This window comes from Meriones unguiculatus, chromosome 6 (genome assembly GCF_030254825.1).
Source record: "Meriones unguiculatus strain TT.TT164.6M chromosome 6, Bangor_MerUng_6.1, whole genome shotgun sequence".
Classification (NCBI taxonomy): Eukaryota; Metazoa; Chordata; class Mammalia; order Rodentia; family Muridae; genus Meriones; species Meriones unguiculatus.
Window position 1 is genome coordinate 40,901,068 of NC_083354.1, and position 141,413 is coordinate 41,042,480.

At 48.4% G+C, this 141,413-nt stretch overlaps 6 protein-coding genes and 2 pseudogenes across 7 annotated transcripts; 5 read left to right on the forward strand and 3 right to left on the reverse strand.

The window, feature by feature from the left end:
- The first annotated feature begins 2,915 nt into the window (after positions 1-2,915).
- On the forward strand, positions 2,916-10,899 carry Ccrl2 (C-C motif chemokine receptor like 2). The gene is made up of 2 exons (XM_021654660.2): positions 2,916-3,447; positions 3,700-10,899. Exon 2 carries the CDS (start codon positions 3,711-3,713, stop codon positions 4,779-4,781), a length of 1,071 nt encoding a protein of 356 aa, XP_021510335.1. The 5' UTR covers positions 2,916-3,447; positions 3,700-3,710; the 3' UTR covers positions 4,782-10,899.
- Positions 10,900-16,136: 5,237 nt separating this feature from the next.
- On the reverse strand, positions 16,137-37,077 carry Ltf (lactotransferrin). Its single transcript, XM_021654676.2, has 17 exons — positions 37,017-37,077; positions 34,849-35,006; positions 33,324-33,432; positions 32,883-33,065; positions 32,381-32,528; positions 31,922-31,977; positions 30,050-30,228; positions 29,449-29,623; positions 28,493-28,647; positions 27,280-27,370; positions 26,237-26,284; positions 25,167-25,322; positions 24,072-24,213; positions 22,310-22,377; positions 19,347-19,531; positions 17,760-17,949; positions 16,137-16,311 (listed from the first exon to the last, which is right to left on the reverse strand). The coding sequence occupies exons 1-17, from the start codon at positions 37,057-37,059 to the stop codon at positions 16,277-16,279; spliced, it is 2,121 nt and encodes a 706-aa protein (XP_021510351.2). The 5' UTR covers positions 37,060-37,077; the 3' UTR covers positions 16,137-16,276.
- Positions 34,138-34,645, forward strand: LOC110559310 (mitochondrial import receptor subunit TOM6 homolog; annotated as a pseudogene).
- Positions 37,078-43,710: 6,633 nt separating the features above from the next.
- Positions 43,711-45,123, reverse strand: LOC110559301 (protein SET-like; annotated as a pseudogene).
- Positions 45,124-65,736: 20,613 nt separating this feature from the next.
- Positions 65,737-70,584, forward strand: Rtp3 (receptor transporter protein 3). 2 transcript variants are annotated; one of them, XM_060385181.1, is made up of 3 exons: positions 65,737-66,035; positions 66,535-66,761; positions 68,639-70,584. In XM_060385181.1, exons 2-3 carry the CDS (start codon positions 66,607-66,609, stop codon positions 70,086-70,088), a joined length of 1,605 nt encoding a protein of 534 aa, XP_060241164.1. In that variant the 5' UTR covers positions 65,737-66,035; positions 66,535-66,606; the 3' UTR covers positions 70,089-70,584. The 2 variants fall into 2 exon arrangements, with proteins under 2 accessions (XP_060241164.1, XP_021510333.2); XM_021654658.2 differs by lacking the exon at positions 65,737-66,035 and having other exon boundaries at positions 66,642-66,778.
- Positions 70,585-71,836: 1,252 nt separating this feature from the next.
- On the reverse strand, positions 71,837-99,213 carry Lrrc2 (leucine rich repeat containing 2). The gene is made up of 9 exons (XM_060385183.1): positions 99,064-99,213; positions 96,337-96,483; positions 93,381-93,582; positions 90,344-90,500; positions 86,349-86,485; positions 80,848-80,993; positions 77,096-77,251; positions 75,673-75,803; positions 71,837-73,898 (listed from the first exon to the last, which is right to left on the reverse strand). The coding sequence occupies exons 2-9, from the start codon at positions 96,459-96,461 to the stop codon at positions 73,849-73,851; spliced, it is 1,104 nt and encodes a 367-aa protein (XP_060241166.1). The 5' UTR covers positions 96,462-96,483; positions 99,064-99,213; the 3' UTR covers positions 71,837-73,848.
- A 5,944-nt stretch (positions 99,214-105,157) lies between these two features.
- Cripto (cripto, EGF-CFC family member) lies at positions 105,158-110,671 on the forward strand. The gene is made up of 6 exons (XM_021647923.2): positions 105,158-105,239; positions 106,572-106,624; positions 107,571-107,705; positions 108,114-108,228; positions 108,315-108,424; positions 109,917-110,671. The coding sequence occupies exons 1-6, from the start codon at positions 105,184-105,186 to the stop codon at positions 110,030-110,032; spliced, it is 585 nt and encodes a 194-aa protein (XP_021503598.2). The 5' UTR covers positions 105,158-105,183; the 3' UTR covers positions 110,033-110,671.
- A 25,340-nt stretch (positions 110,672-136,011) lies between these two features.
- On the forward strand, positions 136,012-137,153 carry Fam240a (family with sequence similarity 240 member A). The gene is made up of 2 exons (XM_021647922.2): positions 136,012-136,160; positions 137,063-137,153. Exons 1-2 carry the CDS (start codon positions 136,018-136,020, stop codon positions 137,151-137,153), a joined length of 234 nt encoding a protein of 77 aa, XP_021503597.1. The 5' UTR covers positions 136,012-136,017.
- Positions 137,154-141,413: the final 4,260 nt, after the last annotated feature.

Below are 141,413 nucleotides of genomic sequence, written 5' to 3' on the forward strand. Positions count from 1 at the left end.
TTATCTCCTGCCTCTAGAACAGGGCTGGGCTCATGCTAGGCACCATAGAAATATTTGTTGAATGAATGTGTGATCTACACGTAGGGGAGGCTACACATGATAGCGTCTAAGACTGAACGCAGGGCTGAGTTACAGTGACTAGGAGGAACTCGGACCTTCAAGGCTGTGAGCCTCATGCCAAAGCTGGAGAAGGTGCTTCGGTTTCACAAGGATGGACGCTGTGGTTTCAGTAAAGGCCACCTCAAGACTCGTGCGCAGAAAGGTTTAGTCTCCAGTCTCAGCACTTTGAGAGTTGTCAGGACCTTTAGAAGGTAGAACTAACAGAGGAAGTGGAGTGACCATGTGCTTGAGGGGAATGCCCCAACCCTTTCCTCTCTCTCTTCACTTCCAAGGTAACGCTAGCTGAAGAGCTTTCTCTGCCCTGGGCGCACACAGTGTGATGGGCTGAGTGACTATGGACCAAAACTTCTGAAAGCCAAACTAAGCTCGTCTTCCTTTTCAAAGTTCACTTCCTCGAATATTGTGTCTCCGCGATGGAGAGCTGATAAGACAATGCCCCTGTGCTTTCAGACCACAAAGCTTTCCTCGGACCTCTGGGTCAGAGGTGTACTTTCTTCTTTCCCACAGCCTTAAAGAAAACAAGCACACAAAGGACAAATGCTGTCGAGGATGTGAGGAAAGGGGAACCTTACATTCCTGGTGGGAGTGTGCGCTGGGATAGATAGCCTCAGTGGAAGTCAGTGCGACAACCGGGAATGCAGCTCGGGGACACACCACTTGACCCCACAAGCCTGCGGTTCCAGGCTCAGTCCCCAGGAGTGGAAAAAAAAAAGTGCATCAAAGTGGAAGTTCCTCAAATGCAAACAACAACAAAACTAAAAATGAAACTGCCATGGAGGCCTGCTGACCCGCTCTGGGGTAGACGCTCAAGTGACTCTATGTCATCAGCCCCAGAGACACTCTCAGCCATGAAGGAAAATGAAAATGATGACATTTTCAGGAAAATAAAACTGAAAGTCATGATGTAAAGTGAAATAAGACAAGCTCAGAGAGACCCATATTGCATGTTTTCTCTTGTTTGTGGCAGGTAGACCTAAAAGTGTGTGTGTGTGTTTGTGTGTGTTTATGTGTCTGTCTATGTGCATGTGTGTGCGCACATGTATGTATGTGCATGTGTGTGTGTGTGTGCATGTGTGTGCACAGGCATGTGTATGTGTGCATGTGGGGGGGAGGTGAGAAGAGAGCATGATGAGACTGGAAAGGAGGCCATGAGTGGGGAGGAAGAGCTTTCGGGCAAAGAATGAGAGCAACAAAGGGCGATGGAATACATGCGGCATGAAAGCAGACGGAGAAACAGTTTGGGGAAATAGGCGGAGCGGCGGGGCTGGGGACCAGTAAGAACAAAGAGCGGTCACATGTGTGTATGACTATGTCACACATCCGTGTATGAAAAAAATCAGGCCCGTGTGTGGACAGGCAGAATGCTGGGAATCAAACCAAAATAAAACCGTGCTGACAGTGAAGGCCACACTGGGGGAGAAGTTGGAGCGAGCCTGAATTTACAGACCAGTCCTTTTCCCAGAACTGTGTGGCACAGCCTATAAAGCAAACAGGGTGCCCGCTCTCTCCCCCACACCCCCCCATCTAATGAGCAGCGTGTGTCTCTGTGACTCCGGGACTGACCTATGAGCCACTTAGCCTACTCACTCACAGGCCAGGTGTCATCGTGTGGCTCCGGGACATCTTGCTGCCTGAGGCAGAGATCTCGGGAGGGTGCAGCTCTCACAACCCTCCACTGTAGCCACGTCCGAGGGTAGACAGACAGAGCATCCCAGGGCCTGGCGATTCCCACTCATTCACAGATGCTCCCCACCTGGAGGGAGGCAAGGCCTTGTTGGGAAGCTCTTCCATTCTGGGTTCTCACCACACCAACCTCGCTGTGGAGACGTTTGGAGCTTAACGCTCAGGTGTGTTTGTCTGGGCTCTTTTCTTTCTATGTTTTCTTACTAGTCTCCTCATTACCTGTTTCTGTGGTTTTTTTTGTTTGTTTGTTTGTTTGTTTTTGTTTTTTGGGTTTTTTTTATAGGCACTTTTTTTTTGAATCACGTGCATCAGGCCCATTGCTGGTAGTGCAAAGGATGTGTCTAAATCAGAGACATCAACTGGTCCTCAGATTAGGTCAGTCATGGCTGCACAGAGCCGGTGGCCTGTGGGCAGTCCACTCATATTTTTCCCCCAGTTCTTTAAAGTCCTTCTTTTAGATGCCCCTCTTCAAACTGCCCCCTCCCCACCACTCCAAGGCCAGGCAACTGTGGATTTCCTTTCTTCATCCCCATCCTTCACGCTACCCTTTTCACTTCCTCAGGGTATCTCCCACCTGGTCCCCTCCCACACGCCCTCACGCAGGATTTTCCCCTGGGGCTTTCCCTGAGCAGGGTCAGCTCTGCCAAGGGTCCCAACCCTGAAAGCTTCCTTCCAGCTGCTTGCAACACTCTCTGCTTTCCTAAGCAGGAACGTCCACATCAGCCTTACATTTAGCAACGCTCCCTTTCGGCCCGCTCTGTCCCCAAACTCCTTCCTTCCTGATAGCACTCAGGCTTCCATGCTTCCCAAATTAACTCACAGCACTTTACCCCAATCAGGAAAGTGCTTCTCAAAGCTGGAAGTTAAAAGAAGAAAAAAGAAAAGGAAAGGAAAAGCCACCCACACCATTCACTGTTTTCTCCCTGCAGGCCACCTAGTCCTTGTGCTACTTCAGGAGAGTAGCTTTTCGCCACAGCCGGTGACACGGCTCTTAAAGGGTCAGGGCGGTCAGTCTGGACCCTGGTGAGCACGAACAGTTTTCGTGCTCCGGGAAATCTGTTATCTGCTGACAGAACTTATGTCGGAAGCCAGGGGGAGGGGGGCGGTTCCCCTCAGCCTCTGACATCACACACTTATTATCACTGGGAGCAGGCGTGACTTAGTGTCTTTATCCGAGGCAGCCCGGAGGGAGGTCCAGCTGGCTAAGAGGTACCGAGAAAGCCAACATGGGACGCTGGGAGAGGGAGGGACGGAAGCGCCGCTGCTCATTTTCTCGCAGGCTGACAGAGGCGCCTGAGAAGGACTTGGGGAACTCGAGTCCAGCTGGCCCGTGAGCGCTGTGCCTGGCAGGGGCACGGAGCCTCCTCGGAGGGGTAAACAGCGCTGTCTGCAGCTCCTCGGGGTCAAGAAGGAAGAGCTGTTTCCCTGACCCCGACGTTCCCACAGCCCCCGGGACGGTGGAGCATGGGGCTGCAGCCTTCCCCACCCTTGGGAACTCGGTGGAGTGGTTAAGTTCTCTTTATCTCGCCAGTGTGCCTGCCCGCTCGGCCAGCGCAGTTTCACTTTTGCAAACATCTGTTTATATCCCTTGAGAGAAAAATATCGAGCAGCTGCCCCCAAGGACGCTGTTTCAAGGTGAGCAAGGTAAGGAAACTTTTTTTTTAAAGTTATCTGGGAAGTAGGTTAAGCCCGCTCTGGTTGTTTTTAACGCTTTGTTTTCTTAAACCCTTATCTCCCACTTCAACCAAAAGAATTTACTGCGGACCCGTAAGAATCCATGCCTCCCTCGTGCTGGGCAGCGGGCCGGGTGGAGAGAGCCGTGGGGGCGTGGGGGCGTCTCTACCCGGAGCCTTTGCTGTAGGATGGGGGGAAATGTAACTTGTGGTTTCCCCGCAGGGCGGTGGGAGATGGATAATTACACAGCGGCCCCGGACGATGAGTACGACGTCCTCATCCAGGGCGACCTGGACAGCGGGAAGGTGGACGGAGCCGTGGCCCCGGAGCTCCTCTCGGCCCGGCAGGTGCTGCAGTTCTGCTGCGCCGTGTTCGCCGTGGGCGTCCTGGACAACGCTTTGGCCGTGTACGCCCTGGTGAGGTTCAAGGGACTCAAGCAAGTGGGCGATGTCTGCTTCCTAAGCCTGGCGGTATCGAACCTGTGTTTCCTGCTTCCCCTGCCCTTCTGGGCCCACGCTGCCGCGCGCGGGGAGAGCCCCGGCCACGCGACGTGTAAAGTTCTCGTCGGACTCCACTCCGCAGGCCTGTACAGCCAGGCGCTTCTCAACACCCTTCTCCTCGTGCAAGGGTACCTGGTGTTTTCCCAGGGGAGCTGGGCGTCCACCCTCACCACACTGCCCTGTGCCGTTGTCGCAAGCGTCCTGGCCTGGGTGGCGGCCGCTGCGCTCTCTCTGCCTGAAGCTGTGTTTTATGAGCCTCAGATGGAAAGACAGAAACACACGTGCGCCTTCGGCAAACCTCACTTCTTGCCGGTGGAAGAGCCGTTCTGGAAGCACGCTCTGGCTTTAAAGACGAACGTTCTGGCGCTGGTTCTTCCTCTGCTGGTTTTGATATTCTGCTGCGCGCAAATGAGGAAAGCTCAGAGCTTCAGGGAGCGGTGGCACGATCTCCGCAAGCCTGCTTTTGTCCTAACGGGCGTGTTCCTTTTGATGTGGGCACCTTACAGCACTGTGCTCTTCCTGTCTGCTTTCCAGGAACACTTGTCCCTGCGGGGGGAGAAGAGCAGCTACCACCTGGCTGCAAGCATCCAGGTCACACAGCTCATCGCCACCACCCACTGCTGCGTCAACCCTCTCCTCTGGTTGCTTCTTGACCAGACCTTTACTAGATATCTCCGCGGCCTGTTCCCACGGTGCAGCAATGTCCCGTTTCAAAGCGGCGGGGACCCTCAAGCGGAGCCAAGCCAAGGTCACGACAGTCCCATTGAGCTGTACAGTAGTGTCCATCAAAGGCAGGATGCGTAAACATTAGTCCTTGTCTCTTCGCCTTGTTTTATGTAATTTTTGTTTGTTTGTATAAAAATGGAACGTGGGAAGAAAGGGGGCTGGTTAATGGATTTTCACTACTAAGCACTGGATTTGGCTACAGCGCAGAACCAAGCTACTTATACCAGTGAACTCCACCTCTCCTCCATAGTGCTTGTCCGAGGTGTGGGTGTGGCTGGTGTGTGTCCCATATCTCTGAGAAAGAAACTGTAGCTCAGTAATTTGTTCAGAGGTACACAGCTCTACGTGTAGGACAGAGATCCCTTGCCTTGGGGCCTGGGAGTTATTCTAAGTGTGCCAACCTTTCAATGATTGACAGCCAGGAGTGGCAGCATGTGTCTATTAATGCCAGCACTCTAGGGTGGACTAAGGCAGGAGGAATCCCACAAATGCAAAGGTAGCCTGGGCAACATAGCAAGACCTCCCCCAACTTCAACTTTTTTGTTCAACCAATTACGTGCAATGGATATGCCCCTTTAAAGCCCACTTTGAGGGCTGGGACTGTAGTTCAGTTGGTGGAATGTCAGCCCTGCAGCCCTGGCTTTGACCTGCATCGTGGAGTACACCTAGTATGATCATGGGTTTTTGCTTTGGTTTTTGGCTTTGGTTTTTTGAGACAGGGTTTCTTTGTATAGCCCTAGCTGACCTGGAGCTCTCTTTATTGTCCAGCCTAGCCTTGAACTGAGATAGGTGCCTGTCTCTGCCTCCCAAGTGCTAGGATTAAAGGTGGCTAATTTCAGCTAAACTCAAGAGGTGGATGCTGAAAGATCAGAAGTTTAAGGTCATCCTTGGCTACGTAGTGAGTTCAAGGAAACATTATGTTCAAAGCAAACATTGGCATGGAAACACTTTTCTCAAGCACCTTCTCCTGCAGCTCATGAGAAGAACTGGCTGCATGGAGGCTGTGGGACCCACTAGGCTCTCTCAACTGCTCGCTGTACCCAAGCTTCCCTGATAATTTCGGCCCATGAGGGCTCCAGGTTTCAGAGTTAGTTGTCTCTACCTATGTCATGAAGGCTGTGGTGTTTCAGGAAATTTAACAAGAGTAGATGTAAAAGTATGTTTAGAAATGCTGGGTTAGATGAACACTGTGACCTTTGAAATGTAACACATACCTCAGGCCTCATTAGCCTGTGACTACAAATCATTCCCCACTTCCTTCTGAAGGTGAGTTCCACAGTGCTGGCTCCTCCCACCTGCCAGCCAGCAGGAGGCCAGCAGTTGCCCAGGGTTACCCGTCTGGGGTCTCGGGGTGGCCCCTCTTCCTGCCTCTGGTGTCCCGCAGTCCATTTGGGCCGAGGGCCTTGTGGCCACACATCTCACAGGGCTATGATCAGGCTACAGGCCTCAGAGTAAGTTAGGGACAAGCAGGGACAGGCAAGGAGTATAACCAGAGCTCCCACCCAGGAATCCTTCCCAGGACAAAGGATTCTCCTGTCGGTCATCATCATAACAGAAGGAAGGGGGGGCGGCCTAGTGAGTGAAGGCACTTGCTGTGTGAGCCTGGTGACCTGAGTTCAAGCTCTGGAACCCCCCTAAAGGTGGGAGGAGAGATCTAACTCTGAAAAGTTGTCCTGAGACTTCCACATGAGCCTTTCTGAACATGTGTGCTCGCATGCGCGCGTGCACACACTCACATGAACCACACCCCGAAAAGGAATTTTAAAAAGAAAAAAAAATATGTATACGGTGGTATTTTTAACATCTCTAAGTAACTAAAATTGGAATTCTTGTACAGTGCTGGTGGGAATATAAAATGACACAACCAGTTTGGGAGAGGTTGGAAGTTTGTCTAAAAGCTAAATATGGAGTTACCAGTCACTCCACTTCTAGATGCTTACCCAAGAAAAACGAAAACGAAAACGAAAACGAAAACGTGCCTGTACACACGCTTGAACACGGACCTTCGTGAAAGCTGTATTCATACAGCCGCAAGCTGCCTTCAGGCCACCTGTGCCTCAACAGGCGGACAGAGAAACAGTTGCAGACTACAGAATCCCACAGTCCTCAGAGGTGGAGCAAACGGTGACTCCTGCTCAGTTCGTTATAATTTCCAATGTGTTAATTCTTATTTTTTTATTTAGATATAACTTTAGAAAACGCAGACTCACCCTCAGTGGCTGAAGTGGCTGTTGAGGATGCTTACACAGGAGGAGTATGGGATACATTACAAAAGGCTCACTAAGGGTCTGGTGAATATGCTTGCTATCTGGGCGGTGGTGCTGTTTTCACTGTGACCTGTCGTGCAGCCACTGTTTTCCAATATGGCTGATTTTAAAAGCTTCTGAGGCACACCAGGGTGTTACTTCAGGCTGTCTTGGGGCATAGCCTAGGGTCCTCTGCTGCCCAGGCTTCCATCACATGCCCAGAGTTTCCAGGCAGCACAAGGGATGACTGCACCCTTTCACCCTTACCCATGACTAGGGAGGAGAACGGGGTGGCTTCTCTCTCAGCTGCAAGAGAGAAGAGAGACTCAGGCAGAAAGCATCCCGTAGTTATGCAAAGAGGTTTGGGAAGTTCAAGAATATAATCTCCTCACAGATTTAAGGAAGCAGGTCTAGGCTCTCCAGCCACTTCTATGTTAAACAGAAGTCTAGGAGGGAGTAGCTTCCTTCTCTGACACTCACTGATAGGGATGAACTTAAAGAATGGCCTTGTCAGCATTTCCAGGATGAAAATTCAGAAAGTGGAAAGATCCAGAAACTCTAATGGGAGCTGTAAGTAAGTGGAAACTCTAATGGGAGCTGTAGGTAAGACAGGTGCTGAGAATCCAAAGTGGATGTGGTATACTCAAAAATGGGAATCCAGCAGGGCCTTTCTTCTGTGTTAGAACAAGTGGACTGTCTCCTAAAAAGAAAAAAAAAATTGTGGACAGTGAGATGGCTCAGGGGATAAAGCTGGTTACCATCAAGCCTGTTGACCCATGTTGGGTCCCTGGGACCCACAGGGTAGATGGAGAGAGCAAACTCCTACAAGCTGTCCTCTGACCACTATATGTGTGCTTTGGCGTGTGTGTGTGCGCGCGCACGCGCACACACACACACACACACACACACAAATAAGCATGTAATACAATTTTAAAATAACACTAGCTTTTCTATTTTTCCACAAATACTGTAATAAAAAACTAACAAACAGTAAAAAGCCAACAGAAAATGGCTAGTGTAGTAAAAACAAAACAAAACAACAACAACAACAAAAAAAAACCGATAGTGCTTCTGGTTTGCTTGCAAGCCATTTGCCTGTGGAAGAAATTGCTGGTTGGCTCTATCTGTGAGGAAGGCTCATCACTGTAGAGTATTGCAGGAGGCGTGGGTGAGGGCCTGGGCCAGCCTTCAGTCTTACCATGGCAGCCTTACAGAAACAGAGCACTGAATCCAGCCTTCCAGCTCTCCAGACCACACTGCCTAGGGAAGGGACTGCACATTCCCAGGAAAGGGTGTAGCCATCCCGGCAGGAATGAAGACATGTGTGCCTCTCTCCCTTTGGATATCAAACTATTGAAACAATGGAGGGAATTGGACTTTCCCTGGGAGTCTCATGATAGAGAAGGGGAAGCTGGATGTTGTCTTCTGGGAAGAGATTTCACATGGTTCTGACCACTTGTTAGACCACCTTGGAGGAGAGACTGGACTGGAGACAATGATATGAGGGACCACACCTTGACCAGGACTGCTTGCCCTCTATTTAAACCTGAGTCGTATGTCAGGACCCCAAATATAGACTTGGGTGGAGGTCTGTTACTTGGGTGTTACCAGATTTATTAGGGTCAGAGCCTGAGACCTGACAAACCAGGCTTGGTCATCTGTCCTCAAGAAGTCAACTAAACAAGCAAGTAATGGTAAAAAGCAGGAGGGAGAGAGGGAGAGAGAAAGAGAGAGAGATGTTTGATGTGGCCACATTGGGAAGAACAAAGAGACCCAGTGTCCTCCTTTGTCTCTGTGGTTTGAGTATAACTCAAAAGCATGTAGCATGTAGCAGGGCCGTCTGGGCTAGGATGCGGTTCTGCTCATCACCATGCCCTGGCTCCTCTGCTGCAAGCCTGAATGCGGCTTGGTAAGGAGTTCTCAGGACCCTCCTGAAGCTAACAATTCCAGGTAACACAGACACCTGCGAAGAGCGTACGGAGACCCCAGAGCCCTCTCTGAAACGGCGCTATGAGACAGCCTGTGAATTTTTCCAGCAGAGTGGCACTGTTCCTGCCGTGTGTGGGGTGAGGTAGGGAAGCACGGGGAATATTAGTAACCCAGGACTCCCCCTGGTTTGGGTTATACATGCCTACTTTCTAATAACACTCTTGGCTTCTTTACCTGAACATGCTTTGCAAGCACGCCTCTCTCGGAACAATGCATCTGACAACCTCAGCCCCACCTTCAACAGGATGCCCTTGCACCCCTCTCAAAACAATAGGATATGTTTATTTTCTCTGTCAAACTCTGACAGTGTCTATTCAAAAGGATTCCTAATGCATCCTAGTTAAGGGTCAGTTTCATCAAGCATGAACTGGTTTTTGAGCACATGTGCACTAAGGCAAAACTGTGTCCTCAAATGAACTTTTTTTTTCTTTTTTAAAAAATTTATATTTTTTTTTATTTATTACATTTGATTTACTTGTATCCCCCTCCCTCGTCCCTTCTGAATCCTACCCTTCCTCCCTCTTTTCCTCCTATGCCCCTCCCCCAGTCCACTGATAGGGGAGGTCCTCCTCCCCTTCCATCTGACCCTAGCTTATCAGGTCTCATCAGGACTGTCTTCATTATCTTCCTCTGTGGCCTGGTAAGGCTGCCCCCCCCCTTGAGGGGGGTGTCAAAGAGCCAGCGACTGAGTTCATGTCAGAGACAGCCCCTGTTCCCATTTCTAGGGAACCTACTTGGATACTGAGCTGCCGTGGGCTACATCTGTGCAGGGGTTCTAGGTTATCTCCATGCATGGTCCTTGGTTGGAGTATCAGTATCAGAAAAGACCCCTTTGCCCAGATTTTTGGTTCTGTTGCTCTCCTTGTGGAGCTCCTGTCCCTTCCAGGTCTTTCTATCTACCCCTTCTTTCATGAGATTCCCTGCACTCTGCCCAAAGTTTGGCTATGAGTCTCAGCATCTGCTTTGATACCCGGCTGGGTAGAGTCTTTCAGAGACCCTCTGTGGTAGGCTCCTGTCCTGTTCCCTGTTTTCTCCCTCCTCTGATGTCCATCCTGTTTGCCTTTCTGAGTGAGGAAGTAGAAAAGATCATCCTAAGTGAGGTATCCCAGAAGCACAAAGACACACACAGTATATATCCACTTATAAATGGATATTAGACATATAAGATAGGATAAACATACTAAAATCTGTACACCTAAAGAAGCTAAGCAAGAAGGAGGACCCTGGGTAAGATGCTCAATCCTCACTTAAATGAACTTTTAAGGAGAATCCCCTATGTTATCTTTGCTTTTCTGTGGCTGTGATAAAACATCCTGACCAAAAGCAAGTCCGGGATGAAAGGGTTTACTTGGCTTATGGGTGACAGTCTATCATGAAGGGAGGTTGGGGCAGGAATCTGGAACTGAATGGGGAGCAGTGCTTGCTGTTCCCTGCTTGCTCGGGTACCTTGCTTGCACTGCCCTGGCTCAGCTGCCCAGGAATGGTATGGTCCACAGTGGCTGGACCCTCCCTACCAATCAGCAATCAAGAACATGACCCACAGACATGCTTGCGGGCCAATCTGATGGATACAGTTCCTCAACTGAGATTGCCTTTTCCTGAGAACGTCTAGATTTGTGTGAGATTGGCAAACACTAACCAGCACACTCGATTTGTCATCTTGTGCCTGTGCATGATTAGGCTTGCACACGATAAAAGTCAGATACATTTTGGAAAGAGACACACACACACAAAAAAAAAAATATGACTTATAGCTCTATCAGCCAAAACAGAGAGCCACACTCAGTATGCCAAATTCCTCACCAAATTCTTCCTTCTCCTTCTCTTGCAGCCAGTAACAGGAAGTCCCCACAATAACTGGGGCCCTTGAGTGTCTTCACTCATGTGGCCTGTTGCTCCTGGCAAGTGTGTTCTGGTCTCTTCTATTGTTTTGCTTTAAATAAAGTTTCCTTGGGACTGTTGCAAGTTTGTGTAAATTGTTATTTCAGTTCTTCGGTTAAGAGGCCAAAAACCTGGAGACACTTGACCCCTCCCCACACTGTGGGGCAGCAGGGCGTTCATAGGACCAGCTCTTCCTGTGCAGCCCACCGCCCTGCCAACAGCGGTTCAGATGAGCTTAAAGATTCATCTGTTGGGGGTTCTTTCCGTCTAAGGAAGATGTGAAAGGCATGACTTTCTCACACAAGGTCTGTTTCACAACAGAGGAGATGACTGCCGGGCCATTTTTGGCTTTCTTCAGTCAGTTCTATGAACCGGAAGTGAGAGACGGGTGAGGAAGGGTGGGTTGGGACAGGCTGGACCTGTGCTGGGTTCTTCAGCTCAGTGTGTCCGAGGACACTGAGTGTGTTCTCACGCTAGGCGGGACTCTGCCTTGTCTTCCTTTCTCCCTGTCCCCTGGTCCGTACAGGGTGGAGAGACATGGTAACTGGACAGCTGGATATCTTCCAATGTTAGCAGGCCACCAGGAAACAACGCCCTCCCTCAACAAAGAGGAAATGGAAGCTAAGGGACTTTTTTAGTTCTTTGCTTGTTTGGTTGTCTTATTGCTGTGCAGATTACTTGAGTAAGCTCTTAAAAATTCAACATTTAAGACAAGGGGCCTGAAGTAGAATCAGAGACCAAGAAAACGCTGTGTTGTTTTGGGTTTCTGAAGGGAAAGATCTGGCATATGTGTTCTGACTGGGGGTCATTCTTCCACCAACGGAGACAGGGGACAAGGGACCTTCCCAGGATCTGCCCAGAGCCTTGGGAAACGTCACCAGTAAAGGCAGGACTTGGGTTCATCGCACCATGATGCCATTCTGGAAAAGCCTTGAGGCCCTGTCCCGGGTAGAAACAGAAAATGATACAACACATAGGCTGCATTGAATCCAAAGCTCACAGTTTTTCCTGGGGACACAGGTGTGAGGAAATGACAACAGGACACTGAGCAGGACCCAGTCTTCACGGTTAGAGTGACTGGATTTAGAAACATGATGTAGACACACTTCTGGGCTTGTCTGTGTGGGGATTTCCAGGAGGGTCTCACTGAAGACCCACTGTGACTGTGGGCAGCACCATCCCCTGGGCTGGGTCTCTGGCTGAGTAAAAAGAAGGCAGCTGAGCACCATCATTCCCCCCTCTCTCTCCCGACTGTGAGCACAATGTGACCATCCACCTCACACTCCTGCCCCAGGCCCTCCTCAGTGTGATAACTTGTATCCTCACGATGACTGAAAATGGATCGTTTCGCCTCAAGCGCATGTTGTCAGGTATTTTGTCACAGTGACTAGAAAAGTAACAGAAACACACACTCAGCTGAGTGTGGGGATGGAAGATGCAGGAAGCTTGAGTCTGTGGGACTGGCACCGTGTAGGAGATCTAGATTTCCCACGTCTGTCTGTCTGAAATCGTTCCCTAGAGGTGTTATATAGGGATTTTTCTCTCCCAAGGCCATGAGAAGCACAGAACCTTAGCAGATGGACATTTCTCTCATCCACATTGAGGTCCACAAGAGAATGGGTTTCCTCTTCTTTTTTCCTGTCTATCCCTGCCTTAGCCAAGGGTCCCTACATCTTCTAATATTTGGGTATCATTCTTTCTTAAAAAGCCAAGCAAGACATCTGCAGAATGCCTAGGACCTCTCTTAGGAGGACCCTGCTGTCCCCTGACAATCATCTCCACCACCTCCCTACTTTCCCCTCAGCTACCCCTCATTTGGAGTCCCTGGCCTCTCTTCACATGCTTTCCCCCCCAGGCAGACAATTTTCCTGGATCGCTGTTACCAAAGGAAAGGACAGGAAAGTCAACGAACGGTGGGCATTCTTACATCCTGGGTACCACTGCTAAGGCTCCACAGCCTAGCCAGTATTATTAAAAGGCAGCGGTGGCACACACGTTCAATCACAGCACCTGGGAGGCAGAAGCAGGCAGATCTCTGAGTTTGAGGCCAGCCTGTTCTACATAGAGAGTTCCAGAGCTGCCAGGGCTACACAGAAACCCTATTTGGAAGTCGAAAACAAACTAAACCAACCAAACAAACAACACAGGACTTCATAGCCATCATGCAGGAATGGCCCTCACAACTGCACTCCTTGAGGAGCTGTCCTAGTGCCCAGCCAAGCACACCCCTTCTGATTCCACACCTCTTTCCACTCGGTCAGCTATTAGTTCCCCCATCATCTGGCCAAGGGAGTCAGCTCTGTGTGGCTCTGAGCTCTCACCCTTACTTTTCTCAAGTCATGTGGCCTCTCAAGACGTTTCCCTGGCTGACACGGGTTCTGACGTATTCCCTGGCTCCACCAGATCATTCAGACACGGCTTCTGGCGTTCACCCCGCCCCTTCTGTTGAAAAATTTTTAAGAATCTATTTCAGGGTGTGGCCCTGGGAAGCCAGCAGCCATATCACTTTCAGCATAAGGAGCAGGGTGGTGCCCAGGCTCACAGCGGAGGCTGGCGGCTTGCGAATGTGCCCCTGATACAGACGACTGCTGAGGTCTGGGGTGTTGAATCCTCCTGGAGCTGGACTTACATGTAGCTGCGGTTGTCCAACACGAGTACTGAGCCGTCACTCAGCTCAGCTACTAGTGGATGGGAGAGATGGCTTAGTGGTTAAGAACACTTGTGGCTCTTACAGAGGACCTGGGCTCAAGTGGCAGGATCCACGTGTAACTCCATTGCCAGGGGATCTGACACTGTCTTCTGGCCTCCAAGGACATCCGGCATGCACTTGGTGCACAGACATAAATGCATGGAAAACATTTATACAGTTTATACATTTACAAAATTTTAAAAATGATTTAACATATTTAATTTTTTCTTTATGTGTATGTGTGTGTCTGTCAGTGGGCATGTGTGTAGGTGCCTGTGGAAGCCAGAAGGTGTCAGATCCACTAGAACTAAAGTTACAGGTGCTGGGAGCCGAACTTGGGTCCCCTGGAAGAACAGAAGACACTTTTAACAGCTGAGCCATCTCTCAAGCCCCTTGGTTACTTTTCCTGTTGCTACCACCAAATGCCCGAAAAACAAACAAACAAACAAACAAAACAAAACTTTGGGGAAGAAGGGCTTATTCTGGCTTAGACCTTGAATCATGGAGGAGTAGAAATGGTGCAGGCTGCTCCGTGGTAGCAGCCATGAGTGGCCAGGACTCTACCTCAATACTAGGAAGGCCAGAAAGCAGGAAACAAACAGGATATAGGGCTGGGCTATGTGGGACCAGGCTATAAAGCCCCAGCAACCCACTTCCTCCTTCCTCCAGCAAGGTTGCTCTTCTGAAACTCGACAACCTTCCAAAAGATTGCCGTGGCTGGGGAACCATGCGTTTAGATACATGAACCTATGGGAGACACAACAGGGCAGAGAAGAGCCTTGAAACTGAAATAACCAGACGTTCTGCTTCTCCTCCAGAAATAAAGTGTCCTGCTGGACTATTTCATTAACATTAAATAACGGGGATCAAATAGAAACTTTAAGAGTTATTGTCTGAAACTTTAAAAGTTATTTTCTATTTCGTCCTGGGTTCAGACCAGGGGGACAAATGGCAGAACCACCACTGACCCCTGGTCGGACGCAGAAGCAAAGAGGGAGGCAGCCTTGGTTGGTTAGCCCTAGGGGTAGTTGGCTCCCAGAGCACAGCTTCTCGGGAGAAGATGACGCTGCATTTCATTTCAAACAGGGAAAGGGATTTTGCTGATGTGTCTTTTGTTGTTGTTTAGTTTTTCAAGACAGGTTATCACTGCGTAGTTCTGGCCATTTTAGAATTCTCTATGTAGACCAGGCTGGCCTCAAACTCACAGAGAGCCACCTGCCTCTGCCTACCGAGTGCTGGGATTAAAGGCATGCGGCACAACACCCAGTTCACTGATGGGTCTTTAGTTTCACTTTCTGATTCATTCAAGAAGGATCTTGTCGTTTAATTGTTATGTTTTGCACCTGCACGCATTAAACTCCACCATCAAATGTTTCTCATTGCATAGACTTTTCAGGCTAGTGAAGAAGGACAATATACCTGGCCTTAATTCCACATATCAAATGAAAAAGGAATGAGTTTTGGTCCCAGGATTATTGGCCCTTTTCTGAAAATTCCAGATCTGCAGGCAGCAACAAACTGCCCTTTTTTTTTTTTTTTTTTTTTTTTTTTTTTTTTTTTTTTGGTTAGCAATGGTGAACAGCAGTTAAATGCATGAGGGAGTAGAATTCAAGATCATTGTCTTTGCTTTGAAGAGCTCATTGGAGTAAGTGGGTAGAGGAAGTGGTGATTAGGTGGCTGGGAAGGTAGCTCAGTCAGCAGAGCCTTGCAAGCATGAGGGCCTGAGTTTGGTCTCCAGAACCGACACTGTAATAGCCAGGCATGCCTAGTTCTTTTGTCAGCTTGACACAAGCGAAGGTCATTTAGGAAGAGGGAAGCTTAACTGAGGAAAATGCATGTATAACTATAAGAATGCATGTAGACAAGTCTGTGGGGCATTGTTTTCTTGATTAATGATTGATGTGGGAGGCCCCAGCCCACTGTGGGCAGTGCCATGCTGTGCAGGTAATCCTGGGTGTTATAAGAAAACAAGCTGAGCCGGGTGGTGATGGCACACACCCTTTATCCCAAGCATTTGAAAAGCAGGAGTTCGAGGCCAGCCTGTTCTATAGGACAGCCAGGGCTACAAGAAAGAAAGAAAGAAAGAAAGAAAGAGAGAGAGAGAGAGAGAGAGAGAGAGAGAGAGAGAGAGAGAGAGAGAGAAAGAAAGAAAAAGAAAGAAAAAGAAAAGGGAGGGAGGTTGGTCATGGCATTTATCACTGCAATAGAAAGCAAGTTAGGGTGCTGCACTCTTTCAAAAGAAAAGGTGGGCGGTGCCTGAGCAGTGATATTCAAGATTGTCCTCTGGCTTTCACATGCGTGTACACGCACATGCACGAGATTGGCTGGCGAAGAACACACAGTCATATGCAAACATTTGCTGAAGTGTACGTGTACGCACATAGCACACGTGATCTGGGACACACATACATACTGTGATCTCTGTGTGAATAAACCAGATCCCCTTGGGGAAAAAATAGTCACTTGGCTCGTCCCCAGATTCCAGATCAACAGGCACCATGCCCAGAACTTCAGGACAAAAGAAGGGTTGAACTTGGAAAACTCCAAAGGCAAGTCCAAGTGTGTAGGCATTTGGTCAGACACACGATTTCACTGTGAAATTCGAGGCACAATGAACGACACATGATATGACAAGAAAGCCAACACTGTGTCTCATTTTATTTCTACCTAAAGTGACAGCAGGGAGTTATAAGCACAGCCAGGCCCCAGGACCCCATGGACCCTGGATAAGGCTTCGTGGGAAGGCTCCACAGTTTTGCTGGGTGTTTTCACTGAGTAAGGAAAATGCAGGCTTCTAGGAGTGCTGTGGGATGAAGAAAGCAGGGCATTCAGAAGCAGACTTTTTTTTTTTTTTTTCCCAAATCTATATCAAGGAGATCTCAAAAACCATTTCCTAGCCCTCGTCCCACCATTGTGAGCCAGGGCTTGCCTCATCCGTCCTCTTCTGGCAACTGTGGCCTCCTGGGAACACAGGACATCCCCTGCCCTGACCTGAGGGGCACTTGACTCCACTCTAAGTGAATTAGTTCACGCCACTCAAGTTCACAAGGCACTGGTCCCCTGGCTCCTGAACCGCCCATGATGAAGGCTGATCTCTGTGCTTAATCTGCAAACACTGGCTGAGCTCCTGACTGTGAGTGGCTGTGCCGTGAGCTGCGGACAGCGTGGGCAGACAGCTGTCCTCTGTACCGCTGCTATCTGTCCACCCAGTGCGGACCACACCTGCAACACCTCAGCCTGAGAAGCCCGCTCAATAAGGAATATGTCTCCTCACTTGGGGTATCAGCATGGGGCGCCTGATAATCCTCCTTTTTTGCAGGATGGGGTATCCCAGGCTCGCTAAAACCCCAACCTCTGTTGCCCGGAACCAGCAGAACCCACAAACTGTGGTCATCAAAAATGTTTCTAGGCATGACCAAATGTCTCCTTTGGGGACAACATCAGCCTAAGTTGATTCTGGGTCTGCTCCTGCTCCTGGACCTGACAGCATCTGCCAGGCCTCTGCCTCTGAGTGGGGACCAGATGTACGGGCTGAAGAGGCCACTGTGCACTGTGAGCCAATGCATGCTGGAGCTTGAGGATCGCTTTGAAAATTTCAGCAATCTCTGTGTAGGTGTGTGTTTGTGTGTATGCCTACATATGCACACACACACATGTATAATACATATTTGAACATTTTTTTTTGAGACGGGGTTTCGTGTACCTCAGGCTTTGATCTCCATTGGTAGCCACGGATGACTTTGACAACCTCTACCTCTCAAGTACAGGTGTGCATCACTACACCCAGTGGTGCCAGAGGCTGAACCCAGGGCTTTGTGCATTTGAGGCAAATACAAATGCACTCTGACTCACTGAGAGATGTCTCCAGCCACTCTTCTAAACAGCTGTCAAGAATTAAATTATTATCAGTACATTTCCTACATCTGAATTTATTTTGTCACGTGTGCGAGTGCTTTGCCTGCATGCATGTCTGACCACTGCATGCATGCCTGGTGCCCACAGAGGCCAGCAGAGGGTGTCGGATTCCCTGGAACTGGTACTACAGATTGTTGGGAGCCGCCTCATGGGCAGGGGTTTGGAACCGAACCTGTGGCGTCTGGAAGGGCAGTCAGTCTCTCACCCCCTATGCCATCTCTTTGGCTCGACATTTTAAGGTTTTGAGGAGGTTGCATGTCTGTGTGCACCTTGGCTCCCAAACCTTGACTTTCTCCCATGTTGGTTCCTGGGTAAGTATATTCAGACCCTACTCACGGGAGCTGGAACACTGCTTCAGATGCTCGATGGCCGTGACGTATTTCTGTCCCAGATACTTTTCAGATGTTGTCTTGTCGTGCAGCTTGCTCAGACACTCAGTGTTATCATTGAACAGCAGGTTTTTGGTGTTAGAATGAAACAGGCAAAACTCCGATGGACACTTCGATCCATATCTTCCAAACAGAATCTACATCAAAAGAGCCAACAGTCTGTGAGTGGTCACAGGAGGAGGGATGGGAAAGGCAAAGGTTCTTCCATTTTGGGTAAGTAGAATTGCAGAAAAGCAGCAGCTGCTTTTCCTGCCTGGGCTGACTCCTGTCTGGGCTCCTGGTAGCTCGCCCACTCCAGCCAGGGCCCAGGGGCTCTGATCTTGCCTCCCACATCTTTCCTCCTACTGAACCTGTTATCAACTCCTGTAGAACTTCTTGCTGGTGATAAGAGGTCAGGTGAAGATTTTGGAGGTCCTCCCATGAAAGCTGATCATCTAGAACATTCCCAGCTGTCCAGAGGGGCAATTTGAGTCAGAAGCCTCCCGTGTTTCTATGAACTGGCCCACTGCAGGACATGCAGTCTCTCTCAGCTGCAGCCCATTCTCTGAACCCTCAAAAGTATACCCAGGGCCATCATGTTGTGACAGGAAAATAGACTAGAACAGGGAACCCCAGAACACAGGCAGCCTTAAATTCATGGATGTGAGGGTCTCTACAAACACCAAGGCCGACAGAGTGTCAATCCACATGAGAGGAGAAGGGAGTTCTCTTCAACACGACTCAGGGGCCAGTGTTGGGACAAACTTCAAAATATCTGACACTGAGTAGTTTATTTTAGGCATATTTAAGCACAGCACAATTTGGGGGAGAAAGTTTCCTGATGATGATGAACTCAGCCCCGTATGTGCTACAAAGCCTAAGGCAGGCTTACATCAAAACTCTTGTAAGTTGCAAGCGGTGTCTTCCATGAAGACAGGACCTGTAGGTTAAATGAACAAGCAGGCTCCTGATATGAAAAATGAAGCTCTTGATAAGGGCCTCAAGGAGGGTAGCGCTAGAGATTGACGGAGACAAACGGGAGAGTCTGGAAACCAGAATGGCCTGGCTGTACAGACAGCACAGAAGACCCCAGGCTGTAAACCATGTCGGTTTCCAGTCTCCTTGCTGGAAAACAGGCTGTACATCTCTTCCTTGAAAAGACAGCACTGCATGTTTAATATTCCTGATCTCCCTAGTGCTAATCTGTGAGCCTGAGAACCTCGTGTCTCTGTCATATGGAACTCACTCTGTGTTTGCTGCTTTGCAGCCTTTGTCCTGAGCACTGAGTGAGCATTTGCCCTCTGTCTGATATGGGTCATGGGAGGAAGCAGCAGGAGGGGAAGGTCAGAACTGTCTCTGGGCCATACACAAGTTCAAATCCAGGAGCAGAGAGTCCAGGCAGAAGTCTAGATGGCTCCCTAGAAAGACTCAGAGCATGACGCAAATGACATCCCCAGCGATTAAGCAGAGGGGCTGGAAAGAGAGGCTTGAACACATGAACCACCTCCCGACAGGAGTCCATGCAGTGAGGAATGTGGGCTGCTGGTGTCCATACCTGTTGGTCAAGCATCACCCGCTGAAGGTACTGCACCTTGTCCGTCCGAGACACCACAGCGTGGTTGGGGGCTATGGCCAGGTGACAGTTCTTTGCCTCAGTCACAGGCTTCCGGGTGTCATCAAGGCACAGCAGCTCAAACTCCTCCTGCTTCAAGTCCTTGGCCCACTCTTCAGTGTTCTTTCCTGGTGAGAGACAGGTATCACTAGCCATGGCTGGTCTGCTCGGCCAGGGCATCTTTGCATGGGCATGAGATATTCTGGAAAACCCACATGGGCTATGCTGATACGCAGGAGGCAAAAATGAAGCTTTACCCTGCACAGGCTAGTCGGGCTACAGCTGTGTAGTATTTGTGGTGCTTCGCCATATAGGAGAATCCTATGCAATAACAAAGGGGTGATGCTCATCCACATGGTACCAAGGCTGGTGCTCAAAATCACGATGCTACGATGAAAGAAGCCAGCTACAGAAGGCCACAAATGACTGCATTTATGAGGGCAGGCAAAGCCATGGAAACAGGAAGTAGAGCTTGAAGAGTCAAAGATGGTGGGCTGCCAACAGATGCAAGGGGTTCTTCCTGTTGTTCAAATGACTGTTCTTTTACGTGTGTGTGTGTGTGTGTATTTGTGTGTGTAGCGTGTAGTATGCGTGTTGTATGTGTGTGTGCACATAAGTACAAGTGTGCTTGTCTGTGCAGGTATGTGTGGAGGTCAGAGGTTGACACCTGGTATCAAGATACCTGGGGTATCTTCCCCAGTCACTTCTTCGCTCATTTTTTGAGACACAGTCTTCCACTGAACTCAGAGCTTATTGGCTCAACTGGAAGGCTAGAAGGCTCAGGATCCATCTCCACCCCTACCATCTCCAGAGCTGGTACATGACACCTCACTTGCCTTCTTACAGGGGTGCTAGGGATCAGAATCGGTTCCCAATGTTTGCATAACATGCTCTTTACCCACTGATGTATCTTCCCAGCCCCCTCCTTTTACAAAAGGACTCCATCTATGCCACAGTTTCCCGTCAGTCCCAAAAAGAGGACACAGGCTGACTAGCCTTTGTTCAGATGTCTGGGACTAGAAATGCTCTTGCTTTAGAATTTGTTCAAACTTTAGAACATTTGCACATGTGTATATAAAGAAGTATTGTGAAGGTGGCAATGCAACAATATCCCGGTGTGTGTCCGTCCTGTGCGCAGTACAGGCGCCATCTGGAGGGGACACTGCACGGTGTTCCCAGAGTGACTGCAGTCTGGCTGGGACTCGTCAGATGAGCTCAAGGGCAGGGTTTCCCACTCGTTGCATAACATGTAGTGTTGAAAAGTTTCCAATTATAAAGCATTTCCAAGCTCAGACTTTCAAATACAGACAACTTTTTCCCTCTCATTTCAGTGCAATATGGGAAAAAATGGGGAATTCCATGGGTTTATCAAATATGTCTAGTCAATTCAAACAAACATAGGAACTTAAATAAACATAATAAACTCAAATAAACATAATAAACTTAATAAAATATTAAGTACCTGAGAACCTTAAAATTAAATCTGGCATCAATCTGATCCCTGAGTATCACCCAGGCTGCCATAAATTTCAGGTTTAGGAGGAGGCAAAGCCTGGGTGTGCAAACACGGGTTTGTCGTCCAAGCTTGCGCTTGACTCTCCTTCCTTGGGAAACCCTCACCTTCCTCCTGGGTCCCTCTCCTTAATACTGAGTGTTTCAGACCCAGGGGTCTCCTAACACATGCACGACCATCCAGAGACAACAGGCAGGCAGAAGGAAAGGGGAGAAGGGGCTGAACTGACAGTTTACTGAACAAAAGAGCAAGTCGCCTTCAGAGGCAGAGCTGAGGAGGCGAAGGAGAGACGTGCAACTGGGAGAGTAGTAAACGGATGGCAGGAGCTGAATGCCTAGTTTTGTTTTCCCGATATAGAGACCAGAAGAGGGCATCTAGAGACCAGAAGAGGGCATCTAGAGACCAGAAGAGGGGATCCAGAGACCAGGAGAGGGGATCCAGAGACCAGGAGAGGGGATCCAGAGACCAGGAGAGGGGATCCAGAGACCAGAAGAGGGGATCTAGAGACCAGAAGAGGGGATCCAGAGACCAGGAGAGGGCATCTAGAGACCAGGAGAGGGCATCTAGAGACCAGGAGAGGGCATCTAGAGACCAGGAGAGGGGTTCTTGTTCAAATGTTGGCTGGCACATTTTCTTCATAACATTCATGCTCCTGTGGATCTTTACTCACTGACTCTCAAGGCTTCACATGGAGCTGAAGGGAAACTTCTATTTCCCTTTTTGATAAAAGATATTTACTTACCTGCATTCAGTTATCATTACTGTCTGTATTTGTTTCATCTGGAACAGAGAGACATCGAGTTTCCCCACAGATGCACCTGCTACCAATTATGGCGGCTGCTGCTGGTGGTGGTGGTGGTTTGTGTAGATTCGTATGTGTGTATATGTGTGTGTATGTCTGCGTATGCCTGTGCGAATGTGTGTGTGTGTATGAATGCGTGTATGCATACAAATGTATGTTTATGTGTATGTCTGTGTGAGTGTCTCTATGTGTGTAAATCTGTATGTGTGTATATATATGTGTGTGAATTGCTTCAAAATCACTGTAACACCACAGATGTCCCCATGCTGCCTACTTTCAGTAGAGACTTTATAATTCCCCAGTTGGAGTGGTTCATGCCTATAACTTCCAGAACTCGGTTTACCAAGACAGGAAGACTTCCATGAGTTCAAGACTCATGTGAGGTGCATGATAAGTCCCAAGTTGAGTTATAAAATTAAAGCCTGTCTTTAAAAAAAAAATAAAAATAAAACCAAATTCAAAAAAATTTGGAATTCTTCTAGTCAAGAGTCTGAAGTAGTTCTACTATCTTTTCAAATACAAACCCAGAGGAGAGGGCATGCGACGGTGCCAGGGATTGCTCTGAAGGAGGAAGCGAATGTCTTTACCTACCATCGGTGTTCTGCAAGACAGTGGAGTCCTTCAAAAATGCAACGTTTCCTGAGTTCTCAGCCAGACACCTAAAACAGTTTCCCAAATAACACACCACAAGGGAGAAAACATTAGACTTTTCATAAATATTTGTGACATGCATTCCAAAAACTAAAACATGGAAGCAAACAGGCAAAAAGTTGAAAATATTTCCAGGAACTCATTACTTAACATGTCAGCCTACACGCATCTGTCTGTCTTTTCTCCTTCTGAAACCCCAATGAAATGACACCAATGCGATTTCTATTTTTTTTAGCCCATAAACTTAGGAAAGAGCAAGAGAAGGTAATGATGACACCCTTCAGAATCTGGAAAGACAGTGGCCAAGCTGTACCAGCCTATACAAAGGCAATATAAGGGAGAGATTTTTTTTTCTTTTTTTTTACAAACTACATTTAATACCATTAAAGGTATGAAAGAAATGAAGCATTCATGAAGCAAGTAAAGGAAGCTCAAAAAATGAGTAACTGTGATAGAGAGAGGTTAGGAAGTAAAGGGGGTTGAGGCGAGAGAGGTGGCTCAGGAGTTCAGACAACTGGCTGCTCTTCCAGAAGAGCCAGGTTCGATTCCTAGCAGCCACACGAAGGCTCAAAGCAACCTGTAAGCCCAGGATTCCCTCTTCTTGATTCTGAGGGCACCAGGCATGTAGGCAGTATGTAGATACACATGCAGGCAAAACAGATGTAAAATGAATAAATACATTTTAAACAGAAACTAAAAATAATCCTCAACATAAAACGCTTTAAAGTGATACAGGATTGAAAGATTCAGCCAAGAAAACATGGCAGAAACTGGAAGTGAATCAACGGCTAATGAGTTCTAGGAAATCACATAGTGAGCCACAGGAGAGTCTGCAGTTTAAAGAATGAGGCTGGGGGAGAACTTAGGGAGGAGAGGATAGAAACTGCCAATAAAATAAGTCCCTCCAAACTGAATAATCTGATGGAATGCCCACCAACTGCCCAATCTAACAAAGTAGAAAGGGTTCACATAGAGAAATGAAGTTTCAGAACACCAGAGATTAAGCACATGGGCTGAGGAGATGGCCTAGAATATAAAAGCTCTTGCTGCAAAGCTTGATGATGTGAGTTCAACTCTAGGCACCTCCATGCCTGGCTAGGGACACACACTCTTGTGCCATGTACTTAATATGGGAACGATGCTGGAGTAGCTATGGCACTGTCTTATCACATCGATAAGACAAATCCAGTGTTAAAACAGGGGAAATTTGTGGTTTAGGTAGTGGAAGAGCAGGAGCCAGTGTTGAGAGGGAGAGGGAGAGGGAGAGGGAGAGGGAGAGGAGGATGGGGAGGGGAGGGGGAGGAGGAGGGGGAGGGGAGAGGGAGGGGGAGAGGGAGAGGGAGAGGGAGGGGAGAGGGAGGGGGAGAGGGAGAGGGAGAGGAGAGAAGAGAAGAAAAGAAAAGAAAAAAAAGAGTGGTGACTGAGTGAGGGGAAGAGGGCGGTGCTTACTAGAATTCTCCCCACAAAACACTGAAAACACTCTCTACCCGTTGACTTTGAGGGTCTATGTGGATTGCTGGCTGGACAGTAAAGCTGAGCTCTGCAGGCCTGCCGACCAGTGTCCACTCTCTGGGGTGTCGGTGAAATAGGAGGCTCTTGCTCCTGCTGCCCATCTGATTCCTGACTCTGGATGACAACCCCCCATCCAGAACCACAGTGTCACAGCTGAGGCCCCATGCTGGTGGCGCTGCCGCGGGTTCACCTGAAAGCCCCGGTGTAGCCAGAGTATCTCTCTTTGCTGTTGGGAGCACATTTATTCTTGCCGTTCTTGTCACCAATACACAGGGCACAGAGGCTGGATTTGGGGTCAGCCCCAGGGGCGCAGCTTTGCGTAAAGAATTCATCTGAAAGGAGGGATGAAGGTGAGTTGGTGCTTCCAGCCAGGATCAACACAAGGCCTTTACTCAGCAGCAGATGACATAGCTTGGTCTCAGCTCAGCGTGTAGACCGCACAGATAGGACACACATCATCAGGGACTGACATCCCACCACCAACCAAAGACCCCCTGGAAATCAGAAAAGCCTCAGGCTGAAGGCATGGACAGGTGTCTGTCCAGCTGCTGCTCGGAGGAATCACGCCTGCGTGGAGGGCCCTCTCATCACAGCCTTGTGTAGCAGGAGCTCTGCTGAAGACTATGGTGGTTCTCTGCCACAGAGCCTGCTGGCCTCCTGGTCCACAATCTGACTTCTTATTTTTAAATCAGAAACAGAACCCCCCTGTCTTCTCCCTGGGCACCCAGCTTCTCAATAAAAATAAGGTGCCCAATGGCTGGTACGCCCCATGGTACTAGGTAGATACAATCACATATGTTCGGGAGTGCTGGGTGCCGACTCCCTGGAAATATTCTTAAAAGGCATAGGTTTTTAAATATACACTAAAACGTTTGAAAATGCCGTTTTAAATTGCATTCTTGCCTACATCAGAAAACTCAAGCTATCTTACCAGACTTAGGATTACAAAAAGACACATGCAATTGTTAGCAGTTCAGCTGGCTGCTAATTCGCAAGGTTGGGCATATATTAGTTTTTTAATTAAATGATGTTGAGCTCTGGCTCTCCATGAGCGGGGGTGGGGAGTTGGGGAAGCTTTAGGAGGTGTTCTGTAGGGAAAAAAATCCTAGGTACCCATGGCTCCATGAGGTGAGCACAAGGAGAACCTAGTTATTCTAAAACAGACCCTACAGCTACAGCCAGTCAGCAAACCTCCTGCCCTCCCCCTTCCCTAAGGTTTCGCAGCCTCAGGCACTCACTGCCCCACCCAGGATGGTCCTCCCATGGGACGCTCCCACACGCTTACCAAACTTGCAGGATTTGGTCTGGTTGACAAGCAGGCCCATGGGGATGTTCCAGCCTGCGGTCCTGTCCACGCTGGTGTGGCAGGACTTCTCGCCTCTCACGGTGCTCCAGGTGAAGCCATCGTCTTCTGCTCTAACTGCTGCCACGGCAAAGTACCCTTGCACAACAGATGACAGAGAGGCAATCTTAGCCGCCAGGGTGCACGTGGGTTCTAGTACAGTGTCTCCAACCCAGGCCAAAAATACAACAGATTGGCCATTGTTAGGAGGACGAAAGAAAGAGGAAAAGGGAGAGAGGGAGGGAGGGAGGGAGGGAGAGAGAGAAGGAGGGAAGGAGAACCAAAAATGTTCTGTGTCAAACGGAAACTGATCTGAGTTATGAATAAAATAGTATGAAAACTGACCCTTTAGGGGATAACAATGGGCTGCCTCAACCAGCCACACAGCGTTGCTGAGTTACAAACCTTTTCCTTGGGTGACAGACCCTGGGTAATGAGAGTGGCCTCAGCAACGCACAAGCTACTGCCTGCAGTTGTGTCAGGCGACAGCGGTGATGACCGCTGGATCAGTGCTGGGGGCATGCACCCAGGACCCCCCAGAGCTGAGGTCAACCAGCCCAGCACGGGGAGGGAGCTTATGTGATTGCCATCCTCCTCCTGCAGGTATCTGACACCCCCACTGCAGGCAAGCACCAAGGCTTCCAAAGCCTAGCAAGCTCCGACTCCCGAGGGCAGCCGGGGCTAGCGCACAGAGCCTCGAGCTTGATGAGGCTAGAAGTCCTGGTTCAAAGCTGGGATGAGCACCAGCATCGTATACTGCTGTGAGACCTGGGAAACTCTCTGGGCCACTGTTTCCTTAGATATAACGGAGGAGCAACATTTCCCTTTGCATACAACCCTGGACCACATGAAAGTTCTTCACCAAGTGTGAAGGTCCACACAGAGATTAATTATAATTATTCCTCCGTGTATTTGCATCTGTACATAACGGTTTCTGGGGTGAGCCTCTGTGTGCTTAGGTGAGGTTTCTCTGCCTCTTCCTGAGCATTGGCTTGCTTTTGGCCGTGACTTACCTTCCACTGGTCTTTCCACACAATCAGAACTGTTGCTTTTGGAGGATTCTGAAGGGACAAAGGCAAGCGAAACATTATTGACTACTCAAGATTTACTAAAAGGTCACAAACTTTTAAATCCCCCTACAATACGAAATCAAACTCAAAGAGAAGGCCTTGGTATTTCAGTTCAGCAGAGATAAATACACGTTCTCATCATAGACAAGGGCATGGATAACCACAGCGGGGTGTTATTCATGATAACTGCCAGATGGAACTTGCCCAGATGCCCATCCACAGGGACAATGGTGAAGAGCCACACAACAGATTACACAACTGTGAGACTGACTAGTCAACAGCCACAGCTCGTGTAGCTGAATAGCACAAAAACAATGCCTTGCAAGACACGTCAAACATTAAACACACGTTTCTTTTTCTACTGATTTAAAAGAGAGGCGTGGTGATCTGTGTCTCTGGAAATCAGGACAGCCACAGCTATTAGGGAGTATGATGACAGCTGGGCACAAGGTGACCCCTCATCTGGGTGTCAGTACAAGGTGACTCCCCCTTTCTGGGCGTCAGTACATGAGTGCTATTTGTGAAATGACACTGGCTTGTTTACTTGTATACTTTTTTGAGCCGTTTTTATGAAAAGAGTGTAAATTGTATCGTGTGTGTGTGTGTGTTTGTGTGTGTGCAGGTGCATACAGCATATGCGTGCATGTGTGGAGATCAGAACAGTCTGGGGGAGTCAGTTACTTCCACCATGTGGGTCCTAGGCATCAAACTTAGGTCATCAGGCTTGGCAGCAACTACCTTTATCAGCTGGGTCATCTCAGCATCCCCAAAATGCTGTTGTTTCTGTTTTAATCAAGAAGTAAACCACCTGTGATTTGTCAGTTTGGGGGGTGGGGTGGTGAGGTGGGTAGCAAGGCCCCTTTTGTTTATTCTTTCTTCTGCTTCTCCCGCCATCTTCCTCGGGATCTAGCGAGTGTGGCCACACCTCCCAACTCTCACGTCAGCCTCAAATGGAATAACCCGGAAAGGACACCCACTCCACTTACTCTGGTTCTCCGCCAGGACGGGGACCAAACCACACTTGCCCGCAATGTAGATGTACCCTCCATCCAAGCTCATGGCGTCAGCGTCCCCCTTCTGCAGAGACAGAGGCAGTCACCCACGCTGCAGAAACCTGTCTTCTCTCCTGCTGTCCTCACAGCTCTTGGGGATGGCCTCAAGCAGCACGGTGCTTGAACTGAACACCCCAGGGGCATACCACCAGACTCTCAGTCCTCCGCCACGTCTTTGTGCTGTCTCCCACACACGGGAGACACCAACTCTCTGAGAACAGGACCCAGAGCATTTCTGTGGCTCTTTTCGAACCAGCCTCATGCGTGGAAGACATGACAGGAACAGCCACTCTCGGCTAACTTCTGCTTTTTAACGCAACACTCGGAGCGGCAGCCACAAGTGTGTATAGAATAGACTCAGGGTTAGAATGAACAAGCCACAAACCCAATACAGAGATGTGGATTTATCAAGACTGCAATGTTCCTTTGCCCAGTCTTTTTTTTTTTTTAATACATTAAACCTAATCAGAGAGGAGTAGAGATTTGGCTCAGCACGTAAGGGGTCCCATTGCTCCCCTAGAGAACTGAGTTCAGTTCCAGTACCAGCATGGCAGCTTACGATTGTCTCTAGCTCTAGTTCCAGGGGCTCAGACATCCTCTCTGGTCTCCCAGGGCCCTGCCTTCCTGTGGTTCCCTTACATTTATTCAGGCACTCACACATATATATAAACTAAACTAAATATTTTTAAAATGCTTCCCAAGGTTGAGTATAGATATGGGGAAATATTCATGATATACTGCTTAAGAAGGGGTCAGAAGTATGTAACCCATACAAACCAGAGGTGCTCTAGGCTGCATGTACAGAGGAAGCTGGGAATCCCAAAACTCTCATTGTAAATACCTCTGTATGCAGCCACATACAGGTGTGTGTAAGAGAGAGATACAAAACAATTCTGTATTTTCCAAATTAACCTGATAACCCTAAATTGTTCTTTTAATGAAAAAGGTGGAAATGCCACAACTAATTGTTTCTCAGACGTAGAAGGGTGCTCCTTCATAGAACGCATGAATGGTCCTGATCCCACCCTCTTTGAGTGTGCCTTCTTCATAGTGGCCTCCTGGGTGACCGAGCTCACAGTAAGCAGAGGACCAGGGCCTATGCCTCTAAGAAGCCCACTGCCCACACCATGGGCCACTGGCTCCTTACCATGATCGAGATGATGCAGTCTTCTGTGGAGGGGAATGAGGCACAGGTGATCCTGCCGCCGCTGGCTCGGCTCCACTGGTCACACTTGTGCTTCTCCTCACTGCCCACTGCACACCACGTGACCCGATTACGTGTGGCTATCACATCCTCTGGCTCTGTGAAGGAGGACAATGGTGAGCAACGCTTAGATGCTGCCTCATCCCCACCTCTGTCTTCCTTGAGGACCATGCTCCTGCCCAGATCTGCTGAGACAGAAGAAGCTGAAAGTAATGCGTTCTTCCCTTGTCCACATCCCAGCTCTCCATCTACTTCAGGCCTTGATGAAGGTTTTCTGTGGCTCATTGATGTTCTTTTGGAGGGCTTCCCTCCATCATCCATCCATCCATCAGTCCCTAGTGGAACCATGTGCCTAATGTTCCATCATCCCTCAGAATAAAAGCTCCATGACAAGCAAAACTAGTGTATACCCCAACAGCTGGCTCAGAGGAGCTTGACTCAGCTCTGACCACCAACGAGATGCACAGCCACCAGCGAGTACCATAGTATAACCTCCTGTTTCACCCAGACTCCCTAAGGCCCCAACAGCAGGATAAACACAGCCATGTTCATTCACCCCACTGTAGTCTCTCCAGCCAAGTCTGAATCCCAGCACAGAAGGGGTGTTCTACCTAGCCTCTGGAACAATCCCTCCAGAGCCTGGCTTTCTTGGCTCATGTCTCTATTTCTCACTTAATAAGAGGCCTTGGGATCCTGACATACACAGAGGAATATGAAAACACCAATCCGGGGCCTGGGACATTTTTTTGGAGACACTTCTCACAATGACTTGATTGACAGAAGACGCATGCCTGCACGTCAGTCCCACCCGTGGTTGAGAGACCATCCCAGAGCAGAGCCCACCCACAGTTTCCTGCCTGCCCCAGGCACCCTTGGGTTCCTGCCTGGGGATCACTTACTTTTCCTCAAGTTCAGGATGGACGTGATATAGTTGAAGGTCAGGTAGAGTCCAACGTCTACATACGGGGGAACCCGCTCAAATCCAATGGCAGAGTCCTTGAACAGCAGATCCCTCTGTCCCTCGGAGGAGACAAAGAGCTGGAACTCCGATGCTTTGTCTTTTCCATAAGTTTCCTGTTTAAGGGAAAATAACATTATGGCCACCCGCAGTAGGCAGAAAGGAACCAACACCCAATGTGCAAGTGGCTACCGGGGGCTTGGGGATAATTCAAATGGAGCAGGCGCCTCAGTTGATATCCTTGCTCATGGGGACCACCCCCATTGCAGAGACACAGGCTCAACTACAGCTTACTCCCCAGAAAATGGTTTTGTCCCAAGGTCCTTGGGGTCCTAAGACTATCATCTTGTCCCCACTCCTGCTCTGCTGGAGCCCAGGAGAGCCTGCCGGGAGCTGATGCTGGAGAAGGGTCCAGTGATTCTGCTGTCCAGAGGAGAGTCAGAGTCCTTAAGCTAGCAAACTCTCTCTGCTACAGAAATTAGGGAAGAAGAGATCCTCGTCCCCACACTGAAGCAGGGAAGGGGGACGGCGTGTGGGTGCACCTGCGACTGGCTGAGGAGTTCCCAGATGGCATCTTCCTTGCCGTTCATACTTCGGGCCACTACAGTGTGTGAAGGCACTTGGGCCAGGTGGCAGTCCTTGTACTCCGTCACCGGCTTCCAGGTGTTGTCCGGGCAGAGCAGCTTGTACTGGTGCCAGTCAGCCCTGTTCGGTAGCTCCTCTGGGGGGAAGGGAGAGGTGAAAGGATGAGCTGACGCTTGGCCGTGGCCACGCGCTGTGGCTCCCCTTCTCCCCAACAGAATCCTGACCACAGAGTTGACAAAACTGAATAAAAAACACAGAACTGCTCCCTGAGCACTCCGAGAGGTAAAGAGACGTCGCCAGAAGGTCCCTGGGGCGTGCTAAGACCAGAGCCTCCGGCTCGCTGTGTTGTACTGGGAGCCGTGAATGCTGAAGCAGCTGCTTCCCGTGATTCAGGGAGGCAGAACAAGCTCCATCAAGGTCTCCACAGCCTCTGACAGAAAGGTCCTTGCAATCAGATGGGTCCAAGATGTCACTGTCATGCTATACACACATACACACACACACACACACACACACACACACACACTGCCAGTACAGTACTTGAGAGATAGATCAGGAGTTCAAGGACAGCCTTATCTACATAACAAGTTTGAGGCCAGCCTGAACTACATGAGAACCTGTCCCAAAAAGCAGAAAGAGGAAGAAAATGGGAGAGGGGAAGCTACCTCACCCATATCTCCAGGAAGAGTAGAAGTGACAAAAATTTGGGCCTGAGGAGATGGCTCAGCTGCTGGAGTGCTTGCTGCAAGTGTGGCAACCTGAGCCCAATCCCTCAGAACTGATTTTTTTTTAAGGGTTGTGGTGGGAGGGCTGGTGGGGCACATTTATAATCCAGGTGCTGCGGAGGCAGAGGCAAAGGGGTCCTCGGAGCTTGCTGGCCACCCGGTCTAGTCAAAAAGGCAAGCTTAAGGTCCAGTGAGTGAACCTGTCTCAAAACTAAAACATACATAGCATGCAATAGAGGAAGACTCGCAAAGTCCTCCTTTGGTTTCTGCCTGCACATGCATGTGCGTGTACACTGCACACACACACACACACACACACACACACACAGAATAAATGAATAAAATGAGAGGGGCTGGGGATACAGCCCAGTGAGAGGGTGGGAAAGAAGGAGAGGTGGGATAGAAATGTTAACTATGGAAGATGTGTTCCACATACCTTCTCTCTCCTGTCAGAACCACTGAGTTCCCCATATATTACAACTACAGGTCAATCTCTGACCCTCAATGTTGACTAGAAAACAGAATCTCTTCTAGTGCTCAGTCAAACGTGTGTGAACTTAGAGTCCAGAGACACAAGCCAGAGAAGCTCATTTTGCAAAGCCATGTACCTCTTGAAGAACACATGGCAAGCTCTTTGGTGAGAGTTTCCACAAGGTGAAAGAGAATGAAGAAAGTGTGGGAGATTTCAAGAGCGTGAAGTTGGAGGTGGAGAGATGGTTCAGAGGTTAAGAGCGCTGGCTGCTCTTCCAGGGGACCTGAGTTCTATTCCCAGCAACCAGACAGTGGCTCACAACCACCTGTTATCTCCAGCTCCAAGGCATCTGACACCCTCTTCTGGCCTTCTTGGGCAACAGGCATTCATGTGGTACACGGACATCCATACAGGCAAACACCAATGCACAGAAAATAAAAATTAGTTTTAAAGTGTTTTGTTTTGTTTTGTTTTGTTTTGTTTTGTTTTTTTCAAACCTAAAACAGGAGGTGGACCCAGTAGGCAATCTGATATAGAGTGTCTGGTAACTGAGGATCTGGTGACCTGCAACCAGGATTATGATGAAAGGACACAGGAGGCAGCTGTGCCCACAGTTTCTCCCTTGCCCTTACCAAATATCGTGCTTGCTCTGGTAAAAGCCACATCTCCAGCGTTGTCTCTCAGACACCTGCAAAATGAGAAGAAAGCAGCTAAAGACCTGGGGTCCTTGACCACATGGCTCTCTCTCTCCAGACAAAATGGCCACAGCGTCTGCCCCGCCCACATGGGAGGGGAAAGGAATCGAGCAGGACAACCCAAGATGGTAGGAGAGCAAAGTCAGATTTGATGTAACCGGAAAGGGCCATAGCCAGGTTGCCTTCCATCAACGTGGTATAGTTTGGGGCCTTGTTGGGCCTCTAGGGGCTGGAGAAGACCATGAAGTCGAGAGATCAGCCCCTTCCTGGGCCTTGGGTTCTCCGTCTGCACAGAAGGGAAAGCCTATCTGCACCCCTCAGCAGGTAGTGCACTAATGGCACCCTGGCCTGAGGCTGGCGGCCATGGGCCACCGGGGAGAAGAGAGTATCACTCACCTGAAGGCACCTGCATAGCCGGAGTATGGCTCCTCCGAGGAGGAGGCACATTTGTTCTCTCCACTCCCTGCACACAAGCTGCACAGGTTGGGAAAGCTGTCCTTGTTGACACCAGGAACACAGCTCTTTGAGAAGAACCTGGACACCGCTGTCAAACACAGAAGCAGAGCACAGAGTGGAAGCCAGTCCCAACCACTGAGGCCCTGTCTCCCAGCAGACTGGAAGGGGCCTCCCACAGACGGAAGGCCCCTTCCTCCACCCTGCAGGCCAGGCAGGCACTGATGTGGGCTTGGGAACTCAGGCACACCTCCTTGCCCACAGAACAGCTACTGGTGTCTCCCGTAGCTGATGGTGTGATAGCTCCTTCATCTAGTCGGCCAGCTGCCCTCTGCCCAGCCTCAGACTCATCCCCCATAGGGACACCCACCCAAAGCTGCCTGTGTCTACAGTGAAAATAGAAACTCCCACCTGAAACCACCAAGGATCCCCCAAGCCATTTTACCTTCCTCGATGGGTACAGGTGGCCCTTCCCAATTCAGGTATGGGCGAAGTGTCCCTATCGGAATGTTCCACCCAGCACTCCTGCCAAAGCCAGTGTGGCAGGACTTCCGGCTCCGTAGTTGGTTCAGATGAAAGGTACTGCTGTTCTTCACGACGGCTACCGCATAATAGTGAGTCCGGGGCTCTGCACACGAGCAGAGGGAATAGACAGGGCTTAGCCTGGACAAGAGGGAGAGGGACAAGCCACTCTACCCAGGCCCCTGTAGGAAGGGGACCCACACATCAGGAGGATCTGTCTTCACCCAGAGCCCAATGACTCAGTACCCCAGTGTGTGATGCTAACTAGGTCCGCCTGTTTGTGTTCACCCGTTCCCACTCCACAGAGCCCGACCCACAGCCGCAACACGGACATGAGGTCTCGGGGTCCCCGGGGAGGACTCACGTATTTTGGTTCCATAGACCTCGGCTGCTACAGGCCGCAATTTGTAGGGAGGTGGTCCTGCATCGAACAGTGATCCGCCATCGAGAGCCATAGCATCAGCTTTGTTTGACTAAAAGAAGATGGGCCAGACATGCTTCAGGAGGAAGGATTTGGGGGCTTTAGCCTGAGTTCGTCTTACTCATGTCCATATAGGAAGATGATGGCACAGGTCAAAGGTCATTTGCTGTGAGCAGTAGGCACCACCAGGGCTTTAATCCTGAAGTTGTGTGTGGCCCCTAGAGATGTCTGTTTACTTTGGTCACACTGTTTGTTCTACATACTTTATCCCTTGTTCTTGGTTTCATATGTATTTTCAGTCTTGGGATGTGTGCCGTGTGTGTGCTCTCACAGAGAGGACATGTGTGCTCTCACAGAGAGGACATGAACAAGCGCAGGCCAGAGCTTGACTTCCAGTGTCTTCCTCCACCTCTCTCCACCTTATGTTTTGAGACAGAAATCTTTTCCAAACCTGGAGCTCACCAGTTTGTTTAGGCCCCAGAGGCCCTCCTGTCTCTACTTCCTGGACCCTGGGATCATGTGTGAAAGCTACTGCATCCAGCTTTTGCATAGGTGCTGGAGGGCGAATAAGCATCTTTTCAATGTCTAGAGTCCTGGCCATCCCTGCCCAACAGTGGGGATATGGCACCTATGGCTGTGTCAGGCTTATTTCTCAAGGGTTTAGAGACATTACACAGTCATCAAATTGGCTGCTTAGACATTTTTAAAAAAAATAGTTCTATGAACAATGTGAAATAAGACTCTCATTACGGCTCGGTGCTGTTATGGCTGCCAGCGGGTTGACGGCGAGCGCCGCCGGCTCGGCCAGCGAGGCCCCCGAGGTTCCGGACAACGTGGGCAACTGGCTGCGCGGCGTCTACCGCTTCGCCACCGACCGGAATGACTTCCGGAGGAATTTGATCCTCAATTTGGGACTCTGCTGTGGGAGTGTGGCTGGCCCGGAGCTTGAGTGACATTGATTTGATGGCACCTCAGCCAGGGGTGTAGCCAGATAATGGAACTCCTGTGTACTCATACTTTTCAAAGACAGCCCTCTGTCTATGACCACAAGATCCAGTCCAGGGTGGCACCGAAGCTGAGCCCCTCTTCTTGCCTGAACTTCGACCCCTGGCCAAGCTCCCAGCCTCAGCTCAAGTGTTGCCTCTGCACAGTTCTGTGTGCAGTTCCCAACTTCCTACAGAGGGCAGTCTTTGCCCTTGTCCTGAAGAGTAGGAATGATTCTTGAAAAATATTACAAATAAAGCCTGCACTCAAAAAAAAAAAAAAAAAAAAAAAAAAAAGACTCTCATTACTCCATAGAACTCCTCTCAACATCAGTTTCTTTCTTTCAATAGCAAGAGACACCAGTTCCTGTGGTGAGGACCGCTCCCAACCAACAGATGCCCAGAAAGTAAAGCAGAGGGAGCAGAGATGGGACTTTCCAGTTGGACCCTTGCTTTCCTTCATTCAGGCTGGGGTATTAGCTTACCATGATGTCACGGATGCAATGTCTCGTGGAAGATCTCTTGACACAACTGAGTGGTTGGCCACCCATTTTCTTTATCGCCTTCTGCCACCGGGAACATTTTTGTGCCTCAGGTTTGGACACAGCACACCATCGAACAGTTGTCTTAGCCAGACAGAGTCCTGGGGGGAAGAGAGAAAGGAGCTAGGAATCTGGCAAGGTCGTGGGGTTCTAGAGACTGCCTTTGGCCTATGCCCTCCTTTTTTCCACGTTACATGGTCATGTTCAGTTGCTCTGCTCTAGATGCTAACCTTCTGGGCCACAGGAGGCCCTGGGCCACAGGAGGCCCGGCCAGAGGCCTGAGATTCGGCAAGTTAGAGGTGACGGTGCCCCTAGGTTATCTTACGTTTTATGACTGTTGTGTTTCCTACCCCTTAAAAGAGGATCCACTGCAAAGATGGTTTATTGACTTCCACCTGTCTTGTCCTAGATGACCCTGGCAGGGTATCAGGGGAGGGATGTGGCTCGTGTTTTGCTTTTATGCAAACTGGATCTTAATGCTGCAAACACGGGAAACTCCACGCATTGATGGAGTGATGAGACTGTGAAATGATGTAGCCACTTTGGGAAACAGGTTGGCAATTGCACATAGAAATAAAAACAGATTTACAGAAATATTTAGCATTAATATTCATAGCAGCATTATTTTCAACAGCAAATAAATAAATAAATAAATAAATAATAAAGACAAAGCAACAAAAATATGTAACTACCTAAATATGTAACTAGCAAATGGCTGAACAAGATCTGTACATCCTTTCAATGGAATATTATTCAGCTATAGAAAGAAAAGGAGTGCATGCATGCTATAAAACGAAGAAGCCTCGTTTATTCTAGGTGAGGGCAGCCAAGTACAAGACGAAATGTTGGGTGACTCCACTAATGTGAAAGGCCATAGAGGGCTCTTTTTTTGTTGTTTGTTTGCTTGCTTTTTGAGACAAGGTCTCTCCTTATGTAGCCTTGGCTGTCCTGGAACTCATTGTGGAGACTAGTGTGGCTTCCTCTGCCTCTGCCTCCCAAGTGCTGGAATCAAGGGTGTTTACCACAACACTTGACCAGAAAAGATGGAGTAATGGATGGAAAGTCAACTGGTGGCTCCATGGTGTGTGTTCTGGGAATAGAATGCAGGTCTTCAGTCTTGGTGGCAAGCACCTTTACCCACGGAGTCACCGCGTCCACCCTTCGGTGTGATTTCTGTCAGCACCCCCACGCTTCCAGGCACTGTGTAGCCTTATCAAGTTATATGACTTTCCAGCTCAGTAGTGTCTGGGGCACCAGCGCCACTGACCACTGGGCTAGCCTGCCTGTATGAGATACCTGAGTTAGATATGGGCGCAGCTGCAGGAGGACTAAGAGAGGGTGTAGGGTCAGACCATGGAGGGTCCCCCATGCTGCTACAAAGAAGCCTTCGTAGGGGACAGTGAAGCTGGGACTCACAAGAGAGGGTGGATGGAGATGGAAATGCTGCCTAGGGAAGGGGCAGAGTGGAATGACAGAAGATGTGGCCAGGGAATCAATGAGGAAAGGCTGGTCTGTATGTGATGAGGGGACAGCATGGGAACAGAGAGGGGCAGGAATAGGGAGTAGGGGTAGCTGGGTAATGGGTGAGCTCTGGAGGGAAAGGGAGACCACGAAGAGGGGAACCGTGTCTCAAGCCAAGAAATGCACACGCAAGGCAAGAAGCCAAATGGGGGAGCTCTTTCCTGCTCCTGGGGGGCACAGCCAAGGTGACTAAAAGACCAGGGCTTTGCCAAGCTCCCTAGTTTCCCACCCTGTAAATACCAGTGCTCAGTACAGAGCACACTCCCTCCCCAGCCCCCTGTGAGCCCCGTGCTGGAAAGGAGCGTGCTCACAGCAGCCTGTCCCTGAAGGAGGCAGGCATTGTTTCCTGATGGGACTGGGGACCGCTGCAGCAGACAAGCACCCTGAAGACTCAGTCCTCTGAGTCTGTCCTCTCGCACCATGTCATTTTTCACAATGAAGAAATCAAGGGTCAGAAGAGCGATGCGCAGTCTCACAGTCCTTGCAGAAGCTAGAGTCTAAACTCGGGTGCCCTGTGTGCCTTACATTCCTTCCCAAAGAATGGGACAGCACATCCCCAGCAGGTGACACCCCCAGGCACCTGCACTCACCAAGGGCCTCAAGAAACAGCAACGCAGGGATGAGCAGCTTCATGTCTGTGGTCTTGGAGGACCTAGAGGGTAAGCCTGGCCTCTGCACCCTCCCTGGGGCCCTTTATCCATGCTGGGTGACCTCACAAGACCAGCCCCGCCCTGTTGCCCAATAGGCCTGCCTTCAATCCCCATCCCCTCAGCCAGGTGTGTTAGTTCTTAGAGGCCAGGCTCCTGGAGCCAGGAAGGAGGAAACAGGGACTCCAGTCCCTCCTGCGGGTGCTGCTGGTACAGGAAACCTGGTAATTTCCTTAATCCCCACCCAGTTTCTCTGGGATCATTGTCACAGAGTTATGGTCCCCAACTCTTACCCTTCCTCTGTCTCCAGTGCCTTCTGGAGGTGGGACGTGGGGCAGGGGTCTTTATGTGTGGATTGCCTTGACCTGCGACACTGAAGCCACACAGGTCAGGCAAATGCTCTCTCTCCGTGGCTGGACAAGGAGTGGGGGCTTCTGAAGAAGAGCCAGCTCCTCATTCTGGCCACAGCAGCAGCCTGGAGACAGCTGCGGGGACGGTGGCGTCAGCCTAGACTTGCACACAGGCTTCCCGTGGGGTTCATGCTGCCTTGAGACCCATGATTCAATCCCCGGAAACAGCCTAGGACCTCAGGAAGGAATGCCACCCCGTGCTGGCCTATGTCCCCTCGTTTGCTAATGAGGAAGGGGCCCTGGCACTTGACTTCTTTCCTTTTCTTCCTCCTTCCCTCCCTTCCTTCCTTTTCTCTCTTTCTCTCTCTGTATGAATGTGTGTCTGTTCCTGTATCTCTCTGTGTGTGAGTGTGTGTGTGTGTGTGTGTGTGGCTCTGTATCTGTGTGTGAGTGTGTGTGTTTGAGTGTGTGTGTCTCTGTGTGTGTGGGGGGTATGTTATGTTATGGTGTGGGGCGTATGAAGCTGAGAATTTCAACTTCATTTTAATGACTATCTTAAGTGTGATATTAAAGGCAAGCCATGTTAAGATATATTTTGAGTTCTGTGTGTGTGTGTGTGTGTGTGTGTGTGTGTGTGTGTGTGTGTGTGTAGGGGTGGTGGGGGGGTATATGCACATGAATGCAGGTACTCATGGCGGCCAGAGGTTCAGAGACTGGTTCCTGGAGCTGGAGTTAGAATAGGCAGTTGGGAGCCTCGCCACAGAGTGCTGGGAACTGAAGTCTCGCCCTCCGCAAGAGCAGCGTGCACCCTGAGCCGCTCAACCATTTCTTCAGCCCGCATGAAGACGCCACTTTTAAATTCAAAAGCTACAATAGTGTTTCTGAGGGCACAGCTTGTAAATATGGTCCCATGGTGTACAAGGGCTCAGGACCTAGGGTCTTCAGGCACAGCTGCCTGTCATACACTCACTAGAAGCAATAAATGTGTCATCTGGGGGACATCACCTCAAGCATACATATAGAGGGGCAGTCGGGGCCTTCAGAGCAAACACGGTAAACTTATCTGCACAGGTGTGAACTTAGCTCAGGAGTTCACTTATGAAGAGGTGAGGTGTTAGCCTGAGGGGAGCCCGGGTCACTGGAACCCTCTCCTGCGACTGCAATGCGCTTTTTCTTCAGAGGCAGGCATGGACAATGCACTGGTGGCAAGAAGCATTTTTCTGGAGCGGAAGGTACCTCAGTGAGCCAGCACTGCCAAGGGTTAGCCTGCAGAGACACTCAGCCACAAGGAGCAGGCCCAGCATGAGCCTGCTGAGCCTCCCGTGCCTGGGTGTGAGTCTTGACACACAAACATGAGGTCAGATCGGGGTTCCTGCTTGCCTGGCTCAAAAGTGAGTCTGGGTTTGGTGCTAGCATCCCACCTGGGGTTTGGGGTGAAAGATCCAGGGTCTCTCGTTTGGAAACAATATAATGCAACATGGAAAGTTGCTTTCATCAATAATTGCAATGAGCCATTTCAAAAATGGTGAAGAAACACCAGTTGACTAACTCAGGAGCAATGAAGCATCTTCGTACCTAGGTTGGCCTTGCCTTTTCGTGATTATAAAAGAATTAAGAAATATTACAGCCTACATCTCTGAGAGCCTATTAGAAAAGGGCAGGCTGGGGGTTGCACTGGCTGCTTTTGTCATCTTGACACAAACCTCGACACATCAGGCAACGGAGAATCTTAATTGAGAAAGTGCCTCGCCAAGACTGGCCTGCAGGCATGACTTGGTGCACTGGGGAGGCTTGATATGGGGAGGAGGGAGCCCCTTATGGGGGGGAAGGGAGAAGGGAAAGGAGACAAGGGGGGAAAGGCAAGGGGAGAGGAGGGAGGGCGTACCCTTGGGATGTAAAGTAAACTGGAAAAAAAAAAGATTGGCCTGCAGGCAAGTCTGTGTGGGGCATTGCCTTGGTTGATGACTAATGTGGATTGTATTTAACACAACGCTTCTTAGGAGACATCACTCAGTTGGTGTAAGTATTGGTCCTTTGACATTTGATCTCTTCTCTATTTTATGTGTCCGGTACATTAAGCACATTTCTATCAAACTTCTGTTCCTCACACATGAAGGTTTCAGTTTGGGGCTAGTCAATGTGTAAGCGCAATATTAACCTGGGGGATAAACAGGAACCTAAGCCTGTGATCCCAGCACTCCAGGAGGCGGAGGCAGGTGGAGCTCTGTGAGTTCAAGGCCAGCCTGGTCTACAAAGGGAGTCCAGGACAGCGAAGGCTACACAGAGAAACCCTGTCTCGAAAAAAAAAAACACAACCAAACAAACGAACAGAAACCTAAGAAAAATATGGGGAAGACCCGTCCAGGATTCCTGCAGCGTCGACCTGAGGATCTTCGAGGTATGAGCACTTCTTTCTACCTGTTTGAACTCCAATGGTGTGAAATGTTACTTATGCAAAATAGGCCATCCTAACGTATCTCTTTTCCTTAAGCAGCAAACACACATTATAGACTGCGTTTTTGATGCTCTTGATCGTGGTAGAGAAAACATTTGTTCTCTCAGTTAGTAACTGTCTCTTCCCACATTATGAGACATGACGAGGAATTCAAACCCTACCTGTCTGCCGTGGAGCCCAGGCCTCCATGTAGCCTCGACAGGACAGGGGTTGTCAGTGTGTCTGGATCAGGTCCGATTCAGAAGGGCCCTCCGAGGTCACGTCTGTCCACTTTATGCGTACACACGCAAGTGTGCCCGAATACCTGTGAAGCTGAGAAACACGCCAAGTGAGGATGGTTGCACCTCTCACTTCTACAACCAAAAACAGTGAAGTGAGGACTAAGCTTGAGCCGACACTGAAGTCATGATGTTGGGATGTATTTTTTAATATATTTATCTTTATTTTACGTATCTGAGTGTTTTGTCCACCATGCGCATGCAGTGCCCACAGAGGCCAGAGAGGGTGTCAGACCCCCTGGAATTGGAGTCACAGATGGTTGTGAGCCACCATGTCGGTGCTGGGACTCGAACCTAAGTATTCAGGAAAAGCAGTCAGTGACCGCTGAGCCGTCTCTCCAGCCCCTAATGCTGGGATCTTGAGTGCTGAACTCTCTTGAACATATTAAAGCCTTTGTGATTTGCAGTCTTTCCTTCTGGGGCTGCAGAGGCTGAGGCGAGGCAGTTACGCGTGGGACGCTGCCTGCTGAAAATCGGCTGCTACAGGAAGTGGAATTGTTCTTCCTCCTCCTCCCTGCCACCTTCCCTCAGCCCCTTCAGCCCCTTGTCAGTCCCTTTCCTCCTCCAAATAGTTCCTCTTCTGCCTTCCTGACATGAGTCGGTCTCCCTTTTGCTCTCCCTTAAATGCTTTTTCTCCCTCTCATGGTTCCCTTTCTAGTTTCACCACACACACATACATACACACATACACATATACACACACACGAACACACACATACCACACATACAGAGACATACACAGCATACACATACACACAGACACATACATACAGAGACACATATACAGACACAACACATACACAAAGACACACACACGCCAGGGACATACACACTACACACACACCACACACAAACACACAAACATACACTCACACCACACACACACACATACACCAGAGACATACACACCACACACACACACATACACAAACACACAAACATACATATCACACTCACACACCAGAGACATACACACTACACACACACACACACACACACTAGAGACATCCATTCCATACACACACACAGACACATACCCACAACACATACACACACACATACACACACGTATATAAATTTAAACTTAGATTCTGCACCAGAGAGCATACAGTTTTTGTCTTTCTGAGGCTGATTTACTTTGCTTAACATAATGGTCCCTGGTTCCATCCTCTTTTCCTGCAAATATACCATGATTTCATTCTTCCTTACAGCTGAATAAAATTCCATTGTGTTTATACACTGCATTTTCTTTTTTCTATTTGTCTGTTGATGGAATCTGGACCAAATTCATTTCCTGGTTGTTATGAATGGTGAACCTATAACATGAGTGTGTGGGAGTCTCTGTGAGTTGACTTAGAGTCCTGTTATGGCTTCGTCATGCAGCTCATATTTCTTACCACTTCCCAGTAGGCTCGCCCAACAAAACCCATGAACATGTTTCCAGGTTCTCTGGCCAGCTGGCTTGGTGGATGCCATAGGCTTCAGCCGAAGGAATGAATGAGTGAGGAGAGTAGCTTAGCGGCTCCTGGTTACAACCTGAAGTTTCTGGAGCTCTGGAGAAAAAGCCTGGCTAACCCTGGTCGCCCCTTGTCTGTGTACAAGGATTCGTTTACTCCCTGATCCAGCCCTGACCTGTGGGGCCTCTTCAGTGTGCTGGGAGCTGGCCAGAAACAAAGACCCTGCAGGGAAGGACAGTGCAGGTTCCCAGTTGCCGAGGCAGTGGGGGAGCCCATGAGGAGGCCACCACACAACAGCAAGGGCAGGTGTTCACGTTTTTGTTGCTTGCTTTGTTTGAGGTTTTTTTTGTTTTTGTTTTTCCTTGGCTGTTCTGGACTTGCTTTGTAGACCAGGCTGGCCTCAAACTCACAGAGCTCCACTTACCTCTGCCTCCAAGTGCTGGGATCAAAGATGTGCACCACCATGCTCAGCTCTTTTTTTTTTTTTTTTTTTTTTTAAAAAAAAAAAATCTTTACGTTCCTTTATTGGAGCAAGATTCCTGACGTATACAGTGACGTATTCACTAAACAGAGTCCTGTGCAGAAATTACACACTAACCGTCTAGACAGATTTTGGTTACACTTTGCCTATCGATGGAGTAGCTCCATTTACAAAGTTTCATACATCAAAATGCTTTGGATTTGACCAGGCTGTCCGTTAATCAGCTCTGAAAAAAATGGCGTTTGATTTTAGCTTTATTTTACAGCATCAAAAAGCTTATACGTCAGGTAGCTAGAGCTCTTCATCCCCCCAGACTCAGGGTCACACCTGAGAGCTTCCGCTGCATACCTGGGACGGAGTACTCCCGACCTCCTCCTGGACTGCTTACTCTGACAGGCCACCTTCCCGGCCAGTTCACACTGCCAGTGAAGACCCGCCAGCAGCTGTCGTCCGTACAGATGGCATTAGAGCGACAGGGGCAGTGACACAGTGGGCGCAAGCGCTGTCCCAATGTCCAGGCAACTGAAGGCCCATTTTAAAAAAGGCCAAATCGAGATAAAAATGAAGGGTACAAGTCCGCGGCAGCAACTGTACCCTCATCACTCAGGCACGGAGACACTGAGACGTGATTCAGATCCCTGTAACTCGGTCTGCATGGCCCTGAGGTCGTCCGGCAAAGTGCGTACCAAAAATACCAAGTTAGGAAGACAAAGTTTGACACGAGGTCGTTATGCAGGTCAAACTCGGAAGGTCATATTGAGCACCTGCTCTCACAGAAAAGCATCAGGTCCTCTGTGTACACACCGGTTTTTCTGTAACAAAGCAACTTGTACACACTGACATTTGAGATGAGCATCTTTTCCTTCCAGGGAAAACAAAAAATATTAAAAATAAGGTTGCAACAGACAACGTCAAATCCAAATAAAACCCTACAGATTCTGCTGATTCTTCCATTGAGTGGCAGGGCTCAAGTCATCGTTAGGAGAGACTTTTATTTTAAAAGTGTCACCTTAAACTGCAAGGATGTCCGTTAAACATCACAATTAAACATGCCAAACCCCCAGACACCTCAAACCCACCCTTTGCTGACCTTCTATAACCCCCTTTTTCCTTTTTTTTTTTTTTCCTTTTTATGAAACAAGAGAAAGTAGACAGATACATGTTGGTAAATGCTAACTGTCTGTATTCACATAGAGACACAGTGTACTCTCTGAGCCCAATATACAGAGAAAGGAAAAAAGCTAGAATTCTATGCACTACTACCCAGGGGCCTAGCATTCTCCAGCCTCAGCAGAGCCAAGGGAACAAGAGGGCTTCTCCCCCACCCCCACCCCAGAGAGCAGTGTTGGTATTGAAGCCACAGTTTTTGAGACAAGAAAGGATAAAAATAAATTTAGAACAGAGAAGTGGACATTCTTTTCCTGTTGTGTTTTGCTCAAGGTTATCCCCCCCCCCCCCCCCCCGTAAATAAGCTGAAAACCACAGTGTTAAGAGAGACCTCAAAACAGGGCGACTGAGCACAAAGCCTAGGGGGAGGAAAATGACTGCAACTTGCTCCCAGGGACTGGAGAAAATATAAAAAAGAAAAGAAAAAAGAAAGTTGGAACCCATCAGTGCTAGTCATCCTTACCTTCATCCTCCTCTCCTTCCACCCCTTCATCTTCATCTTCTTCAGCTTCATCCTCATCCCCCTTCATCATCATCATCTTCCACCTCTCCTTCGTCACCATCCGTATCAGGAAACAAACAGTACTGCAAGGGATTTGGCCAAATATCACCGTCTTTGATGCCCTCTCCTGACTCATCTGCAGCCACATCGGGATTCGGAATGGTCAGTGGGGAGGTGAAGAAGCTCTTTGGCTCTCCGTGCTGCCACTTCCCACTGGCCTTATTCTGCGTTTGACTTGAGCGCTTTGTCAAATCCTTTCCAGATTTCCACTTGATTTTGGTGGACTTTGGAGATGGGTCACCACTCTCATTCAGATGAAATTCTTTGGAGAGAACTTTATTTTCAAAGCAAGGATTTTCATCAAAATAAAACTCTGTTCTGTAACCTGACTTAATGTCTTCAAGTTCTGTCACTTTAACTCTGGTCAAATAATGCAGAGCCTCCTTGTCCTCCTCCCCCAGCGGTGCGGACACTTGTGGGTGGTTGACAAATGTTGTTACCCAAAAATTGGGGATTTTGGCCATCAAGTCTGACCTCTCTGGAAAAAAAAAAAAACAAAAAACGGTTAGCAGAGTTTGTTATATTTTTGTTCTACTTTCAAAATTTCCTCACCAGCTTGTTCATTAAGTCTCTCTATTTCATCTTGTACTTCATCAGTATGTTCAATTGCTTCTTGCTGTTCTTTTTTCCCCCTTTGGCAGGCCAAGAGAGACCTCCAGCTTCGGGGCAGCAGCCAATCTGGATTTCTTGGACTGAGGCAGGATTGCCGTTTTGGGACCATGGCATGAGGGAGGTGGCCTGAAGCCAGAGGGTACAGGCCCGATATTCACAGCAGGAAGAAATTCGCAGGAACTCTCATTTTTTTTCTTATTTTGTTTTGGTTTGGTTTTGATTTCTGAGATAGGGTCTGGAACTTGCTATGTAGAGCAAGGCTGGCCTTGAACTCACAGAGGTCTCCCTGCCTCTGCCTCCTAAGAGCTGGGATTAAAGGAATGTGCCACCGTGGCCTGCTACAAACTGGTGTTTAAGAGGCAGATATGGGAAAATGTGACATTTGGGCAGAACCAGCTCCAGATGGGAGGGGAGGAGATGAAAGGTCATCATCCCATGGTGTCCATTCAGAATAGCCATACATCCTCTTAGCTGACAGGAAATGCCAGCTTTGTTTTAAGTCCCTGCCATTGCTCATTTTGGTAGGGGGTCCGTTTTTAAGTATGCACAGACACTGTGATGAGTTAACCAGCCGTAGCTGGAGATCAGACCCAGTGGATCGACAGACACTCTGGGCACCCAAAGGCCACATTCAGGTGTTTGCTTCTCACATGTCCGTGGCCAGCTCACCATCGCCTGTGTTCACCATGTCTGGGTGGTAAATAGTGCCTATACTAGTGTGGGTGAGTTTGCCTGTACCTGGCTATGCCACCTCCATCAGAGAAATAATATTCTCCTATTGCATTTGGGGTGCTTTTAGCCCCACGTGACTCTAACAACAGCTGCATGTCCGGACAGTCACTGTTCCCATTCAGGATAATTACCCCTGGTCACACAGTGAGTGAGAGACACAGTTGACAGCCCCCAGGACCTCATCAGAACCACAGCTGCACTTTTGCCTTTCCACGGGCACATTATCCCAGATGCAGAGCCAGGGCCCCGGGGAATCCCAGCCTTTCTGCAGACCAGGCCCTGTTCAGACCCTCCCCCAGACCGGCAGTTGCTCTTGATCTTATGGAAGCACCATGAGAAGCCTTACTAGCTCAGCTCTCCAGATGTTGGCTCAGGCCACGCAGTTCATGGGTCTCATGGCCAGCGCACGGCAGATCTTGACAGCACTGCTCCTAAGGCACCTGGTGCCTTGATATTGATGGAGCCTTTGCTGGTGCCCTGAAGAGAAAGGTCCGGGATGGACAAGGAGGAGAGAGAGATGGATAGACAGCTTCATTCTCTGCCACCCCCACGGCCTCCTGAGACCCCATCACAGAGAGAACCCCTTAGCTTTTGACCCATGCTGACCCCCTGGAGTGAAGCCAACAGTCTGGGGAGCCTAGACATGGCTATGGGTGGACAAAGCGCCACCATTATCAGCAGGAAACTTAGCTGGCTGAAGAGCACAGGCAGGAAAACCCAGACTCCATTAACCAACATGTCTTGTTGCCAAATATTGCCCAATTCGCACAGGACCCACAAAGACAAAGAACTTCTGTCTGCTTGGCATCGAATTTTTCTTCTTCTTCCTCCTTGTTCGCTACACCTCAGAGTCAGTACCCTCTGACCTCACAGGGACCAACCTGCCTGGGACTGTTCCAAAGACCCACTGTCTGCAATCCAAGGGGCGGCAGGAAGGTCTCAGGCTCCCCGTGCCACTCCCACCCCCTTTCTGAGTCCTCAGCTCGCCCTTCCAGGGAGCACCCCATGTCTCTGAAGACACCTGAACCATGGGAGCACAATCACCACATCTATTCAAATGAAGACTGTGCAGTGGACCTGGCCCAGAGGAGAGTCTTCTAGGAAGGAAGGCGCCAACCAAGTGTAGCCTGGAGGGTGGCCACCGCTGGCCCAGGGTAATAAGGAGTCTGGAGCAGGGAAAACCCCAGGCAGGAAGCACCAGACCCAAGACTCTGCTTCTTCCTATTCCTTGGGATTGCCTGTGGCCAGGAGCGGAGTTGAGACTTCGTGTTTAGAGACTAGGTGTCTCTGGGCCTCTTTCTGCACCCTGTGAGGACCAGGTTAGGTGGGTTCAAGGTTTTCCACCATGTGAAAGAGCAGCCAGCCAAGGTCCTCCTCCCAGTTTCTCTGGGCTACAGATGGCTGGCTATCCCCTCACCAGTCTCTAGGCTGCTGCTCCTTCAAACGTTCTCATCCCTCCATTTACCTCTTCATCAAAGAGGAAGGCAGGAAGGCTTGGGGGGTGAGAATGACTGAAAAATCAGAGGTGAAGTTAGTAGTACCTAGATCAGTTGGCCCGTGGACAGGTCTATTATAGGTTTTACTTGGTATGGTAAATCCCAGCTCCTCAGTGCCATACACTGAGAGTATGAAAATGGAACGAGCAAGGATCCACGTGTTTATGCTCTCGCCTCTTGACCATGAATGTGATACTTTAAGTTCCTGCTTTGATTTTCCTGAGATGGTGGACTATAGCCCAGGGTTGTAAGCCAGGTAAATCCTTTCTCCCCTGCGTTGTTGTCAGGATATTTTATCACAAGAATGAAACTAGGAAAGTACCCAAATGTCAAGATTTAACACCAGTGGTACCCATGCCACGAAGTAAGTGGAGCTAAAACCGGATGCTGACATGTTTGCATGGTACCATAGCTGGCCCGGCACCTCCTCTCAACTGTCTTACCAGGTCTTGCCTCCATCCCTTCTCTCTTCTTTCTCTCCCTCTCCTCAGCTTCTCTCTCTAGCTCTAGTTCTCTGTCCTTCCAGCAACCTCATAAATCTGCAAGTGTGGTCACTCTATTTGTAACTGCCAGCCCGTGTTCCCTAACTCCTAGTGCCAAGAGGGAAAGTCTGTGTCTGACCCATCTTTGTATCCCAGGACCTCACCATGGGTTTGGTGACCTGACAAGATTAGAGATCTGCGAAGCTGAGAAGCCTCCAAAATCCTTTGGTTATAACCCTCATTCATGGAAAGAGATGCCTAGGGAGCACATTGGTTCTCTTCCAACCTCAGCATCTCATTAGATCCCGCCATGGGACAGCCTCCAGGAACTCTCACATCTTCATGGAGTTGGACAGGAGTTGACCTGTGGAGGAGGCTGAAGCACAGACAGACTTCCTTCCAATCTTCACCTAAACCTTGAGATCTCACCCACTGACACAAAAGACACTTTTCTTTCCTCTTTTTTTTTTTCTTTTTTTTTAAATTAGACAGTGTCTTCTATAGGCCAGGCTAGCCTCAAACCCACTACATAGATAAAGATGACCTTAAAATTCTAATCTTTGTCTGCCGAAGACTAACTTCCAAACAATCTTCTAAAACACTCAAAGATTAGCCACCTGGATGGCCCTTTTCAAAGAGAGCTGACTTCTCCAGCACTGTATGCTGTAACCTGTGTTGGAGAGGCTGAAGGTGTTGGGGATGGGAGAGACCATGAAAGCAATGGCTCTGACCCAACAATACTGTTGCCAAACATTTTCCTATTTGCAAAGAAAACTCAGCAATCAAAGGGCTCTCTACTTGTCCATCTTCCTTCTCCCTCTCTCTAGCCCCTTTGTCTCCCTGGGGGCTCTTCTTCACTCTCCTTAGGCAGGGCTGGTCCTAGGACCTCAGACTTCAGGCAAAGCCTGTGTTTCACTAACCCCTTATCTCTGCCTATCATGTGTGTACATTGGGTTCAAGAGCACCCCATTCTTCCTGTTTGTTCCTTTCTACTCTGTGAGACAGCCAGAGTGCCTGCCTCGGCTTCTGAGTATTCCCCCTAACCCTTGTCTCCTCCAGTGCAGCCCATCCCAGAAGACACAGAACCTCCCTTACTCTCTCCTGGTATGTCCTTGAGGAACAGCCTCCTGTCTTCTTTAGACCAGTAGCCCTCTCCGTGCTGGAAATGACTGTGCCCACTGGACCCAGCAGAAGCATGCTCCACAGTCAATGGACGGTATTGGCCTCTCGATTCTGAACTCCGCCCTGTAAAGGCGTGCTCAGCAAGGAGGTATTGGGGGCTTTTCTTGTGGCTCTGACAAAGCGCCTGACTAAAACAGCTGATGGAGTGATTTACTGTGGCTCAGTCCATCGTGGCAAGAAAGGCACATTGGCAGGGTCATGAGGCAACTGGTCAGAGAGAGATGAACACTGATTCTCAGCTCACATTCTAGTTCTGGGTCTTTTGTTTTTTAAATTAAAACAATATTTAAATATATAAATTATATTCTTTCTTCTTTCCCTTCTTCAGGCCTTCCCATATACCTCCCTAGCTCTCTCTCTCTCTCAAATTCATGACCTCTACTTTCTTAATTGTATATATATATATATCACATTCATAATATATATTATATATTCCTAAATATATAAATACAGTGGCAGAGTGACAGAAGTAGTTAAAACTCAAAATATCTCTACTTCTTAACCATTTCCTAGGTCTAGGCAAGTCATTCTGCATCTTTAGTTTTAGCTTTCTTGCATGAAAATGGGAACATTAGGGCCTGGAGAGATGGCTCCGAGGTTAAGAGCACTGATTGCTCTTCCAGATGTCCTGAGTTCAATTCTCAGCAACCACACGGTGGCTCACAACCATCTATAGTGAGATCTGGCGCCCTCTTCTGGCCTGTAGGTGTACGTGCAGGCAGAATGCTGTATACATAATAAATGAATAAATCTTTAAAAAAATGAGAACATTAAAGTGTTTTCCTAATGAAATTGTTAGAATTTAATGAAGCAAAAGTGACTGTGCCAGAACAGCACTCAAGACTATGCAGCTGCTTGATGGATGTTTTGCTGCTGAAACTAGACTATAAAGCTTCATTGGGGTGAATGTTATTAAGCTGCTGTTTACAAAACTTTCTTAAACTACTTATTTGGGGTTTTTGTTTTATGTTTAGTAGCAAGAAGCATAATAGATTCACAAGAACTTTTAAAGTTTTCTTCCGTGCTGTAGTCCACATCTTCAGTGGCTTCATTTTGCGCTTCTGTTTGATTTCCTTCATTCCCTCACTATTTTACGAAAGCTTGGCAATTTGTAAGTAAGGTCACCTTATGTTTGCACTCCCCTTTTTAAGCCACCGGAGTACCAATGCATTTCGCTCTGCTGTCTCTGAGGCCAGTAAAGTTTTAGGAAGCACGTACTGAGTAGCTGTGTAATAATCCTATCTGAGCAGGGCATGGCCTTGTGGCCTTTAATCCCAGCACTCAGGAGGGAGGAGGTCTCTGTGAGTTCAAGGCCAGCCTGGTCTACAAAGAGCGTCCTAGGACAGCCAGAGGTACACAGGAAAAACCCGTCTTTAAAATAAAAGAAATCATAGCTGAGAGAACATCTGCATTCCAGCTTTCATTAAACTCTTTGGGTGCCTGATGTCTCCATTTAGGCCTTGTTCTGGTGATCGCGTTGTAGGCAGAGGGCTTTCACAGCGCAATACACACTTCCTGGACTGTTCTTGCCGGGGGCTGAAGTTCCATCCCCAGAGTCCACATCCCTCAGCTTGTAATGTCATGTAAATGCTGCTCCAGGAAGTTCAAAATCCACAGTCCTCTCTGCTGTCCTCCGTAGGAACCTCTGCAGGTCCAAGAACAGACACTCAGGCTGCTAGGAACATCCAATCATATGATTCTCAGCTTTCCTCCTCCTCAAGGCCTTGACACCTTCAACGTGACTTCCCAGACCACTAGTCAATGGTGTGTTATCTAAGAGCTACAAGAAGGGAAACTCCCAAGTACCCCAAAAGAACAGGCCCACTGGCTATGTCCAAGATGACAGCCTGGACTCTCATGAATAGTTTTTAATGAGTGGCTAATGAGGGACTCTGGGTGTTCAGCATAAGGTCAAACAGTATTGTGAAACCTCAGCAAATACTCATTACCATTATAATTGTTTCCAGATGTTTTTTCGAGCTTCTGTAAATCAGATCATGTCAAGGCCCAAGGATCTCCAAAAGGTCCCCTTCCCACAGGCTCCAGATGGGTTACCATCCTGAGAGCAGTTGCTATGAAAATGCCAGGCCTGCTTGATTCATCACGGAAGGTGCCCCTTGCTGAAGCCACGTGGAAGCCAGAGGGAAGGAGGCGACCTGCAGAATGAGGAACTAAAGAGCCAAGTCTGGTGGCTTAGTAGGTGAAGCAGAACCTAGTGTCTATTTGGACACAAGAGGAAAGAGCCAGAAAACAGCAATTTCCAGGATATTTGGAAATACACTTGTCTTGAGGTTATTCCTATGAAATAATTTAACCTATAAAAATCCAGGACCCCCTAGAGAAGAATATTTCCTTTGATCCATTTTGCAAATGGTGTCTCTAAAACCAGAAGAGGCAATCTATCCTGTGCTGCTTTCTTTGGGCTTCCTGACCTGCACCGAGGGCAGGGATATTCTTCAATTAAAAACAACTTAGTCAGATGAGATGGCTCAGTCGGCAGGTGTGGAGACCTGAGTTCAATCTCCAGATCCGTACGGGAAGAAGAGAAAAGCCTGGGCATGGTAGCGTGTTTGTGCTCGCAGCACTGGGGAGATGGGGACAGGTGGGCTCCCTGGCTGGCCAGCCTAGCCCACGTGGCGAGCTCCAGACCGGCGAAAGATAAAAAACTGTCTCCAAAAAAAAAAAAAAAAAAAGTGGACAGTGCCTCGGAGACAACACCTCGGGCTGACCTCCAGCCTCCACATGCTACATAAGTGCACCTGCGCACACATGAACACACAGTACTCTGGATGAAGAGGGTGAGGCAAGTCAGTCACCACCGTGAGTACGACTCAGTCTCTGCCTTTAAGGGCAACAGACAAGAAGTTGTGCACTTTCCACCTTAGGTGATGAGGAGGACATTCTTTCACCACAGCAGCAGAAGAGGCATGAGGGGTGACGCCTGTATGCAGAGCAAGGAGGGGTGTCTGCCTCCTGCCTGCAGCAGTCTGCCCCGCACCAGGGAGACCTCCTACATTGCCCCAACAGGCGCCTTCCAGCAGCTTCACGATGGAGAGCTGGCTGGATCTGAGGGTAGGTACCCGGACCCACTGGACCTCGTGTGCAGGTGGAGTAACGCTGGCTTTTACTCTGAGGAAGATGAGAACTGTTGCAGGACAGAGGGGTCGACTGAGGGGTAGAGGCAAAAGGGAATGGGGAGGCAACTGCGGAAACTTAGGTGACAATCCAGGAAAAGGATGAGGGGTTTCAAACTACATGACAGTGGAGAGAGGTGGTGGGAAAGGCCCGATGCCAGATGTATTTTTTAAGTGGAGACTAAGCTTTGCTGACATCAGAAGGGAGTGGGGGGTATGAACGAGAGGGTCAAGGACGGCACCTGGGGTTTGGCTGAGAAGCTGAGAGGATGGTGTGGCACTGCCTGACATGAAGGCAACCAGCTATGTTTCGGCAGACTGGAGAAGAGCTCTACCAGAAGCTCTGCTCCAGGCACAGGCCAGCAGACCTGGACACCTCAGAAATCCATGAGGAAAGGGGCTGGGCGGAGCGCTCCTGCAGTGAACTGCCTCCTGGGTGGGCATTAGGACCCTAGTTTGACCCAGTGCCAGACATGGTGGCACAGCCCAGGGGAGGCAGAGACAAGAGGACCCTTGGAGCTCACCGGAGGACTGAATTGACCATAGGTATGGTGAGAGACTGTGCCTCAGGGAACAAGGTGGCAGCACCTCAGGAGTGACCCTTGAGCTTGACCTTTGGCCTCTACATGTACCCGACATACACACAGAAAGAAGCCAAAGGGAGAAATCTGGAACTTTGGTTGAATTCTTTCCACTTTCTCCATAGAACAATGCAGATGCCTATTTATATAGGATGGGTGGTCACCGGCGATCTGAATCATGTTGGTGGATGGTTCTCAGATCAACTCTGGCCTTTCTGACAACACCCACCATGCCTGTGGGAATGGCACGTGCGGGGACTTCCCACTTAAGCCTGAAGCTCCACCTATCTGTGGCTCACCTCCTCTTCTGCGCACAGTCCCTTTCCTGCGTGTGGACTCCAGGCCAGGCTCAGGCTTTTCTCTTTGTGGGCCACCTCTGGTCATGGGCTTGCCGCTGGGATTTCACAACTGAAGCTTGTGAGTGATTGCTTCTGTGAGAGAACACAGGGGAACCTGGTGTCCGGGCTGCAAGGACAAGGGACGCATTCAGAAACCTTGGAGGGAGTTGTGTACAGTGTTTAGAAAGCTTTTAATCACTGCTCTACGGGTCACTCTGCACTGTCTACATGTGTCAGTGAACAGAAGAATAGGCGTATTTGTCCCTGGCCAGAAATCAGGAGAGACTTGAAGTCTGTCCCTGCCTTGCCTACGGCAGTGTTACAGTTTATAGAAAAGGTGTAACAGAAGCCAGAATGTTAGCATCCTGGAAAGAATAAGGATATTTTAAAGTGAGACTTGTACTCCCTGCTTTGGCTGTCTGACCACTGGAACAATGAACTCCCAGAATGTAGAATCTCCCCCAGGATCCCATCCTGGAAGAAGACGGGCTGAAACCCGGTGCCATCCAGAGACAGACTTGCCTCTCAGCAAGAGACTGCATGGAATTCTGACAGCTTTTCAGAGCATCTTGCGTGAGAGATTGGAACTGAGACAATGATGGTGGGCAAAACCACGCCTCAGCCAGGACTGCTTAGCAACACATGTCTCTCGCCTGCTATTAGAGCCTGAGCTTCATATCAGGACCCTGAAGATGGATTTGAAGGGTGATATTTTAGCTTTCACTGTCAACTTGACACAACCTAGAATCACCTATGATGAGTCTTGAGGGGAGACTGTCTACAATCCCCACACTGCATTGGCTTGTGGCACAAAGATAACTTGTGTAAGGATACCCAGCCCACCGTGGGTGACATCATTCCCTAGGTAGGGAGTCCCAAACAGTATAAGGTACATAAGTTGAGCTGGGCATAAGCAAGCCAATGACCATGAATGTTTCCATTTCTTTCTACTTTTGACCATGGACTAGCTAGCTTAACTTCCCCACAACAATGAACTATGACCTGGAAGAGTAAGCTGAGACAAACCCTTAAACAGCTTTTCACTTGGAGTACTTTATCACAAGAACAAAAATGAAAGAACAACAGGGAGTCACTGGGCCTCCTTGCTCCTTGTTCTGCTTCTCACTATTACCTGTCAGTTTCACTGGCCTGTTGAGTGACAGAGACTCCAGCCTTAGGGCTGCCAGGGCCCAGGCTCTGGCACTGACACCTCTAGTGAAAAGGGTGTACCGTGAATAGATTGATCTGTGAACCCACACTATCAGGACTGGGAAATAAGTCTTCCGGCACATGGCCCAAGGCTCTTGAGGCCAGCCATTCTCAGTCTCGCCCTGCTTACTAATTCTTAGGATCCTGTAACAGGCCAGGGTGCTACGCTGATGCCCTGAGCGATGGAACTCATTTGCCAGTGGCAGTGCCCATCTTTTCTTGATGGGCTTCACTGTCCTGTCCCGTCCTGTCCTGACAATGCTCACAGCTGTCCCTGCATCTGATGCCCCTTTCCCCACACACACATACCAGTCTTCAGGGCCACTAGTTCAGCCCCCTCCTAGAGATGGGTAGGGGCACTTTATGACCGCTTTCTCCCCACACACACATACCAATCTTCAGGGCCATCCTAGTTCAGCCCCCTCCTGGAGATGGGGAAGGGCCCTTTATGACCACTTTCTCTTCCTGCAATCTTCTAACCTGCCAAGGTTACACCGCTGCAAGGAGTGTGCTTATGGAATGTTTTGCTGATAACTGTCACTCTATTTCCCAACTGCTGATCGTGAGACAAGATGCAAGGTACAGATGAAGTGTTTTAAAACTTCACCAATGGCAACCGGGGTAGATAACACAGTTGGTTTGATAAGAAGCTGAGTTTGATAAAATAAAAAAGTAAAATTGCTGAGCATGTGGACCATGTCTGTACTCCCAGCTCTAAGGAGACGGGGACAGACAGATTCCTAGGGCTTGATGGCCAGCCAGCCTGATAAAGTTAAGTCGTAGGTCCCGGTGAGAGATCTGTCTCAAAAACCAAGCCAGACAGCCCAAGGGCACACCATCCCAGTTTGACTTCTGGTCTTCACACACACAAGGCACATACAGTCACATACAGCAGAAATAAGATAAAACTCACCATTGGGGCTAACAGTACTGTTTTTGCCTAGCATGCACAAAGCCCTGGGTTTGATCCCAGGTACTACATAAACTGGGTGTGTGCACACGCCTCAAATCTCAAGAGGCAGAGGCAGGAAGATCCTAAGTTCAAGCTTATCCTTGGCTACATGGTGAATTTGAGACCACCCCAAGCTACATGAAGCCCTGTCTCAGAAACAAACAACAGCAATAAAACAGACGGCCTCTACTACGATGGAGCAGCTGAGAGTGGCCATTGTCACGGTAAATTCTACCAGAGTGGACGCAGGACTAGCCACAGGACTGTCATCATGGATTGCTGCAGCCATGAATCATCTGAAGGAATGGGTGGGCATGGGAGCATTAGCAGGCCTTCTGGTGTTGGTCTCCTTGGTTTGCCTGTGGTGTATATGCAAGATTAGAGTCTCACAACAGCGTAATGCAGCCATGACCATTCAGGCCTTTACAGCCATTGAAGCAGGACAGTCTCCCCAAGCATGGTTGGCTACCATAAAAAGCTAAAATGTTACGCTCAGGATGCGAGGCTAAGCACTGCACTTAGGGTCAGCCGCTTTCGACCCAGAGAAGAGCATGTCTGATTGCATGCGGGTTGATGCCCCAGGTCCCGCCTCTGAGAAAAAGGTATCGGACGGGTCTGATGCTCTTTGGGTGGATGACACCTAAATGAACATCAGTACAAAGTCCCAATTTATTTCTAATATCAGAGATCAGACCTCTACTCTTGCCTGATGTGTCTAAAACAAAAAGGGGGAACTGCAGAGAGCTGCGTAATGCCGTGCCTTAAAGATGGAGCTGGTTTCTGCCTTCCACCTTCCCGATGGTGAGTGCTCTCTGTCACGAACAACTCCACATTTGGCTAAGGCCAAGGATCTGGCTTGCTTCCATGTATGTGGACCTATCTGCATTGCCCACATGGCACGCTGGGGTTGGCTACCCAGAGGCTATTTAAGCTGTGGGCTGGCTTTCCCCAGGGTCAGATGATTGTTCAAGGTTCCTGAATAAACTGCATTGAAAAAAAAAAACAGACGGCCTCGGTGCCATCAGGGATCTAGCAGGTTATCTGACCAGTGCTGTCCTGAGGTGCTGGCAGAGCTGTGGCTCCAATCCCCAAAGTCTGAGGGTTGGGACCCACTATTCTGGCCAGGGTGCTCTTAGAAATACATGTATGGGAGGCTGCATGTTTTTGCTAAGCAAAACCTGCAGTCCTTGACACCACAGAGGGATCATAAGCCTCAAGTGGTATGCCTCGGACTCTGCCGTGGCTGTCTCTGCCCCCACCAGCTTTGCTCGTGTCTAAAGGTCATCACACTGAGGAGCTTCTGAATGGCCTTTGGTGGTTGACGGTGAAGGTCACAGGAAGACCAAAGGGGTTGTGCTGCTGCTTAAGATGACAGCAAGAAGGGCTCTGCCTCTCATTGCATGACAGCTGACAAGGGCAAAATGAGAAACCGCCACCACATCCAGCCCAGGGGCCCTGCACCATCTGTAAAAATGGCAGCGGTACCAAGGCCTTCTGAAACATCCTGGTAACTCTCTGCTTTAGGTAAGCAAGCTGAGCACTTGAAGCTTGCTCCTGCAGCCCATGCCCCACGGCTAGTTTCCTCAAGACTAACTATCACTCCCAAAGGCACAAGATGAGAATGAGGCCTTAGCAGAACCTGGCAAGTCCCAGAGATGCAAAGAGGCCTCCAAGCACCTCTCCTCATTAGAGTCCAGAATGAGAATCTGCTGAGCTGCCTGGGAATCCTGTTGAAGCTCCATCCGAAAGCAAAGACTACGCGTAGGGCAGCAGGCTACGCCAGGCTGGAAACCAAATCAGATGAGGGGGCTGCACACCAGGGAGCTACTGGCAAGAAGCCTGTGGAGGGTCAAGAGAAGAAGCCCTTAAAGCCCTGAAAGGAAAAGGCTGCAGGTACCAAGAAACCTGAAGCAGAAAAGAGAGCTACTGCAGCAGAGAGGCCACCTGCTGCGTGAAGTATTGAAACCTATTCCAATCCCTAAATGAACCAGAGAATTCCCATTGGCGTGAAAACCTCACGGAAGATGCAGTGAGAGGGAAATGGGTGGATACGCTGTGATCAGGGATGGAGTGGACTGGTAGGTTCTTTTTGTTTTTATTTGTTTGTTTTTCAAAATAGGGTTTCTCTGTGTAGCCCTGGCTGTCCTGGAACTCACTCTGTAGACCAGGCTGGCCTCAAACCTAGAGAGCCTCCTGCCTCTGCCTCCCCAGGGCTGGGATTAAAGGTGTGCGCTCCCACTGCCCTGCTGACTGGTAGGCTCTTGATAAGCCACTTGTAATTTAGTTTGGATATGACTAGTTTTACTAGTATTGCTTTTGCTTTTTGAAATCTAACACTAGACACCCAATGGGGGGGGGAACCAACCAATTTATAGCATTTGTTAATTCCTGTGGTGTGAAAGCTCCCCACCTTGGCTGATTGCTCGTTATCAACACAGGTGGTCACCGAACTAGCAACAGATAACAATTGCATACTATTATTTTCCCACCACACAGATACAATAGACCTGGGCACCCTCAGGAGCCACAGGAATGCAAGTAAGGGAAGGTCAAAGGGGCTCAGGTTTGCAGATTCCAGCTCATTTAACACCACCTCCCTTGGAAGGAGGAGCAGGAAACTTGTTGACGAGGGTGGGGTGGGGGGGTGAGCAGAAGTCACTGAGCCGGTAATGACGTTTTGTTTCTTTCGGGTCTGTTTTTCCTGGCTTGGGGTATTATTGTTCATTTTGCGGTAATTCATCTACCTACAGGAATATTAATGTGGTTTTAGATGTGCATTACATAAGGAGATAAAAATTTGCTTGAAAAGGCCACCAGAGGGGAGACTTTGGCCTTATAAACAGCCCTCTCCTTGCCCTCTGGAACCCATAAAGCTTTCCCTGATATGGCAGCTTCGACCTCCAACGCCAAGATTGCCGATGGCTGGAGAGGAAAAGGATGACAGCTGAAGGGGTGGTGGGAGGGTTAGTCAATGTTTGTGGCCAGCCAAGTCACCACGGAATAGGACTCTGAAGCAGAGTTGAAAAGAGAGAGGAAGCAAAGAAGGAACAAGGATGTTTGGGGGAGCGCTCTCTGAGCCTTGCCTCTGACGAGTGCCATCCCAAACAGTCAGTGGGTAAGACACATTCTCTCTCAGCCTCCCCAAGAAGGAAGTCCTGTGACCATCCCCCAAATTTCACAAATCGTGAGATCGAGGCTGGAAGCAGGGTAAGAAGCCACCCGAGCTTGACTGTGCTCTCCGCTCTCCACACCCGACCTTGAACACCTGCATGTCTCTCCTAGGGAGGCTCTACCAGGAAGAAGCCAGAAAGCGCCACCCTCCTCCCAACACAGAACTCAGCCCAGGCATAGTGCCAGTGCAGTCAATGGTCAAAATTAGCTGCGCTTGATGAAACAGGGACATCAAAGCCCCCCAGGGGAGGAATACGGAAATAAAGAAAAATATGTCAGACATTCTTGGCGCCTGCTGAAAGCTGAGGCCACCCAGTCATTCTCTCACACATCCTCCCCACCATTACCCTGGGCACAGAGATCCACTTTCCCAGCACCCTCAGGGGCTGCCGAAGGGTCACGGGATTCACAAGCCTGGCCCCCAAATGATGTCCCCTGCCTGGCAATATTCTCTCTCAAGTCTCTGGAGCTCAGTGGCCTAGCCAGTCCCTACATGTTGACAGAGGTGAGTCTCCCTTCTTCCCGGAAGGAAGGCTGGTTGGAGTCTTGGAACAGTCAGGGCACAGTCCAGAGCCCAGGCTGGCGTTGTGGGAATCAGGACGGTAGTCAGGAGCTCAGGGGATAGTCTGACCAGAAGGCTCTGAGCTTGAGACCAGCAATAAGATCTGCCAGTTAGGGGCTGGTGAGTGGTCTCAGTCAGTAAAGCGCATGCCATGAAAGCGTGAGGACCCATGGTGAGGTTCTGAAGGCAGAACCCGTGTTGAAAAGCCAAACGTGTAGCACGCAAAAACCGAGGTGGGTGGCTCCTGAGGAGTGACACACTCATACACATACTCACAGGCACACACACACTCACACACCACACCATATACACATCACACACACACACACACCACACACAACCTGCTGGCTGGTCCCCAAACCTTGTCCTTCTCAAGCCCACTGTGCTTGTGGCTCACAGCTGTGAGCTGTGCAGCGCTGTTTAAGGAGTGCCCAGTAGTCACCGGAAGCTGCTGGGATGGATCAGGGCCTGCGCTGTGGCTCACTGTGTGAGGATCTTCCTTGGCCTGCAGGAACTCACTTCTCCCAGAAAGAGCACCGCGGTCACAGGATGAAGTGCAACTAGGACGACTTCAGGAAGTCACCTAACCATTGTGCGCTTCCTTTGGAAAGAACATAGGAGGGGCCATGAGAGCCAACATGCCTCAGACTCTTCTAAGGCCTGTGGTCATCCTGAGAAAGGTGAGATGAGGAATTTTGAACCATTTTGAACGGAAGGAAAGGAGTGTCGTGCTGGGGTTTGGCTTCTCAGGGTGAGCTCACCATGCCCCAGACCTAGCAGCAGGAGCTGAAAAGCCCTGGAAGAACTCGGTGACATGGGTAACTTCAAGTCGGGCAAAGTCCTCCAGCGAACAAGGGAGTCCAGCTCCACCCCAGAGGCAGAACCAGGGCGCCCTCTAGAGGTGCGAGCTTGTAACCTCCGTGCTCCTTTCACTGTCAAAACCAGGTGTGGATGGGTCTGTATCTGTTGACCTCATTGGGACCTGGTCAGACCCTGCAGAGACTAGTTCTCCCAACCATGTAGCCCTGGCTGCCCTCAAACTCAACGAGATCTGCCCTCCCCTGGCTCCTGAGGACTGGAATTCAAGGTGTGCGTCACGATGCCCAGCCGCAAACGCTCATGTTTAAAACAAGCATTTTGTTCCGGTTTTTACAGAAACATTGCAAAGTTAGTTTGGAGGTCCCCCATTCACCCCCTCATCCGGGACCTCATGGGGCCCCCACACCATCCTGTTACCAAGGTCCACTGGTGAAAAACTTAACAAGCTGCAGGCTGGAGAGGTGGCTCGGTGGCTGAGAGCACTTGTTCCTGAATCCCTGGAGGCTCCAGACAGGCAGGACACAGACACACACACATGCAGGTAAAACAATCACGTGCATAAGGTAAAAATAAATCTTAACAAAAAAAAATCCAGCAGGCTGACATGGGTACATAACTACTAACTGAACCCCAGGCTTTGGATTTTTGTCTGGTTTTCCCACTAAAATCCCCTTTCTGTTCTAGGAGGGCACCCAGCAAGCTGCACTGCATGCCCAGGTGTCCTCGTGTCCTTCGTTGTTCATTACGGTTCATGGACCTCAACCATCCCTGGGAATTCTCTTCTGACCCGTGCTGGATGTGTCTTCTGTTTATCTGCTCACAGGCTTGGGGAGAGACCACCGTGGAGGTGAAGCCCCTCCCACTTCCCCGTCCTATCAGAGGGCACGAGCCTCCCACGTGGGAGGTGCAATCTCCTCACTGGGGTCTTTTCACTATGAAGTTACTGCTTCCCCTTTCTCTATTTGTTTGTTTGTTTGTTTGTTTTGAGACAGGGTCTCACTACAAAGCCCTGGCCGTCTTGAAACTCACTATGAAGTGAGTCTAGCCCACAGAGAAAGAGGAAAGAGGTAGGGGCTGGACCAGGCCTCACTTCCTAGATGAGGTCACACTGTTTGAAAAGGCTGTTTACTTCTTTGTTCAGTGTGTGTGCTGCATACACTTGTTAATGCGTGTGTGCGGGTGCATGAGCACATACAGAAGTTCACAGGAGTGTGGAGGCCAGAAGTTGACTTCCACTGTCATCCTTCATCTTTCCCCATTTTTTTTTTTTAAATAGGGTCATGTTTTGAACCTGGAGCTCACCCATTTGATTAAACCGACTGGTCAGTCAGCTTCAGGGAACTGCCCGTGTGGATTTCCCCAGCCCTGTGGTTACAGGTGGGGCCTGCTGCACTTGGGTTTTGTTTTTAACCTTTCTGCATGTATGTCTGTGAACCACACATGTGCCTAGGGAAGCCAGAACGAGGGTGTCAGATGCCCTGGGACTGGAGCCACAGTCAGCTGTGAGCTGCCACATGGGTGCTGGGTATTGAACCCAGGTCCCTCTGGAAGAGCAGTCTCTTAGCTTCCGAGTCATCACTCCATCCCCGATTTTACGTGAATTCTGGGAGCTGAACCCAAGCCTTTCTGTCTGAGCAGCCACCTCCCTGCTCCACTCCTCCATCCATTTATCCATTCTTTTGTATCTTTATGGTTAGATGATTATTAGATTTTAATCTAATACTAACTTGGTCAGGGGTTCTAATTGCTCCAGTGACACACCATGACCAAAAAACAAGTTGGGGAGGAAAAGGTTTTTTTGGGCTTGCGGTTACACATCACTGTTTATGTTGAAGGAAGTCAGGACAGGAACTCAAACAGGACGGGAACCTAAGGCCAGGAGCTGAGAGGCAGAGAACACGGAGGCTTACTCACCATGACCGGCTCAGCCTGCTGGCCCAGGGGAGCCACACCTGCAAGGGTCTGGGCCCTTCCCCATATAGTTTGGCTAAACTAGGAAGAGAAAAACTCCTAGCTTCCCTCCACCTCTCCTAAGCCAGTGTTAAAGTCCACAGAAAGGATGAGACAAAAGCTAAGAACCTTGAGTGTGTTAATCCGGCTGCCCAGGAGCCACGAGAGAAACCAACCTTCCTCTGGGCGGGTCGGCGGGTGCCCGGCCTTTGTAATCTTCCTGGCTGGCTCCCCAAGGAGTTCTGTTCTGTGGAGTCTATTTGAGTGTTCCTATTTCAGTGGCCTGAGGAGGGAGGCAGACACACATCTGTTCAGAACATCTCCTTTCCCGACATGCTCTTCAGGGGTGCAGCCATTGGTGAGGTGCACTTGCTCCAAGCTTCCACCCACGCTGCTGTAAACAACATTAACATCATCAGGACACACACACACACACGCACACACACGGGGGGGGCGTTACACACACGCGCACACGCACACACGGGGGGGTGGGCGTAGGGGATGGGACCACCTCTGTCCACCTTCCTTCCTCCCCACAATTCTCTCTCCCGTGTTCATGTCTACTTATTTGGTTTTGTTTTGTGACTCACCAGCACTACCCAGGACCACCTGTGTGACTGTGGGTTTGGAGTTATTTGTCGGAACCTGGTGGGCTCAGCAGAGCGTACACAACTAAGGAAGGTGAAACTGTGACCCCCCCCTCCCTCCTATGTATGAAAATATAATGAAATACATTATTACGTATAATTAACATATGCTAATAAAGCATTTTTTAAGTTTTTAAAAAGTTTACGTGTGTGAGTGTTCGCTTCGATGTCTGTCTGTGCACCACATACATTCCTGGAGTCCTGTGGAGGTCGGAAGTCCTGGAACTGAAGTTACTGCTGGTGGTTGAGGCTACACGGAACAGCTTTCTCGGTAGAGAGCGCTAAAGACATACTGCAAGAAGAGCAGGCTGCAGGATAAAGGGGTGAAGAAAATCCACCAATCCCTGGACAGGAAAACCCTCCAATCACCAGGGAGCTTCAAAATCAGGCGATATAATCCCTCCAATCCCAGGCCACCCTGGAAAGCCTCCCTGCCCCAAAATTCCTATACAAGCCCTGCCTTCTGCTGCGCTTTCTGCTGCTTTTCTCCCTAGCGAAACCTGCTAAGGTTCTTAATACAGTTCATGTTGTGGGTGACCCCCACCCATAAAATGTTTTCTGTTGCTACTTCACAACTATGATTTTGCTAGTCACGAATCGTAACGTAAATATCCGAGTTTTCCAATGGCCTTAGGCGACCCACAAGTTGAGAACCGCTTCTGTGTAGACGGTGGACCCCGTTTTCTGCTGCCCTTTCAACATGGACTCAGAGACCCGGGCAGTTGGGCACTCCATCCTTTTTCACAGCTTCTGGTTAGGTCCGCCCCTCAGCCTCTGCCTGGCGGGCGGTCCAAAGATGAGATACTGAGCTGTCATATCTACTACATGCTTCTACATGGCTCGGGCTCCTCTACTTCTCAGCTAGTGCTTGCTCAGCAACTCCAGGCCCCACCAGAACGTGCAAACCAGTCAGGCCATCTACTCGCTGGTGGGCTGAACTCTTTCCAGGTTTGCCCACCCTTGGGACTGTCAGCTTCACAGGCAAGCTCAGGCACACCCAACATGAGAAAGAAGGCTTGATGACAGTCAGAAATTGCCGTGATACTGGATAGCTCTATAAACCGGAAGTCAGTGCTTTTTCAAGCGGCATCTAAGGGCCTTGGGTTTTTATAGATTTAAAACAAAAATAGGGCCAGGAGATAGCTCAGTCAGAAAAAGGTGTTTGCCTTGAAGATAGATAGATAGATAGATAGATAGATAGATAGATAGATAGATAGATAGATAGATAGATAGAGTAGATAAATGAGTAGATAAATAAGTAAATAAATAAATAATAAACCAGGCATGGCGATGCACTTACATCCCAGCATCGGAGAGGAAGAAACCTGGATTTCTGGGGCTTCTCTTCCTGCCCCTCCCAACGCACGCACACCTACCGCATTTCCGTTCTTCCCGTTACACTTCCGGCAGGCCACTTCCCACGTGCTCATGGGATTTGCATTTCTGCCCACCTTCTAGCCTCTTGGCTGTGGAGGGGCAAAGACTGAATTAGTTAAATTCTCATTTCAGATAAGCAACGTTTAGTATTTGCTACTAACTTTGAATCAAAATAAAATAAAACCCCATGCAGAACCACGCAATTGACCCTTTGACCCATTGCCCTTTAGAGGCATCCCTTTGTGAGCCCGAGTTCCCAACATTCATTTCAAGATAGGCGATTTTTGTGGCCCAGGGTTAGAAAGGATTCTATGAGACCAAGAATTTTTAAAATGTTTTTAATTATTTGTTTTCACACATTTTTGAAACCTTTACAACAGTATTCCAATCTTCCAGTCTGCAAACAGTGGGCTTCTGAGGAGGTTGAATTGGGAACAAGCAGGCCTTGTTGCTCTTGTCTTGTTGACTTACCCAGAGCACAGAACCCCTGGGAAGGGGCAGGAGGATTTCTGCAGTGTTTTCCTAGGGCTGCCATACAAATAGAAGTCGAATATTGAGTCCATGCCGCCAGTCAGCACAGAGAGCAGAGGCAAACGTTGGAATCTTTAAGTCGGCCTCATTCAGAGAGCCGGCAGTCTCAAAGAAGCAGCATCCTGGGAATCTGCCATCCCTGCATCTCCAGCTAACAGACTTAGCAGAGAATGGCAGCAAAACCAGTTCTACAGTGCAGTCTTTATCCTCTGGTTGGGGTCAATGGGCTCTGACCCCTGAGGCTCTGGCCTCCTTACCTCCTTATGGTCCCCACACGTCTCCCTCATTACCATCTCTCTGTGCAGCTGGGTTCACACACTCCCAGGGCTGCTGAACTGTGCTGAGTCAAAGGTTAACTTAGAACAAACAAATCTTTGGCAGCTGTCCATGCCGAGCCCTCTGGGATGTGTATGGGCACATTTCTTCCCAACATGAAGTACAAACGTGCCCTTATAAAATAGAACATGAGTCCCATCCATTGTTCCTGTTGTCACAGCTAGACCACAAACCAGATGACCTAAGACAATAAAAATTTATTCTCACAGTTCTGCAAGCCAGGGGCCCAAAGTCTAGCTGTCTGCAATCCTTCCATCCATTCAGAGGTGCTAAAGAGAAACTTCTCCTGCCTCCTCAGGTTCCAAGCATTTCTTTGCTTGTGACAGTCTAACTCTAATCTCCAATGGCCTTCCTTCTATGCTCCTGTGACACACCTCCCTCTGCCCTCCATTGTAAAGATGCCTGCTGTTGGACTTTGACCCATGTAAGCCAAGAATCATCTTATAATACAATTTTTCTTAATGTGTCTCAACCCAGCTTTGAGTTCCTAGCCAAGGGCCTGGTCAGTTTTTCTTCTTCAACACCCTGCCATGTCTATACTCTAACCATTCCTTGTCCACCACACTGTGGACCACTGGATATCTGTTCCTAACAGCCTCGAGCCCCAATACGAGACAATTAAGGGCAAATAAAGTACAGCCCCGATGCTCAGGAGGCCTCAAAATTATTCAAATGAGCCTGTTCCTGGGAAGCTGGAAAGCCTCGTGCTGTAGCAACTCCAGTTTCCCAGAGTAACATCCACTGACGTTAACCGGAGCAACTGTGACTGATGCTCCCTCACACTAGGAAAGGGTCCTTAGCCCTTGGAGTGAGATTCCAGCCACTGCGTTCTATGTTCCCTCCTGGGTGTACATAATTCTGCCCCAACCACACCCGATCTCAGGGGGTGCCACAGTACATAGGAGACGGACAGTTAGCCAAGGAAGGGGGTGTCATCCATACAGCTACGGAGAAGCTGTCACCCCTGCCGGGGTCAGACTTTTCAGTGACTTAGCCATGATGGAGTTGCTCAGGCCCCTGTCGGCAATCCTTCAGCCATGTTTCTGTAAGTAATGCCAGTAAACTCATGCTAGGCTTGGGGAAAAGGGTCACTTTTGTCTGTGGTTGTTGACCTACCTGGGGTTGACTAGACAGCAACTCATTTTCCCAGGAGAGGCTAATGCAAGCCTGGCTTTGAACCTCATCGAGACAGGGTTTCTCTGTGTAGCCTTTGCTTTCCTGAAACTCACTCTGTAGACCATGCTGGTCTTGAACTCACAGAGATCTGCCTGCCTCTGCCTCCCGAGTGCTGGGGTTAAAGGCGTGCATCGCCACCACCAGGCTTTAAACCTTTGTATTCAGTTGTTGACCTGTTCATATTGAGTCCACAGCCAACACTGTAATTGGGACATGAACAAAGCTCCCCTAACACATGTATTTTCTATATTAGAAACACAGCGGCCTTCTTTCTCTTGGGAACACATCAGCATCAGCTCCAGGGGTTACACAATGAGATGAGGCCCCAAAATGTGAAGAATATGGCACCACTGAGCACAAATAGAGCATCTGTTTATTAAAGGCTGGTTTGGGCGAGCAGGCAGGTGGAAAGAGAAGCCGAACCACCTCCCAAATGTAGTTAATTTGTAACTGAGCAGATACATTTGAGAAACGAAACAAGGACAGGAAGAAAAGAGTACACCGAGGTTGTTGTGACTTGGCCCAGATGCCATGCAGAGAAATCTCAGTTTCCAAACGTCAGGCTCTCTTTCCAAATGTCACAGGAAGCCCCTCCCCTTGTTTCCTTTCTTTCTTCCAGGCTGAGGAGCTTTCAGCTTGGGAAATAGCCCGCCAGGGTGATAGGTCAATGGCCAGCTGGGTGATAGGAAGACCCACCCTGTCTGTGGATAGGGTCTTGGGGGGTAGACACTCAGAATCTTATCTGCCTTCCCTAGAGTGCTGCCTGCTCCAACTCTGGCCCTGCTCTACCTAGCTCTCCTTTGGTTTGGGGTGATGGTGAAGCTTCTTGTGGTAGAAGGCAATGGGACCCTGTTGGTCTTAGGCCAGCAGCCTCCCACCCACGTGGGAGGTGGGACACATCACCTAATCCCCAACTTTGATTCTGGTAAGTGGGGAATTTGGGCCTGAGACCTCTCTGCTCAGGTTCTGGTTGGTAGGCAGGGGAACAGCTAGATGTTTTCAGATAGCCATCCTCCTGAGAAACTAGGTGAGAAAGAGGACTTCAAAGTTCGGGAATCCCAGGGAGGTCCCTTCTGCCCCCAGCAGGAGCTCAGCAGCCCAGTCGATGCAGATTTTCAAATGTTAGAAAGGGAAAAGGCAAGTGCGGCTTCCGCCATCCAGGATTCTGTGCCAGCGCGAGCTCATTCCTGATTTGAACGCCAATGCCCTCTTCCTCACTAGTATACTGAGACATAAAAACCGAAGCTCCAAGTTTTGTCATTTTTTTGTGGTTGTCCACTGCTGTCCTCTGAACTTGGGAACAGACTCAACTGACCTTTGTCCCTGGGGCAAAAAGATCTGAACTACAGTCCCAATTCAAGTCTTCAAAGGGATCGCCAGCCTGAGACCCCACTGTCGTCTGAAGTGGATAACTCTTGATACAGGTCTGTCCAGGCCCACAAGACACTGCCCGGGCAAACGGAACCCTGCCCCAGCTTAGGCACAGTACTGCAACCATGATGGAAGACATAGAACTATGGCAACAAGTGTTCCAGGAGCTGATTCAAGAGGTGAAACCGTGGCACAAATGGACCCTCACACTAGACAAGGACCTTCTCCCTGACGTTCTGAAGCCAGGGTGGACGCAATACCAGCAAAAGACCTTCGCCAGGTGAGGGAAGCATGATGGTATGTATGCCGGAAGGTCCGTGCTTGTCTCTTGTCTTACTTGTCTCTCTACTGTCTGTCCCGGCTTGCACATTGAGAACACGGGAGGGAACTCCAGCCTCATGAGAGACTGGGGTTTCCCACCTGTTACTATGACCTTAGAACAGGGGCATGCCTAGATACTAAGGATTTGGCTGGGGAATGAGACAGTAAGGAAGGGGGAGGGGAGGGGTGGAAGCCTCATTTACTCAAGGTGCCCTGCATTTGTTCCCAGCCTTGAAAGAGTCCCTCTTCCTGGAAGAGACAGATTTACACTGAGGAGATGGGCCAGAGGGGGGTGGCCCAAAGCAGCTCACAGCACTCCTGTCCCTCTCTCTACTATGAGCCATTAGCCTCGCTCTTAAATAGGACTTTCAGAGGCCACCCCACATTTCACCTTCTCTTTTCCAGGCAAGGAAGTGGGTGCCCCAAGGCTTAGGGGTGGAGGTAGGAGGGCACAGAGGGTGGAGTCCTGGGATCTGTCATGCCTGCTGCCATCTGTGAGGAGACTGGACCTTTCCCAGCCAAGAGATGTTTTGGAAAGCTCGAGAACAAAGCCGTAGTCTGTTTATCTGAGAACCTGGGACTCTGGCCTGTCACACGGTGGGGCTAGAGTGCTGAGGCCAGGTGCTGTCTGCAGGTGGCAGCTCAGAACAGCTGCTCAGGACAGCTGCTCAGGATAGCTCAGGCCCAATGTGTAAAACTGAGTGAGTAACTCCCAGCTAGTGCACTGGCTCAGAGCTAGCTTCTCACTTCATTCCCACATTTGCCCTAAGAGAGTTGGCTAAGACCGACACATAGAAAAGGGGGCTGGCACTGGAGCTCGGTGGCACATTTACTGGGCACGCCCAAAGTCCTAGGGTGTGTGCTAGCACCAGCCTGAGAGCTAGCTCGTTCTTCCCAGCCTCCTCCAACTCCCCGCCTCTGCAGATGCCCCTGCCTCAAGCAAAGTTATAATCAACCAATATGAAAAACGAACGAACGAACAAAATCCCTAGTTAGCTGAACAATAGGTTCATGGGTTATTCGATGAGCAATAAATGTCTATGCCACAGTGCACTCTTCTGGCTTTGCTCAATTCCTGTTCTAGATAGCACGGGCTCCTTCCTTTCTTTCTTCACTGTTCCTAACAGATATTTGTGGGAATACCTTAGAAAAACTGCTCTCTCTGCCGAGACAGTGTATCCTTCTGCACCCTGTTGGAGGCAAACACTAAGAAAGAATGGAAAATTCTCTGATGTGTGTAGAAAAAAAAAAAAAAAAAAAAGAATGAGTTGGGGGAGGGAGACCACAAAAAGAAGAGAGAGAGCTGGAGGTCGTAATCTGCTGAAAGCCTGCAGTAACCACCAAAGCAGCCAAGCTGCCTGGGTAGGCAGGAGCTTGCGGCTCTCTTCTGACCTGTGTTTGGGGACTTACCCAGAACCCACTTATATCCACCTGTTGATTTCAGAACAGGCTCCTTGGGGGCTGTTGAATGTATAGCTTTGAATGCATTTACATCAATATTTGAAGAAACAATGGCTTGGGCCCCACTGACCAGAGCTCCAGTCCTTCCTTTGAAGCCCCCAATCCTGGGGCATGATGAGTTAGTTCCCAGTGTGTGCCTTGTCTCAGAGCTGTACACACTGGACTTAGAAAATGCCCCAGGTTCCTTCTGAGCCACATGCTTTGTGATTCACCGTTTGCACAGTAGGTACCTGATCATGGTCACAGGGTATGTTGGTGGCACCGTGGAGGTGAGAGAGAGGGGCTCGTTAATTTCTCTCAGTGCTGGTGAGGATTCCACCCCCACCCCTGCACCTGCCCACAGCTTGGCTGGAACTCTGGCTCTCTTCTCCACAGGTTCCACTGTCCCTCCTGCTCTCGAAGTTGGGCCTCTGGCCAAGTCATGATGGTCTTTCACATGCGCTGGCGTGAGAAGAAGGGCAAGGGACAGGTGAAGATGAGGGTGTTTGCTCAGAGATGCAATCAGTGCCCTGAGCCTCCATTTGCAGCTCCAGAGTTTACTCGGGACAACATCTCAAGGATCTTAAACAACCTGCTCTTCCGAATCCTGAAGAAGTGCTATAAGGAAGGGTTTAAGCAAATGGGCGAGATTCCTTTGCTTGGGGATACCAACCTCGAAGGACCGCATGACAGCAACAACTGTGAGGCATGTCTACAGGGCTTTTGCGTTCAGGGCTTAGGCCCAGCCTCAAAGCCACCAGCACCCCCATTATCTCCCACCTCCAAGCCAACTAGGGAGCCTAAGGCCACTGCCGTTTGCAGCAACATTCCCTGCTCACAGCCCTCCTCTAAGGTGGAAAAGCCCCAAGCAACAACAGTGAACCCCAAAGCCAGCAACTCTACCAAAGATAACCCCAAGATTAGCCACACCTCAAAACCATCAACTGTCCCAATATTGACAACCCAACAGTTGTCACTGGTAAGCTCACCTACTCCCAGACATGTCACTCAAATGCCTTCTCCTGTAGAGAGCCTCGGGGCAGCAGATCTAGCTAACAAGAACACCAGGCCCAAGACCCCAAAGGCATTGCCCCAATCCTCCTCATCTGTCCCATCCACTTCCTCCTCATTTGTCCCACCGACTTCCTCCTCATTTGCCTCACCCACTTCCTCATATGATGGACCCTCCTCTAAAGTGGAAAAGCCCCAAGCATCAAAAGTGAACCCCCAAACCAGTAACCCTACCAAAGATGACCCCAAGGTTAGTCATACCTCAAAACCATCAACTGTCCCAATATTGACAACCCAACAGTTGTCACTGGTAAGCTCACCTATCCCCAGATATGTCACTCAAATGCCTTCTCCTGTAGAGAGCCTCAGGGCAGCAGATCTAGCTAACAAGAACACCAGGCCCAAGACCCCAAAGGCATTGCCCCAATCCTCCTCATCTGTCCCATCCACTTCCTCCTCTTATGTCCCACCAACTTCCTCCTCATTTGTCCCACCCACTTCCTCATTTGTTGTGCCCACTTCCTCTTCATATGTTGGTTCCAGTTCTTGGAGATCACCAGCAAATACCACTTGCCAAGTAGAGATAAGCAGCCGTATCCGCCGAGAAAGTGAGGCTTTCTGCTGCGGGGCCTGCTGCGGGGCCTGCTGCGGGGCCTGCTGCGGGGCGTGCTTCGAGGGCTGCTGTGGGTGTGGAGAGGTCTGCTGCAGGATTGGCTTGGCCTGCTGTGAGTGCTGGTGCCGGTTCATTGTGGCCTTCTGTGACTTAATGTCACACAGTCCATGTGGCTGCTTGGTCTTTATAATCTTACTTATTATTGTTGTGAACTTATTTTAAAATGAGATCCATAAGCCTTGAAAAAAGAACGCTGAGAGGAAAAGCAAGAACTACAACATCCCCCCAAGTCATACGTTGTATAATCCCCTTCATATGAAATGTCAGTGAAGTCAGTGGAGTCCAGAGGTGGCTGCCGGGACTGGAGGAAGAGGAGAATACAAGGCCACTGTTTGAGCAGTGTGGGATTTGAGGGGAAGGGTGATGAAAATGTCTGGGAATTTGATGGAAATGGTAGCCGCCTCTCACCATTGTCACTAATCTTTCTATCTTGAGACGGTTAATTCTTCTCAGGCTGGATAGATGGTCCATGGGTTAATGAACTCATTGGCTGCTCCTCAAGAGGTCCTGAGTTCAATTCCCAGCAACTACATGGTAGCTCACAACCATCTATAGTGAGATCTGATGCCCTTTTCTGTCTGATGCTCTCTTCTGTCATGCAGGCACACATGCAAATAGAGTGCTCATATACATAAATAAATAAATCTTTTAAAAAATGGTTACTTTTCTTTTCTTTTTTCCCATGAGGGCACATTAGGGTAGGTTTGAGATCTCACAATGTAGTCAAAGTTGCTCTGAAACTCATTAGGTAATCTAGGCTAGCCTCATGCTCACGGGAATCTTTCTGCCTTGGTCTTTCAGTCCCTGAATCTTAGAAATGGGCTACAATGTTCAGCAGATAGTTTTCTTATGTTACTCTCACCTGATTACATTAAAAAAAAAAAAAAAAGATACGATTTTGACCTAAAAAAAAACAAAGTCTGAAGAGCTGAGGACTCAGAACCATTCAGAAGTCTTGAGCCTGTGCTCTCCTCAGCAAGTTTTGCACAGACCCTCCGCTGTCAGTCTGGGAGAGTTTGAGACAGAAGCAGTAAACTGAACACCTAGGTTCTCAAACAACGGTCTCTACGGAGGTGCACGTGGCTGTGTGGTGATGACGGGGCGGAGTGGGGGTGGAGAAGACAGGAGAGAGAGAGATGCCTTTAAGTGTCCAATTAGGGAACTGGGGAGATCTCTCAGCAGAAAAGGCTGCTCGAGGGCAGGGTGTTGTGGAACAGTTATCACACTCTTGAGGGCTTCTCTACCCCAGCTAGCCTCCGGATAATCTAGACAGAGACCTTATAGGTTCATGATAATCTTTAAATGGCTAGAGCTGGGCAGATATCAACCTTCTAAGCTCTTGCCATCTTCCAGCTGCACACCCCAAGTCACTTGCCATAATCGTTCCTGCCTGGGCTGCTCCTGTTTCATCAGGCCAGCCCTCATGGCCTCACGCACACGGTCCATACTGTCCCATGGCAGCTTCCTTTCTCTCCGGCTTCTTCTGTTTCTCCCTCCCTCCTCATGGTCTCCATCTGACCCCAAGCCCGGGAACCTGAGCTCCGCCTACTTCTCTTCTGCCCAGTCGCAGATTTCTACCTATTTTTATTAACCAACCAACATTAAATTGGGGAACGAGGTTTACTCAACAAAGATGTATGTGAAAATAGACTCGCCTGGAGAGCAACCACATCTTGGGGGCAGCATTTAGCATTTGAATACATAGCAACCAGAGCAACCCCCCAACAACAAGGACCTAAGTTCAGATCTCCAGCACCGGTGAAAAGCAGGATATGAAGTCATGTAGTCCCTCCAGCAGGGGGGAGGTGAGACATTGTGGCCAAGTGAGAGACAATCAGCAAGGTGATGAAGTAATGAAGGCAGCCTGTGTCTCCTTTGGGCTCCTCACAAACCCACACGCAGGACAAGGCTTTTACACAAAAGAGGCTGATTTTATTGAAATAAAACTTACATAAATTAGGAACAGTCTGTCGGTGTAAAATTCTACACTTCTGCCTTTTCCCATATAGTTTTCATATCTTGATATAAAACGTACTTGAGTACGAAATAAAATTCTACAATCGTTCGAGTAGAACAACTCATCAATTTGAAATGTTTTTAAGTATTGGGAAGAAAGACAAGAAGTTTAAAGTGAGCCCTCATCTTTCGATTCTTCATCTTTTAGCCTGCTTCTCGCCATTTTGTTTTTTGTTGAAGTGACCCTTTGCTGAGACATCTCCTTGGGACAGGAGGAAACAGGTAATTTTATTAAGGATAAAAATGCTTGGACTTAACTCAAATTACCGACTTAGACAAAATACCAAGGTACCAATGTTAATCTTTCTTCTTTCCATTTTCTGTGAGAGGCACACCTGTGTTTGTGCATGTAGAGTCTGAATCACCCTCTATCATCTTTCCACTTTATTCACCGAGTCAGAGCTTCTGGCAGGCTTTGGGTAGCTAGCTAGGTTGGTCTGGGCAGGCCCTGTTTCTAGTTTACAGGACTGGAATTTCAGGTGGGCTGCCTGGGCCAGCTGACATTTCTATGGGTTTCTCAGCATCCTTAGATTTGGGATGCAACACATTTCATTTTAGGTTTGAGGTTTTTTTTTTGTTTTGTTTTGTTTTTTTCTTTCTTTCTTTCTTTTCTTTTTAATTGTGTGTATGTGGTAACCTTTTAAAATTATATGATTCTGAGAGCAAATCAGGTAAGAGGTAAGAAAAAGTAAAAGTACACCACCCCCCCTTCAATCACAAATAACCTCCTCATGCCCCAATCTAACATGTTGGGCTTTGCTATACAGTATGATAGCCACAAGGGGCTATTTAAGTAAATCACGTAAAAATGTCGTTTTCAAGGCTCATCTGACACTATGTGTTCCAGGCCTGGAAGTTATGGCATCTAACGGCACAGACACACACTGTTTTTTCCCACTGCAAAGGCTGCAATGGACTACACTAGGAAGGATTCCACTTATACACAAACAAGTGATACCTATGTATTTCTAAACTCTTATCTCAAGACATCCAGCCACTTCCTATTTGTTTTAGCCTAAGACACTGGAATAAAAATAGCAGCTTTGTACAGTTCTCCCAATGGTGCGGTGTGATACAAGAACACAGAGTCCTGTAGAGAGTCCTGCCTTTGCCAATGCAAACTGACGTCCCAGGGGCTCCTGCTAGCCCACAGCTGCACTCCCGTGGGCAGAGCCCTCCTGTCCTGTGGTTCCTGCCCTGTCCCTGCCAGGGGGTCATCAGTGTAGACTAACTAGGCCACCTATAGGAATGAGCCCTGGGGGCACCGCCTCTGCTCTCTGTTCTGAGGACCACTAGGTGACCCCTCAGGGCAGGATGGCTCCCCGAGCCCATCATTTGGACCTTTCCAGGGCCACACTACCTGAGCATCCATTGCCCAATGCATACCTGGTTCTTCTTCTCACCCTCAATACCCAAATTATACCTTCAGGCTCTCCTGAGAATCAAAATACAACTAAACGCATACTTGCCAAAATGAATCTAAAATGTGGAAATAGCAACCTGTTTAAACTCAAGGCGCATTATTCTCAATAAAAATGAATAGCACACTGAAGCATTTTTAAAGTGGCAAATTCCCTATTTCATTTACAACCCTCTAGCCCCTTACTCCTGAAAATAATGCATCCAATTTCAAAACTTGTTCTGTATGTTGTAATTTTTTAAAGTTTACTTCCTAAAAATATTAAATATGTGTTATTTAGGACAAGTACATACTAATTAGTCTATTGCTATTGATATATAAGCAGGTTCATCATTCTTCCCATGTTTGAGATTTGAACACAACAGTGATGATGGTAGCTTCTAGACTTTGTCCTTAGGCACAAGCCACAGTTCCTGTAAGAAGTAACACATATACAAAGATCTAGAGCACAGGGCGGTAGATTTTGTGGTCTTCGGGTAGATAGGATCAGAGTTGAAGGCTAAAGGAGACTTTGGTGGTATAACTGGGAACAGCTTCTGCAATAAAGGAAAAATATATTTAGCTTATTCGTTCACTCTTTTGAGTTAATAAATTGATTTTATGCACTTGCGTGTTTTGTCTGAGTCTCTGGGACTAGAGTTACGGTCAGTTAGTTGTGAGCCACGTGTGGGTGCTGAGAACCAAACCTGGGTGCTCTGGAAGAGCAGCCAGTGCTCTTAACCACTGGGCCATCTCTCCAGCCCCTTATTCATTTGTTCTTATTATGAAATATAACCGCAATGTGGTGAATCGCGTGGATACACAAAGTATTGACATTCCATATACTGAGTACAGAGAGAATGTATAGAGAGCCATCACCAGCGGTTAGCCAATAGGCTCTGGAAACTGTATGACCGTATAAAAACAAAAACTAATGAAATTGCTGGGTGGTGGTGGCACATGCCTTTAATCCCGGCAGCTGGGAGGCAGATATCACCATAGATGAAACTGGTGGTTTTTATAGACGTGGGGCTGAGGACAGCGGGAGGGTCATAAGAGATGAGGGTTATTTCTAAACCAAGCATGCTCTTCCTGAGTGAGCTCATCCTTGCTACCCCAGTGCTTGGTGCTCCGAGCTCCCCCTTCACAGCCACAGACGGCCTATGCCAACTACCAGACGTGGTCGGTGTGGGGGCTGCGGCTGTAGCAGGGTAACAGAGGACTTGGCTATCATTTACACCCTGAGTCTGAACCTAAGAAACAAAACACTTCCCAGCCCTTCCTGAGTTATCTGAGTACCCACCACGCCATATTGTCGACATGCTATGAAAAACAATGAAAAGCAGTTCCGAGTGGACCCACCTCCCTGGTTTGCCAACTGCGTTTTCCTTTTGTGTGACATTTATACAGGTGTTTGGTTTGGATGAGTTGACATTTCAGATTTTTAAATGGATTTTTGAAATGGGATCGTATCTTCCTATTAACTTAGAATACTATTTTGTGAACATCATTTAAAGGTAGTTGACTGGGGAAACAAGACGGCTCAGTGGATACAGGCACTTAACTGTGCAAACATGGTGATGTGAGTTTGGTTCCTAGAACACAGAGGGGCAAAAGGAGAGAAGAGACTCCAGAAGCTTGTCTTCTGACCCCCGCATGCACACCTCAGCACGCCAGCCCCCCCCCACATCAGGAGCACACATACACATACAACTATAATGGGTTTTTTTGGTAACAGTCAGTAATACAACCCTCACTCACATTTTAATTGTCTGTTTCCCGCCTTCTGTGTTCTAACATACAGTTGATATATGTACCAAGCATGAAGTCTGCTGGGGAAAACCTCACATTTCATGCGGAGGAACAGTGCAAGATCAAGCCTGACCAAATCCCAGAATGGACACACGGGAGCTGAACACGTGGCCTACTCCTAGCTGAGGAGGTAAGTGGTGGCTACTGAGAAAGGAGGAGTCTGTTTTCTTTAAGCCCCTGAAGGGTTGGCTGACCATGCCTCAAGTGCATGGGCACTACCAGCTGCATGTAACGAGGTTTTTTTAGAAGAGAGAGAGAAAAAGAAAATTGAGTAGGAAAGGTGGGAGGGCCAGGGAAAAGTGAAGGGAGCAGTGACTATGATCAAAATACATTGTATGAAATTCTCAAGGGCTAATAAAAATGAGAGGGAAAAACCTCATGTTGTAAGAAATGTATCATTTTAGTTCACAAATAGTCACAATTTTTTTGGTCACTTTGACTTAAGTTGGTGCATGTATTTCATGAGCAGGTAGAGTTTGTAAAGTACATTCTAGATGGCTCTAACTATTCCCAGCTCACCTCTCTCTTTAAGATCTTCAATGTACGCTTTCATGAATTCCTTATCGAGATGCTGGCGATCCTGTTCACTTTCCATTGTCTCATCGCTGTCTTGGGTCTTAGCTATAGGATTGTCCATGAGGCTCACAAATCTGTTGGGGAAAGTATGGAAAACAGCACATGTTTACCGTGAATGTTCAGCTGTGAAATGCCAAGAGCACTGGCTGCTCTCCCAGAGGACCGAGGTTTGAGTCCCAGCACCCACATGCTGGCTCGCAACCATCTGTAACTCCAGTTCCAGGATCTAGCACCCTCTTCTGATCAATGAAGGCACCAGGTATGCATGTGGTATATAAACACACACAAAATAAAATATAATAAATACATTTAAAAAAAATAAGAGTATAGGAGGTAGAGGCAGGTGGATCTCTGTGAGTTTGAGGCCATCCTGGTCTACAGAGTGAGTTCCAGGATAGCAGGGTTATGTTAAGAGGCTGTGTCTCAAAAGAAAAGAAAGACAGAAAAAGAAAAAGAAAAAAACAAACAAACATATATTTAATCACTCTTTAATTTCCCTTTTTTACCAGTATCTAAAGAGTGTGGAGACAGTTTTCTCCTGAAACAGAAGCTTCCTTAGTTGGTCCATTTGCTCACCCTCTTTTTTGCACTCCACCGCTGGCCACATGCAACTCATCATTCTTTTTCTTCAATCAATGCTCGGGGCTGGGGTGTGGCTCGGGTGGCACAGCGCCTCCTTGGAGTGCACAGAGCCCTGGTTTTGAGCCCCAGCATGGCAGAAACCGTGCGTGCCTGCAGGAGGATGAGGGGTTTGGAGTCATCCTCCACTATGCAGTGAGTCTGTGGCTGACTCTGGTTCATGGAAATGAAGAGCAGCCACTCAGAATCCCGTTTTTCCTTTATCTTGCTCACGATCCACAATCCAAAAATGTTGGTTTTGGTCTCTTCCTAACGATAAACGAAGACACGCGCGAAGGCTCCTGAGGGCGGACTCTCCCGCCTTGTCATCTTTCTTTCCACATGGGGGTGAGCACAAATTCACCCCAGACTGGAACCTGTATCTCCTTTTCCTGGATGGTCGTCTTTGTTTTGGGGTTCACCGAGGTTAGGTCAGAAAAATGAGGCAAACAGAGGGGATTGCTTGGACAGTGCCTGGCCTCTCCAGGGCCACAGGGATGTAACACATGAGAGGCCTAATCCATGACTCCCTCACGCTGTCCATCAGCAAGTAGTGTTTCCAGCTCCATAAACTCAATGATTCTATACTCCTCAGGGCTTTGAAAAACCAAACAAACCTCCTCATAGAAAGTGGAGTAGTCAGATTCTCAGGCTCCTAAGAGAGCAGCCTGGAGCCAGAGGCGGCTGGCTCTTGCCTGTGTCCAGGGGTGCCTGTCCTGGGAGTCCCTCCCCCTTCCCGTGTACTCACTTCAACGGAGTGGAGGCATCACACAGGGCAGTCGGGAGCTCCACCAGATGATCTCCACTGACAACCAGCAAGGTGAGCTTTCTGAGGTTGAGCATGGCTTGAGGAAGGTAGGTCAGCTTGTTTTTATACAGCAGGAAGCCCTGCAGCTCTTCCAGCCTGAGGAGAAGCAACGGCTCAGGTCAGACTGACTCCACAGCGAGCTGCAGCCTGCTCAGCCTATTCATAGCCAACGCACGTGCGCAACCAGGAGCTTACTCTCCACACTTAGATAAAGTCATTATTTTAAATGCATAAAACTATGTAGATTTTACTTTTTACTGACTTCATCACCCACTGAAGACATGAATTTAGCAAGTTTGAACAATACAGAGCAAGCCACATAGCGGCCTCAAAAATCAATGGACTCCCTCTAAGTGTCTCCTGCATTTCCCAGGGTTACTGGCAGAATAAACAGATTTGAGCAGTGTGCTTCCTTCCATACAACTTATTCTTTCCTCACTGTTTGTTTGTTTGTTTGTTTAAACATTGAGTAGGGGGAAAGCCACCGAACAAAGAGAATGAAAAAACAAAACAAAGTGTCTGAATGAGGGGGACTGATTTTTAATAAACCAGTCTGACTCCATGACAGGTTTCAAAATTGGCTTCCCACCGAATAGGCCTACGTTTCTATTTCTCAGGAAACAAAACTACAGTTCATGAAGACAAGATAACCTCCCTGAAGATCAGAAACAGTAATTTAGTAACGGCCTTGAAAAGTCCCCAAACACTCGAGCAGTCAAATCAAAGGTCAGTTAGAAACGCTTTGTTTAGCTAGTCAAAATTGTTACCTGGGCACTTTTTGTCAGCACTCTTTGTTACCTGAACACATCTTGTTAGCTGGACTTCATAAAGTCCTCCCCAGCCCCTAGGTCAGCACCACCCAATCAATGAAAAAGATTACCTAATCACACTAGAGAAATCCCCTGACTGTCTTTAAATTGAGCCTGGGTGGTCACTTCAGGGTCGCCATTCCATGGAATGGTAGGCCCAGCGCGCTGGCAATTTCCGAAGAATAAACGCTCCTTGGTTTCGCAGACTACCTGAGTCTGAGGTCTTCTTTCAGCAGTTCCTGGGCATAATATTAAGTTTGTTTCATTTTGCTTTCTAGTTCATTCTAGTCTGGAGACCTGGCCTCCAGATTGGTTTTTTTTCCCATTCATTTACAAAGTCTTGTGTAATGCGACAATTATCTCAGAATTCCTGCCATTTCAAACACAGACAAACACAAACAAGTCTCACTTGGCCTCATCAGCCCATCAGCCCAGAAAGTGCCAGCATTCGTCATCACAGGGACCAAGGGTAGAGAGATGTCACTGAGATGGCGCTCAGGCCTAAGCCACAGCCAGTCTGTAAATCACAACACTTTCTGCTTCCACGTAAATAAGAGTGTCAACTCCAAGAGGACGCAGGTTGTACTTCGTCCATGAACCCCAGCCCACCTTCCAGGACTGCCTTATGAAGCCTAATAATATCAATGGCGTGAAGGAGTGAATGAATCAGTCAGTCTTACATGTTTCAGTGTAATAATCACTTTTTAAAGAACAGGCTACGTTTTAAATTTATTTTATTTTTAATTTGCACGTGGGCACATGATGCATGAAGGTGCATGTTCACATGTGCACACAAGCATGCAGAGGTCAGAGGTCAACACTGAGGGTCTTCCACTGTTGCTCTCCACCTAATTTTTTTTTTATTTTTTAATTATGTGTCCATGAGTGCAGGTCCCCAAGGAGGCCAGAGGGTTGGATCCTCTGGAGCTGGAGTTAACAGGCGGTTGTGAAATCCTCCCAGTGTGGGTGGGTGTCGGGAGCTGAACTCAGGTCCTCTAGAATAGCGGTTAAATACTCTTGTTTTTGTTTTAAGACCATATCTCTTTATGTAGTCCTGTTTGTCCTGGGACTTATAATGTAGGCCAGACTGACCTTGAACTCACAGAAATCTGCCTGCCTCTGTGCCCAGAGTGCTGGGACTGAAAGTGTGGGACACTGCACTGGCTACTGAGTGCTTTTAATACTGGAAATACCTCTCCAGCCCCTTCACTTTATCTTTTGGTTCTTTTTACTTTGAGTCACACACACATGTGTATTTGTGTGTGCGTATGTACCCGTGAGTGCAGCTGCCTGTCAAGTCAGAGCCCCTGAAGCTGAAGTTGTGCTCGTCGGTTGTAAGACATCTGATATGGGTTCTGGGAACTGAACCTGGGGCCTCCGCAAGAGCCACCTTAACCACTGAGGCATCTCACCAAGCCCTCCATCTTATCTTGTGAGGCAGGGTCTCTCAGGGAATCTGGTATTACCAACTGGCTAGACTGGCTGCCACACGCTCCTGGGACCGGCCTGTCTTTGCTCACACGAGCACTAGGCTCACAGTTGGAAGGGGCCACACACAACTTTTACAAGACTGTTTGGGATCCAACATGCATCCTCCTGCTTGCAGAACAGACCCTTTGCCCACTGAGCCTCTCCCCAGCCCATGTAACTGTTCTTAAAAATAAAACAGCTGCACAGATATAATTTAATGACATAACTAACACATCGATTCTGTTTAAAGATTATGCACCTTAAATTAATAAGTAAAAAGTAGTAAAAATTTCTCATTGATGTCCTTCTAAGCAGTGATGTTTCTCTGTACATAATAAACTTTCTTTTCAAATTCTGTGAAGTAAAATTAACAATGTTATTCTATCAAAGACTGAAGCTGGGTCAGGAAGCTCATATCAGAGCAGGCGAGATGGCTGAGCAGTGAAGAGCACTGGCTGCTCCTCCAGAGGTCCCGAGTCCAATTCCCAGCAGCCACATGGTGGCTCACACCATCTATAATGGGATCTGATGCCTGTTCTGTCATGCAGGCGTACATACAAATTGAGTGCTCATATACATAAACAAATCTTAAATAAAATAAAAGACGCTCATATCAGTAATCTTAGCACGCAGGAAGCTGAGCCAGGAGCATTGTGGGTTCTGAGCCCTTCTAGGCTATAGTGTATGCTCCTACGTCAAAAATAAAAAACTAAGCAAAACAAAAATCTCTTTGAAGTTGTTTGGGGTGGCATATGTGCATGGATCCGGGACTTGGGAGGTTGAGGAGGGAAGATCACGAGTATGAGGCTAATCCGGGCTACTTGGCAGGACTCTGTTTCCAAGGAACAAGCAGAAGGAAGGCATAGTACTATTGCTCTGCAGGTAAGCGTGCCTGCCACCAAGCTGACAGCCCGGATCCACGAGAGAGAAGAAGAGAATCGGCTCCTACAAGCTGTCCTCTGACCTCTATTTCCGAGCATGCACACACCCACTCCGTTTTTAAAAAGCTTTCTTAAAAAGCCAGACATGGTGTGGTATACCTTTAATCCCAGTACTCAGGAGGCAGAGGCAAGCAGATCTTTCTGAGTTCAAGGCCAACCTGGTCTATATAAGGAGGCCAGCCAGGGCTACAAGGGGAGACTCTGTCATTACACAGATAGATAGACAGACAGACAGACAGATAGATAGACACTGAATCAAATTTACCACGACAATAAAGATGTGTTCAAATGCAAATATGGATATATGTGTGGAGCACAGAGGAAATCGTCTTAGTCTGTCATTTCCTAGAAACAAACTCTGGAAAATTAGTTGATCCCGAAGAACATTCACGTGCTAGCATATCTCGGTGCTAACGGTCTGAGTGTGTCAGTGATCAGTTTGTACACCTCACCTTAGAGTGCAAGTAGCTACCTGTCTATGTCTTGCGGCAGGTCACTCAGATTGTTGCTGCTGATGTCCAGCCACTGCAGACGACACATCCGAAGGACACAGATCGGGACGCTGGAGAACTTGTTTGCCGAGATATCCACAAAGGTAACTCGCTTCAGGTTGCTTAACTAGAAAGGAATAGTAAGAGCACATCCTAATTACCCTCCGTGACCTCAGTTAATCCTGACTGCTAACTTGACAGGATTTAGAATCACCTCGGAGAGCAGCCTTTGGGCGTGTCTGGGAGGGGCTATGAGCTAACTGACTTAGGAAGACCCACCTTAACTGTGGGTGGCGCCGTTCCCTGGGCTGGGGCCCAGGGTCGCCCAAAACAGGGAAAGCTGGATGAGCATCCGCATCCATCTCTCTCAGCTTCTGAAGCTCCTGCTGACATGCCTTTCCTGCCACGATGGGTGATACCCTCGAAGAGTGAGCCAAAGGGAAGCCCTCCTCCCATGAGTTGCTTTTGTCAAGTGTTTTGTAATGGCATCAAGACTGGTAATTAATACTCCTTGTGAAACGGCAATTAAATCCAACTAATAATGTTTAGAATAACGTTTCTTCCTCAAGAGCATCCATGAATGTATGTATAAAAGACCAGACCTACTGTGTGTTTTGGAGCACCTACTGTACTTCCTGCTGGAGATGCCAAAACAAGCTGCCCTCAGGGGACTGATATTTTTGCAAATAAGCAAAGCAACTCGTGCAGTAAGAGTCTCAACTTTCAGGAAACGAAGGGTGAATTTGCTCAGCAGTTGGATGGAGTAATGGCCAGTGGTCCAAAAAACTTTCATGGAGAACAGGAAACTGGAATTGGGTCTCCCAAGCTGGGGAGCAGCGTGTGCCAAATCACAGAAGACAGACAGTTCAAGTCTTTTGTTGTTGCGGTTGTTTTGTTTTGTTTGTTTGTTTGTTGAGACAGGGTCTAGCTACAAAGTCCTGGCTGTCCTGGAACTCCCTACATAGAGCAGGCTGGCCCTGAACTCACGGAGATAAGCCTGCTTCTGCTGGCATTAAAGGTGTGCACGACTAAGGCCACCTAGGAAGTACAAGTCTTACAGAGCATGATGGAGTGGTGACAAGTCTGGAGGAAACCCACATTTGGGTAGGTCAGCTGACGTGATAAAGCTGTCTTGATCTTGTCAGGCCTCAGTAGCTAAGCGGGTTGGGCTGTTCTGGTGTGGGTTTACATCATCCACAGTTCTTGTTCGCAACATGCCAACTCAAACACACAGGGAGATATTTTACTCCAGTGCAAATCTATGAATGTTGAATAAATTTGAACAAACATTTCATATCTGAAATTGTTTGGTAGCTATTATAAAACATTTTTTAAAAAAGGAGGGCTGGAGAGATGCATCAGTGGTTAAGAGCACTGTCTGCTCTTCCAAAGGACCTGGGTTCAAGTCCCAGCACCCACATGGCAGCTCACAACTGTCTGTAACACCAATTCCAAGGAATTTGTACACTAATGCACATGAACTAAAATTAAATTATTTTAAAAAACATTAAAAAAGCTTTTGATCAGCAAGCCTTGCTGGTTGCCTAGAGTCCAGTTTAAGACTGTGTGGTACTTTGAATCAAAATGACTCCTAACAACTCATAGGGAGTAGCATTATTTGAAAGGATTAGGATGCCTGGCCTTGTTGGAGTAGGTGTGGCCTTATTGAAGAAATCAAGTCACCGGGAGTGAACTTTGAAGTTTCAGAAGCTCAAGTCAGGCCTGGCAGCTCACTCTCTCTTCCCGCTGCCTGCTATCTGGACCCAGAACTTTGGCTCCTTCTGCAGCCTGTCTGCCTGTATGCTGCCATGCTTCCCAACATGATGACATCTGATCCTGTGAGCCAGCACCAATTAAATGTTTTCCTTCCTAAGAGTTGCTGTAGTCCTGGTATCTCTTCACAGCATCAGAAACCCTAACCAAGACAGGCTGTTAACATATTTTTTAAAACACAAAAAAACAAAAACAAACAAACAAACACCCCAACTTTGTTTGCTTATTTGTTTCATTTGTTTTTTGGTTGTGAGCCTAGCCTGAGCCATCTATCCAGCCCTGTTTGTTTGTTTGTTTGTTTGTTAATGACTGGGGTGGGGTCAGTACATACACACACACACACACACACACACACATGTGCTGAGACCAGAAGAGGGCATCAGATTCTCAGGAGCTGGAGCTACAGATGATTGTGAGCTGTAACTACACATGGATGCAGAGAAATGAACTCGGGTCCTCTGCAGGAGCAGCAAGCACTCCTAACTACTGAGCCATCTCTCCAGCATCAAGTTTTGTGAAAACCAGAATAAGGTAAAAATCAACAGCATTAACCAACAAAGAAGGAAATTCCATGACTATAAGAAGCATTTTCCCTAGAGCTGGAGAGATAGCTCAGCGGTTAAGAGCATTGGTTGCTCTTCCAGAGGACCCTGGTTCAATTCCCAGCACCAACATGGCAGTTCACAACTGTCTGGTCTATAACTCAAATTCTAGTGGCTCCAACTCCCTCACACAAACACCAAATGTACATAAAAATAAACAAAATTTTAAAAAGAGGCATTTTCCCATTAGTTACTTTCATCAGTGGCAAAGCAAAGCAAAACATTAGCAAAATACACTGAATAGTAGTGATTGATGAGGAAGGACCAGATGATTATGGAAATTACAGATAAATCCTAGAGTTAAAGATGAAAACAACTAACCTAAAAATCCAGTCTCAGGATAGACAGTGGTGGCTCATTCCTTTAATCCCAGTACTCGGGAGGCAGAGGCAGGAGGATCTCTGTGAGCTCCAGGCCAGCCTGGTTTACAAAGCAAACTCAGGACACCCAAGGCTTCACAAAGAAACGCTGTCTTGAAACACCTGACTCCCCCCTACCCTCCCCCCCCCCAAATCTAGTCTCGGGAGAAGAGAATTGGTTGCTTGAGGCCAAGCTGGAATATACAGGAAGACCTTGTCTCTTAGAGACAGGGGGGTGGGGAGGGGAGAAATCCAGTATAAGAGTCAGAGAGCTGAAAGACAGGCCAAAGAAACTATCCAACCTAACGAGGCCTTAAAAGATGAAATCTGGAATGGCTAGATAGCTTAGTGTTGTTTTCACACATGACTGGGGTTCTGTTGTACATACACACACATACATACACACACACACACACACACACACACACACACAGCTCCGAACTATTTGTAACTCCAGTTCCAGGGGACCCAGCACCCTCTTCTGACCTCTGAGGGTACCAGGCATGCATGTGGTACATATATATACATACAGACAAAAACATTCCAACACATGCATAGATAGATAGATAGATAGATAGATACATACATACATACATACATACATACATAGATAAAGCATTCGGGCAGGTGGACAGACAGACAGATATGAAATCCATCCCTTGGCAGCTAAGAGCGCCTGCTGCTCTACAAAGGACCTGGGTTCTGTTCCCAACAGCCACACGGCGGCTCACAACCAGCTCAAACCCCAGTTCCGAGGGGTTCTGATGCCATCTTTTGGCTTCTAAGGGAACTGCACACATATAATACACAAACACATATGCATTCGTACCATTCCTACAAAAAATAAATAAACAAATTTTTTTTTTTTCTAAAAAATATGAAATCCATAATAGTTTCTGGACATTTCAGTCACCTCATTCCTGTTATCATAGGGTCTATGAAAATGTTAACACACTAAACAAAGACCCTAATCTAAGGATAGAAATTATATAATGCGTGTATTTTAACTTGGTTTTTTGAGGCAGGGTCTCATGTGACCCAGGTGAGCTTCTTACTTGCTGTGTAGCTTAGGAGACCCTTCAACTTCCTGGTCCTCCTGCTACCACCTCTAGGTTACTGGCTTGTGCTACCAAACCCAGTTCTGGGGTAAAACCTACCCAGGGCTTTGCACATCCTAGCCAAGGACTCCACTACCTAAGCACTGGCCCTAGAAATACTATTAAGATGAAGCAAAATAACGGAACTTCACACAAGACATTTTCACTTTATACCCACTTAATAGATGATGTCTGTTACCTAGAATGAAGATCCTGATTTACTACGCAGGATTTGTTACTAATTATTACCGAGACGACGCTGGAAATAACGAGGTAAATCTTTTTTCATATGGTCCTGACTGGCTTGCGTGGTCCTGCAAGTAACTTCAGAAATGTACTAACTTTAAAAGTGGTCATGAGATTCATTCTGTATTCATGGAGATGACTTTAAACGATCATCTGATAAAATGGAACAGGGAAAAGCGAACAATTTTTATCTCCAAATAAACAGAGGTAAGGACCGCCGCATGCCCCTGGAGAGGGTTGTTGCTTGCAAAGGCCTCGAGGAGCGCTGGCTTTCCTAAATAATGCTGGCTGGGAGGCAGTGGCTGGTAACGCCCATCGCTCCCTGAATGTGCTCCGGAGTCACCAGCCCCCTGCTCATATCTGCGCATGCTCTAATCCCCCAGTCCGGGAACTCCATCTTCACTCAGACGTTCAGAGAAGAGTTAGGTATTGTTCTCTGTCTTGGTCCATGTCCCTTACGCAATGCTTAGACAAATCCTTCAGAGAACACACCTGCTCGTAACCCTTCACACCCTAGTTCAAGTCATTTCTACTTGGGAAATCCTTTCTTCTAACTCCCCAAACTTTAACGAGGTAGAGTTTGCATGCCACAGAACACAGGCGTCAGTGGACCATCACTCAGCGTCAGGATATCTCTATCACCTACTCTCAGATTTTCCTCTTCCCACTGTTATTCTCTGCTCTCACCCTTATCTCAAGGAAAGCCTGAGTCTGCTTTATATCCACAAGCTTTTCTCTCATCTAGCGTATTTTTTTCAAATTCATTTATGTCATCCTATGTTAAATAATAAATGTTTTAATAATAAAAATACATTAGGCCAGGATTTTAATTTTTCCCGAGACCTTCTATTGAGTTGGCTGTCCTTTCTCTGTTGGATTATCTTGATGATTTTGTTGAAAGAGAAATTGATTGTAATATAATATAGTTGGGCCTGGTGGTGCACACACCTTTTATCTCAACACTCCGGAGACCGAGGCAGGCAAACCTCTGTGAGTATGAGGCCAGCATGGTCTACAGAGCAAGTTCCAGGACAGCCAAGGCCACAATCATACTCTATCTCAAAATAAAATAATAATATATCTAAATATATGTATATATTATAGAGGTTTATATCTGAAATCTCAGTTCTGTTTTATTTTTCTGTCTGTCTTTATGTCAATTCTAAGCTGTGACTTTACAGTAAGTTTTGAAATTGCATGGTATAAATTCTGTGGTTTTTGTCCTATTTCAAAGTTGTTTGACAACTCTTAAATTTTCATTAAAGCCTAAGAGTAACCTAGCAATCAAAAACAAACAAACAAACAAAAACCTAGAGGTTTTAGTAAAGCTTTCTCACAGTACAGAGCACACCATGTCATAAGTTAAATAAAAGCAGGTCATGGAGCACAAGTGTTTGTTTCTTACCTCAAAGGGGAGCTCCGTCAGGTCCAGATTCCCGGAACAGTCCAGTCTCTCCAGATTCTCACAGTCTCCCAGCTCCGGGGGGATACTCTTGAGATGGTTGAAGCTCACGTTGAGTTCCTTCAGGTTCTTCAAGTGACCTGGCACCACAGAAGGTTAACCTCCGTTGAGTAGGTCCCTCAAAGCCTCTTAAGAACAGAAACAAGCCAGGCATAGTGGCACAGGCCTTTAATCTCAGTGCTCAGAAGGCAGGGAAAGGCAGATCTCTGTGAGTTCCTGGCCAGCCAGGTCTACACAGTAAGGCTCTGTCTCAAAAACAAAACAAAACAAAACAAAACAAGCAAACAGACCAGGGGCTGGAGAGATGGCTCAGAGGTTAAGAGCTCTGGCTGCTCTTCCAAAGGTCCTAAGTTCAATTCTAGAAACCACATGGTGGCTCACAACCATCTGTAATGAGATCTGGTGCCCTCTTCTGGCATGCAGGCAAAACACAGTATATATAATAAATAAATAAATCTAAAAAACAAACAAAAAAACAGAACAGAAACAAATCTCAGGGGTGAAACCTTCACCTAACAACAGGCAGCCCAGAGATGGCAGTGAGAGCCCACATTTCTAGCACTGGAAACTTGTAAGCAGAAAGATCACAGCTCTACATAGCCCCTGTCTCAAAAAGCATTCAAAGAAAGAAAAGGGAACACACACACACACACACACACACACACACACACAAACAACAACAAAAGCTGTGCAGACATAAACATAACTGTGTCTGTGCTTTGAGCGCTTTATTAAATGTCTGCTCATCTTATGCATGACAGGCTTTGGTCAGAGCATTTCACTGTCCGTGCTGGTTTTGTTGGTTTCACTTCTCTGGTCATTTCACCCCTTGTGACACGGTAGTTAAAGTGTGTATTGGTTACTTTCCTGTGGCTGTAATAAAATAGCATGACCAAAAACAACTTAGAGAAGATAGTTTGGGGCTGAAGAGACTGCACGGTGATTAAGAGCACTGGCTGCTCTTCCAGAGGACCCGGGTTCAACTCTTAGCATGTACACGGCAGCTAAAAACCAACTGTAACTCCATTTCCCTCTTCTGGCCTCTTCAGGCACTGCATGCACATGGTGACAGTCACACATACAAACAAAGCACCAATACATGTAAATAAGATGTTTAAAAGTTGAAAGAGAAAAAAAACAAAAAGTTTATTTTGGTTCTCCAAAGAGAGAGTCCAGAATGGCAAAAAGCATGGCTTTGAAGCAGAAAGCCAGCTGATCACATGTCCTTCCTCTGCAGGAAGAGGAAGAACAAAGCTAGGCCCATCCCACTGACATCCTTCCTCCACTACAGTTCCACTCCTAAAGGTTTCACATCCCCCACAGGAACCAAGCTTTCAAATACAGGAAGTTGTGGATCATTTTTCACTCAGCCATCGCAAGGTGTGAAGGGGATTTGTCTTCTGTCAGCCTGGGTCAAACCAGGCACTGCGGGAGTTGGTCTGATTGGTTGACTAAACGACCTGTACCTGGGTAGGGGTAAGCGTGGCTAAGGTTCCCGGGCTTTTGAGTTCAAGAGAGAATCACAGGGGACAGACAGACAGGAAGAGAGGAGGAAGGAGGATGCCAAGATGGGTTAGTGTGGAGAAAAGACCATGTGGGCTGAGAGAAAGGACTCCAGTAATGGCATGAAAAGGCCCAGATGAAAAATGTAAGCAAGTACCATGGGATGATGGATGGAAGATAGTTCATGTGAGGATGATTAAGGTGGATGGCACTGGATGGAGGCTGGGAGATGGATGGTGAGGATACTGAGACAGTGTAAGTGAAATATCTGCCCGGCCCAAGGTAAATAAGGCAACTATAAATCTAACAGGTGTCTATGTCTTATTTGTGATATCAGGTTAGGTAATACCGCCATGATAATCTTGGGGTTAATAATAAACATTTTATAGCCCTCTTTTTCAAGGCACCCACAGCAGTGAAACACCATGATGAGCTGAATCACAGGCCGTGATGCTGGAGATGGATGTCGCACCTCGGGATAGTAGAAATTACTGATGCCTCCTGATGGGCTCTGGTAGGCATGAGCTAGGCATAGAAATACACACGAAGTTCTGCGTAAGTGGTAAACAATTAACGGCAACAGACTGTTTACAGTCTGATGTAAGGCACCATTCTTCTCATATCTGCATTCTTTCAGGTATGATATAACACGCTTCCCAAGGAATATGTCAGTCAAATATGTAAGTCACACAGGTGTGAACACGTCCAGAACAGGAAATTGTCAGAAGGATTGAAAATACTATATTCTGGATCTGATTCTATTTTTTTTAACATTTATTCTATTTTATTTGCATGTGTATGTGTGTGTAGCACATGCATACAGGAGAGTTCAGTGGTCAGAACTGGAGTTACAGGCAGCTGTGAACTGCCATGCGGGTGCTGAGAATCAAACCTGGGTCCTCTGCAGGAGCAGTAAGCATTCTTAGTGGCTGGGTCATCTCTACAGCCCCCTAGTTCTGATTCTTGTTTCAAAATATATGCAACTAGCTCTAACCTAGAAACTAGTACAAGAATAAATACATAATTGTACTCCAAAAATCACATCATATATATCCTAAGGAATCAAATACTTTATCTTTATTGTTCCTAGGATAATTTTAAATTGTAAACCAAAGTGACTGTTTACTTTTGCAGAATGGTCCCTCTGTCTTCACATTTCCTGCCACTTTATAAACGAGACAGTAATATTGGAAACTGGGCTGCAGGTTGGAGAGTGAGATGATGTCTCACAGCCTCAAACTTTCAGCAATCCTCCTGCCTCCGCATACTGACTGTTGAAATTACAGAGGTGGGCCAATTATGCCAAATTTTCAAGGCCCATTCTGATCCATTTTGCTGATTTTTAAGATGTGTTGGAAGATAGCAACAATAGTGAAAGAGATAAATAACTCCCTTGACCCCAACACCCATAATACCATGTACATCTTGTTACTGTTTCAGAGCGGATAACTCGATTACCAACAAGGAATAAAATAAGGGAAGATGTGAGGGCTGATGTTATGTTTTAAGTTTAAATTACTGGGCTTAAGAGATCAATAAAATAAAAATACCTCTAACCCGTAAGCCCCACGTGCCCAAGGACAGGCAACTTCCTGGACTGCTGTCCGTGTAAGATGACAAGCCATGTGTTTTCACTTCCGTAAACAAGGTGGCTGCCTCAGCTGCACAGGAAGTGCTTGATCCCACACACGTGGGGGCACATACACAGGAAGCACACTTGTTCCCAGTTAGACGATGGTGGGAAGCACATAGCCTCGTGGATTTTGCATTAATGAGCACTCGACTAATGTAAATTTGCAGCCATTCTCTGGGAATGCCAGGTCTGGACCTGACCAGTGTTCATCTTGGCCAGTATATAAAAAAGCTTGCTTCAAAGTCCGCTCAAAAATTGTGATAGCGATTCCTCAGACCCCAAGAGAAAAAAAAAAGACATCAGTGATCATTGTAATCCTTATTTTAAGAAGATTCAACCAAAAAAATGAAATGATCAAAAATTATTAAATGTTGCTGAATCAAAATGACGGGAGCTAAGCTAACAATGGATGACTATATAGACACAATATATTTTATTCTACCTTTCCAATAATCTTGTTAACATGCTTCTACTCCTCTGACTCCCGAGTGCGGGGATTAAAGGTATGCACCACCACACCAGCAGCGAAAAAATTCTTAAGGTGTTGCCCACTCACCGTAAGACTTCAGGTTTCTAAGCAACTGTCATATTTCTATCAGTGCTGAGTCATGGTAAATCATGGTACTTCATGTCCCAAAGAAGACAAAGCCGCTGTGAACCAGTGGCTCTGGGGTCAGGGAAACAGCTGAGGGACACCCAGGAGCAGGAGGAGGTGGACATGGGGTGCTTGTACTGTGTCACACACCCAAGTCCCGCCTGCTCACCATTGGCAGTGGCCAAAGATTCCCGCCGAGGAACCTACCAATTTCAGCTGGAAGACACATGATTTGGTTTTTTGGCAAATCCAAAATTCTCATCGCTTGGAACAGCTCGATGTACGTAGGAATGATCTGAATGAGGGTGCTGTGAATGTGCCATTCTTTGAGGTGAGTCTGCTCCTTCAGGGAATCAGGCAGCTCCTGAAACAGAAGGGACAGTGTCCATCAGAGGCAGCTCCTCAGTCTTCACAAGCCTGACAGGCCGAGGAGTCACCATAATGTAGAAGGCACGTGGGATCATCGAGGCCCAACCGCAGCCATTTCTACAGAAGCCAGTGGTCATAAATTTCACAATGACAGACTTAGAATATTAAAATCAAATCCTAGTCAGGCCTAGTGTGCAGGCCTGGAAGTTCAAGTGTTTGGGAGGTTGAGGTAGGGGTATCACAAGTTCAAGGCCAACCTGGACAATTTAGTGAGAGCCTGTCTCCAAATATAGCTACCTATACTAACTATTTAAATGTATATAGTCATCAGAATAGGGGGGAGAGTAGTTGAGTGAGACATGCACTCCCCTGAGCTCAAACAAGCATGGCCCCCTACAGACACACTTCATATACAATACATAGAGTTAACACAGTTATATTATCCATATTGTATATATATGAATCCTAGTGAACACAGATGACCATCCTCACTATATTTATCAACAACGTACATTTGACATCTTCTAAAGATAAAAATCTGCCCTATCTATTCCATTCTGGCATGCACAGACTTTGACATCATGACAGTCATTGACATCTACAGAGTTCACACTTGAGAGCTACACAAATTAGGTTTAAAAACCTGCAAAAGAAAAGAAAAAAAAAGCTTCTCATGTTTTAAAGATTGTGTGTTGGTGGTCTGCATGTACAGCTCTCCTGGGTGCACGTGGCCTGCTGGGTGCTTGTGGGCACACCTGATTGTTTTAGACATTTGTGCTCTGTTTCTCTTACTCTGTAGCTGCTTTTAGAAATATTTGATAAATAACTAGCATTTCCTGTACCAAATCCCTTAGTGTTTTTATGTTTATGAATCGATAATGGAGGAAAGAGCTTCAGAAAGACAGGGCAGTGTAGCGTGAGCCTGGCCCAACCAGCCTCGGCCTTCTTTCCGCTGCCCTGTATCCCTAGCTTTGGCTTCTGAAGGAATAACGATGGGGACAGTGACAGCCACAGCCTCCCCTAGTTCAAGTGCGCTGGGATAAAGTCATAATGGTGTAGAAAGGTGCTTAAGACCTCCGGGAAGCAATGTGGAAATGGAAGCCACCTGTGCTACAAGAGAGCTGCTTGGCATTAAAGGGTCCCTGACCCCCTGAAGGTGGACAGTGTCCATCCCATAGCTCTGTGTGGCCCCAGTGCTGTAGGGACAGTAGTACCTCTATGCTTGGAACTGGCTTCAGATCATTGCCGCTGTGTGTGGTCAAGCCTTTAACCTACTGGTGTCCTGGAACTCAGGAGCTATCTCACACAAGACTGTGAGATAAGCAGAGTGGGCATTACCATCGAGGTAAGAGGCTGGGAAACGGCGCTGTTGCTAAAATGTTTGCCTCACAAGCTTGGGGACCTGAGTTTGCTCCCCAGAACCCACTTTAAAGTCAGGTGTGGTGGCTCACATCTTTAATCCCAGTCTTGGACAGGTACAGGGATGGACAGGCAGATTCTAGGGGCTTATTGGCTTGCCAGCCTGGCCCAACAGGTAAATTCTCAGTGAAAGTAAGAGATCCTGTCTCAAAAACAAGGTGAAAGCAACTGAGGAAGACACCCAAGACCCAAGGTTGAACCTTGTCACACACACACACACATACACACACGCGCACACACACACACACACACGCACCAATGAAATGCCAATGGTCTTTTACCAAAAGACCAGACATGGATCAGGGTGACGGCTCAGTGGGTGACAGTACTTGCTGTGAAAGCAAGAGTGAGTTCAAATCCCCACACATGCCTGTAACTCCAGTACTTAGAGTGGAGACAGGCAGCTCCTGGGAGCTTGCTGGCTAGCCAGTGCGGTAAACAGTGACTTTCTAGAAGTGGACAGGTGACCCGGCTCTTATAAACACTAACTGCTTTTGCAGAGTCCGTGGGTTACATAGTGGCTCACAACCATCTGTAACCCCAGTCTCAGAGGATGTGACACTTTCCTCTGCTCTCTATAGGCACCAGGAACACATTGACATACATGCGGCAGAACACCCATAAACAGAACATACATGCGGCAGAACACACGTAAAACAGAGTAAAATCTCAGAACAAGCTTTTATAAAAAGGGCCACCTGCCAATTCTGTAAGAAACCTTGTCTCAAAAAATAAAGTGAAAGCCGGGCATGGTGGTGCACATCTATAGGCCCAGCACTCGGGGAGGCAGAGGCAGGCAGATCTTTGTGAGTTCGAGGCCAGCCTGGTCTGCAGAGTGAGTTCAGGACAGCCAAGGATACACAAAGAAACCCTGCCTCAAAAAAACAAAAATAAGTAAACAAAGTAAATAAATAAAGTACAAGACCAGTGGAATGGCTTACCAAGTAAAGGCTGCCACAGCCTACCAACCAGAGTCCAATCCCTGGGTCCCACACTGGGGAAGGAGAGAACTGACCACACACACACACACACACACACACACACGGGTTCTGGTACAGCAAGATGGGCACAAGTGCTTGAGATCAAGCCTGATGCCCTGAATTTGGTAAAAAGACACTGCCTGTGTGCCTGCCGATCTAAAAGACGGGAATGCAAAAGAGAAGAGAGCAAGCAGGCTCGATGGGATAATCTCATTCTGGGAGAACAGAAGCTCGCAGAGTGTTCACTTAGTTAATGCTCACCACAGCCCTGATGTACACAAAGGGGCTGCGGGTGTGGTTCAGGTGTGGAGCCATGGAATCAATCCCCAACACTAAAAAAAGGAACTGATTTTTTTCAATACATACAAACGGGGCATTCGTTTGGCCAAGGCTAAGGCTCAACCTCAGCTCTAGTGCAGCCCTGAGTACCAACTTATGACAGACAGACAGACAGACAGACAGACACCTTGCCTCACCTTCCACTGCGCCCCTGAAAGTTCAAACACATATGGATCGCTCGCTTTATCTCTGTCCTTGACTCTCTGCCTGGCGACTGAGTTCCTCTCTATCTTCTCCAGGAGCCTTGTGCTGGTGTCCACGAAGCCGTTCTTGCAGTACTGGGCCTGGGGCACACCCTTCCTCCTGCACTCGGCCACGAAGTTCCACTCCTCCTTTATCCTAAGGCAGGAAGCAGAACACCAGTTATTTCCTGGGGATAAGCAGGCTCTCTCCTCCGGTTCCCTGGAACCTTACTGGTTTCTTACTGTGAGCTACCTAAGCCCTGTCCTGACCTTTCCTTCCTGCCACCAGGGATGCTGGGAAATCTGAGACCTTTCTGTGCATCACTAGTCAACGGTGACTAGAAAAGATGAGCTGGCTCAGATGGAACCTTTGGCTAAACCTCCCACCGATATTACCTATGTGCTTGCTTACGTGTGGTTTCTTCTAAAATCTATATTAACCGTAATGTCATGTCTGCCTTTGATGCTACGTCCCCACGTTGCTGTCCATGGCTCCCTAGGTCTAGCTACAAGTGTCACCTTCTTTTTGTTTGGTTGAGGTAAACTCACAAACTCTTGATCCTCCTGCCTCTACGTCCCAGATTACAGGCATGTGCTGCCTTGCTCTATAAACATCGGCTTTCTGTCCTGGTAAAAAGCCATCTTAGATAGTGGAGGTTTCGTGCTTGCCATGAAGTGGAGGGATGAGGGACACTTGACGTAATTAACATAGCTCCACAGGCTTCTGTGCCAGGAAGGAGCGTGCTGGGGAAAGGTACGCAGCAAGGCTGGTGTGCGAGCAGTCCTGTATCCCGCACCTGAGAGATGGGCGCAGGAGGTTCAGGAGTTCAAAGCCACCCTCTGAAACATGGTGGCCAGAGGACAACCTGAAGGTGCCATTTCTTTCCCTCCATCATGCAGGTCCCAGGGGTCAAACTCAGATCCACAGATACAGCAGTAATGGCCTCTTCTTGCTGAGACATCCCCCTGCCTCAGCTTTCTTGCTTCTGAAGCTGAATCTGAAGGCAGATTCAGACAACCTATTCCTTCTCTATGTCACAAGTTCTGGGCCATATAAACACAGCCCTTAACACCAGCACTCGGGTGGCTGAAGGATGACGAGAAGTTCCAGCTCGTTCTCTGTCAGACATGGAGTTCAAGGCCACCCTGGTCACTCAGACCCTGTTTTGGTTCGAAACAAGGGGAGCTGGTGAGATGGTTCAGCACTGAAAAAGCTCACCACCAAGCCTATGACCTGAGTTGACCCCCAGAACCCACATGGTAGGAGAGAATTGACTCTTGTAAGTTGCCTTCTGGCCTTGACAGGTGGGCACTGGCAGGAGGGCACAAGAGTGCACACACTAAATTATTAAAAAAAAAAAAAAGATTATAAATAAATTAATTGACTGATTCACACTTTATACCTTTTGTTGATAATTTAAAGTTAACAAATATTCACACAACTCCTCCCCTAAAAGAAAGAGCCGGTGGTAGCCCACAACTTTAATCCCAGCACTAGGAAGGCAGAGGCAGGCAGATATCTGTGAGTTCAAGGCCAGCCTGGTCTACAGAATCCAGGACAGCCAAGGCTACACAGAGAAACCCTGTCTAAAAAAAAAAAAAAAAAAAAAAAAAAACAATTAAAAAAAAAAAAAGGCATTCTTGTTCTGGTTTCTTCACAGAGAATGAAAGTTATAGACGTATGCTAAGCCTTCCGGTGCCCAGTCTTCTTAACGTGTCATCCTTCCGTTATGTAGAACAGCGCTGAGGTGATTGCATGTTCACATTTGCCACAAAGAGAGTTTTTGAAGCACTACCTTAAGTTGAGTTTCAGTAAGGTTTTTGTTGTTCTTGTTTGTTTGTTATGTTTTGTTGTTTTTCGAGACAGGGTTTCTCTGTAGGCCTGGCTGTCCCGGAACTTGCTCTGTAGATCAGGCTGGCCTCAGACTCACAGAAATCCTCCTGCCTCCGTCTCCTGGGTGCTGGGATTAAAGGTGTGCGCCACCAATGCCTGGCTCCATATTTGTATATGAATATCATGGGATGAAGGCTTTGGATTTCCAGGTTACAGAAGGTTGTAAACAGGCCGATTGGAGTGCTGGGACCTGAATCTGGCTCTTCCGGGAGAGCAGCAAACACTCGTAATTGCTAAGCCGTCTCTCCAGTTCCTCAACTTAGTGGTATGTGAGTGTGTGCGTGTGCATGTGTGTGTATTGTGTGGTATGTGTGTGTTGTGCTGTGAGAATGTGTGCTGCATGAGCGTGCATGTGTGATGTGTGTGTTTGTGGTGTGGTGTGTGTATGTGGTATGGTGTGTTGTGTCTGTGTGTATCAAGTGTACGCAGTGTGCACAGAGGGCAGAGGACAGCATCAGGTACCCTGAGGCTGGAACTACAGGTGGTTGTGAGTCGAACCTTGGTCCTCTACAAGAGCAGCGAGTGTTCTTAACCGCTGAACCATCTCGCCAGCCCCTCAGTGTCGTTTCTGTGCAGAATCCTTTTACTCACACCGCTGAGAGTCAGACTGCAACATTTCAGTTCAAGCAGAGGAACAAAGTGAATCTTCGCTAGAACTCAGCTCGGCAGGTAAAGGCTGAAATGCGTGAAGAAGTTGCGCAGTGGGAGCATGGGGTGGGCACGTGTGAGGTCGGTGAAGGGCAGCTAAGTGGCCTCCTCGGTGCTTAGTGTGATGGATTTTCGTGCCATCTCTGTCCTCCTCGTGCCCAGCACAGGATCTGGACAGTATGTAGTTCCTCACAGTTGGGCGTCGCTGTCAGGGTGCGTGTATAAAAGAGCGCACAGGTTATGGAGGCGATGGAGGAACGTGGCCATGAGGGTGGGAAAGCCCAGCAAACGAGCCCAGCTTGCCCAGTCGACAGCAGCCCCCCTGAGCGCCCCTCCCGCAACCCCGGAATAACAGCCCCCAGAACGCACTTTTCCAGGGCGCTCTTCTCCAGCCTTTCCGCCTCCTTCTTCTGCCATGCTTTGTGCTTCTTGACGCGAGTTTCCCACAAGGCTCTGACGACAGAGATGTCGAACACGACCACTTTGTGTCCCATCTGGGGAGCAGCATAAAGTCACCTGCAGAAAAATGTGCGTGTCAGCTCCATATGCACGTACAGGGGGCTGAAACATATTTTTAGGTGTGTATGTGTGTGCACGTGTGTGCGTGTGTGCATGTGAGTTCAGGTACCAGGGAAGGCCAAGGCTTCTGATTCCCATGGAGCCATGGTATGGGTACTGGGAACCGAACTCGGATCCTCCATGGAAATAATTGAATGTTGATTGCCAGGGGTAAGAGTGGGCACCTCGGTCTCCTCTGTTTCTTGTTTGTGTGACAGGTACACGGGGACAGAACAAAGGCAAGGAGGAAGGATCTCCATTTCAAGACGTAGGAAGTTCCTGCTGGGGGCGAAAAGCCATGAAAAACAACAACAGGAAGCCCTCATTATGCCCTTCTACCCCGAAGGGTCCATGGTTCAACACCAACTCCCAAACACTTGTCCTCGGACCTTCAAACTCAAGGCGGGCACACGTGTGACCTACACACAGCAGCAGCAGCAACGACAACAAAAATAAGTAACATTTGAAACTAAAATAAAAACTTTTTAGTAAAGAGTACACCTAAACACCAAAGTAAGGCTAAATGCTTTACCGGGGAAGAAAGACAAGCTGGGGGGATGGTGGCGAGTAGGGGTGAGGAGTGACTTGGGGCTGCATCAACAGGTCAGACTTCTTGAGCTTCCTCTAATAGTTCTGTGTGTGAATGTGTTGCCTGTGCCTATGTCTGTGACCACATGCGCGTAGTGCCGTGGAAGCCGGAGAGCATAAGGATGAAGGAGGTCCCCTCTATACCTCCCAAGCCTCCAGACCGTGGGGAGACCATCAGAACTCGAATACGGGGAGAGGTTTCGGCTCAGCATGTGAATCAGACCCCCGAGGCTGGACAAGCTAACTGCCAGGGAGCCACAGAGGGAAACCCAGGAGACAGTGTGGCGGGCTGTGGGGGAGGTGCTGGTGTCGGGAGTGAAGGGGGACACTTGCACTCTGTAAATGCAAGTTTAGTTGACAAACTTTCCGTGACCCCTCCCCCCCAGCCCAGTTATGTCAGAATTGCTTTACAAAAGCTCTGACTCCTCCGGAGCCAGAGGGCGTGACTGGAAAAATGTGTCCCCTGGCACCAGAACTCTGGTCTCCACTCAGAAGTCATATGCCGAAGGAGGAGGTGGGGACACGACACGACATTCAGGTCACCTAGTCCTCTGTCAAAGGATGCATTGGGCTGGTGAGGGCTTAGGGGGCTGGCGGTGTGGAGTGGGTACCACGCTAAGTGGGTACCTCGGAGCATCATGGGAGGTCTGGAGGAGTTAGGAGGGGCACATCCAGTCCCTCGGCTCGGTACTGCTGTGTGTTTAACTGGTCTGTCAAGGACTGCAGCTGAGCCTACCTGGTTGCCGCTGGGGCCCAGGTTCTGCCCCTAACAACTCTGATAACATCCCACTTGCCTTCCTGCAGCCTGCACGGGCTCCTTCCAGGGGTGTCCTGTGTGGGAAGATGCCCCAGCACCTGTCCAGCTTGCTGGGGGGGTGGGTGGCTCTGTACTCCACAGCGGGGGAGGGGGGACTGCCGTTTAAAGTAAGGTCAGAACAGTCACCACATCTCAGCTGAATTCTAAACTGAATTGCATTTTATGCTGCCTGATCGGAGTTTCCTTTGGGACATTTGATCCTTGTCCTGGTAATTTGTTAAGCTGGAAGCTCAAGTCGGGAGAGACAGAGGGCACAGAAAGGATTAAGGGGACCGGGGCTGAGTCAGATGGCCCAGGCTGGACTCCTGCCTCCCGGTTACTGGCCACATGTCCTGGAGGACAGAGCTGCTGGATTCTCACGTGGGCAAGCCACCACCGCAGCACCCAGCTGCCAGGCTGGTGAGAGAGGGTGCCCTGTGATACGACCTGCCGCAGAGTAAGGCTTGGGAAGGAATGCCAATTATTGAGAGAGAAGAACTGAAGACAGACCTCGACTTGGTTAGCCGGTTCTACGCCCCAGGCCCTGGTGACTGTCCAGCCGAGAAGCCACCGCACCTGGGCTGTGTACAGAGCCGGACAATTCTCCAACCACTTCGCCACCCTGTCCCCAGCCCTGCGGCGCTCACACCAGGGGGCGCGCGAAGCTTTGGGAAAGGGAAGACCACTCCCCCAGCCCCCCCTCCTTGGGAGATGTCAAGCGCATTTTCCAAGGACCAGAAGAGGGCACAAACAAAGTTGATTTATTGCCCCCTCGACAGCGCTCTGGAGCCCATTCTTGGGCACCCGGATGGTCCTCTCGGAGGAACTGGAGGGATTGCCGAGGACCTTGCCCGCCGGCAGCCCGTCTGAGGGCACCTGCGCGCCCCACGCGCTGGCTGTCGCCCCTCTCCACTGTGGTTCTTGAACTAAGCCCTGGACAAAGCCTGGTCCTCTCCGTGTACTTAGAGGGCGGCTGGCGCTCTGCGCACCGGGTGACTGGTAACAGCCAAAGCGCACTACGCTGGCACCGGTGCCCCCACCCCCGCCAAGCAGCCACGGCACCCCACTCCGCCTCTGCGCAGCCGCAGGTCAGAGGCTCCGGTCTGCGAGCTCACACCCCTCCGCCGCCGGGGCCGAGACCACCCGCCTCTCACCTTCCCTGTACGAGCGGGCGCAGACAGTCCCCGGCCGCCACGCTGCGAACCGCTTTCGATGCTGTTTACACCCCGCAGGGCAACGCCCCCAGCGGAAGGGCTACCGTGCCTGTGCGCTAACGGGCTATATTTGTAAGCGGTTAACCTGATCTGGAGGACATGTGCTGATAGACTATCTATCTATTCTGTGTGACTCAGACTAGCAGGAGACAAAACGGACCTGGTCGGGGAGGGCTTGGCACGCAGGCACGGAGGGTTTATCGAGGGCGCGCTGCAGGCAGCATCCCCTCCCCGCACGCGTCCACAGACCGCTGGCTCCTTGCAGCCAGGAAAGCCCAGGGTGAACAGCGCAAACAGAGCTGAGGGGGAAAGCTGAGGTCCCAGGACTCCAGGGCTAGGTGCCAAACAACAGACAGGATTAGAACGGGTTTAGGAAGAGATCAAGGAAGCAAATGTAAACGGTTTGGTGGTGGTGGGGTTGTTTGTTTGTTTTTGCAATGTTTGAAAAATACACTGAAAGTCTAGATTTCATTCTTGTCTGTTTGCTTGTTCGTTGTATCCCTAAACCCCATAGTTTAAGTTGTCTTTAGAGAGAGCTTGCTACCTGGGGAAATAGTCTTGCTGATGGCAGACAGGAAAATATCACATCTGCTCCCAGGAATCCAACTGGTTATAACAGCAAGGGCTCCACACACACCTTGGTTTGAACCCGGAGTCCGGAAACACACCCATTCATACCCGAACTTGAGGCAGAGTCAGGAGATCAAGGCCATCCTCATCTACGAAAGGTTCAAGGCTAACCCAGACCCTCTCATACCCCCACTCCAATAAGAGGCAAGGTGATCCACACATGCAATCCCAGCATTCGGGAGGTGGGTGCAGGCATATCAGAAGTTTAGGAGTTCAAAGCCAGCCTGGGCTACTTGAGACGAGGTCTCAAAATTCAAACAAAAGCCCTGAAAGCTGAGCATGGGGTCTCAGGCCCTGTAATCTCAGCACTTCCTGGTGTGCATGAGGCCCTGGGTTCATTCCCGAACATTACAATAATAATGCTATTTTGAGAACACACACACACAAACTTATTTGTCCTTAATCTGAAATTCTAACTGAGTGTCCTGCTAACCTTTACACCAAGCTGCCAGCATCTGGCTCAACTACAGAGCCAGACAGCCATATCTCTAACAAGCTTTACCAATGCCAGCCTTGCTGGCTGGTGGCCACACGGCGGGATGCAGGAATTGGCACAACCTGGCACAGTGGTAGCTGCGACGGCTCCTCACTGGTGCAGCCTGACCAAGCACCTCTGCCTCAGGAGGTCCTAACTCCTGGGCAGGGTCCCAGGGTCAGTGTTTTCACGCGATTGGAGGTTGCATCTGACACACAGCCAAGAGATACTTTAATACAGGATGTGTTCACACTTATGAAAGGAGTTGCTGGTACTGTACTAAACTCACTTGTACTCACTGGGCTGGGTGGATCCAAAACGACCTTCCAAGGTGAGTGCAGCAGTGCATGTGATCCCAGCTCTCAGGAGGTAGAGGCAGAAGAGTCAGAGGTCAGGGCTGTCCTAAGCCTGGGCTATATGACCCTGTGGAGGAACACACACACACATACACACACACACACACACACACACACATCTTGCAGCATCTGATGCTCCAGGCAGGCCTGTGCCCTGTAGTACTCACTTGCCCAAGTATCTTCATCTACAAGCAGCCCAAAATAGACTCGGGTACACAGCTTCCTCATGCGTAGCTCCAACTGGGGTCCAAGGGAACCGCATGGTTTAAGGCAGCTTTTCCAACCCCTTTGGGGTAGAAAGACCATTTCACAGGGGTTTCCTGACCCTTTCACAGGGGCCATCAAAGGCCATTGGAAAACACTGATATTTTACATTATATCTCATAACAGTAGCAAAATTGCAGTTATGGGCTAGCAACACAATAATTGTATGGTTAACAGTCACCACAACATGATACTCTACCTTCTTCTGGCCTTCACTACTAGACACACACACACACACACAGGGCAATGGAGTACTATAAGACACTGAAAACAATACAGCTTCTACAAACAATATGAATGGTTCATCAACACGAGAGGCAAGTGCACAAACACACATTTAAAATTCACAGCTGTGCAAAAGCCGACCTATGGCATTGGAAATCAGAGAGTGTGGTGACTGGAAGAGCAATGAGGCAAACTTCTGGAATTCTGGTGGTTGTGTGATACTTTGAAATAAGACGTTAACATTAGGTCCTATGTGGATCAGGCTGGCCTGAAACTCAGAGTTCTGTCTGCCTCTGCCTCCTGAGTGCTGGAACTAAAGGCGTGCCTCACTCCACCCGCCCTTGTTTGTAAATATTTATGACTATAATACATAATTCAAGTTTTCTTTCTTTTTTAAGTTTAGAGGGCAAGAGAGTAAAGCACTTGCCGTGCAGGCCTGAGTGTGACGCTCAACGATGACATAAAGCCAGGCGTCTTTAGATCTGTAACCGCAGTTCTGGGGGTGGGGGTCAGAGGCCAAGAGACCCCTGAAGCTCCTTGGCCTTCCAGCCTCAGCAAGTCAGTGAGCTCCACATTAAGTGGGAGGCCGCATCTCAGAAAACAAGGGGAAGGAGCCTGAGAGAGGGGGCAGCAGTTGAGAGTGCTTGCTGCTTTTGTGGAGGACTTGGGCTTGACTCCCAGAAGTCGGCTCTGAGTTAGCTCAATGTGGCTGGTACATTTGCACACAAGACATCTGCTCCCTGCTCAGGACAGACTTTTAACCCTGTTTCTGATGGCAGCTAGGGCCTGCACCCAGCCTCCCACCTTCCGTTTGCATTTCACCCATTTCAAAATCCCAGAGAACGTGAAGAATGCCTCTGAGCAGTCGAATACAAATCCACTTAAGGCCTGCTCTGACACAGCCTCTCTGGAGCTTCTGAAAATCACCTGCAGCCCAGTTTGCCTTCAGAGTTGTCTCAAAGGGGCCTGTCTGCCGGCCTCTCTGCTGAGGCCAATTAACTCTGACAATGTCTGTGAGCAGTCAAGATACAGCTGTCCCTTCCCCTCACCAGGAGTTTGGGAGTGCAACTAAAATGGTATTTGGCTTGTCTTTACTAGGATGGGGAAAGGAAGCCAGAGCCTGCCCCAGCTGGCAATTTCTGGCTCCCCCGCTATGCTCAGCCCAAAATGGCTGGTCCGTAAAGAGCTTATCAATTTGACTGGCAAAAGAAAGATTTGTTCGAAAGAGCTGAGAAAGTTGGAGGGAGTAAGGTGGCTGAGAGGAGGTTGCTAACGTAACCACTCTAAGGGCCCAGGTTTGGGGCAGGAATACTGTCTCTCTGGCTTGCTTAACTCTAGCTCCTATTTTGTTTTGGTTTGGTTTTTTGAGACAGGGTTTCTCTGTGTAGTGCTGGCTGTCCTGGACCTGATTTGTAGGCTAGGCTGGCCTTGAACTCACAGAGATCTGCCTGCCTCTGCCTCCTGAGTGCTGGGACTACAGGCGTGTGCCACCATGTCCGGCTCTAGGGCCATGTCTTAATGATTCTTTCTGTCACAGGGTGGCCCATGGGGGAGGGTTTCCCTAAATTAGTTGGTTCAGGGAGACATTGCTATCAGCCTAGACCTCCTAGTGGGAACCAGAGGAAATGGGGCAGGGCAGCGGCTACCAGGATCTGCTCTTTACTTCACGGCCTCAGCTGGAAGCCAGGGAAGGGAGGAAAGGTGCCAGGAAGGACTTCCCAGAGCAAATGACCTTCAGACTCAACCTAAAGAAGCCAGTTCAAGGGCACAGTAAGAACCACCAGCCAGGTCTTACAAACACCCAGTAAATACAGTGAAATATGCTGGTCCAAACAGCAAATGACTAACACGCGCCCCTGTAGAAACTCGTCCTGCCAAGATAAAATAATTCTTAATATGTCTACATAGTAGAAAAGTAACAAAGTGAGCCACACGGAAACAAATCCCTGGTTCATCCCCCCTCACACCTAGTCTTCCCGTCTGTATGCAGGAATCCGGTTTTAACAAATCCCAACGGGGGACTAGCGACTATGCAGAATGAGTTCTGTTTGTCGAGTTCTCAGAGAAAACAGCCATTAGCTTGTTAATGAGGAGCCCTAGCCTGCAGGGAAATAACAGATGCAGACAGTGTTTTAGGAACCCGGAACGTGGCTGGAAGCAGGTGTGACTGGGGGTGTGGGTGGATAGGGTGACTTGGGGAGGGTAAAGACTGGGATGGAGAGAGACGGGGTGGGGGGCTGGGGGGGTGGAGGAGAGAGACTGGGGGAGGAGAGAGAGACTGAGGCAGGCTGGACAGAGAGACTGAGCATGGACAGGATTCCCAGGCCCACCCACTGTCTTGGTCTTCGCTGGGGGCCACGTTAGAGGCCAATGTCGAAAGTAGAAGGGAGGGTTTTGTATTTTGTGTTTTGTATTCTGAGTGATGATACATGCTTGTAATCTGAGAATTTGGGAGAACAGAAGCAGGAAGGTCATTGAGCGCTCCAGGCCAGCCTGTCTTTGAGTGAGACCCTTTCTCAAAAAAAAAAAAAAAGTTAAGAAGAAACAAAAAGTAGAGTCTTGCCCTGTAGCACAGACTGGTCTTAAACTCACTCTGAAGGCCAGGCTGGCCTCGAACTCACTTCAACCCTCCTGCCTTTAGTTCTCAAGTCCTAGAATTACAGGCCTGGGGCACCATGTCCAGCTTTCATGATCACACACACACACACACACACTTTCTGATACCTGACAGCTCAGGGGAATATGAGGATAAATCTAAAACAGTGAAGTAGAATGGATGGTCCTTGTCTTGTCTCCTCAGCCTATTAGCACACATCTGGCTTCCGGTTCTCAAAGGCCCTTTCCCTGTTGGCATTCCGCCCCGACACACACAGGTGTCCCCTCCGTCCTCTGGAGGCACAGTGTTCCCGATGGGACAAGTCCTCGGGTTATAGGGCGGAAGGCTGGCCTTCCTTGCGCTCGGCGCTGAACCATTTCACCAGAATAGCAGCCTCGGTCTCTCAGTCTGAAACGGGGAGGTGACCGCCACCGTCTGAGCACTGCGGTAGCGCCTTCAACGAAGGGAGTGTCACGCAGGGGGGTGTGTTTCTCTGAGGGTTGTGTCCTAGACCAGCATCCAGCAACAGAGAGATAGATACACAACTCCACAGACAAGTCAAGGCCTCCCCGTCCCCGCCCAATAAATAAATAAAGCGCAACTCATCCAGTTAGCACGCCGGGCTGGTGTGAGACCCGGATGCACCCAGGGATCTACTAACCTGCTTTCTAAGCTTTAAGCGTCAGGCAGACCTCGCCCCGCGCCCACCCGCAGGCGCCGCTGTTGTAAAAGGCTCAAGCTCACACCCAGACTCAAATCTCTCCCGACCTTGACCTTGCTCCACACCCAAACAAGTCCTCTGCGGCCGCCAGCGCTCCTTCCCGAGCCTCCCCGGCTCCCCAGGGAGTTCTCGTGAAAAGATGAGCCCGAAATGAAAATCTGGTAACGAGCCGGGCCGTGGTGGCGCACGCCTTTAATCCCAGCCCTTAGCAGGCAGAGGCAGCGGGAGTTCGAAGCCAGCCTGGTCTAAGGAGAGAAGTTCTTGTCTCGAAGAACAAACGAAAGAACAGCTATAACACATTTTGATAATGAAGTATCAGGTGCCTGCATATTTACACACGGCGTCTGGACTTTCCTAATTAATAATCTCTGTGTTTGAATCACCTTGGTAGAGTAACTCGACTCTCTCTCCTCGACCCCCTTTTTCAAGGGAAAAGACAACCTGTCTCTAAAGAGACAGTGCTGTCGGCTAAGCTCTCCGCCTGGCCTCGCCGCAGTTGGGCCCAAAAATGGGCGTGGGGCTCCCGTCTTCCCGCCCACCGGAGGGTCCTCCCCGCCACCCCAAGGGTTGCTGGCGAAGGAAGAGCCCTCAGAAGGCCTTTCTCAAGGTCAAACCTTCAAGAGGGAGAAAGGTCCCCTCCCCCCTTGTCTCGTCTGTTACTTCTCAGAGACACTCCTGGACAGATGCCTTTCTCCTCTGGGATAGCTTTCTTCTTAATCTGCTCCCTTCCCTTCGTGAAATTAACTTCAGAGTGCTTTGGGGATGACTTTATGAGTCAAAGCCACTCTCTAATATGGTTTTCCTTCAACATCTTTACAAGCTTCGGAAGATGGCGTGCCTCTCGGCCAGGTATGAGCTAACCTTGAATTTTTGATTGCTGGAGATTGACGCTTCAGAAAACAGTGTTCTACCCCTCTCTGATTTTCTCTTGTTTGAGCCTGACAGTAGCATTCCTGCTTTTTCTGAAGAACCTTGAACTTTGTGCTTGGTTATGTATTACTTTGCCGTTAACTTTTAAAACATTCAATTTTTTTTTAATGTTCACTATTTGTGTGTGTGTAAGTGTGTACATATGATTGGAGATATGAAAAGATGACTTAGTGGAACCAGAGCCATATGTGGGCCTGGGCATCCAACCCAGGTTGTAAAGCTTAGAGGCAACCACTTTTCTTGGCTGGCTCTTCACATCAATTGTGCTAATGACTGCTGGAGAAATAATGCTTTCTTTCTCTCGCATAAATAATATTAATATTACAGCCGAATTAAGATTGCCTCTAAAAGTTACTGGTATAGACAAATTCAGGACTTTGAAAAACCACTCAGGATAACAAATTAAACGTGGAATCATTTCAAATGACAGAGGCGGTATTTTTGTTTTTTTCCAGTGGTTCCGGGGACCAAACCAGGGCCTGCACACTCTAGGCAAGTGGTCTACCCCAGGCCCAGCCCACATAGCAATTTAAAAATTCATATATGCAGACTCTGAACAGTGGTAAAACATGCAGCTTATGCAAGATAGAATTTTTTAGCTTTATAGCTATTTAAAATCATGTCTATGTACGGGTGGAGCCTAAGAAATACACGTGATGAAATATTGGATGTTGGGGACTTGTTAATGCAAAACAGCTCTTGTTCCAAAGAATAAGAGACATTCTTCTGAGCTGTGTACGAATGCCCATGACTTAGGAACACAGATTCATATTGCCATGCATGCCTTTAGGAGGGCTCCTTGGTAGCCACAGAACAAAGAAAGTATAAATCTATGCATTAAACTGTCTATCAGTGAAGACGTCAGGTAGGGAGGTGCCAGCGTTAGTGTTTTTCAGGAGCTCGTGTTCTGCTATGTTGCTTCATCCCAGTGTTTTTTGTGGGACAGTCAAAAGGATGTTAAGTCACACAAGGAGAGGTTCACGATGAAAGGCCATCATATGGTCTTTAAACATAGCCCAAGGTAATTTTTTGCTTCCAATTTGCAGCTTTCCAACTCTGTACAATCACAAACATTCACCCTCCATAGAGTCATCAGCACACGGCTCTTTCAAAAAGGGAGTTTCTGTTCCAGTTTTGTCACTGGAGGCACCACTAGAAGAAAGTTCTCCTTGGTGGCCTGTGGTCTTGTGATGAAGACTCCAGTTTTGCATGTTTTGTTTGGCTAACTGCTGTCCAATTTCCTTTTCCTAGTGTGGTCTTACTTGTGGCCCTTTCCAGCACATTTGAATTTGGACTCGTAGCTGGTGAGAGTTTTCTTTTGTTTGAGGTTCAGGAATTTGGGGGGAAGCGGTTTCCCTGTGTAGCCCTGGCTGCCCTGGAACTCACTCTGTAGACCAGGCTGGCCTTGAACTCAGAGATCCGCCTCCTCTGCTTCCCAAGCTCTGGGATTAAAGGTGTGTGCCACCACTGTAGGGTTGGGGTTCGGGTTTTTGAAACTAGGTGTCACTGAGCCCAGGCTGTCTTGGGACCTCTGCTCTTCCTGTCTTCCCCAATCCCACTGCTACCATCACACTCAGTGAGTTTTATACACACACAGTACACATTTGTTTTGTTTTTGGTGAAGGCCTTATAGCCCAGGCTGCCCAGGAACTCACAATATAGACAAAGCTGACGTTGAACTGATTCTCCTCCCTCTACCTTCCAAATTCACTACCAAATCTTGCTGAGTTTTGTGTTTTCTTGTTTTCTTTTGAGCACCAACTTTTGTTGTTCTACTTCTTCTCATGGTACTGGGGCTTTAACCTGACCTATCTGTGGTACTCCCAGATTGCCCCAGCTCCACCCCCACCTCCTCTGTGCCAGGATTAAACCTTATGCACACTAAATGCACCGCCAATAAGCTACATCCTCAGCCCTTAGTGTTTTGAGACAGTTCTCAAGCTGGCCTCTAACTCAGGTCCTTCCTCTGCCTCCTGAGTGCTGAAATCACCACACTTGGTGGTGGTTGGTGTGGGGAGGTCCTTTTCTTTTCTTTTCTTTTCTTTTCCTTTTTTTAGACATGGTTTCTGTGTGTAGACCTGGCTGTCCTGAACTCACTTTGTAGACTAGGCTAGACTTGAACTCACAGGCATCCACCTGCCTCTGCCTCCCTGAGCTCTAGGATCACAGGCGTGTGCCACTGTCCCCATCTGGGCGTCTTTTTCTTATGAACACTAACAATATTTATGTGTCCTGAAATGTGTAATACAGGGCTGGGCCACCGTGAGCTGGCTACCCTGTCTCCAAGAGGCCTGGCGGGCAGAGGTGGCAGCACTCGGGAGCAGGAAGAACCTCGAGGACGTGCCCGCTCCTTCCAGTTTGTGCCTTCCGTGGGGCTACAGAACAGTAAGACTTGCTTGCCTTAATTCATCTCTGTCCTGGCCCTTGACAGGACTCTAACGTAACCTTTCAGCGCTTAACCTAAGAGAGTGGATGTGTGAGTTAGCAGCTGGGTGGGTTGTGCTAGCTTGGAGTATAGAGGTGAGTGAGGTAGGAGTGAGTGTGTGTGTGTGTGTGTGTGTGTGTGTGTGTGTGTGTGTGTGTGTGTAAGTGTGTGTCATATCCCTGAAATTCAGTTTCTCTCCTAATACCACCTCATGTTGGCACCTGGTCTGAAAACGAGGATTATTTCCCTGAAAGGTAGAGCTGCTATAGGCTCTGCAGAGGACTATGGGAAGGGGAAGGCCAGAGTGCTAGATGAATCTTTCCTTATGGGCTCCCTCTACCTGCCCTGCGACTTCTCTTACATTTCAGGTAAGCTACTTAATAAAACTTGCTGTCTGAACGGAGGGACATGCATCCTGGGCTCTTTCTGTGCCTGTCCTCCTTCCTTCTACGGACGCAACTGTGAACGTGATACACGAAAAGAGTAGGCCGCTGGAGGGGACAGGACTGGGCAGGGTGGGGGGAAGAGGAGTGAGGAACGTGCTGACGGCACTGTCTCTTCTTTCTCAGACACTGTGGGTCTGTCCTCCATGGCACCTGGCTGCCCAAGAAGTGTTCCCTGTGCAGGTGCTGGCATGGTCAGCTTCACTGTTTTCCTCAGACCTTTCTACCTGGCTGTGGTAAGCAACTCTGTTGTTAGTCCTGTCAGGTCCTTTAGATGCCCAAGGGACTCCCTTTCTACCTCTTCTGCCAGGGCCTTCTTCCTGGCCTGACAGGAGATGCCAGCCAGACCTCAGCTCGTAAAATAGGATAAGGACTCTAGCGGACATAGAGCCTAGGAATCCTTGGGAGGTCCTCCCTCAGACACTAGGTCCTTAGGAAGGGCTCCCTTGGATAGGATGTCCCTGGGAAATGCTTCTTTGGATGTGTTCCCTGATACAACGGATCTTTAGGAGGTGTGGGGTGAAGGACACTCACCCTGAACAGTCATGCTGCTACAGAGTTCCCTCAAGTCCACTTGAGGCTGGTGGTCAGCAGGCTTCTGCTGGAGACAGTGAACAGAAAAGGGCCTTGCCATTTGAACTCTAAGACATGACTTCTGTTTTGTTTTTGATCTGTATCCCTGGCTGGCCTGGAACTTACTCTGTAGTCTAAGCTCGCTGCCAACTCCCACCACTCCTGCGTCAGCCTTCACAGTGCTGATATTACAGGAATGCACCACTAGCCTTGGATCCACCGACACTTTGACCCCACTGGTGAACTTTTCAGATAGGGCCTCACCAGTAACCCTGGTTGGCCTCGAACTGGGGTGATTGCTTGTACTGCTCTGTCCCACCCTCAATGCTGAGGTTTAAATTTGGGAGGCACCAGGGCTGATTTTTTTACTGCATCCTAAAGGTCTATGGTAGTTGCTCACAGCTCCCTTCGCCTTAGAGATGGGAAGAAGATAGTGGCAAGGGCATCGGGACATAAGAGAACAGGGGTTGGTGATGTTCCCACTCTGTGTGGCTGGGCTTTTTGTTTTGTTTGTTTACTGTTGTGTTGTATCGTTTCTTGAGCAATTCCCATCTGGACTCTTATAGTTGAATGTGCGAGTCCACAAAGCAAACAAAAACATAGCTTCACCTGTTACAAGGTGAAAACTCCCGGCACAAGGCCTGCTTCTTTACCACTGCACCCTGGATGCTGTGCATAGATAAATCAGCAAATGAGGGTAGAATGATCAGATGAATGGGGACCATATTTTCTTCCTTTAGAGCCCAAGATGTGATGTCCCCTCACCAGAGCCTAACCATGGTCTGCATTGGAATAGAAAGTGTACAGGGAGCGAATGCGGTCGTGCACATGCCTTTAATCCTAGCACTGGCAGTGGCAGGCAGTTGGAGGCCAGCCTCATCTACAAAGTGAGCCCAGGACAGCCAAGGCTACACCTTGAGAAAACAAAAGAACCTTTGTCTCAAAAAAATAAAAAAAGGAAAAGAAAGAATCCAAGGACAGTTATTGCCAGTGGGTCTGTGGCTTTGGTGTAAGGTCTTCAGGCAAGTGAGAGCCGATGTAGCTGTTGCTGCTGATCCTGCAGGCCCGTGGTCCTCATCAAGCCCAGCTGAGTTATGGGTCTCGTGAACTGCTGGCGGGGCTTCCTTTGATGACCAAGATCTCTACCTCTTTCAGATGGCCATGTGATGGACCAGGATGTCACAGCATCCAGGACTCCCGGGCAAGCACCGTCTGTGCCGACCACGTTCATGCTAGCTGGGGCCTGCCTTTTTCTAGAAATGAAAGTATAGGTGTCACGTGAATTCGATGCCAACCGGTGTCATAACAAAGATGTCATTTATCTTAAAATAATGCTCAGATGCGATACCTAACACTCCCCCTCTAAGTACTAACTAGGCCTTCACCTCTGCGCCGATCCCGCCCTTTCCGGCTGTGCTGGCAGTCCAAGCCACAGCCTGTGGGTGCCAAGTGCTCTAAGGCTGAGCTGTACCCCAGCCTAAAGGCATCGTACAGGAAAGCTGTAGAGGAAGCTAGGGTCTGTGCAGAGGGACCAGCAGGTAGGAGGGAAGCAGCTAAGACAGACTGAGGAGAACAGAGTGGGTGGTTTGACCGGTGCTTAGGTAGGACAGAAAACTGAGTTAAAAAGCTTAGTCGTCCAGCCAAGCATGGTGGTCCACACAGGACGCTAAAGGCCATCCTGGGCTATGTCCTGAGCACCAGGTCAGTGAAGGCTAAATGGCAAGACCTCGATGCAGAAAACTCCAAAAGTGAAAGCTCTTCCACAAAATTATGAAAGCTCTCTCCAACCTGTACCATTATATCGACTGCTGTAGAGGGGAGAAAATGTTTATGGTATTGCTGGTAAGACAGGTTATAGAACTACGGATCCTGAAGTCCGTGCTTCTGAGTATGCACTATAAAAAAAAATGAGAACCCTGTTGATCAAGATGTGAGCAGTGTTATTTCTGGGTGGTAAGGATAGTAATATTTTGCATTGGTAGTTGCTTATTTTTTTCCTCTCTCTGTACTTAAAATTTTTCCAAATTCTCCGTGATGAGAATATGTTTAATGTGTTTTCATAAGGAACATGACAAGTGTATCATATGGGCCAGATAAGCACCAAAAATCTGGTGGGTGCCCAAATTAGGTTTGTTTTTGTTTTTCCTTCTTTTACTCAAAAAAACAAAACAAAACAAAACATGATCTTACTTTAAATGTAGCCCAGGCTGGCCTTGAACTCAAGTTGCCAAGAATGACTTTGGATCTTCCTACTATCCTAAATGGAAGGATTATGGGCATGTACCACTAGTGCCAGTTTTATGCCGGGCTGTGTGTACTGTGTAAGCATTCTTCCAGCTGAGCTACATTCTCAAAGGACTCCCCAACTCCCCTAAAAAGTATCAAAAGCCAGGTATCATAATTATTGTAATCATTGTAATCTCAGCACTGAAGATGCTAAGACAGGAGCCGGCTTGGGATACACAGTAGGGCTACAGTCTCAAAGCAAGGAAAAAAGATGGGGATGGAAGCTGGAAAGATGCTTCTGGTTAAGTCCTCACTGCCCACGGCTTCTGGCCCCCCCATGGCCACTTCTGACCCCCATTCCAATGGACTCAGAGTCCTCTTCTGACCCCCAGGGTCTCATGCAGCTAGGCACACATACACACAAAATTAAATGTTAATAAATCTCGGGGCTGGAGAGATGGCCCAGAACTTGAGAGTATTGCTACTCTTGCAGAGGACCTAAGTTGCAGGTGCCTGCAGCCACAAGCCTGCTAATGGCCCGCCCGGGCCAAGGGATCTGGTGCCCTCTGCTGCCCTCTGGAGGAACACATGCAGTGTGCTTACATGTAAGCAGAAACACTTGTACACATGAAGTAAACGGACGTTACCGTCATTTGCATGGGTACAGTTCATGGCTGTGTGGTGGTGAGGACTCTATCACTTTGTCTTCTCCCTCGAAGTTTGTATTTTTTTTTTCGTTTTGTTTCCCATTATGTCAACTTTTCCTTTTTTTTTTTTTTTTTTTTGAGGGAGGGGGGAGATCTGGAACTTGGAATTCTGCCTCCGTTTCCAGTACCGTTAAGTACGTTTACAGTGGTGTTTACCCATTACCCCACCAATCCCTGCGGGGATTTTATTGTCATTGCGAACAACCTGTTCCCATTAAAGACTACCTTCCCCTCCCTGCCCTCAGCCTCTGACCTCAACTGTGTCTGAATTTGATCCCAGATACCATGAAGTCACGCAGTGTTTGTCTCTTTATGGCTTAGCTCACCTAGCGTGTCAGTGAGTTCTGCATGTGCAATGCACACATGGCATACAGACAAAAAAGTACAGACGGGTCAGGACACACGACTGACGTCACATTCACACATGCACACGTGAAGTTATACACAAAATAGGTAAATACATGTAAAGTAATTAAAAGAGTCTTTTTGCTGAGTATCATAGTGCATACCTTTAATCCCAGCCCTGTAAACTTAGTTCATAATCTTGTTTCTGAGAGATTCCTTTGCAAGCAGTTTGGTCAGCTGCGATGAAATTCTTGACGCTCAGCCAGGGAGAGCCCTAAGCCAGAGCTGGGAAATGATGGGCTTTTGACCTTTCTCACGCCCTTTTAACTTGTCCTTGTCATGTTGGGGAAAACGGATAAAGGGGCTCAGTGACTACCCCTTCCCTTGCTTGCGCGTGCAGGCCATTTCAAGGGGCTAGGCGGAACTTCCGGTTTTTACGGAAAAAGGAACCGAGGGAGCTGGGTTTGCATAGATGACATCTCGTCAGGCCTGCGATCTGAGCTGTCTCATCTCTGACATGAACACCGAGAGGCGTCTAGTGTTCGCCCCGCTCTGGGGCCATTTCCTGTCATGGGGTGCTGTTGGGTGATCTCATCCTGGAGCATCAGCTGTTGCTTGGGGGTGTCGTGGGGACAAACAGTGTCCTCCCTTGTCACAGATCAGTCCTTTCTTCCCTGGAATCCAAGGTAAGTACAGAAGAGAGTGAGCCATGAGAGAAAAGCAGTGGCTAGTCCTAAACAAAGAAGGCTAAGGCTGACAGAATAGGAGTAATATACTTTCTTTTTTGTTTGTTTTTTATTTTGTTTTTTTTCAAGACAGGGTTTCTCTGTATAGCCCTGGCTGTCTTGAAATTCACTGTTGACCATGCTGGCCTCGAACTCACAGATCTGCCTTCCAAGTGCTGGGATTAAAGGTGTGCACCACCACCATTAAATTATTGTACATGTATGTAATCTGCAATGTGTGCAGTGCCCAAGGAGGCTAGAAGAATGCACCAGATCCCCTAGAACTGCTGGTCGTTGGCTGCCGTAGGTGCTGGGAACTGAACCCACGTCCTCTGCAAAAGCAACAACCTCTTAACTGCTGAGCCATCTCCAGCCTCAAGATTTATTTTAATTTAAAATAATTATTTTAATTATGTGTGTATATGAGGGAGGGGGAGGTTGTGCACAGGTGAGTACAGGGGCCCTTGGAGTCCAGGAGACGGCATCAGGTCTGGTCTGGAGTTACAGGCAGTTATGAACCACAGGAGTCCATTGTTGGGGTCACCTGGGAAAGCAGTAAGTGCTCTAGACAGCTGAGCCATCTCTCCAGCCCCTGGAGTTTCCATTTTTAAGTAGCTAGATGGAGAGCATGGCTAGCAGGGCCAGTTTCTCGGTGCGTTTCCATCTCAGAAGGAAACATCCACAAACAGGCCAAGGGCTTCCCAGCAAGTCTATATTGGTAGGAAATACAGAGACTGGGACCCAGAGCAACAAAATACCTGAGTTCAGCTCGAAAGCTGGAAGGTTAAGATCAGGAGCTCCACCCTGCCTGCCGGTGAGAACTGGACTGGGCTTTGAGGCACAGCTTCTGCTTAAGAATGTTCATTCCAGCTGGGCTCGGTGCGGTAAGCCCGTAGTCCCAGCAGTCAAGGAGGCAAGGCAGGAGGGTCTCTGAGTCTGAGGCCAGCCTGGTCTACAGAGGAAGTCCAGGACAGCCAAGGCTTCACAGAGAAACCCTGTCTTGAAAAAAACAATTAAAAAATTTTTTTTTACTAACATAACAGCAGCTCACCAGCCTTTACTCAGATAATGGATAATTTCCTAGCCTATGTTTTCTTCATTTTCTGGTACTTCCTCTTCCTTGAAACTTTTGAGTGAGGTAGAGAGAAATTTACCTCTTACCCAGAGTCCCCCACAAACATTCTTTTCCACCAAACAGCAGCCGTGAAATTCAAACTCTAGTTTACAGACTCAGGTCCGTCAGGTATAAAAAGGACCCAGCGAAAGTTGGCAACACATTTTTGTACCCTTCCCACTTCCTGGTTCTGGAAGCTGCTTCCCATGGTAGGAAAGCTTTGATCGCTCTTCTGCTCTCATTCTTCAAGATCATGGGACAACAAACAGGGGCAGAGCCACTGGCACTGAGTGACTTGAGTGGCTGTTGAATTTCTAAGGCCCCAATTCTGTGAGCCAAGAAATGGACTCTGCCACACTCAGGATCCCTGCAACATTTCAGTGGTTTGTAGGGTGAACTCCTGAAAAACGATGAATGAACTCGCTTCTTAAGATAGAGGTTGTGTGGCTGGAGAGATGGCTCAGAGATTAAGAGCACTGGCTGCTCTTCCAGGGGTCATGAGTTCAATCGCCAGCAACCACATGGTGGTTCACAACTATCTATAGTGAAATCTGGCGCCCTCTTCTGGTGTGCAGGTGTACATACAAAACACAGTTTGGATACATAATAAATAAATAAATCTTTAAAAAGAAAAAGATTGAAGTTATAGCCAGTCGGTGGTGGCATACAGCTGGAATCCCAACACTCTGGGAGGCAGAGACTGATCTCTGTGAGTTTGAGGCCAGCCTGGTATACAAAGTGAGTTCAGCACAACCAAGGCTATGGGGCTGGAGAGATGACTCATCTGTTAAGAGTATGTGCTGCTCTACCTGAAGACCTGGGTTCGATTCCCAGCACATACATGATGGCCTCCAACCATCTGTAACTGCAGTTCCAGGGGATGAAATCTGATGACTCCTGGCCTCTGTGGGCTCATACATGCAGGCAAAACACCAATGCACATAAAAGGAAATGAAGTAAATCTTAAAAGATTGTAATGCGCAGTATCCCTAGCCGTATAGAGAGTTCTAAAGGCCTACTATTTTATCATAAAATCAATACTGTTAATCAGTTCAAAGTCAGCCGGATGGAGGCTGATCTCAGAACAGAGGCCAGGATTACTGGGAAGGTTGGAATGAATTTCCCTCTGATTCTGATACAGAAATAGCAACTCTGCACTGACTCAGTTTCCTTTCACAGACACGAAAGTGGGGAAGCAGCTGGTTCTTCTTAGCCAAGAACACTCTCTGGTGGCCCACGAGAACCCACCCCCAACAGCCCACCTGGGTGTCATATAGGGCAATCTCTCGGCTTCTGTAGTTTCCAGGTATCTTCTTTCTCCTGGAAGACTGAGCTGAGGCCTTCAAGCCTCTGATGATTTCCAGCTAGAGCTGAAAAGGCCTTTTAAGGCCCAAACAGAAGAACCGGCACTCCAGGTAGAGAGGGGAGGAAGGCCTGAGCGAGTGAATGTACTGTTGACATGAGCACCGCCGTGTCTCAGCCCCACGGGAGAGGCAAAGCCTTCCTCGGCAGCCTGCGTGTGAGATAGTGACTAGCATGTGCAAAGTATGTGTCTCTGTGCCTCTGTCATTTCTTCATTCCCTGGCCACACCCAGTCAGGGCTCCGGGACACAGCACCCCCAGGACTATGCAAAGACTCTAACCCAAACTCCCCACAATGAGAGCCTCACTGTCTCTCATGCTATGGCCCAGCATCTGGGGCCTTCTTCCCTGGACTACAGCAATGACCATACCTGATTCTCTTGAAGCTCAGCCATGTTCTTACAACAGAGAAATTAGTTCTCTCTCTGGGCCTTTATCAAACCCCAAACTGTAGCTCCTTAGGCCTTGACCTTCCCTTTAGAGCTTCCCTCTGTCAGCATGTTTAGCGGACTTAGGACCCACGCCTCAGTAAGCTGGGTTCAGTCAACTGTCCTCAACAATCCAATTAAAAGCGCCTAAAGGAGCCATGTTAATAGGGAAAAGCAGAGAAGGGGAGGTTTGAGAAAAAGAAAGAGATCCAGGAACTGCCCCAAATTTATCTTCTGGGGGTCCTAACACACACACACACACACACGCACACGCACACACACATGCACACACACACATCTATATGCAAAATGTGGTCTCCTGCCTACCATTGTCTTGTCTCAGCTCTAAGTCTGTCCTGCACAGTCATCTGATGAGGAACAACAACAACAAAAAATCTCCTAGAGACAAGTGCTTTCTCTGGATGTTCCCAGCCCCTCAGCCTTTTCCTCTCAGCTGGAGATACCATGTGGGGCCTAGGGATTGAACTCAGGTTGTCAGGCTTGGAAGCAGGTATTTTTACCCTCTGACCTCTTCCTGGGGCTGGAGAGATGGCTCAGTAGATAGTTTGCTTGCCGTGCAAGCATGAAGGGCTCCATTTACACCTCAAACCCATGTAAAAAGATGGGTTGATGGCACACCTTGACCTCCCAGTGCTAGGGACAGAGACAGGAGCTCACTGGAGCTCGCTGGCCAGGCAGCCTCCTTAATGGGAAAGTTCTAGGCCAATGAGAAACCATGCTTTTAGAGAGAAAGAGAGAGATCACTGGGCAGTGGTGGCATACGCCTTTGATCCCAGAACTCAGGAAGCAGAGGTAGGTAGATCTCTGAGTTCAAGGCCAGCCTGGTCTACAGAGTGAGTTCCAGGACAGCCAGGGCTACACAGAGAAACTCAGTCTTGAAAACAAACTAACAAAAACAAAAATCTAAATTAAAAAAAAATATGAATAGCACATGAAGAATGCCAAAAGAGTTTGACTTCTGGCATACACACACATGTACACACATGTACTGCACACACGTGTCCTTCATCCAGAGCGCACACTTACACACGCTGTTTATCCTCAGCCTTTGGAGGATTTAAGGAAGCTACGGGCTTCCTTCTCTGGGGGACATGCACAGGTGGCTACACAAACGAAGACCCGTATGTGCAGAAGAATCTGCGAATGGCGTGGCATGTGTTCATGCTCCCACATGCTCCTTGTGAAGAGCCCTCTTGGGAAGAAGGTTGCTGAGACTGGACATGACCTTGTTTCTCAGACAGTGGATTTCCAAGGCCACACCCCAGCAGACCCCAGTCTTACTCAAACCTCTGAACTCTCCCAGCCCCTCATCTGCTTCCTGTGAATCCTTGTTCATCGACACCACAGACCACGAGAGGGGTTGGGCCTCTGGGATTACACAGTGGGAAGAAGCCGGACACCAGAGCGGTCTAAAGAGATGGGGTCTTGATGGCAACGCTGAAGGTCCTTAAATTCAACTGCTGGCGCCCCATGTCCAGCACCAGTGACAGTCAAATACGGACTGTGTCAGCCACGCTGTGACCTGCACCCTCTCAGTGGCAGAGCAGACAGAGCATCCAACCCCACTGTCCCTCTGCTCTACCTCCTTCTCTATAAAGCCAGCATCGGGCTGGCCAGAGGGCTTTATGAACGAGCTGTGTCCCTTGGCTCTCATAGACACGCTTGAGCTGACATGACTGGCCTCAGAGGATTCATTTGGAATGGCTGGAAAGATCTCAAAGTCCCTTGCCCAAAATAATCTTCCCCAAAGTACTGCCAAAGAATCTTCCCTGTTCTCGTTTTTCTTCAGGGAATGACCTGGAAGACTCCAGAAGACAGGCTAGTGTAATCCGGACGGCTTACTAACTGTGTCTACCTCAGTAGCCAGGCAGGGGCTGCTTATCCAGAGGTAACTGAATATGGATCGGATTTATAGAAGGCTTCGAAAAGGTCAGGCCAAGAGCAGTGCAAGTTCAGACCCATGTTTTGCCCCTCTTGTCCTTTGTCAGTTTTCAATGGGTCCCTCCAGACAAGTCACCAGGAACCCGGACTTACACTTCCCTACACACCCATAAACTGTGCAGTGGCCCTCAGCTTCTCAGGCTACTCAGAGGCACTGACAGCATCAGAGCAACGCTTCCATCAAGTCACCTTCTTACAAGCTCTCTGGAGCCCACAGCTGCCTCGTGGGGTCTTGAGTATGCAGGGGAAGTGGAGTGGATAGGGCGGTCCTACTGCCTCAGTGCTCTGACAGGCCCTGTCTGGCCTCCTCCACGGAGCCCCGGCTCTCTTGGGTCTGTTTCCACCCCAGGATTCCATCTTCATCATCCTCTGCACAGCTGCAATATATAAGGCACACCCATAGGGCTACGATCAAATTATCTGTCACAGAAGAAAAAGATTTGTTTGGGCTTATAATGTTTGACAGTTATTTATTTACCCAAATGATTCGTTGATTTTAGCGTGCCTCAGGTCTGAGGACAAGTCCTGTGAGTTGGCTCCCTCCTTCCGCTAATGTGTGTCCCCAGGGACTGAAGTAGGTCATCCAGTTATGCTGCACATGCCTTTACCCACTGAGCCATCTCTCTGGCCCTGGCTTACAATTTGAAAGAGTTTTAGCTCACCATGGGAGGGAGAGCATGGCAGAGTTTATGGCAGCGGTCCCTGGTGACTGATTTCTGCCAGCTAGGCCCCACCTCCTGACGGTGCCAGAGCCTCCCCAAATTTCACATTAGCAAGAGAACATGTGCAGAATATGAGTCTGAGGAAGACATCTTGCATTCAAGGCATCCTGCCCCCCAGGTTCACGTTTAAACACGCCACCGTTCTACTCTCCTTTCACAAGTTTCCCATTTGCTAGTCTACATACTTCACACCCTCTCTGACTATGAAGAAATGAATGGCTGGTGAGTCCTGTGTAAAATGTCATGGAGGTCCTGGAGGAATTGAAGCCCACCCCAAGGACCAGCAGCACGGACTGTTGTCCATCAATAGGAAGGCCTGTGTTCCCAGCTCTGGGAAAGCCTTTCCTGCTGTGGTCAGGCTTTCTCAAAAAGAAGCAGCCAAGTCAAGGCTGGGGACGCCAGGTGGCCCATGTGAACACTTCAGTTGTCACAAAACTATCAGAGCTGGGATACAGCTCAGATGGTAGAGTACTTGCTCAGCAAACAGAAAAACCTTGGGTTTATAGTGACGCACACCTATAATCCCAGTGCTTAAGAGGTAGAGGCAGGAGGATCAGAAGTTCAAGGATGTTCGCAGCTACAACACCAAGTTCAAAGCCAGCCCGGGCTAGAAGAGATCCTGCCTTAAGAAAACCATGACATTATTAAGCAGCTAGGATCCACTGAAGAGATGCATCGCCCATCCCTGCCTGACAGATTTTGAATTTGCATCTCAGCAGTGAATGAAAACATCTTCTGATGAAGGGCTTCCGGAGCCCCACCACAAAAGCCAGAGATAGCCTCCCTATGTTCTGCTACATCCACAGACTGGGGTGCAATGTTGTTCCTTGCTGGACCTCTGTGGCCAGCAACACATGACCTCAGCTTGTACTTATCCCCAGACTCAGTCCTTACAAATGGCTGCTTCGCGGTCTCATCTGTGAACCGCTGGTTGAACCAGGTTGCCGCTATCTTGGGAACAGGGTCCACTCTTGGCGGTTAGCATTCCAGGTGCAGGCCTGTCTCCCTGGCTGTGTTTTGCTTGGCCCGTTTGATGGAGACTCTTTTGAGCCTGGTTGTTATCTCTCATGGGGCAGTTCTCTGTCCTACTATTTATTTCTTTTTCCCTGTCGCCATCACGTCTAGAAACTGTTCTTGTAGCCAAGAGCGTCTGCTGTGCTGAATACAAATGTTTCAAATCCAACCGGCCCCTGGCAGCCTCCTGAATTTTCCTTCATCATTTTGGGACAACCCATGGTAACAAACTGGAGCTGAATAAACCCTCTATTTCCAAGAAGGAAGAGCAACTTCAGCGATAATGCCAGTAACAAGAGGCGCGTCGCCATCTGCCAGGGTCCCCTCTGAGACAGAGCTCAGCTGGCAGCCAAAGAAGCTTTATTTCCAAATGGCCTGCCTGGTGGGCGTCTCAAAAGACTGCGGCATCTGCTTCCACCCCGCCTCCAGGGACGGAGTCAGCCCCCTAGGCTCCTGCAGCCAGGCAGAGCCTGAGCAGAGAGTCCCTGGATCGTTGAGCTCGTAAAACGCCCCGCATCCACCAAGCTGAGAATGTGTGAGTAGCAACTAACAGGGCGTCACAAAACTCAGCATTGCCCCCACGGCTCTCATCTGAAAACACAGGAGACAGAGGACACAGGGGCTGGAGGCTGGGACACACGCCTCCCCTGCAGCAATGGGTCAAGCACCAGGACGGAGCCAGCAGTAGCTTTTCCGCTTGGAGAAATGGCTGATGGCAGGGTTGGTCTGGGGCATGAAAGAGGAAACTGGAGTGTCTCCTGCTGAAATAAGGAAGTGCTCAAAGGACAAGAGAAGCCAGCGTAGGTGGCTCCTACAGGCCGCATCCGGGAAAGGTTGACCGTCCGAGCTAAAGGTGACAGTGATGACAGTAAAGTCAGTAGTCTGTGATGCCATGCTCAGGGTAAATAGACAGCTATTCAGGGAAAGATACAGTATAAACAGAAGGGACTCTTCTGTGCTGTGCAATACCAACTAACGGGGGCTGGGGAGATGGCTCAGTCCCATGTGAACGTAAGTACAAAAATGTCCTTTTGTATGTAAGTCCCATGTACAAAAGCTGGGCTCGCTGACACAGGCCTGTAACCTCAGTGCTGCAGAGGCAGAGACAGGAAGACCCCTGAAGCTTGCTGGCCAGCTGGTCTTGACACATCTGTGAGCTCCAGGTTCTTCAGTGGGAGACCCCGCCTCAAAAAATAAGGTAGAGAGCAGGGTGTGGTGGTGCATGCCTTTAAATCCCAGCACTCGGGAGGCTGTGGCGGGAGGATAGAGAGCCAGTCTAGTCTACTGAGGAAGAGGAGGAGGAGGAGAAGAAGAAGAAGAAGAAGAACAACAACAACAACAACAACAACGCTAAACAGATTCAGTGTAGGATGGGAATATAAAATACTTTGGAGGAGAGTTCATGGCTTCCTAAAACTTCCAGCACGTGCTTACCATGTGACCTAGCAACTGGCTCTTGGCTGTTCATCCTAGAGGAATGAATACTCACACTCAGAGACTGGAACTTGAACGCTCCCTGCCGCTAGCTCTAAACCAGAAACATCCAGAACACGCTTCCGTGAGGGGATGGTTAAACCGGGCCATAGCCCATGATGCAGTACACTCAGCATGGAGGAGGGTGGCTGCCCAGGAAGTGACGCTGAGTGGGAAAAGCCAACCTCGGAAGATGGCATGCTGTGGGATCCCGTTTATGCAGCTCTCTTGAATGGCCAAATTACAGACAAGGAAGAAGTGAGTCGTTGCCAGACATGGTAAGAGGAGGGAGAGAGAGTAGAGAGCTCCTTGGGATGGGACAGGTCTAATCTTCACTGTGGAGGGAGGTGCACAAACCTGCCCATGGGAGAGACTAGCATAGACACACACATGTGCACTGTAAGAGCTGAAGAAGCAGCTCCGTGTATGACATCAGTGTCGCCGTCCTGGTCTCCACAAAGCGCTGATGGGGAACTGAAGCTGGGGAACCTGAGGAGCTCACGCACGGGGCCTACCCGTGTGTTTCTTCACCACTCACTTCCTGTGAATCTACTCCCAAAACAAAAACTTTAAACGGAAAACAAGTCCGGGTCGGAGCCAGGGTATGCTTCCAGCTCTGCCTGCCTGGGACCCCACTTCAAGGGATGTCCAGTCTGGAGTCTAGCAGAAGCTGTTGTCTTTCCTTGTCTGGTACCCCCAAACTCTCCATGAAGTCTCAGCCCCCTGGCACGTTATCATCAGGGAACAGGTGGCAGGAAGAGGTACAAGAGCAGAGACACAGAGATCTCATTGCGGCCTTTAAAAGGAGGTCATGTCTGGGCACTGGACCCGTCATTGGATTAAAATCCCCATCTGTCACTTACTCCTAATGAAGTCTCAGATAAGATTCTTATGAGTCTCCATTTCTTGGTCTGTAAAATGGGTTTGGTGATAGTACTCAGATCAAAAAATCTGTACCTAGATATAATAAATGTTCATTATTATCTACAATGAGAGTAAAAAAAAAATCAATAAACACTATTATAGCCCAGATTTTACTATGACTTATAATTTTTTGTTACTTTTAAAGTAAAATTCTTAAAAAAATTTTTTTTATGTGTATGAATGTTGTTTTTTGGTTTTTGTTTTTTTGGGAGCTTGTTTGGTTGGTTGGCTTAGTTTTTCAAGACAGGATTTTTCTGTGCAGTTCTGGCTGGAGCTTGCTTGGTAGACCAGGCTGGCCTCACGCTCAGAGCTCTGCCTCTGCCTCTGCCTCCTGAGTGCGGGGATTAAAGGCGTGCTGCCACCGCCCAGCAGTATATGAGTGCTTCATCTGCATGTATGTCTGGGCACTATGTGTGTTTAGTGCCCGCAGAGGTCAGAAGAGGTCACTGGATCCCCCGCACCTGAAAATGCAGTTGTGGGTACTCGGAATCAAACGTGGTCCTCTGGAAAAGCAGCCAGTGCTCTGAACTGCTGAGCCATCTCTCTGGTTCCAATTTTTATTAAATTTGCTTCTTTATATTCATGTGTTCCTCTGTGGGTACACACCCCACAACGTACATGTGGCGGTCAAAATACAGCTTGCAGGAGTTGGTTTTCTCATTCCATCACGTGGGTCCCAAAGACTGAACTCAGGTTGTCAGTCCTCAAGGCAAGAACCTTTACTTACTGGCTTTATCATTCCTATTTTACAACAAAGCTGACAGTTAGTAAAACTAATTACTGTGGTTTACCTAAGGACAGGAGAAAAATACAAGAACACAGATGAGCTTTTTCCAAACAGATCTTTTGTTTGTTTGTTTGTTTTTGTTTTTCGAGACAGGGTTTCTCTGTGTGTAGCCCTGGCTGTCCTGGAACTTCGTTTGTGGACCAGGCTAGCTTTGAACTCAGAGATCCTCCTGCCTCTGTCTCCCAAGTGCTGGAATAAAGGTGTGTGCCACCACGCCCAGCTCAAATAGATCTATTAGAGTAGAAATCTTACTAGGAGAGAGACAGACAGACAGACAGACAGAGAAACAGAGCGAGACAGATAGCATGAATAAAGAATAGATTGTAAAAAAAAAAAAAAAAAAAAAAAAAGAATAGATTGTATTCCCAAATGATAATGTGTGAAAAACACCTTAACTATATTAAACCATAAAGAAAATTGATGCTCATACTTTACATGAAGTCCTGAGACCAGGGCCTCTGGGGCTTGTCATTCTGAGGCTCAGTGATGGCTTTAACCACATGGATTTGTGTTTCTTTCCAATCGGCCAGTTTCTGTAATGTGTTAGCTCTCACTGTGGCCTCTATATGTCTCTTCCATCCCAGAAGCCATATGGAAATGCAGCAAAATACCAAGGAGAAAGAAGACAGCTCCAAACATGTGTTTGTAGTTTGGGTTTGAATTTTTGATTTTTTATGGCATTTATGTATTTATTTTGAGAGCATCTCTAGCCCAGGATGGTCCCAAACATGCTACATTGCTGAAGATCACCTTGAACTTCTGATCCTCCTGCCTCCACCTCCCAAGCCTGGAGATCACAGGGGTATGCCATGAGACCCTGGTTTATGAGGTGCTGGGAATCGAAACCAGGGCTTCCTGTGTGCTAGGAAAGGACTTTATCTACGAGCTATAGCATCAGCCCTGGCTGATTGTTGTTTGTTTGTGTCAGTTCTCATTCTGTAGCCCAAGCTGGCCTCAAAATCTCAGCAATCCTCCTGCCTCTGTCACCCAAGAGCTGGGAATACAGACACGAGTCGAAAGCCTGGCTCTATGTGGTTTTTGTTGTTGTTGTTTGTTTTGTTTTGTTTTTGGAAAGGAGATCTTAAGTAGTCTCCAGCCTTTAAAAAAAAAAAAAATCTCCGCACCATCCGGAGTTCAAGGCAATGGGAATACAAGGCACAGAAAATCCAACCCAGCTTCTAAGTGCTCAGGCCTGAAATTCTGCTTAGGTCTTTGCTAGAACAAATCCCACGACCCAGAAAGTTAACTACATTTTCTGTCCAACACTGCCAGGGAGGGGCTCCTGATCCAGAGGGGTCCAGGCTGCAGCAAAGAGCCTGTCCACCCTCTCAACATGGCTCCCTCTCCTGTAGGTCCCCTTGTCACTGAGGAAGAACTAGCTTTCTCCACCAGCAGAGAACATGAGCCAACTGGAACAATTTAAAATGAAGCTGAGAAAGTGACAGACAGAAAGTTTTGCGAAACAAAACCCACAAACATGGGTGGAGGCTTGCTAAATCGGGAAGACAGTCTGCCCTGTCGTTACCCAGGCCCCTCCCAAACTGTGAGAGTTACAACTATGCTGTGGGGTTCCAGCCAGTAACGTGAACAGAACTGCATAAAAGCAGAAAGCGCCCTGCCCTAGACGTCTCTTCCTCCTCCGCCTGCAACTGAAAGTCCCAAGACTTGGAGAATGAAAGGTCCAGGCAAGTGACCCAGGGTATACACACACACACACACACACACACACACAGCACACACAGACACAGATACACACACACAGACACACACACACACACACAGCACACACAGACACAGACACACACACAGCACACACAGACACACACACACACACAGACACACAGATACACACACACAGACACACACACACAGCACACACAGACACAGACACACAGACACACAGACACACACACAGACACACACAGCACACAGACACAGACACACACACAGAAACAGACACACACACAGACACACACACACCATACATTTAAAAAAAATTTAAAGTAAACTGCACTGTGCTTCATTTCTGACCCCTGTAGAAATTTCTACCTATGAAAGAAGCTTTGAATGTAAAATGAAGACTGCGTAACAGAGAAAGTGCTGATCTAAAACTCAGTGAATTTGGGCAACGCGTGCTCCTTAAAGCAAACACAGAATGGACACACACATCTGTGGGTCAAGTGGGGGGTGGTTCTTCCAAATCTTAAGAGCTCAGGGGAGGAGCAGTGATTACATTCTCTTTTGTTGTTTTTAGACAGCTTCTAACGGCGTCAGTGGACTTGAAGAGCCAAACAACAGCCAGCCTTTCCCGGCGATCTTCCAACATGCAGGGCTTTGTTTACTTATTTATATCGTATTTTGTATGAAAGTATGTTTTGCCTTCATGTATTACGTGCATCGTGAGCGTCCCTGGTACTATAGAAGTCAGAGAGGGTGCTGGTCCCTGTCCTGTGAGTTACTGCTGGCTGTGAGCCTCCATGTGCTATTAGCCAGGTCCTCTGCCATAGCAACTACTGTTGTTAACCACTGAGCCATCTCTCCAGTCCCAAATCTCCAATTTTTAATTTTTTTCTTTAAATTTATTTTTATTTTATATGTACTGGTGTTTTGCGTGCATACGTGGGGGTTTGAGATTCCCTGGGATTGGAGTTACAGACAGTTGTGAGCTTCCATGTAGGTGCTAAGACTTGAACTCAGGTCCTCTTGACGAGCAGCCAGTGCTCTTAAACTCTGCGCCATCTCTCCATCCCAAAAGGTTTATTTATTTATTTATTTATTTATTTATTTATTTATTTGTGCATTGGTGTTTTGCCTGTGTGTGCATCTGGGTGAGGGTGTCAGATCCGCTGGGTCTGGAGTAACAGACAGTTGTGAGCTGCCATGAGGGTGCTGGGAATGGAACCCTGGTTCTCAGGAAGAGTGGCCGGTGCTCTTAAGTGCCGAGCCATCTCTCCAGCGCCCGCAGTTTTCCAACTTTTAAATGTCCACTTTGATGGTAGATTTTCAAAAACAGACGACGCGTTTCAAATCCTGGCTGGGCACAGAGGCTCCCTGAAGTCCCAGCTGTGCAGGAGGCTAAGCTGGGCAGAATCACTTGCACCTGGGAGTTAAAGACTAACCTGAGCAGCTCAGGCTCAAGAAAGCAAACAGAACAGCCAGGATTGGCAGGTTTTACCTGTAATTCTAGTTATACCCGTAACCCTAGTGCTTGGGAAGCTGAGGCAAGAAGGCTGGCTTGAGGCCAGCCTAGCCTATGGAGCGAGTTCCAGGTGAGCCTGGCCGGCAGAGCGAGCCCCGCTTTCAAAAACAAGAGCCAGCCAGGTGGTGTTGAATCACTTTAATCCCAGCACTCAGGAGACATAGGCAGGCAGGCCAGCCTGGTCTACAGAGAGAGCTGCAGGCTAGCCAGCTGTAATGATTTGAATGGAGTGGCTCCCTTAGGCTCAGATATTGGGATTCTCAGTCACCAGGAGTGGAACTGTTTGGGAAGGATTAGGAGGCATGGTCTTGTTGGAGGAGGTGTTCCATTGGGGTGGGCTTTGGGGTTTCAAAAGCCCATGCCATTTTCTGTCTGTCTGTCTGTCTGTCTATGTCTCTTTCTGTCTCTGCCTGCAGATCATGATGTAAATTTTTCAGTTACTGTCCCAGTGCCATGCCTGTCTGCTTCCTGCAATGACGGTCATGAGCAAACCCTCTGAAGCTGTAAGCAAGCCACCAATTAAATGCTTTCTTTTGTAGGAGCTGCCTTGGCCATGGTGTCTCTTCACAGCAATAGAGCAGAGACAGCAGGGTTACCTACCGAGATCCTGTCTCAAAACAAAACAACAAACCAACAAAAAAAGCTAAAAATCTTACACTCCAAGCATTTTAGTACTGTTTTGTCCTATGCTTTCTTTTGTATATGATGCTTATCACCAGGAGAACAATAAAACCCACCTAGAGTGAGTGAGTGAGCGGGTTTATCTACTTAACGTTTATTTAGGCGCTGAGGCTGGAATCCAGCACGTATCATACACTGAGCTCAAGCATCTCCAGTGGTTTGACCCATTCTCACATTCCATGATAATGGGCGGCGCCCCCTTCCACCGTCACAAGCTTGTTCAAAAGCACAATCAAGGTTCGATGATAACCCAAGCTGTGTTTCTTCTCAGACATGATACCCAAGATGTTCAACACCAAAATACAACCAATGTGCTCCTTGAAAAGGCGTGAAGAAGGGCTGGGGTATGATGCCTCAGAGGTTACGAGCGCTAGCTGCTGGCTTAGAGGACCTGGGTTCAGTTCCCAGCACCCATGTCAAGTAGCTCAGTGCCCCAGCGAATTCAAAGTCCTCTTCTGGCCTCTGAGCACCAGCTGTATACACTCACACAGACACATACACATAAATAAAAATAAAATAAATCTTAAAAAAAATATGAAAGGACATGAAGGACACTTTCCACCAAGAAGTCCTTGCTCGGTGCATCTGACTGGGAACAGCCACTGCTGACCAGCCCTGCTCACGCTGGGGAGGGCTAAGCATATCATGAAGTGTCATCGCCCTGCTCCGACTGTGGATTAAGGGCTTCAAAGAGCAGCATGGCTGTGTAAATCATCCTGTAAGGTGACCCCAAACTGTGGCTCGGCACGACAACTGGAGCCTCTGCACCCCTAGAGTGGAGGCAGCTCTGCCTGCCGCTCTGAGCATTTCTGTTCACACATAATCCACACCATGTCCTAAACATCAGCCCCACATCAGCCAAGTCATGGCCGCTGCAGGGCCTGCCAGGGCTGAAGCTTGCCGGGTGGGCAGTGGGATCAGGGAATGGGGACTATTTTTCATCAGGAATAAGGCTACCCTGTCATCTCCGTACTCTGCTGCTAATTGGTACCTGTAACCTTGACAGGCCCGGGCGTTCCTGTAACTCTCCTTCTTTGGTGTATAAAAGGCAGAGACCCTGAGGGTTCAGAGCCAGGAAGTGGTTTCTGGGAGCCACAGAGCTGAGGGAGCAGGGCCGGGGCACTTGCTGGCTCTCAGACAGCAGCAGATTCATCACAAAGGTAAAAGATGTCAACCGCGAGCCAGCCTAGGATGGAGGTTAGTTTGGTCCTTTGAGGAGGAAGGGATGTGGGTAGACCTCTTGCAAGCCTGTTGTCTTCAGGTGCTGAGTCAAGAGTTAGGTCTTCACAGCGTCAGGTTTGATGATGGCCTAAGGTTTTGATATTTAACTCCTTTTCCTCCAAAACTCCCTTCTCTCACTTGCTTACCTGTGACCTACTTGTCTTCCTTTATTTGTTTATCTATTTATCTAGTGACTTATTTATTTATTATTTTAATTTAATCCAGGCATGGTGGCACATGCCTTTAATCTCAGCACGAGGGAGGCAGAGACAGGTGAATTTGAGAATAGCCTGGTCTGCATAGTGAGTTCCAGCCAGCCATGGCTGCAGAGTGAGACTGGTTACATACTGACTGAGAGACACCAAAACTCCAGAAAGCAAATAACCTCTCCGTACCGACTTAGACCCCCCGTCTCGGTGGCTTCTCAAAAGATAGCTGTGGGAGTACGGGCCCTCACTGGGTACATTGTTCTGAAGTGAGCTTCTCAGAGGGCAAAACGTACAAGAGCCATCTGGGATCAGGGTAAAAGGCAGATTTTGATCTTGAACAATTGATGCACTGGAACCAACTCCCAAGTGACAAGAAAGCTGCTGGCCTGAGGACAAAGAAGGGCAGCACTCAGTAGAGTTTCCATAGCAGCAAACTGTCTTTGAGACTTCAGTGAGTAAACCTGGTCCAATGAGCAAAAATGAAATTTTTTTGTTTAAAATATTTTCTGTGGTTTATTTTATTTTATTTATTTCAACTTATTTTAGAGAGACGAGGTCTCTCTGTGTGGAGCCCTGGCTGGCCTGGGACTCTCAGCAGTTCTCCTGCTCTGCCTTTCCAGTGCTGGACTGCCCTGACTTTTTGGTTTTATATCAACACACAGTAAAGTGCGTGGTTCTATACATTTCACTCCACATAGGTGGGTCTTGACTCCTAATCGGAATACAGGATAACACTGTTCCTCCATACTTCTAATCCCAGCACTCGGGGAGGCAGAAGCAGGCAGGTCTCTGTGAGTTCAAGGCCAGCCTGGTCCACAGTGAGACCCTGGAAACCAGGTATACATAGACCCTCTCTCAAGAAAAAAAAAGTTCTTAATAGATACCAGGTGAAAGCCCTTTGTCATGTGATTTGCAAATATTTTCTCCATTTATACCCTGTCTTTTCATTCCCACAGTGCCTATTATACAACAAAGGGTTTTCGTTTTGATGAAGCAAGTTTTGTGTTTCTTTTTTTTTTTTCTTTTTCTTTTGTGGGTTGTACTTTTGGTGCTATGTCTCAGATCCCTATCAAATCCCAAACTATGAGGAAAAAAAAGAACCCCTTCCTTATATCTTGTCATAAAATTTTTATATTTGGGCCTATAATCTGTGCTGAATTAATGTTTTGTGTGGGGTGGGGTTCATCTTGAGGTCTGGTTTTCTTCTCATGTTGATGACTGATTCCTCTAATACTCTTTATTGGGGCATTACTCTGTCCTTCTGGGGTGACCTACCACTAGACTCCATTTTGTGCCCCGTCTCGGACCGTCAACTTGTCAACACCACCTGTCTCGATTTGTAACTTTACAGTCAGTGAGGTGCTCCTCCAACTTCATCCTTCACTTTCGAAAGGTCTTTGGTTACTCTGGTACCTTTACCTTTGGCAGATAAGTTTCAGTGTCAGCTCATCCATATCTGTTCTTAAAACACGCCCTGGATTTTTATTTGAGTTGTAACCCATGTATAGATTACTTGGGGGAGACTGGTGTATTTACTGTATTGAATTGCAAGCATTGAGTACCTGTCCTAAAGGAGGTTCTGCTGTTTCGTTCCTCAGCCTTTAGCAAACACCTATGTGTTCTGTTGGATTAACGTCTAAGTGTTTTATGTGAGGGGAATTATTGCAAACGCTACCGAGGTCTGAACTTTAACTTTTCATGGTCCATTGTTAACATGCCCTATATCCTTGCTAAATTCACGAGCTAGCTCTGGGAATTTATAAATTACTTGTTTATTGGGGTGGGGGGGAGTTATGCCAAAGTGCACGTGTGGAAGTCAGAAGACAGCTTCTGGATGTCAGCTCTGTCCTTCCACCACACGTGGGACCGGGGGACTACTCAAGGAATCAGGCTTTAAAGGGCCATGGCCACGCCCCCTCCCACCCCATTTGCTAAAGACAAAGTCTCCTGTAGCTTAGGCTAGCTGTGAGCTTATTCCCTAGTTGATGACGCCGAACTTCTGATTCTCTGCCTCCTCCAAGTGCAAGCTCGCTCAGCAAGCACTGTACTGTATATGGTCTCTCTGCTGGTTCCTTTGATTATCCAGAGAGGAGAAATCTCATTCCCACCACGTGTCTGTTTCCTTACCCAGCTCTGCCGGGTTTTGTCCGAGCGTCCTGAAGGTCCAGCTGCTTTCGGCACTGTGGCCTGGTCTATGCTCAGCACTTTGATTACCGTGTCTGGGTATGGGTTTCTCTGGATTCAAGTTCTTGCTTGAAGCTAAAGACTCTGAGGATTTGTGTTTTGTTTTTGCTTTTCCAAATTGGGGGAGTTTAGCTTTAATTTGTTCAAATATGTTTTCCTGCACACCACTTTTTATCTCCTCTAATTCTCTGGTTCTAATTCTCGGAGTTTCTCTTTTCCAGTCTTTCAGGCTAAAATCTGAGGCCGAGGCGGCCGAGTCAGGCCAGAAGGGTCAGCTCCGCCCTGCTAGGCTGCAGCGCCCTCTACTGGAAAGCAGGCGTCAAAGCTCCCAAAAGCTCGCAGGTTTCTGGGTTTCTGATTCTCTGCATCTTGCATCTGAACTGAGGACCACAGAAAACCAAGGGAAAGCTTAGCATGGCTCGGTAATCTTGCAGTTCTAGTCTTTTCCCCCCAAGCTTCCTCCTGATATGTGCAGTTCAGAACTTATGTGACAGCGAATGGTTTATGGGCAATCCTTAATGACACATTTCTTTGGAGTTTGGAGAACAGTGAGGTTTCTGTCCTCCATTTTGCCAGGAACTATACCCTTCCTATTCAGTACAAGCCAAGATCATAAAGAAAAACAAAAAAAAAGATGGCTGCTCAGGTGTGTGGACTGGAATTCCAATCCTAACACACCCAAGTAAAAATGTGATTCCACATATGCCTGTAACAGAGACAGGGACCATTGGGCCTTGCTGGCTGCCAGTATAGCCAAAACATGAGCTCTAGGGTTCAGGGAGAGGCCCCGCTCCAAAGGAACAAGATGGAGTATGACAAAGAGGGTGCCCTGCACTCTCCTCTGGCCTTTGCGAGTACTCATGGATGTATCATATACACAGAGACACCACACACCCACACACACAGACACCACACAGAGATACCACACACACAGACATACACACACAAGTTCACACACACTAATACACATATACAAATGCAGGAAGGAAGATGGGGAGGTCAGGAGCACTTGCTGCTGTTGCAGAGGACCTCGGTTCAATTCCCAGCACCCACATTGGGTCACGCACAACTACCCGTAACTCCAGTTCCAGGTTATCTATTGCCCTCTTCTGGCCTCCTGGGGTACTCCATGCATGTGCTGCATGAACATACATGCAGGCAAACACACATATAAAATACAAACAAGTCTTCAGAAATGATAACAACACCAAGAAGAATCTGAAAAGTGGCTAAACATTTTTAGAAATGTAAAATAAAATAATAATAATAACTAATAAATAGTAAATATATAAAAACTGATAAAATGGTTTCTCTTAGGAAGTGCTGGCCATGCAGAAAGTTTGCTCTCAGTATGCACAGTCCAGTATGCAAACAATGAGGCATTCTAGTTAAGAGTCCTAAGAATGATCAGTATATGCCAAAACTCTTTTAAAAAAAAACTCTCAGATTCCTTCATTGGGACTTAATGCTCTAGGTAACATGAGTCTTGAGGGATTAAATTGTTGGCATGGCATCAGACTCAGAGGGACAAACATTCTTTTCTTTCATTTGGCTGGCTGGGCATGACTCGGCTCCTCGTTCAGAATAGATGCTTCACAGATGTTATAGGTTCAAGTTCTCTGTAACTGAATTAATGCAATGGTTTAAGCATTGATTAATCCAGGGGAGTGGCGCCGTGGTGACTGGAAGCAAGAGAATTAACAGAATTAACGGGCACAGTCTGGCCAGTGGTGTCCTGAGCCGAGGAGACACAGGGGGATGGTTTATTTCTCTGGAACAGTCCCCCTGTGCTCCCAAAGAGCCTCCTGAGAATTAATGCCTCTACCTCACACTTCTGCAAAGTGTAAAAGCCAGGAAACCAAACACGAAAATGGGAAACACAGCCTGTGACAACGCTGACCCCGAGGCACCCCCTCCTGGCCCCATGGATGAGAGCCAGAGGGGGGGGGGCAGGAGTGAATCTCTGGTCCAAAGACAGAAGAAACATTTCTCTACCCTTATGGACCCTTAGCTTGAGTGTAGTAATAATAACAATAATAACAATCCATCCATTTTTGTATCCGGCTTGATGAATGCTGACAGTTGCATGCAGCGACCCAGCCATAACTATGAACAAGGACACAGCACATTTTCATAGCCCAGCCCAGGACCTTCTGCACTAAGTCTCTGTCCCCAGCCCAACCAGCGAGCGCCATCCTGGCAGGCCACTTCCCTCCCAGGTTAGTACTCCTGCCTGTCAGGGGATATGCGTGTCGCACCCCCGGAAGCCCCTTGTACCCGATGTGGACTCGCTTTGTCCCATCCCCCATCCCAGCTGCTGTCACAAGAGGTGTCTGTGCCTGTGAAGAATCCACTGCTCTCTACCTTATAGCCGGAGTCGCTGCAGAGAGGGGACCCCGCCTTATCCCAGCGTCAGCCTTGTGCAGGAGGTGGGTGGGGGCGTTGGATGTCTCCAGTTGTCTCTTCTCTCTTTCATACTGTTCTAAAAGCACGTTTCTAAAGTCGCCACTGATTCTGTTTTCCTTTTGTATTCATTTGACTTACATGAATGTTTGGCTTGCACGTTTGTTCACCACACGTGTGCCTGGTGCCTGTGAGATCAGAGGAGGGCGCCAGATCCCCTGGAACTGGGTTACCATGGAATTAACATGGGAGCCACCATGTGGGGGCTGGGAACCGAACTCAGATCCTCTGGAAGGGCGGCCAGTGCTCTTAAAGGTGGAGCCATCTTTCCAGGCCCTGATTTTGTTTTCCTGAAGCTACACATTACTGACAGGAACTGCTTCAGTTCTGCTCATAGTGAGAAGGACAAGGAAAACAGATGAAGAAGCTGAGGGAGTCTGAAAGTGCAACACACTTTTAAAAATGATTTTTCAGCGGCATGGCACACGCATGGCACGGCGTGTCCATGAAAGCGAAGACAACAGGCTGGAGCTGTCTCTCCTTCCACCATGCTGCGCCAAGGATTCCAACTCAGGACTGGTGGCAAGTGCTGTTATACTCTGAGCCATCTTTGCCTGAGACTTTTTTCTGTTTCTTCATGCACGCATGTAATAGCTCTGGATACGTGACAACCTTGCAAGGACAGAGGGACAAAAGGGCTTCCCTGGTGCTCCTCCGAGTGAAGGCTGTCCCATGACATTGCCTAACCTAGAAACAATGGTTGTCCTGTCCACAAAGTATTGCTAGACCAGGCACAAAGAGGACAAATCTCAGTCACATACCCGGAATCCAAACAGCACTGGGTACAAATGAAGAAAAGAGACTCTATTCTGAGACCATTTCTTTAGCTTTGATGATCCCACAACCGAAAACATTGAAAATCTAGGCCCGAGGCTCTAGTCCCAACCCTGGGGACACTGAGCGTGCCCATGAGGTCAAGACTAGCCTAGGCAATATAGTGAGATGTTTGTCTCAAATATTCCCAAATCCCAACCCAGTGAGTGTAGCACGTCTGTAGGTAGGAACGAGAGACTCAAAAGTTTAAGGTCACCCTCAGTTGTATAGGGTGTTCCAGGCAAGCCTGGGATAAAGACCCTGTCTTTAAAAAAATAAAATAAAATAAAATTCAGAATTTTTTGAGTGCTGACACATTGCCACAAGTGGAAAATTCCACATCATGAAACTGTTTCATGCATAAAATTTTCTAAAATGGTGTCTAAAATTACATAAGGCGTGCACCAAACGCAAATGAATTTCATGCTTGGAATTGGGAAAACATCCCATTGTGCATATGTAAATATTTTTAAAATCTTTAACTGTTTACAGTCCCAAGCATTTTTTATAAGATATTCAGCTTGCAAGTGTATTCAAAACCTTATAAGTTGCAATGTACTTTATATCTGTGACTAAACTGAACTTGAGAGAAATATTGAAGATAAGAAAAGTGGGATCCACAACTTCTTTCTAAAGCAAAGTCTTCCTATGCAGCTTTGGCTGTCTTGGAACTTGCTTTGTAGACCAGGCTGGTCTCAGACTCACAGAGGTCCATCTGTCTTTACCTCTTGAGTACTGGGATTAAAGAAAGGTATAGATAGCATTATGCATGGCAAGAATATTTTAAACACTTAGTTTAAATTATATTTAATTTAAAATTAACATTTTAAATTAAAGAATTTTTTTAAGGTTTTATTTTATTTACTTACTTACTTAATTAATTTTGGCTTGTTAAGACAGGGTTTCTCTGTGTAGCCCTGGCTGTCCTGGAACTCACTCTGTAGATTGGGCTGGCCTCTAACTCAGAGATATTTCTGCCTCTGCCTCCAGAGTGCTGGGACCAAAGGTATGAGACACCACTGGCCAGCAAGATTTTATTTTTTAAAAGCTTCCGTGTGCATGGGTGCATGCGATGCCTGCGGGGACCAGAAGAGGGCGTCAGAGGGCAGAGAGCTGAAGCTACAGGCAGTTGGGAGGTGCCTGCCGTGGGTGTGGGGAACCGAGCTGGGATCCCCCCCAGAGAATTTTTGTACCTCGCACTGGGCAGCTGCATCAGCTCAGTGGAAACAGAGGTGTGGAGGGAACGTCTCCTTCTACCTCACCCAGCTACCACGGGCACTGTGGGTGCGAGAACCAGGACTTCATGCTGAGTCACGGCATCCCCGCCCGGCTGTGACGGCAGCCCCAGCCAGCACACCCTCCTCTCCATCTGTACTGCTGGACTTTGCTCCCCAACGGCTCTCCTCCGGCCTTCCCCAGGCATACACAGCATAAGGGCACGGCCGGGGCAGTCTCCATTGAAAACCTCTCTTCTTCGCTCACCACCTAGGGCTGACGGCGCTGGCCCCTTGAGAATCGGGCCACACCGTAGTGTCCACCTTGTCCGTCCTGCTCTGGCCGTAACTGACCCCAGCCTGACCCCTGGACCCACCCTCACCCTTGCAGCTTAATCCCCCGCACACACACACACACACACACACACACACACACACACTATACGAGAAGGTCTGCGCACCCCATATTTCATTCCCCCACACGTGGGCACACCTTATTGTCTTTAAAACAAGACCCAGATCCTCTCTGGGTGAGCCGCGCATTTCCTCCAGATTGGCATCTCCCGTGCTTGGCTCTGTGAAGAACTCCAGCACACAGGACCGGGTGCTGACACCACTTAGTGAGACAGGGTCTTTCCACGCAGCCCTGACTACACTGGTGCTCTCTGTGTGACCCAGACTGGCTTTGAGCTACTGCACTCTGAGAGTTGGGCAGGTGTGTGTGTGTGTGTGTGTGTGTGTGTGTGTGTGTTTAAAGTGATCCCAGCACTATGGAGGCAGAATTGAACGGATTTTTATGAATTTGAGGACAGCCTTTCCTATACAGCAGGTTCCAGGCCAGCTAGAGCTACATAGTGGTGCCCTGTCTTAGAGAGAGAGAGAGAGAGAGAGAGAGAGAGAGAGAGAGAGAGAGAGAGAGAGAGAGAGAGAGAGAGAGAAAGAAAGAAAGGAAGAAAGAAAGAAAGAAAGAAAGAAAGAAAGAAAGAAAGAAAGAAAGAAAGAAAGAAAGGTGAGCATTGGGGCCATCTAGCACTAGAATTTCCTATACGGTGCCCATGTGTGTGCATACAGCCTGAAAACAGCTTGCTGTTGGATGTGTCAGGCCTGAGAGCATCCGTTGCCATCTTTCAGAACTATGAAGCGCGTCCTCACAGGCTATCACTCCCGACCACACAGGTGGTTTCTGTCACTGCTCAGTGAGCAATAATGCGGAGCTCAGGTGGGCGTCCCAAAGCCAGAGCTCCTGGCCTGTGCTCACTGCTGAGGAATGGCTCTCCTACCAATAAGGACCAGCGACAGAGCTTTCCCTCAGGCGCGAGCTCACGGGTACCCTCCACTGTTACTCTACCCTGACCAGGGTAGCCCTGTGACTCCAGTCCTGAGGCCGGCGGTAAGGAAACAGCAGGCTTCACACGGGCCCTGTACCCTGCAGGACCCAAGGGCTCGCGCCCGGGGGCTCAGCGCCTCTCTCCTGTTCCAGGGCATGAACAGTCAGTACGTCCGCCGGGAGGTCTTCTGCGGCAACACCTGCCACGAGCTCAAGCGCTTCTGGGAGAGGGAGATCGGCAAGCAGACGCGCTACCGCCAGTCGGAGGAGCATCGGCTGGGAAGGAGCGCGCTGCGGAAGTACGCCGCCGCGGCCGGCTTAGCGCGCTTGCAATGAGCTGTGTTCTGCTTTACGTGGACGGACGTCCTGCCTGCATGTGTGTGCAGCAGGAGCATGCAGTGCCCTGCAGGCCGGAGAGGGGGTGGAGCTTCTGGAACTGGAATGGTTGTTAGCTGCCGTGTGGGGATTCACAACCACCTGTAACTTCAGCTCCAGGGGATCCAACGCTGTTGGCCTCCTTGAGTACCCACACACACACACCACACACACACACACATACCACACACACACACAGCACACACACCACACACACACACCACATACACACACACCACACACACACATACCACACACACACACACATACACACACCACATATACCACACACCACACACACACACACACACACACACACACACACACACCACACACACACACGCAACGCACGCACGCCTGCAGGCAAGCACATTCAATTCCCAGCACCCACGTGGCTCACAGCCATCTGTAATTCCAGGTCCAAGGGATCCAATTCCCTCTTCTGGTCTCTGAGGACACCATGCATGGGCATGATGCACAGACATGCATGCAGACAAAACATTCACACATGTAAAAAATTTGAACTTCAAAATAAGGTGTAGAATGTCAAAGTAAGACACCTGGCATTGATTTCTGGCCTCTGCATGCACGCGACACACATGCATACACATACGTACACACGGAAAACCCCCAAATCAGAACGTGAGTCTGCTCCTTTTCACTCATGTAAATAGTCCCTGCAAGTCCCCTGCGCGCCCTCCTAAGACCTGAGGAACCATGTCGGACAGGAAACGTCGGGCAGGAAACGGGCAGGAAACGGGAGGACGCTTCCCAGAGCCACAGCCTCAGAGGGGAGGGCCTCATCTGTGCCTCTTTCTATTTCCAGACTCAGAGAAGAATGGAAGCAGAGGCTGGAAACAAAGCTGAGGCTGCGGAACAGCTCCGACGAGGCGGAAAAGCAGACAAGTGTTAGCTGAGTGCTTCCGCACGCCTGACCCCGGGGGGAGGGGCGGGGGGCGCAACGTGCGACAGCGCTCAGCGCTCACGCTGCTAGAAGCCGGCTAAATCCCGAGTCCCCCTGCTGCAGCACATCCTCTCCGCGTGGAGGCCAGGCTGCTGTTGCAAGCGGCTCTGACTGCGAGCCTGCGGAATACCCAGGCCTCAGACGCTGAGCTTTGTTTTCGCGTATTTTCCCTCCGGTCTAGAAATGTGCATATCAGAAAGGATTCGGATCCTCCTGGTCTTGCTTTAATCACCGCATGGTATTTCTGCCCCACCATGTCTCCCAGGAAACATAGTTTACAGGCAATCTTTTCTCCTGTTCCCTTTGACGAGAAGAGCAATGCGCCCGTCTACAGAAACAAAAGCAGCACAGGTAGTCAGCCATAAAGTAAGGTTTGCAAGGAACTGGTCTCCGTGTGAACTTAGTTGGCCTTATTAAAAACCATATTTATCAATACAATACGGAGATGATTTTAATAAAATTCAGTCTTTGGCCATTCCACGAGCGTGCTCTTGATTGCACGTGTTTAGGCGAATCTCCACGTGCTTGCTGTGTAGCTTCCGGTCTGTTAGCTCAATAACCCTGACGTCAGGCCACACCGAGAGTTATTAACACACCGATTCTGGACTTTCAAACGGCACAGGCACTCTATCTCTCAGGTCCAGAAGCATCAAGGTTTTTGTTTGTTTGTTTGTTTTTAAAACAGAGGAAGAGAGCAGAGAGATTCACGACTGTTGTACACGCTTTAAGTCCTTTAAACACAAGGGTAATTTGACTGGTAAACATAGAAGTGATTCCCCTGATCACATGTGCACATGTGATTGCATATTATCGTTGCACTTTAAAAATACTTATTTTTGTTTTAAATTCCGTGCGTGCATACCCATAATGTGTATCTGTGTGGAGATGCGTGCGTGTGGGGGCTTTTAATCAGATATTAAAATCCATGTACAAGATGAGTGCTTGGATGCTGGAATCACGTTGATTAAAAAGTCTTCCGTGGATTTTGAACTGAAGAGTTGCATCGTGAGCAGCTGCTCATGCCGGGAGCCTGCATCGGCGCCCTAGAAAATGTCATTAGGTCTTGTGATGGCCTGAAAGTGAAACACGCCGTGGGCTAATGTGTGATGAGCTGGTCCTCAGCTGTGAGCCCTCCTTTGGGAGAGTTTGGAACCTTTGGGATAGTGGCACAGCTAGGCGAAGCGGACCATTTGAGGAAGGTGCTGGAGGGAGGTTTTACCTGGCTCCAGCTGAGCTTTGAGCTTTCTCACCGCCCCCCACCAACCCCAGGACGTGAACAAGCCACGTCACAGGTTTCCACACTACAAACTAAGCTGTTCCTGCCCATACTCAAACATACACACATCATACACACGCACAACTGATACACACAAGCAAATGAGAATACACGAATTTCAAATCTCAGCTTCACTTTCTTAACACTGTAAGGTTTAAAATCTAAACCACTATGCCTTGATTCAAATGCATCCAGAATTGTATCACACTTAAAATTATCACCTTCCATGACAGACTTCTTTAAACCTTCCCTCGCAGAGGCTGCGTCTGTCAGGATGCAGCACACAGAAAAACAAAGCCTCGATGTCAGCGACAGAACAAAGACTGTCAGCACAGGGTAACAACAGCAAGTTTAACTGCTTTTCCAAATCGAGGCATCCTTTCTCCCTGGTCCACTCCATGTGTCCCTCTCTCTCGTTTCTGTTTCCTCATTTACACTGCGTTAATTTTAGAAATAAGAATATCAGTGGTGTGAACAGTGTCCAAAATAACCGAATAGATTAACAAGCTTTCTAGAATGACATTTTTTTTAATTATAAGAGGATTGTAAACTCACTCCTACGCTTAATTTAAATATCAAATTGGGGGCTGTCTTATTGTTTGTCCATCTGTTTCTCCAAAAGAGTTTTTCTAGAAGTCATTTCCACACCCAGTTCCAGCCTCTGGGAAGGATCCTCCCCTCCCCAATGCTTTATTCACCCAGCTACGAAGGCGAAAATCTAGCCAACTCAGTCTTTTCTATCTCTCGTACGTCTGCCCTATCTAGGGTGCTCACAGGTCCTTCCTGTGAGTCAGCTTTGGGCTAGCAGCATGGCTCAGTGGATGAAGGAACTATCTGTGAACTCCCGATGGCATGAGCTCAACCCTGAAACCTACAGTGGAAGAACTGACTCCTGAAACTTGTCCTCTGACCACCATCCATGTGCCAAGGCACACACCTGCCCATACACACACACACACAAATGATAATAAACAGATTTCAAACGTCAGCTTCACTTTCTTAAGATGGCAAGGTTTAGAATCTAAACCACTATGCCTTGATTCAAATGCATCCCAAATTTTAGCATGCTTAAAATTATCATCTTCAGCAAGGCTTCGTGGTACATGCCTGCAATCCCAGCACATAGGAGGTAGAGTCAGGAGCTCAGTTTAAGGACCTGCTGACTACATAGAAAGCCTGAGGACAGCCTGGGCTACGTGAATTCTGTTCCTATTTTTTATAAAGGTAATAAAAGCTCACCATCTTTAGTATGAACTGCCACAGTATCTTCTATTCACCTGATGTAATCTAGGATTACATCACCTGATGTTGTCTAGGAGGCTGACTGCTGAATACGCTCACCCTTTCTAGCTGTTTCTGAACTCTGGCTCACTGGTTCAACTCACTTGTTCTGGCTCAAACTCCTCTCCACGCTGACTGATGCAATCTGGCACCTCTTGGCTTTTCGCTGAATTGCTCTGCTTGGCCTCAAATTAACTCTGGCAATTTGTTCTAATCTCCTGGTTCCTTCTTATTCTCTGGCTTCAACAGCCTCTGCATTCACTCACTCCCGCTCTCACCTTCACTGCACAGCGCTCACTCAACTGAACTGCCCGCAGCTCAACGCCATTCAACTGAACTGACTGAACTGATCTGAACTACTGCAAACTGATCTGCTATTTCATTCCCAACTGACTCTGAACTGACTGCCAACTGATTGACCTCAAATCAACTAAACTCTACTGTACTGACTTCTCTACTCTCTTATATTCAACTCCACTGAACCGTCATCTCCACTCTTTCTCTGCGGTACCCACTCTACTGTGCTCAGCCCTACTGTGCTGCTCTTAAATAGCTTCTCTTTTCTGTCTGTTCTTGTGAGAGTTGGGTGTATCCTATCTCTGACCCATTCTGTCAAATCTTTCTCTGACTTGTCGCTGTGTCCCTCAATTAGATGTCATTGTTTATTCCAGCCAGAAGGATTAAAGGTGTATATTCCAGCCAGAGGGATTAAAGGTGTATACTAAGGGCGTGTCTGTATTCCAGACAGATCACACAGACCTAGAAGGTCTTTGGATGTGATCCCTTGCCAGAGCAGCCATGTTGCTGGATTAAAATCCCACTACAATACTGCCTGACTTATAAGAACATTCAGGCTCCCACACTCCCTCACTCTCATTTACTGCTCATGGGAATGCAAATGGGCATTCCCAGTCATTATGAAAATTCCTTAAGAAAACAAACTAAAAAATAGAATTACCATACAAATCACTCAGTTATACTACTCCAAGGTATAGACCCGAAGGACTGTAAGTCAACACACCTTAAAGACACCTGCATGGGCATACATACCATACCTAAGTCATGGAGTCAGCCCAGGTGTCCATCAAGAGGCGCATGAACAAAGGACATATATTATACACACACACACACACACACACACACACACACACACACAGAGGAATTTTGTTTAGCCATAAAGAACAAAATTGTGTTGTTTGCAACAGAAGATTTGGGAGGCTGAGGCTCAGCAGCACTTGGGCTCTTGCAGAGGACCCTGGTTCAGTTCCCAGCACCGGCATGGTGACTCATGACAATTGTAACCCCAGTTCTAGGGGACCAAAGACCCACTTCTGACATCTGTGAGCATCAGACATGCACATGGTGCATGGACATCCAGGAAAAACACTCATCCACAAGAGTTAAAGAAATAAACCTCTGAAAAAGTTATGCTGTTTGCTAGAAAAATGGATGCAACTGAAGACCATTATATTAGCTGCGGGAAATGGACCCCAAAAGAGAAATATTATGTTTTTTCTCACGTGTGGAGTTCAGATGTATATAAACCCCCCTCTCTGTCTTTCCCTGTCTCTCTCTCCCTCTCTTTCTCTGTGTGTATTCAGATGACATATAAATGGTTAACTGAAGCTGTAAATAGGGCCTTGGCCTCCAGGTCAA

Excerpts from the sequence above, each read along its gene's own strand:
- Cripto (XM_021647923.2), top strand. The coding sequence starts at position 105,184 with ATGGTTTTCCTTCAACATCTTTACAAGCTTCGGAAGATGGCGTGCCTC. Across the intron at positions 108,229-108,314 it reads GAACGTGATACACGAAAAGA|ACACTGTGGGTCTGTCCTCC; the intron begins GTAGGCCGCTGG and ends CTTCTTTCTCAG. Across the intron at positions 108,425-109,916 it reads GACCTTTCTACCTGGCTGTG|ATGGCCATGTGATGGACCAG; the intron begins GTAAGCAACTCT and ends TACCTCTTTCAG.
- Fam240a (XM_021647922.2), top strand. The coding sequence starts at position 136,018 with ATGAACAGTCAGTACGTCCGCCGGGAGGTCTTCTGCGGCAACACCTGC. Across the intron at positions 136,161-137,062 it reads GGAAGGAGCGCGCTGCGGAA|ACTCAGAGAAGAATGGAAGC; the intron begins GTACGCCGCCGC and ends TTCTATTTCCAG.
- Lrrc2 (XM_060385183.1), bottom strand. The coding sequence starts at position 96,461 with ATGGGACACAAAGTGGTCGTGTTCGACATCTCTGTCGTCAGAGCCTTG. Across the intron at positions 86,486-90,343 it reads GTGTCTTCCAGCTGAAATTG|GTCACTTGAAGAACCTGAAG; the intron begins GTAGGTTCCTCG and ends CTGTGGTGCCAG. Across the intron at positions 75,804-77,095 it reads GATGCCTCCACTCCGTTGAA|ATTTGTGAGCCTCATGGACA; the intron begins GTGAGTACACGG and ends TTTCCCCAACAG.
- Ltf (XM_021654676.2), bottom strand. The coding sequence starts at position 37,059 with ATGAAGCTGCTCATCCCTGCGTTGCTGTTTCTTGAGGCCCTTG. Across the intron at positions 33,433-34,848 it reads ATTGCATCCGTGACATCATG|TCAAACAAAGCTGATGCTAT; the intron begins GTAAGCTAATAC and ends ATCTTCTTTTAG. Across the intron at positions 32,529-32,882 it reads ACCTGTACCCATCGAGGAAG|CGGTGTCCAGGTTCTTCTCA; the intron begins GTAAAATGGCTT and ends TGTGTTTGACAG.
- Rtp3 (XM_060385181.1), top strand. The coding sequence starts at position 66,607 with ATGATGGAAGACATAGAACTATGGCAACAAGTGTTCCAGGAGCTGATT. Across the intron at positions 66,762-68,638 it reads CAGCAAAAGACCTTCGCCAG|GTTCCACTGTCCCTCCTGCT; the intron begins GTGAGGGAAGCA and ends TCTTCTCCACAG.
- Ccrl2 (XM_021654660.2), top strand. The coding sequence starts at position 3,711 with ATGGATAATTACACAGCGGCCCCGGACGATGAGTACGACGTCCTCATC.